Source organism: Zalophus californianus, chromosome 9 (genome assembly GCF_009762305.2).
Source record: "Zalophus californianus isolate mZalCal1 chromosome 9, mZalCal1.pri.v2, whole genome shotgun sequence".
Taxonomy (NCBI): domain Eukaryota; kingdom Metazoa; phylum Chordata; class Mammalia; order Carnivora; family Otariidae; genus Zalophus; species Zalophus californianus.
In genome coordinates this window covers 91,323,979-91,453,528 of record NC_045603.1, presented here as the reverse complement: position 1 = coordinate 91,453,528, position 129,550 = coordinate 91,323,979, and the positions used below count along the sequence as shown (strand labels likewise).

Here is a 129,550-nt window from a genome sequence, read left to right as displayed (position 1 = left end):
AAAAAAGAAGCTAAAGTAGAAAGTGATTGGACGGATAAAGAGGAGGGGATGTATTCTTAGAAAGTTCAACATGGAGAGGAGACATGAAGGTGGAGAAAAGAGGGAGGAATGAGGATGAGATAACTCTCAAATCTCTGCCCCGTAGGGAAAAAGGAGGAAGTTAAACTCTGTGGTGACAATTATGAGTTCAGTTTTAACCATGTCGAGGATCGGGTGACTGTGGAAATTTAACAGGAGACGGTGATTAGGAAAGAAATCTAGTTTTGTAGCTACATTTGGTCTGAAGTGTCAACAGAGACAGAATCCACGGTGAGGGGTGGTGGGTGGAGCCGCGACAAGGTATGAGATTACTCAGGGACATTGCTGACGGGGAAACAAAATGAGAAGACAGCTAGCCGTGGAAGGAAATCCGGAATCCTGACATCTAAAAAGGAGGGCTGAGGAAGAGGAGCAAGGCTGGCGAAGAGACTGAGGAGGAATAGAAGGGCAAATAGAAAAAAGACGCACTATAAAAACTGAGGAAGAATGAATTCCCCCGCATGCTTCCAAATTTGTGGAAGAAAAGGAAAACACAAGAAATGTACTCACCAAGGCTTCCCTACCCAAATCCGACGGCAGAGGAAGGAGTGTCTAACAACGTACCACCTGGTGACGTTTCAGCAGAGACTAAACCGCACAGAGTTAAAGATTCTGGACCTGTGGGGATGGTGATGGTCACATATCTCCGTTGCATTCCTTGGCCCGGGAAAGTCTGTGTTCTTCTGGATCTTAAGGTAGGGACTGTAACACATGTCATAGAAACAGAGTACTACTTAGGAGAATAAGATGAGGTGATCACAGAGTTCACAGTGAGGAATCAGGGTGCACACATTTTTTTTAAGGCTATTTCTTCTAGAGAAACATTTTAAGGAAAGTGCTGAAGTTTCATTACTATCTACTGTTTTATTTCTCTCAGGGAAAAAAGCTAATAAATATTATAGGTGGTTCCATGGGAAAAAATGTCCAGTTATTTTGCAATAATATTATTAATAATCCTCCCCTCATTATTGAAAACGGTACACATGGCCTCCTTGTCCCTCTTATTGTTTTTTTTTTTTTAATTCCAGTAGAGTTAACGTACAGTGTTCTATTAGTTTCAGGTGTACAAAAGAGTGATTTAACAATTCTACACATCACTCAGTGCTTATCATAACAAGTGTACTCTTAATCCCATCACCTATTTCACCCAACTCCCCACCTACCCCCCTCCCGTAACCATCAGTTTGTTCTCTAGTTAAGAGTCTGTTTCTTTGGTTTGTCTCTTTTGTTCTTTTGTTTTGTTTCCCAAATTCCACATATGAGTGAAATCATAGGATGTTTGTCCTTCTCTGACTGACTCACTCCCCCTCTGCTGTCTTCCCCAGAAGTCTATTCCTCTTATTCTTTAACACATCTATTTCTTCTGCTTTTTGATATCTCTCATCAATATTTTTTCTCCATATGCCATCTTAGTTCAAATCTTTGTCACCTCATGTCACCTCAGCAGCCTTTGAACTGGTTTGCTAAAGTCCCCTAACCTCAGCTTGATTTGTACACAGCCACTTTTCAAAAACATAATTAGATTAAATAATCAAATCAAAATGTAACTTTTTACTAAAAACTTACAGACGACTAACCAAAAAACCTGTCTCATGTGGTATATATTAGAAGTTGTAAAACTATTCAGCAAATAGACTGAAACACTTCAGACTATATACAAAAGTTACAACTGCTCTTTGATAGTAAGTCTCCTTAGATGATATTTAAAATTTGGATAGTTATCAGGCCATTTCAGTTTAAAGTTATTAATGAGAAAAGCAATGAAATGAATGTCCCCAAATACGTACATATATTGTAGACCCTGCTTTTACTCTTCAGCCCCTCGTTGGTACATCAGGAATCTGAGAGTGTCACGTTATCAGGTGAACTCATCATGGAGGCTCTCAGTGCTTGTCAAAGCTGCTCGCCCTGCCCTTGCCCCACACAGTTCTCCACCTTGTGCATGGTACCATTGGGGGTGCCCTGCCAAAGGTGAGGAGCTCTCTGCTGCCTCTTCTTCACCAGCTTTATCTGACTATCGCCAGTTCCAGGCAAATCTGCCTCGTTAATGTAGCATTAATTCACTTTCTCAGCCATCTTCCCCTCTTCCTTCCCTGGTTTCTACCTTTCTTCTGGAGAAAAAGGGTGCAAGGGTGAGGAGATCATATTGCCTGCAGGAACCTCCCATCCTGACACGCTCAGATGCACTTGTGACTGTTTCCCAAAGGATCTTTTAAAATACACATTTGATTAAAGACCCTCTGATTATTTTTAAATAACTTGCAAATTCTTTCAGCTGAAAACCCGAATTCCTCAATGGTCATGATACGGTCCTTTTCTGTGCCTCTAGTCCAGTCCCTCAGCTACCACCACTAGGGACTAGGTTAGGGACAGAGTATGTATCCTCTAGAATACTTTTCCTCACTCCTCCCAGTGAAATTTATGATTCTTTGTGCTTCTGAATACCTGTGCTTTTTTTCTTATTTCTGCTGTCACATTTATAAAACAGTTTCGGAAGTATTTGTTTAATTTACAGTATGTAATGTTACAGACCCTGAGACTTGTGACTTCGTTTCCCTGGAGTCTAAGATAATGCTTGCTGAATATGAGATGCACAATCACACTGTGTAAATTATAATGCATTGCAAGAATGATGGCCCCATCCCCTCACCCCACTTCTCTTCCTGTGAGTCAGTACCTGGGATTTTCCCTACCCTGAAAACTGCAGTGCCATTCCCAGCAATGGCATATACCGATAAAGCAATGTAACAATGACGTTATTTCATTATCAAGAACTACTTTCCTTTCCCAAGCAGTGAATACAACAAAAGAGAAATAATAAAAATGATGAGATCCAAACTATAATCACAATTTCCCCCACAATTTTCTAAATAACTTATTTCTAGATGGAGGGACATATACTAAAGATGTACTTTTGAATATTCTATCAGTTCTGTCTTTAAATATTCCAAAAGATTAAGTACTTAGATGTGTTGACAATGGCAGGGATGAATTGTCCGAGTGAAATATAAATTTGGTAAATTATAGAGTGGTCATATAACCTTTATCATCATGCTTTCAGGTTTGCTTTTTCCTTTTTCTTAAGAGAAAGAGGGAGCACGAGCGAGTGCCCAGGGGGAGGGGGAGGAGGAGCAGAGGGAAAGGGAGAGACAGAATGTTAAGCAGGCTCTATACCCAGCGTGAAGCCAGACACAGGGCTTGATCTCACAATCCTGAGATCATGACCTGAGCCAAAATCAAGAGTTGGTAGCTTCACATACTGAGCCACCTAGCCACCTCTGCTTTTTGACTTTTCAGTAAGCCTCTAATAATAAGGAAAGCTTTTTTTTTTTTTTTTTTTTAAATTTCATGAGACTATGTTTGCTGGGGGGGAAAGAAAACCCAACTGTACTGTATTGAGCACCCTCATTCCAGACCTGTGCAGATTTCATGGCATTACTTCTAACTACCTGCACCAACTGCAAGGCCATAGTACCTCCACTGACTCTACTGAGAAGCAACAGGTCATCTTTTAAGATTTCTTGACACCTACTTGTTTTATAGGAAATTTCTGGAATCAGTATGCATCAGTAGGATTCTTCATTATTAAGCAATGCCACATTAAGTTCTGTTTTACTTAGCTGAGAAGAAAGATCAGTGTTAAAGAACACTTTTGGTTTTCATATAGCTTCACCTGAGTAAAAGTGAAACATACGTACATACACACCTAAACCAAATCAGGAAAGAATGCTCTCTTCTGACCATGAATACCTGTCCTCACTGGACTATCGTAATAGTAAGACATTATTTTGTATTGCATTAAGCCTCTGAATGTTTGGGATTTGTTCAGGGTCAACATTTGTAAAACAAAATGTGATTCACAGTTACGATTTTTCGTAAGGGTCAGTTTGGAGGAAGAAGGTATGTGCTAACTTAGAAAGTGCATTTGTGAATAATATTACCCAGGTGAACCAGATAAAAGACAAGGAGGAGATGGATAGAATGCTGAAAAACACTAGCATTTTAAAAGGATGAGCATGGAAATAGAGATAGCGAAGGAGATTGCCCAAAAGTAGAGACTACAAACATGGTTGTGAAAGACAAAAGATTAAAGTTCCCAGAAAAAGACAACTGTTAACTGTGCAAAATGCTATGGAGAGAGCAAACCAAAATATTCTGTTCCTCTGCCTCTCAGGCACACATGATTACGTAGCCAGATAGAAAAATAAGATTTTTGATGTGACCCCCTGAAATGTTCCACCTCTCCCTCTATTTTTTAAAGATTAAATGTTTACTATGAAAATTGAAGTCAACTACAAGAAAAAATTTGGAAAGGCCACAAATACAAGGAGGTTAAAGAACATCCTACTAAAGAACGAATGGGCTAACCAGGAAATTAAAGAAGAATTAAAAAAATATATGGAAGCAAATGAAAATGAAAAAACAACAGTACAAAATCTTTGGGATACAGCAAAGGCGGTCCTAAGAGGGAAGTATATAGCAATACAGGCCTACCTTAAGAAGCAAGAAAAGTCTCAAGTACACAACCTAAACTTACACCTATAGGAGATAGAAAAAGAACTGCAAATAAAGCCTAAATCCAGTAGGAGAAGGGAAATAATAAAGATTAGAGCAGCAATAAATGATAAAGAAATAAAAAAAAAAAGTAGAGCAGATCAATGAAACTAGGAGCTGGTTCTTCAAAAGAATTAACAAAATTGATAAACCTCTAGCTAGACCTCCAAAAAGAAAAAAGAAAGGACTCCAAAAAATAAAATCATGAATGAAAACAGAGAGATCACAACCAACACCACAGAAATACAATCAATTATAAGAGAATTTTGTGAGCAATTATATGCCAACAGATTAGGCAATCTGGAAGAAATGGATAAATTCCTAGAAACATATAAACTACCAAAACCGAATCAGGAAGCAATTAAAAATCCGAACAGACCCATAACCAGCAAAGAAATTGAATCAGTAATCAAAAATCTCCCAACAAACAAGAGTCCAGGGCTAGATGGCTTCCCAGGGGAATTCTACCAAACATTTAAAGAAGAATTAATATGTATTCTTCTGAAACTGTCCCATAAAACATAAATGGAAGGAAAACTTCCAAACTCATTCTATGAGGCTAGCATTACCTTGATTCCAAAACCAGACAAAGATCCCACTAAAAAGGAGAATTACAGACCAATATCCCTGGTGAACACGGATGGAAAAATTCTCAACTAACTGAATCCAACAGTACATTAAAAGAATTATTCACCACAGGGGCGCCTAGGCGGCTCAGTCATTAAGCATATGCCTTCGGCTCAGGTCAGGATCCCAGGGTCCTGGGATCGAGCCCCGCATCGGGCTCCCTGCTCCGCGGGAAGCCTGCTTCTCCCTCTCCCACTCCTCCTGCTTGTCTTCCCTCTCTCGCTGTGTCTCTCTCTAAATAAATAAAATCTTTAAAAAAAAAAAAGAGAATTATTCACCACAACCAAGTGGGATTTATTCCTGGGCTGCAGGGGTGGTTCAACAGTCACAAATCAATCAACATGATACAGCACAGTAATAAAAGAAAGAACAAGAATCATGAGCCTCTCAATAGATGCAGAAAAAGAATTTGACAAAGTACAGCATCCTTTCTTGATCAAAACCCTCAAGAGGGGTGCCTGGGAGACACAGTTGGTTAAGCATCTGACTCTTGGTTTCAGCTCAGGTCGTGATCTCAGGGTCATGAGACTGAGCCCTGCATAAGACTCTGTGCTCAGTGTGGAGTCTGCCTGGAGTTTCTCTCTCCCTCTGTCCCTCCACCCACTCAAATAAATAAATAAATCTTAAAACAACAACTACAAAAACCCTCAAGAAAGTAGGGGTAGAAGGAAAATACCTCAATATCACAAAGGTCATATACAAAATATCAGCTAATATCATCCTTAATGGGGAAAAACTGAGAGCTTTTCCCCTAAGGTCAGGAAAAAGACAGGGATCTCCACTCTCACCACTGTTGTTCAACACAATACTGGAAGTCCTAGCATTAGCAGTCAGACAATGAAAAGGAATAAAAGGCATCCAAATCAGCAAGGAAGACAAACATTCATTCTTTGCAGATGACATGATACTCTATGTAGAAAATCTGAAAGACTACACCAAAAAATTGGTAGTACTGATACAGGAATTCGACAAAGTTGCAGAATATAAAATCAATGCACAGAAGTCTGTTGCATTTCTATACACCAATAATGAAGCAGCAGAAAGAGAAATCAAGGAATTGATCCCATTTACAGTTGCACCAAAAACCATAAGATACCTGGGAACAAACCTAACCAAGGAGGTAAAAGACCTGTACTCTGAAAACTATAGAACACTTATGAAAGAAATTGAGGAAGACACAAAGAAATAGAAAAAGAGTCCATGCTCATGGATTGGAAGAACAAATATTGTTAAAATGTCTATGCTACCTAGAGCCATCTTCACATTGAGTGCAATCCCTATCAAAATAACACCAGCATTTTTCACAGAGCTTGAACAAATAATTCTAAAATTTGTATGGAACCAGAAAAGACCCAAATAGCCAAAATAATGTTGAAAAAGAAAACCAGGGGCACCTGGGTAGCTCAGTCATGAAGCATCTGCCTTCGGCTCAGGTCACGATCCCAGGGTCCTGGGATCGAGCCCCGTGTCGGGCTCCCTGCTCCACGGGAAGCCTGCTTCTCCCTCTCCCACTCCCCCTGCTTGTGTTCCCTCTCTCACTGTCTCTCTTTGTCAAATAAATAAATAAAATCTTAAAAAAAAAAAAAAAGAAAGAAAGAAAACCAAAGCTGGAGGCATTACAATTCTGGGTTTCAAGCTGAATTACAAAGCTGTAGTCATTAAGACAGTATGATACCGGTACAAAAACAGACACAAAGATCAATGCGACAGAATAGAGAGGCCAGAAATGGACCCACAACTATATGGTCAACTAATCTTCAACAAAGCAGGAAAGAATATCCAATGGAAAAAAACCCATCTCTTCAACAAATGGTGTTGAGAAAATTGGACAGCCACATGCAGAAGAATGAAACTGGAAAACTGGACCACTTTCTTATACCATACACAAAAATAAGTTCAAAATGGATGAAAGACCTAAATGTGAGACAGGAATCCATCAAAATCCTAGAGGAGAACACAGGCAGTAACCTCTTTGACCTTGGCCCCAGCAACTTCGTACTAGACACGTCTCTAGAGGCAAGGGAAACAAAAGGAAAAATAAACTATTGGAACTTCATCAGGATAAAAACTTCTGCACGGCAATGGAAACAATCAACGAAACTTAAAAGGCAACCAATGGGATGAGAGAAGATATTTGCAAACAACATATTGGATAAAGGGCTAGTATCTATAAAGAACTTACCAAACACCCCAAAATTTAAAAGTCCAGTTAAGAAAAGGGCAGAAGACATGAACAGACATTTCTCCAAAGAAGACACACAAGCGGCCAACAGACACATGAAAAAATGCTCAACATCACTCATCATCAGGGAAATACAAATCTAAGCACAATGAGATACCACCTCACACCAGTTAGAATGGCTAAAATTAACTCAGTAAACAACAGATGTTGGCAGGATGTGGAGAAAGGGGAACCCTTTTTCTGTTAGTGGGAAAGCAAACTGGTGCAGCCACTCTGGAAAACAGTATGAGGTTTCTCAAAAAGTTAAAAATAGAACTACCCTATGACTCAGCAATTGCACTACTAGGTATTTATCCAAAGGATGCAAAAATAGTAATTAGAAGGGCCACATGCACCCTGATGTTTATAGCAGCACTATCCACAATTGCCAAAGTATGGAAAAAGCCCAAATGTCCATTGAGTGATGAATGGATAAAGAAGATGTGGTACATATATACACTGGAATATTATTCAACCAACAAAAAGATGAAATCTTGTCATTTGCAAGGATGTGGATAGAGTCTGTTATGCTAAGGGAAATAAGTCAGAGAAAGACAAATGCCATATGATTTTACTCATGTGTGGAATTTAAGAAACAAAACAGATGAACACGGGGAAGGGAAGGAAAAATAAGGTAAAAACAGAGAGAGAGAGGGAAAGCATGAGACTCAACTATAGGCAACAAACTGAGGGTTGCTGGAGGGGAGGTGGGTGGGGGGATGGGGTAACTGGGTGATTGGCATTAAGGAGGGTAACTTGATGTAATGAGCACTGGGTGTTATATGCAAATGATGAGTCACTAAATTCTACCCCTGAAACTAACACTACACTATATGTTAACTAACTTGAATTTAAATAAAATCTTGAAAGACAAAAAACAAAGATAAATGTTCAAAGATCCCACACCTACACAAATCAAACACATAATTTGCTATTTGAAGGGGCAAATATTATTATTGAATTCTCAGTTCAAAACATTACCCAATATTTTTAATGTTCACATAACTCAACATAATGTCTCAGGTTTTAACGCTAATTTTTCGTTAAAATCTGTGTAATTTTTAAACGTTTTTTCATTAATCAGGAGAACTTCCAAATCATTCTATAAGTATGTTCAAGTTTTGGTTTTGTTGAAAACTAAAATAAAAAGGAAAAGGAGAAATTGGGAAAATATAGCTGAAAAAATTGACAAACCAGTGTATTTCTAATATATGAAATGATTCTTTAAAGCAATTTCAAAAACACTAACATTCCTATTGGAAATAAAAAATAAACAACAAAACCCAAAAATTCACACACAAAAAAATCCAAATGACCTATCAATATATGAGAGTAATCAATCTTTTCAAAATAATTCAGTTATTAATCCAACAAATACTTATTGAGACATATTTTGCATCTTTTTCAGATGAAAAAGCAAAATACCATTTTTCAGGTCAAAAAAAATGGTAGTTTTAAAAATATGATACTATTCAGGGTTGATACGAGTGTGGAGAAATGAGCACTCCATTATCTAAAAGGGAGAATTTCAAAAGGGTGTAATATTTCTCCATAGCAGGTTAGCCACATATTTCAAAAGTCATGCATTTTCCTTCACCTAGAAATTCTACCTCGAGGAATATATATTCAAGTAAATAATCAGAAACGTTCACAGGATTTATGTGTAATAATATTTATTGTGGCATTATTTATAGTAGCTCCCAAGGAAACAAGCAAAATGTCAAACAATGAGAAATTGGTTAAATAAATCATCATATGTTTATACGACAACTAATAAAAGTCATGTTATGGGAAAATAGTTAATGACATGGAAAATATTCTTGGCATGCTGACAAGTTTAAAAAGCAAATATTAAAATAATATATATACTATCATCCTGATTTTCTGACTGCTTTTAATGCTTGAAAGTTCTCCTAAATATAAACAAATACACAGTTACATGTGAATAGACTCTTTACATATAATACTATAATATAAACTAAAATGTGGACAGTGATGACCACTGAGGGCAGGACTTAGGAGAGTCTTTAAAAATTTGTTTCCTCGTGCTTTTTCTATATATTCTGTTTCTTCCCTATTAAATAAACACTGCTTTTATAATAAGAAAAAAAGTTACAAAAACTGGATTTTTAAAATTAGGACCTTGATAACCTATGAGTACTTTCAGTATGGTATGAGGGTGGAAGATTTTTAAATTTGGGTAAGTAGTGACTGTGATTTGACGAAGTGAAGACAATGAATACAGACTGCATCTCAGAACACTTGGCATTTAAGTGCAGGAGGAGATCCAAGGATAGGTTTAGGGGGAGGTCAGGATGAGGGCAAAGAAGATATATATTCTAGTAATATACATATATAAATATGTATTAATAATAATATATAATATATGGTATTATATATTAATAATAATACACACACATATATATGTTACTAGGATAAAGAGAAAAAGACATCGGAGAAAAATGTTTGTACACAGATTAAGGTCATCTAGAGATATAGTATCTTTCCTTACCCATGTAACTTTACCTATAGGTAGAACTTAAAGGAAAAAGAAAAATGCAAACTACTGTGCCAACACATAGTAAAACATGTGTAAATATGATGACATATTAGGTTGTACTGGTCAAGATTCTCAGAGAAACAGAACCAATAGAATATACATAATACATATACAATAGAATGTATATGTACACACACACACACACACACACACACACACACACACATATATATAAAGAGAAATTTGTTTTAAGAAACTGGCTTTCATGATTATGCAGGCTGGCCAGGTTCAAAATCTGCAGGGTGGGCCAGCCTACTGGAGACCCAAGAAGAGCTAATGTTGCAGTTCAAGTTCAAAGACCAGGCTGCTGGCAGAATTCATTCTTGCTCAGGGGAGGGCAGTCTTTGTTCTATTAAGACCTTCAAATGATTGCCCACATTATGGGCAAAGTCCACTGATTTAAATGCCAATCTCATCCACAAAAAAATCACCCTCACAGAAACTTCCAAAGTACCACTTGGCCAAATTTCCTGGCCCCATTGAGTTGACACATAAAATTAATCATCACAAAAGTACTATGAAAAATGAAAATAGTTCTTCTGGGTAGCAAGATTGCAAGTTTTTCTTTTCTTTTTTAAGATTTTACTTATTTATTTGATAGAGAGAGACACAGCAAGAGAGGGAACACCAGCAGGGGGAGCGGAGAGGGAGAAGCAGGCTTCCTGCGGAGTAGGGAGCCCGATGCGGGGCTCGATCCCAGGACCCCGGGATCGTGACCTGAGCCAAAGACATATGCTTAATGACTGAGCCACCCAGGTGCCCCGTGAGTTTTTCTTAATACTGTCTTTAATTTTGTTACCTTAAAGGTTAAGTATAATTTTTTAACAATTCATACACGCTGTTCAAAATTCAGAAGGGCTTCAACTTTTATAATGCCTCGTCTTCAACCACATAACAGTTATGAGGTAATTATGCTATTTCTATGTTATCACTGCCTCCTAAAATTCTTATCAAACATCAGTACGTAATTACATTCCTGACTGAATTTGAATATGTCCGATCAACATTCACGGAGTGGACATATTTAGTTACACATATATAAGCATATGGGACACTGGTATAAATATGTGCCATTAGTGTCTTTTGGGAAGCAGAAGTCAAGCAGCGTGGCTTGTAGCCAGAACGTGACTACCAATCGGCTGTGGCAACTTGAACAATTATTCAAGGGACATGAGTCTGACAAACTACAAAAAACAAGAGGGACATTTACACACTAGCCTTAACAAGGTGTTTTAATAGATTTTGCTTTGAAAATATAAAGGGGTCCAAAAAGAAATAAATATTTCTCCAGTGGTTTAGGGATAAAGAGGAATCAAAAAGGTGTTAGAGAGTAGCAGATTTTACTTTCAGTCTCTCTGTGCTTGAGTCGCTCATAAGCTAGTCAGAACTCCCAAACTGGTCAGACAATGTTATCCCTTATAACTGTCATAAAATCCTGAGAGGTATTATTGCCACATTATAAATGTGGAAAATGAAACTCAGATTTGTTAAGGGACTTACTTACCCTAAGCTAATACATGTGGCATGATGCTTACCCGTTGCCCCACAACTGGTGACAAGGGCCCCCAGTGCATTCCAGGTTTTTTACAGTGGGAAGAAAAGTGGAAGTACAAACCATTCCCTCCCCACTCCAAATCTATTGAACTTCTAGCCTAGGAGGAAGGGAAAGTTTTTTTTTTGTTGTTTTAAGATTTAGTTGTTTATTTCAGAGAAAGAGAGAAATAAAAGTGGGAGGGGCAGAGGGAGAGGTAGAGAAAGAATCCCCACACTGAGTGCAGAGGTTGGCACGGGGCTCAGTCTCACAACCATGAGATCAAGACCTGAGCCCAAACCAAGAGTCAGACAGTCAACTGACTGCACCACCCAGGGCCCCAGAAGGGAAAGTTGTGTTTTGTTTTTTTAAGATTTTATTTATTTATTTGATAGAGAGAAACATAGAGTACAAGCAGGGGAAGCGGCAGGCAAAGGGAGAGGGAGAAACAGGCTCCCCGCTGAGCAGGGAGCCCGATGTGGGGCTCGATCCCAGGACCCTGGGATCACGACCTGAACCAAGGCAGACACTTAACCGACTGAGCCACCCAGGCGCCCCAGGGAAAGTTTTTTATACTGAGTAAGAGATTGAAGCTTTAAATAGATTTGACTTTTAATAATTGAGAGTGACCAAAAAGTAACAGAATCTTTTCAAGATATCGCGAGATGAGGGGCGCCTGGGTGGCTCAGTTGGTTAAGCGACTGCCTTCGGCTCAGGTCATGATTCTGGAGTCACTGGATGGAGTCCCGCATCGGGCTCCTTGCTCAGCGGGGAGTCTGCTTCTCCCTCTGACCCTACCCCCTCTTGTGCTTTCTCTCTCACACTCTCTCTCTCAAATAAATAAAATAAAATCTTAAAAAAAAGATATCATGAGGTGAAAAGACAGAAAATGGATGAAGTTTTCACATTTATATCCTGGATTGAGAACATTTGACAAACCAGTTGCATTTGGGGGTGGGAAATGGAGCAATTATCCAGAATCCTTCAAGAATCTCCACATAGACATAAATATGTATATTAGGTTCATCAAACAATTCTAGATGTAAAATTGGAATGGGAAAGATACCACATATAGAGATAAGAATAGCCAATGGAAAATATTTAAAGCTACACGTATTCTGAACAGAAATTACCTGTGGATTATAGTATTTATTAAGATGTCAGAAGATGTTGGGTGAATCTTCTTTTGTTGTCCCAGAATTGATAACTAGGGCCCCAGCCGAGGCTAAAGAGGCATCACATACCTCAAATTCCAAAGCCATAATTGTGATCAGACATTGCCTTTCCAGGCTACTAAAAGGAGGCCGACTCAGCTCCACCACCACAAACCACTGCTTCAGAGGCGAGAGAGGGATAATCACTGTTATGAGTCATCAGTCTGGAGGGGCATTTTACAGCTCCTTCCTCCTCCTTCCTACGGGAGCCTACAAGAAGAGGACTAATCTCCTATCCTGGACAGACATCTCCACAGGCAATCAACTTACTGTTCTGCCTACAGCTACCTAGGCGGGAGAAAAGAGAATGGACACAGATGGTAAGGTTGACAGAAGGGATGGCTACAACCTGAAACTTGACCTGATTATCTTCTTTCTCTGACAACTGAATGTAGAAACCACTGAACAAATCTTATTTCATTATGTATTTACGCAAGACCACTCCCTGGCAGAATTTAAATGCAAATGATTACATTTAGAATCCTTATCTCCCTTGTGGGTCTCCCACTATAATTCAGGGACTCGTTTTTCAAAGGGACAGTTGGCATATCTAGTTGAGGAAACTAAGTCTCTTTCCATTCTCACCCCTTACATGTGAAATGTAAGCGAGGTAAGAGATGCAGACAAAGCTATATTGCTAAGGTATGTATAATCTATAGATAGTATCATATAGAGTCTAGTAGTGTGAGGGATACATTCTTCCCACTTGTAATATACACATACATATACAGAACCTTCCCATTAATCCTCTAGTCACGGGATGCCTGGGTGGCTCTGTCGGTTGAGCAACCAACTCTTGATTTTGGCTCAGGTGTGATCTCAGGGTTGTGGGATCAAGCCCTGTGTCGGGCTCCCTGCTCAGGGGGGAGTCCGCTGCTGCTCCCCACCCCCACTCGCTCATGCTCTCTCTCTCTCTCTCAAACAAATAAGTCCTTTAAAAAAATCCTCTGGTCATATCATGTTTGTGAAAATCCATTTCAAACTGAAAATTTTTTAAAATACTGATTTAATTATGAAAGTATACTCGTAGAAAACACAGCAATATTTAAAGATGAAAATTTAAAAAAATCATAAACCTCAGGGATTCCTGGGTGGCTCAGTCAGTTAGGCGTCTGCCTTTGGCTCAGGTCATGATCCCAGAGTCCTGGGATCAAGTCCCACATCGGGCCTCCTACTCAGCAGGGAATCTGCTTCTCCCTCTCCCTCTGCCACTCCCCCTGATTGTGCTCTCTCTCTCTCTCTCTCTCTGACAAATAAATAAAATCTTTAAAATAATCATAAACCTCTACCTACTAATAACTACTTAACATGTTGGTAAAGGGAAAGATTGATTGTAGTGTTTTACTATATCAATATTATGCTATATGCAGTTTTATATCCCACTTTGAAATTCTTACTTATACACATATTTGTGCTTATGAATAAAAGACCTGGAAATAAATGTTTCTGAATGTAGAATACTATCTGTAGCAATAATAGGTCTGGGGTTGGTGACATAAGATGCGTGAAAAGTAACAGGTTTCCAGGTCAAAAAAGGGACCTTAGAAATTGAGTGATATTTACAATATTTAACAAATGGTTATGATAAAATCATTGACCAATCAGAACGGACACTAGGCAAAAATATTTGGTTTGTCTCTACACTCATGTGTCTGAGTACTACTCCTGCATAAGAAAAGACAAAAGCCTTGAGAAGCCAAATAATCAAAGGTCACACTGATATTTGGCAACAAAACTATGATTACCATCTAAGACTCAATTTCCTGGCCAGGGTTTTTCCTACTATATCAAGTTGCCTCCTTATATGAAAGCTTTTTCAAATGTATAAGGTGCTATTTAAGTGTACATTCTAATTAATATTATGAACACAGTCAAACAAATACATAGAAATTATATATGTTCTTCATTCCCCTCTCCTTTATTTTACTGAGAAGGTAATGAATATCGTAAATTCAAAGCACATGACACATGCCCCACAATTAATTCTTTTCTTCCTTCCTTCCTTTTTCTTTCTCTCTCCCTTCCTTCCTTCCCTCCCTTCCTTCCTCCCTCCCTCCTTCCTTCCTCCCTTCCTTTTTTTTTTCCTTCTCTCTCTTTCTTTCTATTTAGAGAGAGTGTGTGCACAAACATGTGCGAGCAGGAGCCGGTGGCAAGGGGCACAGAAGGAGAGGGAGAGGGAGAGTCTAATCAGGCTCCATGCCCAGCGCAGAGCCCGACAGGGGACTCGATCTCACGACCCTGAGATCATGACCGGAACTGAAATCAAGAGTCAGATGCTCAACTGACTGAGCCACCCATGCACCCCTTAATGCACTTTCTTATTAACAGAATCTGATTTTTTGTTCAAGTATCGAGTGTCCCTGAGCAAGACAAGAGGTAGGATGCCTTATAAGCTCCAGATGTAAATCTTAATTAGGATAAGAAAAACAATAACTCAATCCCCTTTATCTATGATTGACTTAATCTTAGACAATAAATGAAAATATTTCTCCATTGCCCCTTTTTCACATATTCATTACTTCCGTATGAAGTATTTATTGAGTGCTTACCATGTACTAGATTAAACCAGGAAAACTCGGGTTGCAGATTTTATAGGCTCCCCATCCCAGGTGCCTGATACAGCCAATACTCTAATGTAAACTAAAAACTCCATGAAGTAATGAAATACTTAGCTGAATGATTTTTTTAAAGATTTTTTTTAAAGATTTTATTTATTTATTTGACAGAGAGAGACACAGCGAGAGAAGGAACACAAGCAGGGGGAGGGGGAGAGGGAGAAGCAGGCTTCCCGCGGAGCAGGGAGCCCGACGCGGGGCTCGATCCCAGGATTCTGGGATCATGACCTGAGCTGAAGGCAGATGCTTAACGACTGAGCCAGCCAGGCGCCCCTAAGATTTTATTTATTTATTTGTCAGAGAGACAGAGAGAGCACAAGTAGGGGGAGTGGCAGGCAGAGGGAAAAGCAGGCTCCTCCCTAAGCAAGGGGCCTGATGCGGGATTTTATCCCAGGACCCCAGGATCATGACCTGAAACAAAGGCAGATGCTTAACTGATTATCATTTTTTTTAAGTAGGCTCCACTCCCAGTGTGGAGCCCAATGCAGGACTTGAACTCACGACCCCAAGATTAAGACCTGAGCTGAGATCAAGAGGGGGATACCTGACTGACTAAGCCACCCAGGTGCCCCCTGAATGATTCTTTATAGAATTATCTTGAAAAAGTTACACATCTTGGGTAGGAGAAATAAAGCCATGCAATGTCTAACAAAACTCTATATCAAATAATTTGTTTATTTTTCTAATGTTGTTTGTATAACACCAAATTGTTCTTACACTTTTATTGCCCCTGAATTACAGGCATAGATATTTTATGCATTATCTCAAATAATCAAAATAATTAAAATGGATGGGTAAGATAAACATTTTAATTAGATAATCAGTGTATTAAGGGGTGCAGGTGCCAGATAGCACTTGAGATAAGGTTAAAAAAATTTAGCTAATTGGAATTCAACTTAATTGATACCTAAGGGACCAAAAAGAAGGGCGGGGGCTAAAAATAGTTATTCACATTGATAAAAGGTATAGCCCATAAAAAAGTTATGGCAGTTATACCAAAAAGACCAAATCACACATGACCAAATTATGTAAAATAAATATTATTTAAAATGAGGATAAATTGACAGAAACAAAAATATAGCAGGAGGCAACACAATACCATCAGGCACAATATACACTGAGTAGACAAAAACAAAGACCCAGGTTATATTTTCAGAATATAATTAATAATTAACAATGTTGAACAGGGGCGCCTGGGTGGCTCAGTCCGTTAAGCATCTGCCTCCGGCTCAGGTCATGATCCCAGGGTCCTGGGATAGAGCCCCACATCGGGCTCCCTGCTTAGCAGGGAGTCTGCTTCTCCCTCTGCACCATCCCCCCACTCTCTCTCTCTCTCAAATAAATAAAATCTTAAAAAAAAAGTGAACAAATAGCTATAAATTGAATGTCATATTTTAAAACATATACAATGCCGGGGCGCCTGGGTGGCTCAGTTGGTTAAGCGACTGCCTTCGGCTCAGGTCATGATCCCGGAGTCCCGGGATGGAGTCCCACATCGGGCTCCCTGCTCAGTAAGGGAGCCTGCTTCTCCCTCTGACCCTCCCCCCTCTCATGTACTCTCTCTCTCTCATTCTCTCTCTCTCAAATAAATAAATACATCTTTAAAAAAAAAATAAAACATATACAATGCCTCCTTGTCTAAGACCGATAAAGTATTTTCAAAATTTGGTCCCAAATAAAACTTCAATAATTTCCAAAAAGAAGAAATAGCAGAGGTCACTCTCTGGCTCAAATTTCTAAGTAGAAATTAATATCGAGAACTAAAATAGGAAAACATTCGAACTACCTAAATTTTTAACCCCTCTTATAATTGGGTTAATTTGAGATGAAATGAAAATAAAATTATGGAACACTTAGGAAAAAATAAAATACACTATAACATTTCAAAAGTTTGAGATGCAACCAAACTGTAATAGAAACACATCCAGAATCATAAGTTATATCTTTATTTAGAAAATAAAGAATCTAAAATGAAATGGGGATAATAGGTTTTGGAGAAATGGTAAAAAAAATTGTATCAAGGAAATTACAAGGTAAAAAATAATACAGAAAAATTCAAAAATTCAAAATTGAGTAATTTTTTCTTTGAAGAAGCTAATATCTGCCAGACTTCTGAAAAACATAACCAGAAAAGATAACATAAAATTCAAAATGAGAAGGATAGACAAGGTTTTTAATATTAGAATATATGATATGTATGTAAGTTTGTTCTAATTTTTTATAAAATATATAGCTTTACAGAAAAACATAAATTACCAAATTTAACTCAAGAAAAAGTAGAGAGTCTAAATAGACAAAAATAAAAATGGAGAAAGAATCTGAAAATGTAGTCCTTCCAGGGCAGGACTTCAAGGCAAATAGTTTTCTAATAAATTCAAGGATCAGATAACTGTCATTGTATATAATCTTTTCAGAAAATAGAAATGTTTGAAAAACAACTCAGTTTATTTTGTTACCATATTATCAAATACATAAATAGATAATTTTCCCAAAACATTAATAAGCGCCTGTGTGTATTCAAAATTCTGGATCAGAGCTGTTCTAGGGGTACAGACTGGAGTGATTCCTACTCTCAACGAGTTCAGAGACCAGGGAGGGAAGACATATAAAATCAAATGTTATAGTTAGCGAAACCCACTGCAAGCAGTTTGGCAAACGAAACAGTCTGAATGAAATTTCTAGCACAAATGTTGCATTACAGTGGTCACAGGAAAATAAGGAAAATCTTCAAAGGGCAAAAAAAAATTAAAAATAGTGAAATTACAACTTAAAGTCAGGGATAAGCAAGCATAAAATCTAGGACTATAAAGAATAAGTCTTGGGCCTCCTATAAGGAGGTGAAGTAGAATCTGAGACTCACCCATCAAGCTGAGATACTCGAGAGGGGACTAAAGGGGTCAGAAATTGACAGAAGCATCCGGCCCAAAGGTGAAGCAAATGCCAATTTTTCTTGGAGGGCAGTATGCTCCATTAGTTCCTCAGGACTCCCACAGATGATAATCAACCTGTATTATTTCAGAATAAAAATCTGCCAAATGAAGACTCAAGTTTCCATGTGTGTCAGCAGAACCAAACACTGGACGTAGACACCCTGAGCTCAAACTGTATTCATCAGTTCATTCTGATTGCCAAATTCTATTCTCACCACCATTTATTCATCCACTCTCTTGTCACCATGCACTGGGCTTCTTTGTTTTTGCTACTTTGAACAGTTCTTTTTTTTTTCTTTTTAGACTTCATTTATTAATTTTGAGAGAAAGACAGAGAATGCGTAGCGGGGAGGGGAGAGGCAGAGGGAGAGGGAGAAACAGACTACCTGCTGAGCCGGAAGACCGATGTAGGGCTTGATCCCAGGACCTGAAGATCATGACCTGAGCTGAAGGCAGACGCTTAACCATCTGAGCTGCCCAGCTGCCCAGCTACTTTGACCAGTTCTAAGGTAAACTTTAGTGAACATGTGTCCTGATATATGTGTGCAATAATCTCCCTTAGGTAAACACCCAGGAGTGGAACTGCTGGGTCAGCATACATGTGAATCTACCTTTAAGTTTACAAGATAATGACAACCATTTTGTTTCAGAAATAGTTGAATGTGTATTCTTACTAGCAACAGAAGACATTTTGTGCAGCAATGCTATTGTCACTTTTAAGTTTTCACCAATCTAGTGAGTGTAACATTATATTTCATTGTGGTCTTGGTTTGCAATTCCCTGACTAATCAAGCTGAATATTTCTTTCTGTACTTGTTGGCCATGTTGCTCCACTGTCTTTCGTCCACCTTTCTATTGGTTTGTTTGGACCTGGTTTCAGTTTTTATCCATCAGTTGACCTAGTCCATTGCATTATTCTTGGACCACAGGACAAATTAAATACCCAACATTAGGAGGTCCCCAGTACACCACGTCTGGAAACTACTGTGGCATTTGTTAATGGTGTTTGTTCCCTAAGTGTGGTGTGGCTTTCCCCTTCTCCAATGGACCTTCAGCTCAGAACAAATACCATCTGATCTTTGAAGATAACCCAAATCTGACAAAATTTGTCCTGTACACCAACAGCACTTAATTCATAGCACTCTAGTAGAGTAAACCACATGTGTACAATGATGCAGATGACTTTCTCCACCCTCTCTACTTGGAAAACAGAAGCTTTTGATAGCAGGGACTGTGCTTATTTATCTCTGAATCTTCAAAAGTTAACAGTAGTTGGAACAAATGAGGCATTAAATGTTCAAAAATCAGAAGAGATGACTTTGCTAACTTCAAAAACATTCCATTCACGTTGTTAAAAGAGAGGCATTACAGAGATTTAAGTTCTTTCTTTAACAAACATTTGTAGTAAGGCATTTTATTAGTCAACTTCAGAAAATCTCAGTTCCACTTTCAGATATTTCATTGTGTTCTCAATCATGTGACCCAGTTTAGGTTTGGAAAACATGATTACTTTAGGACTGGGTACTACTACCATGGGACTTACACAGACAAATATAAAGATTTCCTGTGCTCAAATAATTTGGTTATATTTTATATGGAGCATAAAACATGAACAAAAATAGCTATGTTACAAGGGAGGATATAAACTGTATTATGCAGCTAGGAAGAATTGAGACCATCACCAAAAATACAGCAAAAAAAATAAATAAACAAATAAATAAAACAACCAATTCCTAGTAAGTTAAATACTTAAGGAATAGATATATTGAATTGCCACAGAAATATTTATTTCCATGCTCCCCTGGGGTCTTAATTCTCATCCTCAATTTTTTTTTTTAAGATTTTACTTATTTGAGAGAGACAGAAAGACAACACAAGCGAGCAGGGAGGAGGGACAGAGGGAAAGTGAGAAGCGGACTCCCCGCTGAGCCGGGAGCTGAGTGGGGGGGCCCAATCCCAGGACCCCCCAGATCATAACCTGAGTCGAAGGCAGACGCTTTACCCATTGAGCCACCCAGACGCCCCCTTAATGATTTGATTCATATTAAATTGGAGATTTAATAGGTACATTATCCATCCATCTACTCAAATTCACTCATTCACAGTCAACCAACAGAGAGGCACAAAAGTGTACCAGAGTTTGCGGCTTCTTTTAAGTGTTTTTTCACTTGGATGAAAGAAAGCTGAGCTTCTGGGACTGTCTCAGTGCCCTAGACATTTAATTAATACCAGAATCACGAACACACTTCAGTCTTTATGGAATAGGGAAAAGTGCTTAGAAGTGAAATATCAGCAAAAAGGGCCAAGAGGCCTCCCTGGCAGAAGCAGTGTCATATAAGGGTTAAGGACAAAGGGTGCGGGAAACAGGGTTGGGATCAAATCCTGCCTCCAGTTCTTACACCTCCCCCTTATCAGTTTCCTCATCTGTAAAATAGTAATAACAAGTACTTCATAGATTCGCTGGAGAATCAGAAGCAGTAATGGAACACACAGTGTTCCAAAGTGCCTGACCCCCCAATAAACGGTATAATGCCAGCCTCCGCTGAGGGAATACTAGAAATGTTCCAAAGAGAGCTCGGTTTTCGCCTCGCCCCACTAGCGGCCCCTGCCGGCCCGGGTCCCTCTGTGTCTGACCCCTACAGCCGCCTCGGCAAAGCGCCCCAAACTGGACGCCCCTTAGCTCCGGATTTCCAGGCGGCAGCGCGGAATCACTGGGCAAGGGGACCCGCGACTACACAACTATCTCGCCCACGCCATTTGCACCGAATTTATTAGAACGCGGCCCTCCACTCATCTCCCTCCTCCAGTCAGCCCCACGGGAAGCTCAGAAAAGGGCCTTTACTCGAAAGCTAGGGCTCATCTCCCGGCTGCGACCGGGTCACACAACACTGCCTCCTGAGCAGCAGCAGCAGGATGCTGCCCCGCGCCCCTGGCCGCACTGCGGGCTAACTCCTGCATCTGCGTGGTCAGGGGTTCCAGCACCGCCGCCGGGTACTCGGGCCGGGACGCTCACCCGCTCCTTGCCACTAATAGTGCAGCCCGTCCCCGGTAGAGCAGCGGCCGCGAGCTAGGCCCCGCCTTCGATTTCGCCCGCGCTTTGCCGCCTTCATTCGGCGTCTGAACTTGGTCACCTCCTACTCAAACATCAGCAAAGAAATAAAATATTCATACTCGGCAGCACTCCGGAGCGCCACACCGGGACTGCACTTGGCACTTTCGCGCCATCCCACTCCCGCGTTCTGAGGGGGCGGGCCTACGGCGAGGAACCGCCCCCTCTGTCGCGCGACCCTCCGATCCAATCGGAGGTAGCATCAGCTAACCCTAATTTGCATAGAATCTTCTCTATATAGGCTCAGGGACAGAGGCCTCCGCTGCTTAGAAACCATGCGCAACTTTTGCGTGGTTACATCCTTACCCCAAATGGAACCCAAATCCTAGACAGGATCCAAGTCTGCATGTGCACATTATAGCGAGGTCCCCACCTGGTACCGCGCTCGCCAGACTACGTCCCAGGGGAGCGGTGCTGGGTCCCCATTGCGAGCCCTACGGGTCATATACCTCCCCCTCCTAAGCCCCAAGCCCGCCGTCTGCAGCCCGGAGCCACCCGCCAGGGCAGGAACTTCCACGGCACAAGGCAGGGCTTCATCTGACACACCTAGGTCCCACATTCACACAGTTAAGTAGAAAGTGTTGGCTCTTTTCCTGACGTTCTGAGGGCCCTTAAAAGGGCCTTTTAGAGATTTGAAGAAAAGCCGCAGACTGCTCAGCCGCCGAAGCCGTACAAGGTGCGGCCCTGGCGTTTCAGCGCGTACACCACGTCCATGGCGGTGACCGTCTTGCGCTTGGCGTGCTCCGTGTACGTCACCGCATCGCGGATCACATTCTCCAGAAAGACTTTCAGCACTCCCCGGGTCTCCTCATTAGATGAGCCCAGAAATGCGCTTGACACCACCTCGGCGGGCGAGCCGGCGGATGGCGGGCTTTGTAATGCCTTGGATGTTGTCCCGGAGGACCTTCCGGTGGCGCTTGGCGCCTCCTTTTCCCAGCCCTTTGCCACCTTTCCCGCGACCAGACATCCCGGTGAAAACAAACCTCGATCCAGAGAGCAAGCCGCTAACGGTCGTGAGAGCGTAGACCAGGGCTTATAGTTCCTGGTAGCGGACCTGTTTGAAAACCTGAAGAAAGTGGGCGGAGTTCTAGGCCCCAGGTGATTTTTGTCTTTCCTCTAATAATGAGTGAAGGAGCCGTAAGCACAACAAAACTGATTTTGGGGAAAACTTTTATTTTTCCCATAAAACTGAGGAAAGAGTCAATGGAATTTATATTGCGTTTTCTCAACGCTTAAATAAAAATAGACCAGATCCTTTTGGCGCTCGTTTCCTCCCTCCCCTCCCTCCTTCCCATCTCTCCCAGACCCCCATCTCTCGCGTGCGAATTCTAATTATTTTTCAAAATGAATGCGTCCATTAACAATACCATTCCTAAAGTGATATGAAAATGAATAGTAACCAGAAACGCGTAACATCTGGTTAGATTTCAAAGCAATTGTTTTATACCTTTTCATCTATGGATCTTAAGTCACTAGTGGGGGGGAGAGGAAATTTTTTAGAGCTCTTTTTTCTCTTTTATGACCCCCGTAAAGAAAGAATTAAAATTCTTTCAAAAAGTCTAACCTTACCCCTTCTTCCCCTCTCCCAGACTTTTCCCTTTCAGAGGCTTGTGCGCCATTTGCAGATTATCTGGCCTCCACTGCGCGCCCCTCCAACCCCGCGCATATTTGCTCTTCAAACAAATAACGACTTCTATGGTTATTTAGTTGAAATATCGTAAATTTCGTCTTACTGCATTCAAACCCGAGGTTCTCACATCTCCCACTTTCAAAGTTCTTAAAAATATTAGACGCCACGACGGTAGCTTTAAAGAGTGATTTCTACTGCAAATCGCCCATCAGGAGGCTCTCAATCCTTTCTTAAGAGAATCCCTGAACAAATACGAAACTTTCAATAACGTCACTGCTCTAGGATACAGGACTCTGTCTTCCCAAAAGGGTTTACTGCAATAAAAGGTAGCAGTATTTAGAGGATGATTCATAACTCTTTGCCCAGCATTTAACATCTGGAGGAGGGAATATTTTAGTAAATTATGCTCCCTGTCCCGATTCTTGAAAGATAAGCTTTTCCAGGAAAAGCTTTATAGTAAATATTTGTATGTATCTGAATGCTTATAATTTACCCATCCTTACCCATCTGCATAACACAGAAAGTAATTTTTATTGTTAAAGATAAATTAAAAGAGCCCTCAGAGGGGTGCCTGGGTCACTCAGAAGGGTTAAGCCCCCCACTCTTGATTTCGGGTAGGTCATGATCTCAGGGTCATGAGATTGAGACCCAGTGTGCCCCCCCCCCACCCCAGCCGGGAGTCTGCTTGTCCCTCTCCAGCTCCCTCCCTGCTCCTCCACTCTCTCTCTCTAAAATAAGTAACTCTTAAAAGATCCCTCAGAATACTGTTTGTATGGCTGCAAAAAATCCTGAATAGTCATATTGTACTACATGATTTTCATCTTTGACTCACAGGGAAGAAGAAAGTCTATCAGATCTGGAAGAGATCAGGATTCTTACAATGGTAAATTGGTTGATTATATTTATTAAGACTAAAAAATCGAGGTTAGAGCAAATTTTTCAAGTTAGAAATCATTCTTGCTTACAAGAATAAAAGGAAAAAGTGTTCAAAATAATAACAGTAATTATTAAAAATTTCCCTTGACATAGGCAAAAATTTAAGCAAAATTTGCAAAACTCATATCAGGAACATGTTAATAACTGCATCAGAAACTTGTATGTCCATTTATCTAGCTCATCTAGCAGTTATTGGATGCTTACTAATGTATTTAATCTTCAAAATAACACTTTGGGATAGGCACAGAGCTTACCCAAGGTCAATGGGTAAGTGGTAGAGCCAGGATTTGAACCAAGGCAGTCTGGCTCGAGGATGACTGACTGACTTAATCATGACAATATGCTGCTTCTCAACTCCAAAGACATTTATTGAGTTCCTACTATATACAAGTTCATCAGTGTTCTACGCAATAAGGACATGTACAGAAATCGCTGAAAATGTGATTTCCCTGAAATCAGATCTTTATTAGGATGGTGGGAGGGTAAATTTTACTTTTAAAATGGTTACTATAATCTACATAAAATGTCGCTTATTTTAATGTGTTTACAACACATAGAGTAATTGTATAATTATGGAAAATGTTGAGGTAACTGAAATTACATCAATGAATTAGTAAAAAATAATTTCTAATTAAAAAAAAAAAACAAACTTATTTTGTTCCAAATGCTATGGCTCTGCAATTTGAGTAAGGACAGTTGCTACCGTTCTTCTTTAGTCTTTTCATGACCTCTGAGCGTCGCATGTGCAGTAGAAGCCTGGAAAAAGGGACAGCCAAGTGCCGTCACAATGTCTTACGCGACGTTATTTACCTCTGGGCTCAGAGTCGCCATGGAGAACATGATCAGTCCCGCGGTGATCATCACTAAGGAGAAAGCCAAGACCAAGACTCCGTGCCTCAGAGACTGATCTTGCAGCCTCTCCCTGGAACCCAGAGACTCTTTTCAGGCTCATAATCTCTCCCTGAAATCCAGAGACTCTTTTCAGGCTCATAATCTCAAAAGACAGATGTTAAGTTTTGGCTAAGAGAGCTTGTTCTGCAGTCTGGGAAGAAAGCATTCACGTCTAGAGTAGCACTAGTTTCGCAGGCCCTAGAAGCTAAGATTGGCAACCTGTGAAAGGCAGAACTGCGCGGGGAGTTCAGTGTCACCTGGTCTGGTTAAGAAAGTTCAGATGGCCAGTTCAGTGCGAGGCATCTTTTGGAGCCAGCTCCCCACACTGCTGGGTAGCAGCAGGCGCATCTGGGTTTGCAGGAGACAAGGCGCTTGTTTAAAGAAACGGCAGGTAGAGGGGTACTGTTGCCCACAAGCGCGGTGTCTGGAGTCAGCTAAGCTGGCTAAGGATAATACATAACGTGAGAAAATCCACCTAGGGGGCACGGCACCGTGGGACACAGCACCGTAGGGCTCATCTTGCGACCTCAACTGCTTGAAGCATTTCTTGCTTGAGTGTTTTTGTACTTGTACGGGTAGCTCTTCCGGATTTTTCAGTTTCTAACCATGGTTCCTTAATTCTTAAGACGTTCTTGTCCCAGGAGCGAACTTGGACGTCGAAATCTCTGGAGCCAAAAAATTCAACGGAGGCCCCAAATGAGGAACGGTCCGGTCCTGGGTATTCATATGAGAGGCTATGTAAATGAGGGCTAGGAGTTTGCTCTTTTGACTGGACAGAGCTGGAGAAGGCGGTCCCTCCGCCAGGAGCGATGGTTGGGAGCGGAGCCTGCCTGTCATTGGTCAATAGAGCCGAAGATGTTGCTGCGCCCAATGGGAAGGCGCTGCCTAGTGTCAGCAAAGTGATAGAGGCAGTTCCGGTGTTGGTAAATTACATTCACCTACCCAGAGCCGTGTCGCTGTTATTCCTCTCGCAGGAGTTTTAGGCGAGAGCTAAACATGTCTGGTCGCGGAAAGCAGGGCGGCAAAGTGCGGGCCAAGGCCAAGTCTCGGTCTTCCCGCGCGGGCCTGCAGTTCCCGGTGGGCCGAGTCCACAGACTGCTGCGCAAAGGTAACTACGCGGAGCGAGTAGGCGCTGGGGCGCCGGTGTACCTGGCGGCGGTGTTGGAGTACCTGACGGCAGAGATCCTGGAGTTGGCTGGCAATGCGGCTCGTGACAACAAGAAGACCAGGATAATCCCTCGCCACCTGCAACTCGCCATCCGCAACGACGAGGAGCTAAACAAGCTGCTGGGGAAAGTCACCATTGCTCAGGGCGGCGTCCTGCCCAACATCCAGGCCGTGCTGTTGCCCAAGAAGACGGAGAGTCAGAAGGCGAAGAGCAAGTGACCCTGACGCCACCACAGGGGAGCTGGCTTCCCCAGCAAAGGCTCTTTCCATAGCCACCCCGCAGTATTTTTCAATATACTCGATGGTCATGGAAGTCTGCCGCGATCTAGTGGGGAGGTGGGTGGCGAGGGGCCCGCCGAGTCCGGGGCCAATAAAGTCGGTGAAAATCGTGTGGTCGAGAGAGCTATGTAGTCTCGGGGACCTTCCGGATGACCCGGGGGGCAGCCAGGAGACCTCTGGAGCAGGTACTGGGGGGTTGGTTTCTGCCGCTTTGTGGACTACTTTGGTCCGCACCCTCGAGGTGTTTTGTGGGCGGTCGAGGGAGACCACGAAGGACCCACTGGCTGGAGGTGGGCAGAATTGGGATCTCTCCCTACTCTCCTAATGCAAAAGAGAAGCAGACTAGGGTGCAGGGGCGTCAGGGGGATTATTTTTACCTGTCATTCTCAGGGCCTTCACTGTCCTGTCTCGTCTGGGCTGTTCATGGGGACCCAGTTTTGAAGACGCAGTGGGGGCTAGCTGGTGTCGCGCAGGAAGGTGGCTCTCTGACCATACTTTTCAAAAGTATGGGAGTAACTTTCCGTCTTGGAAGAGTGGTTCTGATGACACAGTGCCCAACAGATTTTTCTTAGCCTGATAGCTGTTGTGTTTTCATGATTTGGATATCAGATATTTTTATATACACACTTATGTTCCCATTTCTTTAAAATGAAGGGAACATCCAGTAATATGTGTAATATAGAAGCATGAGTCATAAGTAAATTTGTTCCTCCCGACACTCATGTTGCATAACAGTGCAGTGTCTTTAGTCATGCGTTACTTATGCTTAGGAGCTTTTAAGAGATTTTTTTCATGATGGTCATGTCTCCATCATATTATACTCCTTTGGAAATGTAATCAGTTTGATTTTGCTTCCTAACAACAAATAATCTGCTTGAAGTCTCATGTTCATTCCCTCATTAGCCTGGAGTAATGACCTCGTTCCATCAGTACTGTGGGGGTAGCATTGCTTGATTGTACAGCACTGCTTTCATAAACATGAAATGTGAGAAAATGTAAGGATAAATGACTTTAAGTGCCGGAAGTAATACATTTCAGATCCGGAATCCACATTTAAAAGTTAAATAGCCATCCTATTCTGTCCTTAATTGACCCTTCCATTTCACCCTTTTCTACAAGCTTCATCCTGGCCCACAGGGCCCGCAGCACAGATCCCAGTTCAGATTTCACATCTTTGGTATCATCTTTCCTATGAGTCAGAGTTGAAGTCTTCCTGAAAAAACATTATGGTATTTCTTTATCCTTAGTAGTGGGTGGCCCATTTTCCCACACGGACTTTCTTTATTTCGTCCCCAGTATTTATTGAGCTCTTCAATACGCCATGCTCAATACCAGATGATGGGAGTACAGCTGTGAATAAGGCCAACTAGATTTCCACTCTCTTGGAGCTCACTTCTTTTTCTTGGTACCTGATGACAGAACAATGAACAGATAAGTTAATATCAGAGAAAGGATTCACCTTCAGCTTCCATCAATACTTGTGTCTCCCTGCTGCTTATGCAATGAATGAATGTTGGGATTACTTCTCCCACGTGGTCATCTTTTTGAGGTGTACAAAGATCAGGCTACACGTACCTCTGTTAGAAGGCAGATTATTGCCCCCAAATTCCTGAGGAGAATAGACCCCAAGGCTACCATGGGCAGCATGTGCCAAGATGTCCACAGCTATTTACTGCACTCCCACTTTCCATACAGAAGGCTTCTTCATATGTAAAACAGTCCTAATGTCAATATTGAGGACCGAGACTGTTCATTTATATACACATTAGGCATATATTAGGTGCTGAATAAATTAAAAGAAGCTCCATTTCCTACAAGATAATAGGCTTACCCTTATAGGTTAAGGTATAGGTCACCGTAATTAATAGGATTTTGTTTTGTTTTTAATGCTCAATCATTAAAACAGTTCTCAGTATTATCACTTTGGGGACATGGTGCGCAGTGGAGAAAAAAATGTATATATATATATATATATAATATGGAGATATGCAATGCTAGTTTTGACATTTAAGTCTTAGTTTCCTAAAAGATTTGAGGCACCTGAAAGATTATTACTAAAATGGTAACAAAATAAGAACAAGGATCACTAAGACATTTATAAGAAAAAGGCGATTTTTCCTTTCTCTCTGAAGATTCAGTCGTCTGTCTAAGCCCGTTACCCGAGGAGCAAGACAGACATGATAGAAAGTACAATGACTGCCCCCTTGCCCATACCACCTCCACTGCCCCGGGGATTCTGTTTCCTCTTGAATCCTTCCCCTGACACAAGTTTCCATCAGTCTTTCACCATTTCTGTTTTTGAGGGTTTTTTTTTTTTTAAAACCTGAATAATTTATTGGCAGTTAAAGGTGCATACCTCCTGCAAAATCAATTCAGCCTGTGATCCTTGAACAGATAGTTCTTGCCAAGATATGATTGTTAATTTAAAAGGACAGTATTTCTTCAAGCACAAGACCACGAAGAAAACCTGGGACAGAACTGGGTGGGTCCTGAATTCTGATTTTTTTTAAATACATTTATAATCCATAGTTGTATTTATAGACACACATACTCTCTCCTGCCAAGATAAGCCATTCGTGGGGCAGGCTGTGACTTGGGCAGGATTTGTGCTTTGTTTTTCCTGTGGGGCCAGTCTCGTCTTCTTGTCTCTGAGAACTGGTCTGTTTAGTTTTGTATGCCTGGAACCAAAAGGTTTAGTCTGGCCCTATAATTGGTGATGCCTGGCCTACGATATGCACGCTCCTCACAAATACCCCTGGAATGTCAGATACCATGGTGTCTAAGGACCCCAGCTCCCTGGAACAACACTCAAGTTCAAAGCCACTCTTCTCCTTACTAGTTAGATGATTTTGGAAATGTTACTCAATTTCCTTAAACCTCAGTTTTATTTATTAAGTGGGTATAATAGTAGAGTTTACATCAGTGGATTTTGCAGAGGATTCACTGAGTTAACGTGAATGAGGGCACTAGAGTTCCCCATGTAGAAACATGTTCAGCGAACAGTAATCATTCTTGTTTTTATGTGCAACTGGATCTAGAGTGGGTTGCAACAATTCTGGGACCTACTAAAATAGAAAAACATGGCATTCTAGCAGTCCTGTGACTTTTCTGATAGCAAACCATAAAAACAAGTTTAGTGGCTGTTTTACTAATTACAAGACATGCACAAACAATCTGTAACAGGAGAGAGAGTAATAAATGGTTAAAACTTGTTAACCGGTCAGGTTAAAACCTTAATTTGCATTTCCTCCCTCCCTAAAGACGACCTAGTTTGGAATTAATGGCTTACGTACACCCATACACGGAACCTTTTGATTCAAAAATTTATTGAGTATATATTATGTGTGAAACCTATGATTGATACCCAGCTGTTCAGAAAAATGGTTATAATAAAAAGGTGATTACAATATAGCAGGCTACATGTAAAGAAAGGGAGATGCCCAGGGTGTTACAGTAACAGGGAATGGAAGCACCGGTATCACTCAGCCTGGTGGGGAATGGCACCTGAGACAGGTCTAGGTGTGAGAGTTAGCCTAACATGCTAGAGTGTTCTGGACAGAGAGGCAGCCTGCACCAAGGCACAGGAGTCAAAGGACAATGGCTGCAGTTGGATGTGAGAGAATCTAGGGGATAAGGCCGTTGGGGGGGGTCATAACTAAAAGTAGGCATCCAGAGGGAATATACATACACAGAATATATGTATAGATGTGTAAGCGGATGTATAGAAATCAGCCCAACTGAACAGGGGATGTGGGGATCCATGAGATCTGATGGACTGGCAGCGGAATGGGAGCCACTGAGGACATGGAGGGAGGACATGGCCCAAGGAGAGAGAGAGAGACTGTCAAAGGATGGAGATTTCTCGCGGTTTGGACCTCTGCACTCCTGGACACCCCCTGATTTGCTTGTATTTTGCCGTGTAATTACAAAATGTTCTTTGAAAGTTACTATGTTCTCCTATCCAGGAAATGCTGACAGGCTGGCTCAGCTTACTAATGGAGTTGGAATGGATATGCTTTTTTACCCTTTGTGTTTTCATGTGGCACATGCAGAAGCTTGGGGTCTATATGGTGACAACAAGAGCATTTTCTTTAAAAAGCTGAGAACAATGTTGGTAAAGAACCCTTTAAAAATATGTCCTTTATTATCATTCCATTTAGTTGAATAGTTTTTTTACATGTTTTAATTTTAATTGAAGTTTTAATTTTAAGTAAGTTTTAATTTTAAAGAAGTTATAGAAACAGTGGTGACTTATTAATTCAGAAAACCAATGCAGTTAATTAATTAATTAATTTACTTTCTTAAGGAAAGGTATATTGCTTATAAGTATTATCTGTAGAAAGTTATAGTGATTTTTACTGAGGTATAATTGACATATAACATTTTCAGGTATATAACATAATGATTCGATATTTGTATATTTTTCAAAATGATCACCATAGTAAGTCTAGTTAACATCTATCAGTATTCATAGTTCCATTTTTTTTTCTTGTGATGAGAACTTTTGAGATTTACTCTCTTAGCACTTTCAAATATGTAATACAGTATTATTAATGATAGTCACCATGCTGTACATTACATCCCCATGACTTCATTATTTTATAACTAGAAGTTTGTACCTTTGACTCTCTTTACCTATTTTGCGCAACCCTCCCAATGCACCCCCAGATCTGCCCACCACCAATCTGTGGTCTTTATCTAGGAACTTGGTGTGTTTTTTTTTAATTCCATATATACATGAGATCATACCGTCTTTGTCTTTCTCTGTCTGACATATTTCACTTATCATAGTACCCTCTAGGTCCATCCATGCTGTCAAAAATGGTAAGATGTCATTCTTTTTTATGACTGAATAATAGTTGTGTGTGTGTGTACCACATTTTCTTTATTCATTCATCTATTGATGGACACTTAAATTTTTTTCACATCTCAGCTATTGGAAATAATACTGCAGTGAACGTAGGGGTGCATATATCTTTTTGAGTTAGTATAATGTAGGTATTTTCAAATGTTTAAAACAAGAGAAATTTGACCCAAACAAATCAACTTTTTTTTAATTAGCTAATGTTTAGTTTCCCAAGGGAGGGAAGTGGACCTAAGAGGAACAGAAAAAAAACAAACAGAAAAGCCAAAAAAAAAAAAAGAAAAGAAAAGAAAAGAATAAAAGAAGAAAGGGAGCCAGCTGGCTTTAGGCAGATACAAAATTACCACTGTAAAGCTTTATTCTGTTTTCTCTATAAGGAGAGGAAAGAAAGTTAGGTGTTGAAAACAGATTTTAACATACACATACAGAAAAGAGAATGGCAGCACTTTTGGATAGTAACACGGGTCCCTGATAATTTTATCAAGCCCTGAAGTTAAAAGGCCAATACTCCTTGACTCTAATTTATGGAAGTGAAGGAGGGATAAGCCCTGTATTCAGTTAATCTATTTTTTAAAGACAAATCAGACCAACCAGTCTGCTCATGAGGGTTTATTTGCTTTCTCTTTTAAAGTACTTCTCAATGAACTATCTTGTTCGTGTCGAAAGCCCATGTAGCAACCGCAACTCTAAAATACCCCTGCCTGGTGAAATCGTGTTTATTAGGGTGAGAGGTGTACAAATTCTTGTGAAAATGAGAACACGTGAAGGAAACAAGTGGTTGGCCTGGAAGAGGTGCAGTTTGAGATTGTGACAGCTAGGGAAAAAAATCTGGTTTATACAAATGGGTAATTTCTGATCCCCATAACTTGGCCAGGGGCTAGTCATCCCCGATCATAGGTCCAGACAGACACAACTAAATGCACCAGTCTTCAGGGACACAAAGACAAGAGTGAGGCAGAACTCTTTCTCTGATTGAGAAATGGCAACCCAAAGCCAAGTTTGCCCTAGGGTCGCTGGTCTGAAGAGCCCTGAATGCCTCAGTCCTCAGGAGGTTAGCTCGAAAACAGACTGGTCAGGCTTTTGTCCACTCTCTCCCTATGGACCTTGCCTCTCAGGACAACACGAAATATCAAGCAGGCTAACAAGCAACGAAACCAGAGAATAGAAGACTGAAAACCGTTTCATCAAAGAATACTAATGTGATCAGACAATCAAAAAAAAAAAAAAATTCCAAGAGCTCTTCTTCCAGGGGAAACAAAATTAACTCAACGCTGAAGCTTCAACAAAATATAGGGACTCAGTTCAGCATGAACCTACCTCCCAGTCCTGAGCAGGTGGCACCTTATCCAGAGAGAATCACAAGGGGTCTCAGATGGGTGCAGTCTTACTGAGTTGAGAGTCCTGGTCCAAGCAATGGGAGCTTTAGCCGAATATTTTTGTCTGTGCCCACCAGCAAACACCACGAGGGATACAGCCATAGTTGAACAAGTTGGGGTTTTGCTCTTTGCAGCGCGGAAGACACACACTGTGGGGCAATGTGGGTGTCTCACTAAGAGGTTGTTAGAAAGGATTTATTCTAGATTTTCGGTTTTGTTCCGTTTGTGTTAGGGACATTGCCTATGACTGCATGCTGCTGTGGGTAGGGCTAAGTCTATGATTTGGTAGCTTAATACATTTAATAAGGTGTAAAGAATGAAGTGAGGCTATAGCTGTAATTGGTGAATCTGGCTAACGCACATCGGGCTGTTTGGGCATGTTTGTGGTTTGGATAACTTTTGTGCTTTTTGGGTTCGGAACATGATTACAGAGTAGTCTTGGTTTTCTTTTGATTTTTCACGGTCACAGAATGGCCTTGTCTGGTGTTGCTGTGCTGTGACATTGTTTATGTTCCACAGGACAGCATGGTGTAACTGTCAGGCCAGCTCCTAGCAGCACCAAGGCCTGGCTGAGAGTCCAGGCCCGTTACAAGCTGTCACGGGCTGCCTTCCTCTTTCTCGATAGCTAAAGAAAAAATGGAACACCCAGAAGAGGGCCTGCTGAGCCGTGGAAGTAGACAAGGCCATCTCAAGACAAATGTTGGCAGTGTCCAAGCACCGTGCGAAAGAGAGAGAGCTACTGTCCATGGGTATTTCATTTCTGTACTTCAACCATCCAAATCCTCTAGCGACATCCCCTTGTTCATGTTCGTCAAGGAATTTTTTATCTCGAATTTATCTTTTTGTGTGTGTCTTTGTATAGGGTAAGAATGTTCTGGTTTCTTTAACATGATAATCCATGTATTGCTAATCGTAAATGATGTTTTAAATGTAAGTTTATATTTTATCTATATATACTTATATATAATTTTTATATATTTAAGTGTATATACTAAGTAAATACCATGACCTCACTTTCCTCCCATCTTCCAACATCCTGCTCCCCGTTGCCTAGCCCAAATACAAATCAGTAAGTTTTTCTGATTTGAACTCATGTCAGGACAAAAAAACATTCAACTCAATAAAAATCTATACATTTATTTATAAGCTTGCAAAGCCTCCATTTTTTCATGCATAAAATTGGATAATCAGATCTATGCCTATCATGAAGCAGTTGGTGACGAGTGTATGGTAAGGGCTCAGTAAATTACTGCGACTGTTACGATCATTACCCTATATTTCCTACATGGCTTTTTCTCTTTCCCTTTTGTGTTGCCATATCTCTGGGTCGGTGTTGATGATCTGTACCCCCTACCTGCCTACTCCCTCTGCCTATTTCAGGTTTCCATGAGGTTTTCTCCCAGGGACTTCAACCTGAGCTTGTTCCACACTAGCCCGGTTCCCTTCGTTCTACCCCCCACTCCCTAGGTCTGAATTTCTGCTCCGTTCATGGTGTACTCTGCGCAAGTTATTTAATCAGTCCATGCCTCCATGGACACAGCTGTAAAATGAAGGAAATGACAGTAGCTGCCCCACCGGGTTGCAGGAAGGACTGAATAAACTAATGCACATAAGGCAGAAATACCAGGGACTACATTCTGATTTCACTTGCTGCCTCATCCCCTGTATCACACAGATGACCCAGGCTTGTGCTTCCTGTCTCTGAACTAGATCTTCAGCTCCTCTCCTCCACCCTCCTGTGCTAGTCGGAGGGGTCTCCTCACGCGTCTCCCAGCTCTGGTCTTTCACCCCGCAGCCAGCCTACCCCTTGCATCACAGCCCTGGCTTCATTCTGAAACACAGTTGTTATTCTGGAAGTGCATTATATTTACCATGTGCCAAACACTGCTCTTGAGAAGTTTTACGATGTTAACTCATTTGTTACCTCTTTCATATAGTATTTATTTATTCCATAAATCTTGTATTTATTCACTAAATCAGGAGCTCAATCAGCCAGGATCCTGCCAGGAAAGAGATGGCACACCCAAATACGGTGATCTGAGAAATGTAATAATGGGATTATTTACAATGATGTGAGTAGTGTGCAGGGAAACCACAGGGAGGGAGGTTAAGGGACAGCTGGGCTCCATGACCACCCCTAGGCTTGTTGGAGTGAAAGGAGGGAGTTCTCACCCGACCTGGTAGGAGAAGGCTGTGTGGAGGGGGCCTGCATGACAGAAAGAATCAAGGGGCTCTAATCTAAGACAGCCATTCAGGTTCCCATGACCTCATTTTCCTCCCTTCCTCCAATATCCTGCTTCTCATTGGCCTGCCCAAGTGAAAGCCAAAAGACAGAAAAGGCCCCTTGATCACTACATACAATTCAGCCTCCTGGGGCCATAGAACAGAGTGGAAATATGTAAACAGAGGGGCTCTGGAGGGCCAGACCTCTTAGTCATCCAAACACGAAGTGAGTAGGCACCCACTGCCATAGGGCAAGAGGGGAACTGGGCCTTGCGTGGCGTGACAAAGGTCACCCCCCCCAAAACCCTTGACCTACAGAGAGGGCTAGCAAGAGCAAACAGAGCAGATGAGATACCCATGTTCCTGAAGCTTTCACAAGAGTAGAGCTTAAATTAAGTCTATAAAACTTATAGATTCCAGCCTATTCTGCTGATTTTTTTTCATATATATTCCACTCACCAGCCATACCAAGCTACCTCCTGTCCCTTCCAGCAGCAGATGCAGAAACACAGGGAACTCACACCCATTCTTCTTTGCTTCAGCCCCTTGAGTAGAACTAACCCCATGTTTAATCTAACTGCAAAGAAGTTTGGAAATTGTAGAAGAACCGTTGGAAAATTTTAGTGAGTACCACTGTCTGTCAGAGTTTCTCTCAGAGCAGCTTTTGCTTACCTTCTACTTAGCTTTGGTCTCGTTAGCGTACTCCTGACATGGAGACTGCCAGTCAACCAGCGTTCTCTTGAGATGTTTTAAGAACAAAAATGACTGCCCCAAAAGCCTTTTATCATTAGCTCGTACACATAAGCTAACGGTGCCTAACCGGTTACCTGGCAGAAGGAACTTGAGAAATACTCCATTTGTTTTTGTCAGAGGAATTGGTGCTAATAATTTTGTAAGTAGGTTGTGACAGGAGATTGGATTTCCTCGCACACACATGTGCCAGTTGTGAATTTCTTGCCTCTGAGCCCCACATTCAACCTTCAGTACTTGCTCTGAGAAAAGAAGCAGAATTCCTTTAATCATTTTTTCCATTTTGGTAAGCATGCTAGTCTCTCAGTAGAAGGCACTGGAACGACTTGGCAGGAGGAAGGGACAGCTCTTGTTGGCTCAGGCTGCCGGTGGTAGTGGTGGGTAAGCTGTGAGGTGTGAGGACATCAGATGGCAGTCTGCCCCAGCCATGTGTCCAGAATGCATGGTCTCTCTGTGACCCAGCAGCCCCACCTCGCTCTGGGGACTGCCTTCCTGCAGCCTCCCACCAGGGAAACCACACTCCAGGCCTCTGGCCTTCAGCAGTGCCCAGAACCCCGCACAGGGCCACCTTCTACAGCTGATCTCCTGTGGTCCTTTCCTGGAGGTCAGGGAGTGTGACCGTCTACAGTGCAGAGTTCACACTACAAAGGCAGCATTGAGTCATTGTGACAGAGACTATAGGGCTCACAAAGCCCCAAATACCATCTGGCCCTTTACAGAAAGTTTGCTGATCCCTGTTCTTATCTAATAGTGGAAACAAACAAATAAAAAAAACAAAATAAAAAACCGAATAAACACAAAGTATCTATTTAAATGAATTGTTCTAATTTTTTTCAGAAATGTGGTATTTTCATGCCATTTTTTACTTTTTTATGTTCACCGTAAGTTTTTTCATGAACATGTATTTTATGAATAAACTCTCAGAGTATAAATACGGATTTTAAAATCGCTCCTCCTGAGATCTGGGTTACTCAGCACTAAGAATGGTCATAGGAGAAGCTGGATTTGTATTTGCCTGCATTTTGATTCTATCACTCGAAAAAGCCAACAAATATTATTTGAAGGTATGGAGTTTTTTGTTTTGGGTTTTGTTTTGCAGTAAGTCCCTAAACATGGCAACCTTTATCAACTCCCAGAAAAAAAACTCCAACTTTCATAATAGCACGGCCTCTTCATTTGTGGGTAGTGTATTTTATAAAATCAGAGAAGATTTCATAGCTATCTATATTCGTGTTTTCCCCCTCTCCCTGCCTGAACTTTGGCTGTTAACCTTTCTTTTCTTTACCTTATTCCCCATTTTATTGGAGTCAAGTTTGCTGGGTGCAGTGGTAATGATGGAGTTAATTCTGTTTTTCCTTGGACTCTAATTTTTCTTGAGAGTCTACGGGTATAAACACTATTGGATTCTAATTTTCCTCTGCTATGCAAATCCTTAAAGCACTTTTTTTTTTTTTTTTGCATCTCACAGCATTCTTAAAGTGTTAATTCTCCTAGTTCTGTTATTTATCTCCTGTAAATGCAATATAATTCTTACTAAATAAGGATTCATGATGGTAAATTGCAATAGTAGACAGCTTATTTTTAGGCTTCAGATGCCCAATGAGGGGAAATAATGTTTGAAGAGAGCAACAGGTCAAGGAAAAACAATGTATTGGGGAATCCATGGTCTTTTCTTTGCAAACTTATTTTTAAATGTTTTTCTCTATTTGGTTGCAGCACCGTTTAAGGTAATCAGTTGATATTTAGTATTTTTAAACCTTCAGAGAAAATATTTCAATTTTGTAAAAACTTAAAAAAGGCTTAGATTATAAGGTATGATGAATTAGGTCTTTACTGGCACATGGCATAGAATAGCTGTCAGATTATTTTTTCTAAATTGTTCATTAGCACAGGTTAAATGAAATAAATTCTTTTAAAAAATTAGTATTGGTAAATACTGTATTCAAGGTATAAGACAGAAGTGATACAGACATTGATGCTTTATGTCTTAAAATTTCCATAAGGACCCTGAGGGTAGCGACCTCATCTGATTTTGCTTGCCGTTATTTTCCCAGCACCTAGCTCACAGTAGGCGCTCAGTGACTATGTGCAGAATAGATAGTTTGACTCACACACCTCCCCAAGCCCTCAGGTAGCTCATTCCACCAATCACTCTTTTCATTCTCCAACCTGTCCCTCTCTCCTGCTATCAGCCCTCAGCAAACTGGAGCATGCTGATCAAGCAAAACCCCTCCCTCTGCTCACCCAGTCCTTAGGCACCTGCCCTCTGTGCTACCTAATTTCCTTCACAGCCAAACTCAAAAGGCATTCTTAGAAGAGAACTGTGGTAGGGAGAGTTATTTTGGTCTCACAGAAGTCCTATCTCCGACCTTTGCTAAAAGCCCTTACTTCCAGGGATGTAAAGAACAGAAAAATTTCTCCACAGCTCGTTTATACCTTCCTAAACCCAGGAGTAGGTGTGGAGACATTATCCATAGCTCTGCTCGGTGACAGCTCTGAGTTCTGGAAGTGCTATAAGAAGGTCTGTCCTCCAAACTGATTCTAGCTGAGGAACATTTTCATGTATTAGACCTGCTGCAGTTGGAATGGAAGACAACATGAGTGTGCAGTTCTATATGGGGTGGGGATTGTGGCATCTTGTAGCCTGAAGAATTACTTGAAGTAAAAAGAAGTTTAATATTAAAAAATGTCTCCCAACTAGGTATAAATAAAGCAATAGTTTATAAAAAGCACAAACTAGAATATGCAAATGAGAATTGAAGCAGAACTTTGGATGTCATCTAGGGCTTTATGCTGATTCTACACCATGGCAGAATACTGTTGTGGTGATCGTTAATTCACATTTTATACCTTAAAGCCCAGGGAAAAGAGTAAAAGGAATTTCAAAATGACTTTAAGGGGCAGTTAATGTATAATAAAGTGACACTTTGAGAAGGAAACAGTATTGAGCCATATTGTCTGATTAAAGATTTATATCAAACTTAGCAGTGATCCATTTTTTTGAAACCATAACGTAAATTATGACAACAAATTCCTACTCAGAATCTACCCAAATTTTGAACTGCTGATTCCCCTTTCCTGCAAATACAGCTCACATATGAATGTGTCAGATTTTACAAATGTTTTCAGAAAATAAAACAAGCGATACTAGAAGATGACTTTATGATAAAACTGTGAACAGCTTCCTTAATAAATATGAACAGAAATCTCGGAAAAAATACAAATTGCAAGCAAGAACATTAAAAATATTGCAGACCAAATACCAAAGAAAAATTGTTTACATTTAAATTATAATACTGACTTGATGATGATGTAACTGTGTTCCATCCTTGCATCTAAATGGTAAAAGGTTCAATTCACTTACAGGCCTAGCTAGAATGATTATACTAAAAAAAAAAAAAAAAAAAAATCCAAAGTGACCTATAGGCTGCTTTGACAGGACTTGCTTTAATCTGGAAGAATGACTTCCAAGAAAAGTCTCACCCACAAAGGATCTCAGAATAGAAATCTAAAAATCCATCAAGGAAATCACCTGCAAGAAAATAAAAGCCTTATTGTGTTATTGTACTATCTTTTTAGGATACTACCAATTTTTGATGACACGGGATTCACATGAAAGGTATTGAAGATACAATGGAAAGTAAGAATAGGTATGCCTATTTTAAACCCAATGTACACATCGTCTCATTGTGCATGTGCGTGTGTACATCTTTGTTCATAAAATATTCACACTTTGGGCCACTGGATAATCCACACAAATCATTAGCTTCAATACTCTCATCCCAGGATTACTGACCAGCTGAATTAGTTATTAAAAAACTAAAGAAAATGGTATCAATGCAAATTAACAGTACTGAGCATTCTTCATTTTATGTCTTTTAATAATAAAAACTTACACAACTGACAAATTGAACAAAGTAAAAGTAACTTTTTCTGGCTATCTAATAATTTAGACATGGTTTAAAAGCTTTCACCCATCAATTAGTGTCAGCTTACAGAGCTCTGGAAAAATAAACAATCTTTGAGGAAAAGACTCATGTTCTATGCAATTAATAACCTCTCAATTTCTCCAAAGCCAATATGATAGTCCATTAAGGAAAATAATTCTCTTTTCTTTATGCCTTAAAATTTAAAACTTAGTTTCAATCATATTCTTAATAAGATTCTCATTGTGTACCAGCAACGGTAGTTCCTTAAAACACAATTTTTAAATACTTGCTTCTTTTCTGCCCATAACAGATACCATATTTATATATTATCAGTTAACACAGAGGATATCTTGGTGTAGAACATTTATTTATTTATTCCACGAAACACTCAAAGTTTAGGTCAGTGGGAAATAATTTTAATCAAAGAATTGTACATTTTCTTCCCACATATCTTGCTTTGTATTAGGAAATGACACTGAGATCCATTTCACTAAAATATTACAAAATATTTACAAGAAAATATTAAAATAACTCAAACACAAAAGGCAAGATGGGATAAAATAAACCTTTTTTTTTTTTCCCAGAAATCTCTACTCCAGTGCCCACTGCACACAAGAAGAGAATCAAAACAAGTAAGTAACAAAAGATTCCCCACCCCTAGCACAAGTTTCCAAAGAACTGGAGAAGGGGAACAAATGGGATGAAATGGTGGTACGAAAGGGAATGGATGTTAGCAGCACTGCTTCAATAACCAATCTATTCTGAATGAAATAATCCTCTCTTATATGCAATAAATTCTGAACAAGGCTAAACTTTAGGATATTCCTTGAACTGAAATTTAAAAATACCCTGACAGTGAAAGTCGCTCTTTCACTAAGTTTAGTAAGAGCCTCTTTCCCCACGAACCACTGATGCGAACAGAAACCTGCTGTGGCATTAAAAGCTGTCACAGGAGCCCTTCCATTTCTTTCATAAAAGCTTCATAAACATCATCCTTAGTCTGCACTGAGACGGGAACAGATGGACCAGATTTGGGAGCTGCTTTGGCAAGAGGCACAGCAGAATCATCCTCTGACTTTCTTTGGGGAGCAGCAGTGGCCCCTTTATTCTCCCGACGGACCCTCAATGCAGTGGGCACGAATCTAGTAATCTCTGCCTTGGGATTAGTGATCTGTGGCTTGGCACTGATGGTTGCCGTGGCTTTCTTCTCAATGGTGGCTGCGCTCGTATCATCCGCCTTGGGTCGCTGAATCAAGTTGGGTGGAGCACTTAATACCCCCGGGTTCGGCAAGGGAGCTGGTGGGAAAAGCCCAGGTGGGGCAGGTCCAAGTGGAGGCACCAAAGGTGGGCGCATCATGCCGGGACGAGGTGGAGGGATACCTAAATGAAGGAGAAAACAGGCAAATGAAGACTACCAGAATAAATTTTAACTACTATGAAGGATGTGAAAAACATAGGTTGACAATTTTTTAAGAATTGGCATTTGCAGGAAATACGCTAAAACCATGCTGCTTACTATCTGAAACTCAGGAATACATTTTGATAGTAAGGAATATTTTATTATGAAATAATATTCACTTTTGGTCTGTACCCTGTACTTAGGTTTTCTTCCTTTCTGAGTAATGTACTATTTTAAAATAGAAAGCTGTCAACACCAACTGGTTTCAAATATGATTTCAGATTTGACAGCCCAAGACTCTATTCTAGCTGTATAGTGCAGATGCTATCAAGGCCAAGATTGGGGGTTTGATTCTCATGCATCATTTACTGATTTCCACACCATTCCTCCCCTGAAAAAGGTAACCCAATGGGCAGGAAATGGAATTTTAACCATCAGAGGACATGAATGTAACTGATCACAGTAGGTTACCGCCACTGGGAAAGAATTCATGTCCTTTGATGGTTCAGACATACTGTCATCATTTACCCAGAATTGCAGATTTAATTTTTTTCAAATGCCACTTTTAAGACCAATTATAAAATGTCAAATTTCATTTAACTTAAGATACTACTGCTTATACAGACTCATAATTACTCCAGATACCACTGAGAGTCCAAGCTGGGGAGTTTAAGAGACCTTCACATTAAACTGGGACAGTGTAATAAACCAGAAATACACCTACCACATGTCATAAGAGCACAAGGAAATCTGCCTTGTAATTTCAAACTTAAAGTCTGTACTCATGCAAATATATGGAATGACTTCACAATTGCCCCCCCCGCCCCAACACCCTACTCAAATGGAGAATTTAATCCAAAGTGGTCTCTGCCTGGGAAAAGTCCCTCACATGACAGGCAGAATCCAGTGCAAATACCCTGTGGAAGAACTCAACTTCAACCTAGGCCAAAAGCAATTAAAAAACATCATTTTAGGATACCCTTTGATTTCAGGATACTGAAATGTGAAAACATCTCTTAGAGCAGATGAAATACATAGTGGTCAAGTTTTTGTACTAGAAATCAAAAGCTTCACCTGGAGGTGCAGGGGGAGGTAGCCTTGGTGGGGGTCCCCGAGGAGGAGGGCCAGGAGGCAGACCTGGAGGTGGACCTGGGGGAGGGCCAGGGGGTCGGCCTGGTGGTGGGCCTGGAGGCAAAAGTCGGGGTAAAGGCCCTCGGAGTCCCGGCATTCCAGGTGGTCTCAGGAATGGAGGAGCTCCTGAAAAGAGAAAAATGAAAAATATAAGAGACATACATACGAAGTCTTAACTATGGTATAAAGGTAACTCAAGTGTGGTCTGACTTAGCATTTTACCTTGAAATCAGGTAACTTCAAAAACTGATCGAAACATAGGTAGAAAAAGAATTCATTCAACAAATATCTGAGCACCAGAGACACAGAACTGGATTTGTTATGGATCATTTCTCTTTATTTGCCAGTACTGACAAAAAGCATAGCTTTTTTTTTTTTTAATAGCACAGCTGCGCTGGGCTAGAAACTGTACAAAGAGAGGAATTCTTAAATGGTTCCAAAATAAGCTGAAAATGGAATATAAAGCAGGGTGTTTTAAGGATCCTCCCAGGAAACACAGGAAGACAGAGGCAAGTATGACTGAAGATGATATAAGACAGGTAATGTGCTTTTGCACCACCAATCAGAAAAGGATGAACTCAATGAAGAAAACCTAACTGGACAACTACAGGATGAAGGACTATAAAATCATAAGTAACCAAGAAGTTCAAATTTCAAATGAACTTCTCATTCTTATATGCCAAAGATTATATTAATACTGATCCCTTTTGTCTCTAAAGACTGACATCCAACAATTCCCAACCAAAGAAGGATGCCTGCTAGTATTTACTGTGCCCCAGTCCCATTAGCTATCAATTTAGAATTGGGTCAACTTGTCGCATTTAAAAAACAGTACTGAAGAAACCCCCAGTTTCATACTCCTCTGCCTGCTAACCTCAGAACTAGAGAACCCTAAAAAGAGGAGAGCTTTGTAGAAAAAGATGGCTGTCAAAAGCACTATGAATTGCAAACAGTGCTGTAGGAATAAACAAACTGCACTTACCCTTTATCTCTCCGTGACTTATACTAGGAGAAAACAAAACATCGATACTAATGGTGTATATCTTTGGAACGACTTCATCCCTCTAATCACAGGTAGACTTATTTATTCACAAGGTATCAGAGCTGACTCACCCGGAGGTGGTCCAGGAGGAAGGCCCGTAGGTGGTCCAGGGGGCCGTAAGGGCGGAGCCGGTGGTGGTCCAAGAGGCGGCGGTCCTGGCATGGGAGGTGCTTGGATCTGAGAAGGAGGAACAGACTGTGGGGGGGCCTGCTGCTGTGAAGAAGCAGAAGATGTACCATCAGAAAGAGATTCTTCTTTATGCTGTTTTTGTGATTGCTTTTCTGCTTCAGAATCATCGGAATCATCTTCATCATCATCCTCTGAAAATTCTTCTACTTCCCGTCCCTCCTCAGGGATTTCCTGACCTAAAAGAAATAGTAAACCAGGTAAATGGAGTTGATTCATTTTTTATAGCCCACAAAGTAGCAGTGTCTGAAGACACGTGCTCAATTAAGTGCTTTCTTAAAATTAACAACTAAATAGCCTTCTTCAATAAACTACTTGGATATGGAGGCATCAAATAGTATTCTACTCACCTATGCTAGTGGAGCCCAGGGAAAACAAGCCCAGGCTTTAGAACAAGAAGGACCTGGATTTAAATGCCAGTTTAACCACTTACTAGCTGGGTAACTCTGGGCAGCTTAGAATGTCTCCAAACCTTAACTTTTGTAAAACACGGATTACTTACTTACTTCAGGGTTGTTGAGATACTAAATGGGAAAATATACATAAAGGAACTGGCAGGAGTAAATACCCGAAAGGTGATTTCACTACTCTTTCCTTGTCTTACCTGCCATTCGAAGCATCATGGCTTGAAGAGGAGTCAGCTCCTTCATGTTCTTCTTTTTCTTCCTTGATTTTCCAGGCATATCTGCAAATCTTACACTCAGACCTAAGGGGTGGAGGGAGAGAATGGGGTGGATTAGGAACAACAAAATTCAGCAAATGCATACTATATAATACTAAAAGCCCCAGGCAGGATTGCTGCCCACTATTTGGCTGAAGTTAAGTGCCGGGAAGAGTCAGCCATATAAAAGATAGAGTAAGAAGTGCCAACATATGCTGGGTAAACATATGCTATTGTGATTTAAAAATCTATAAATTTCAAAAATTTAAAGAATACTATTAACATCTTTATGCCAATAAAATTGGAACACCCAGATAATACACAATTCTCTAGAAAAATATACACCACAAAAATTGGCCACAGAAGTGCTAAGACCAAAACATATAAAACTGAAATGGTAGTTTAGAAATCTATTTTTAACCTGGCCCAAATAATTTTATAAGGAAGTTCAGCCAAACATTAAGTTACAGAAATTTCCTGTAGAAGGGCACAGAAAAGATGGAATGCAATCCAGAATTCATGAAGCCAGCACAACCGTGGTACCGAAACTAATCTACTGTAAACTACAGCTGACTACTGAACAACATGGGTTTGAACTGAGTGGGTCCACTTACGCATGGATTTTTTGTGATAAATATAGTACAGTACTGTGACTGTATCTTCTTTATGAATTCTCAACATTCTTTTCTTTTCCCTAGCTTACTATTTATGGCAAGAATGTAGTATATAATACATGCAACATACAAAACGTGTGTTAATCGATGGTTTATGTTAACGGTACAACTTCCGGTCAACAATAGGCTATTAGTAGTTCAGTTTGGGAAGGACTCAAAAGTTATGCAAGGATTTTTGATTGCACAGAAGGTCAGTGCTCCTAACCCCCGTGTTGTTCAAGGGCCAATTTTATAACCAAATTGAACCCAACAGTGTTTTAAAAGAAAAACACATCATAAACATGTAGGGTTGGTCCCAGAAATGCAAGATAAGGTTGAACACTAGAAAAGCCATGAATATAAATCATTACAATAAACAACTTAAAGAAAAAATATAACATCCCAAGAGATACTTAAAAATATTTATAATAAAAACTCTTAGCAAACTAAGACTAGAGATTTTTATCTATTTTAGTTATTTAAATAATTAATATATTTGAGAGAGAGAGACCGCAAGAGCAGAACACAAGCAAGATGAGTGGGAGAGGGAGAAGCAGGCTTCCCGCTGAGCAGGGAGCCCAACGTGGGGCTCCATCCCAGGACCCCGGGATCATGACCTGAGCTGAAGGCAGATGCTTAACGAGGGGACCTTTTCAACCTGGTAAATCAGGCTATCCGCTAGATGCTATTAAACATCTTGCTAAATGGTACAATATTAGGAGCAGTCTTAGTTGGTAAACATTTACAAAGTTCCATGTGGGCAGGGCTTTAGTTTTGTTTACTTTGTAGCCTTTGTCTAGGAAAATTCCTTGCATATAGTAAAAATTCAGTGTAAACGTTAGATAAATGTCAAATCACAGTAGGAGAACCACTTTAAGCACATGTACACTGGTGAGTACATAGAAATAAAACAAGTTGGCAGAAAAAGAGGAAAATGAGGCAAAGGATCACACAATACATTGCAGAGAAAAATGAAGCTGCTGTGGCTCTGAGGGCTTCCACGAAAGTCCTCTACAGTTTTCATTACCAGCTCTATCCACCTTGTTAAGGTAGCTTTTGGTTTGCAACCATGATTCTTTTTTTTTAAAGATTTTATAATTTTATCTGAGAGAGACAGAGAGAGCAAGAGCAGGGAGGAGAGGGAGAAGCAGACTCCCCACCGAGCAGGGAGCCTGACATGGGATGCAATCCCAGGGCCCTGGGATCATGACCTGAGCCAAAGGCAGACGGTTAACCGAGCCACCCAGGTGCCCCTGCAACTATCATTCTTAAGAAATATCAGAACAAAAACTTGTCATCATTACAAATACGAACATCAGTGGTATTACAACCACATAAATATGGTGTTGTAAGCTACAAAAACAACTTATTTCTTTTTTTTTAAAGCTCTTATTTATTTTTCAGGCAGAGAGATAGAAAGCATACGTGTACATTCATGAGCAGGGGGAGGGGCAGAGGGAGAGGAAGACTGCGCTGACGGCAGAGCCCAACACAGGGGCTTGATCCCACAACCCTGAGATCATGACCTGAGCTGAAATCAAGAGTTGGGACACTTAACCCACTGACCCACCCAGGCACCCCTACAAAAACAATCTTAAAAGAAACTCCAGGACTATCAAGGTGTGACAGATTATACATTTTGTATTGCTCAGTATTTATCACGATGCTTAAAATTTTCTTGATGACTGTCGTAACTACTTTTTAAAAATACACATAACTCAGTCTGATTTTATAATAATCAAATAGACATAGATCATACATTATGGATGTTTCCATTAGAGCATGATTCCACTCACAGGTGTAGCTAAATTATAATTATGGTCTGGTTGATGTGAGACACAATGAACACAAAAAATTTAAACAGGGGGCGCCTGGATGGCTCAGTTGGTTAAGCGACTGCCTTCGGCTCAGGTCATGATCCTAGAGTCCCGGGATCGAGTCCCGCACTGGGCTCCCTGCTTCTCCCTCTGACCCTCTCATGCTATCTCATTCTCTCAAATAAATAAATAAAAAAAGCCTTAAAAAAAAATTTAAACGGCTTCAAATGCAAATATTTAAGCAGACTTAACCAAAAAACAATGTGAATATGGCTTTCTCAATATAGTTATGTGGTTATTCGTCTTTCTTATCCAGACCCACAAATGTCCACTGAGTACTATGTGTCCAGAACTTCTTAGATTTTTGATATAAAAATGAATAAAGCTATGATCCTTCTTTTCAAGGTGCTCACAATTACTTTCACAGATGCATTAATAAATCAGGACCTTCATCTTGTGTGCTACTTACTGATCAAGCCACAGAACTTTCATTTGCACATACCTGACTTTTTTTCTTCATTGTTGTCTCTCTCGTTATCATCACGGTGCACAAATTCATCCCCTTCACTTTCTCCATCTGATCTGTCAGTGTCGCTGTCATCACTACTGTCATCATGCTTATCTTGATCCATGTCCTCAGGATACCCGTCATCTTCACTGGTGCTGGAAACATCATCATCATGACCCCGCTGAGCTGAAAAACAAGTATTATGACTGGATCCTGCACTACATAGTATACCAACCAAAGCACAGAAAATTGTGCTATTTAACTTAGAATAACTTCATTATGTAAAATGATTCTGTATATGATATGAGTTCTTCATAGAGTCTGACACTATTTCCATTTGGTAATAGTTTTAAAATCTTTTCTAAAAAAAAAAAAAAAGCCTAGTTGAAACACAATAAACATTTCTGTACTTCCTTACGTATGCTGCTTTTACTTGGGTAAATTCTATGATTTATCCATCTTGTTAGTATGTGCATGTAATCCTCACTTATTTCCCAAGTTCTGAGGACGGTGAACCAGATGTTAAACAGGGCCAACAAAAAAAAAGGACAGTGGAAAGGTCGCAAGAGCAAAAGGAACAGTCACTCCTTACCAAGCTCCGGGCTATATAACATGTCTTCATCCCGCCTACGAGGGGGAAGATCTAGGGCAAAGCCCACTTTACGGCCATACATTTGCAAGACTTGAGGAGGTGGTGGACCGGGAGGGGGACCAGGAGGTTTTCTGCCAGGGGGCAAACGTGGCACACCATGTCCAAGAAGAGGAAGTATAGAAACTGCCCGTGTTGGAGGTCTGAAAGAAAATTCCACAGTAATCACATTCACAGTAATGAGGTATTTAGTTCCTCTTCTAAAATATTTTCAAGGATTTCTTATTTCACATTTCATCAGGTGAGGCAACGCTTACGTTCACACTGCCTTTTAATTCCCACTGCCATAATTTTGGCACTGGACAGTTACAAGGTACTTTTAATAAATGTCATTTAGTTATGCTACCACTTCCTTACCCATAGGCTGAGGTTTTTTTAAGGATGGAGGGTGGCTGGGCACCAGGAAGTGGAATGTCCTGGATCAAGATGTTGGAAGGAGCATGTGGCATATCCGGCAAGGGAATACTCTCCACTTCCACGTGCTGAGCATTCTGAAACAGAAAAAGTCCTTAAATAGTATCAGAGTAATCCACAAATTCAACACTAAAAATTCAGTTTCTGCGGTTTCATAACCTCGATTTGCTTTCCACCTAAGTATCAGGAAAAAACAAGAATATCAATATTTGTCAACATTTCCAAAGCCTGCCAGTGAATGGAAAAAATCTCTATCGTCTCTAAAAGAAAACAAAACTCAGCTGTTTTTCTCCCATTATTAACTTATACTTTTGGGTTATGGTTTGAAATTGCTGTTTATAGAAATCCAACTGTTAAAACTATCTAGCACCAAAGCCACCCTATTAAATATTCTGGATGATAAACAGCACTTATCAATTAACTTAGAAATACTATATATCCAGTGGTAGAGCTTGGGTTTCTAAAATTAGTCTTTGCTGAATTTCTGTCACATACTAGCTGTATAACTAAGCAAGTTCCTTAGTTTCCTTATCTGTAAAATGGGACCTACACTACCTACTCTGCAAAAATGATACAATTTTTTTTTACATTTTTGGACAAAATTCACAATGAAATGTATAAATTCTGAATTCTGACAAACGCATATAGTTCACACTTCTCAATCAATCCCTAACACTATCCCAAAGCAAACACTTTTACAAATGCTTTCATCTATAGATTAGTTTTGCCTGTTCTAGAATTTCATACAAATTGAATCCTAACTATGAAAGAAATTCAACATGCTTTGAGATTTATCTGTTAAAATTTTTTTTCTTGGGGCACCTGGGTGGCTCAGTCATTTAGCATCTGCCTCCGGCTCAGGTCATGATCCCAGGGTCCTGGGATCGAGCCCCGCATCGGGCTCGCTGCTGAGCACGAAGCCTGCTTCTCCCTTCTCCCACTCCCCCTGCTTGTGTTCCCTCTCTCGCTATGTCTCTGTCAAATAGATAAATAAAATCTTAAAAAAAAAAATTTTTTTTTTCTTAATCCCATGTTACTTTGAGTATCAGTAGAGCATTCCTTTTCATTGCTGAGTACATTCAATTTTACAAATATACTACTTTGTTTATCCATTATCCTATTGATGGACATCTGGGCTATTTCCAGTTTTTGGCTATTACTGTGTTGGCAGATGGATTAATTTCTCTCGTATAAATATGTAGCATTAGATTTGCTGGCTCATGGGGTAGGGATAGGTTTAGTCTGACAAGAAATTGCCAAGAGGAAGAAGTTCATCAAGACCAGTTCTCCCATTAACAATTTTAAGAGATCTAAATATAACATTTTAGTTTCTCTCTCTAAAGAAACTTGATTACCTTGACCGCATCAAAATATTGGCTTAGTTGAGCTCTCTTCTGTTCATATTCTACTTCTAGCTTTCTCAGTTCTTTGTAAATATCTGGATTCTCTTTCTCATAGAGTCGCAGGATACGTTCAAAGGTTTCACGCAGCTTTTTACGCTTGTCTTTCAGCACCTTCTCATTTAACTGTGGTTGCTGCACTGGGTTAAACTCTGAGAGAAAAGAGCAGATACTGAAATTCAACACAAAAGGTCATTTAGGTATCGGCTCTATCATTTAATAAAATGTCCTTATATGCTAAAACTTTTAAAAGGGCTTTAGACAGGTATACGCTTAAATTAAAAAGAAGTGCAACAGATATTTATCAAAACTCCACCCTTTTAAGATAAACCATTAATTTTCCTTTCTTTTCTAAGAAAGTCTGTCACCTAATTAATTGATTTTCATTATCATTGGAATAAAAATCAATCTTCACTCCTTTACACTAACTTGTTATCGTGAGGCTTCAGACACCTGTGTCATTTAATTCTGAGATCTTAGGCACTTGAATTCTCTGATCTTTAGCTTCTTAATCTGGAAAATGTGGACATCAAGTACTTCACAACAAAGCTCTGAGGACTAAATGTTATCACAAATAAAATATCTAGTGGTGTCTAGCTCACCACTTAATTATTTTTATAAGACTGGTGTTCTTTGTCTACCTAGCATACAATCCTTTCCCTTTCCACGTATTCAACATGGGGCTTAATTTCAGATCTTTTGCCCCAAAAGGGATTATTAAGCACAAGACCAAATTTGGCTGGTCAATTATACCTGCCTCCCTCCATTCCCCTCACCAGTGACTGACTCAGAGATCAACTGGCACATGATCCAAATTGAAAGCAGATCCTTCTCTGAGACTTTAAATGTTGATATAAGAGAGTGAAGCTCTTACAGGTGGAAGAAAATAAACCTAAAGCTATGACCTTGTTTCCCCCTAATTCCACACCCATTTTCCACTTTCAATCCCAAGAAGTTCATTAGCAATGTGCTGAATGAGGCTAACAAGACAGTAGACCAGACAGAGGAACAGTCTTAATAATGATACCTGTGTTTTCCAGGAGAGCTTCCCTTTGGGATTTCCAGATTATAGGAGTCAATGTATGTATGTTTTTCTGCCTAAACTACTTTGTGAATTTTATAAACTGTGTAAGGTTTATAAATTATAATTAGAGTTCTGATGAACAGTGTTCCCTTCTCCCTTTTCCTTTTTTTCTTTTAATGGATAACAAGTTTAATTATCTTCTTTCCTAATTCCTTTTAACCTTGGTGATTTATTCAGAAGGTAGTCTGACATCACACACTATTCTTAGTGTGATTAATAAAAACATTGAATGCCTGAGTTTTAATCCCAGCTTGCCACGTCCTAACAGCATGACCTTGAGGGAAGTATAAAATTTCTCTGTGCCTGAGCTTCCCCACCCATAAAGTAGGGGTAATACACCTACCTAAAAGTTGTTGTAACATGTGGAAAAAAATTGGTGCATTGCAAGACAAGAGCTCAATAAACCCCCATTACTGCTATTATCTCCTTTTAAAAACCATATGAATCAATCTGAAGTCATTTACTAGGTCATTTAATGTCTTGATACCCCAGGGATATCAAGTGCCCATAGTAATATTTAAACCAGAGGCACCAAATGGGATCAGCTAGAGCTGAACTGGGAAAGATTTGGGATCATGCAATCTGACCCAGAACTCTTGCCCAGGCTAAATGCATAAGCTGCGCTACATTATTTAAGAGAGCTATAACCCAACACAACTGGATTTTTTTTAAAACCCATTTAATGTATCATTGAGATCCACGGTACCTCTTTCACTTTCTATCTGATTTTTGGCAAACCACTTAAACTGAGTACCTTTTGAAAACAAAACTTGCCAAGATCATTTCATTATGCAAAAAAAAGGCAGAAAAATAAAAAACTCCATGTTCTAAGATTAAAAAATGGGTATTTGTGGGTTGCGATAAAACTTCCAGTGGCAGCATCACACAGACAATTCTCAAGCAACTTAGATGCAAGGAAAGATAACATGCAGTTATCTTGTGTGATTCCGATTATGACAAAAGCAGTGATACTGAAGATGCATATGAAAAAACAGAGTAAAATTATTTAAAGAAATGTGAAAAAAGGGAGAAATCCCAATATGATATATAAGATGATTTTAAGTATTTCATGATTTCTTCTACCACCTTACTTAGTGGGTCAAGTGTCTTTGATGTTCTCACTGGAAAAAATGGGGAATTGATAAATTCATGGTAGCCTAATACTTAGATTTACATGGTAGTTGCCAAGATTAAAAAAACAAAAACTCCAGATTTCAATCTTCTCTCAATAACTAATTCAAGCTAAATAACAGCATTCACCTAACTCTAGAGGATATCCCGTGTGCAATCGCCTCCCACCACTCCATTTTGTCTTTCTGACACTAAAACTAAACCCAAGTGTCAAATGTCATCATGCTTTTCTATTTTTCTTATGCCAGTGTTGCTTCATCATTACCTGCCTGCCTGCCTCTGTGTATCAGACTGTTAGCCCTGCTCTAAAATCTAGCCTTTTAAAATAAATTCTTACCCATTTCATCCAACTTCTCCATGTCCCGGATAATCTGTTTGGGATCCTTCATCTTCAAAACTGCAGCTCGTACCATCATGCGCTGTTTTTTGTTCTTAGAAAAAAAGGAGCACTATGTCAAAAAACTGGACATACTTGAGTTCTTACTTCAATTTGCATCAAGGATCTATTTAAACTGAAGTCGAACTTCTCTTTGGTTTCTGATCACTTGTTTCAACTACCATAACCAAAGCTATGTAATTTTTGGCTCTCAAAAAATGTTTCAACTTTAGACAAAAAGATAAACACTATTTAGTATGTGTACTTTCTTAGTAATATTGCTTTTAATTTTGTGGTATCTTTAGCAATTACTTAAGATTTTTTTTTTCAGGCTAAATTCTAAAATTATATATCAAAGAAAAGTTTTGCAGGATTTGATGCTTAACAATGAAACAGGAAAACCCAGTTAAAAAACTATTAAAAATCTGCATTCTTTCAGTGTGTTAAAGAATACTAAAAAGTAAATACGGTCTTATTCTGGGAGAACACTTTGCCACAAACTCAACAGCTACATGAGGAAAATGAACCCACAAAGCTATTCAGAATCACATTTATTTCCATTCATTAATTTGGTAGCTTTTAACAAAGCAGTATGCTTTAATAGCAAAAAATAAAAAATAAAAAAAAATCCTTTCAAAGAGATTTATTTAACTCAGTGGGAAAGATAATCAAATATATAATATTACAATAACCACCATGAGCTTATCTGCAAAGTTATTTCAGTTCAGTTTCCAAGTATAGTATTTTGGCTTAATAAATTTTATTGTTTGTTATAAGAAGCATAAAGTATCTTTTCTGACAAATAATTGTAAATATTGTTTTGAAATCCACTAATCCTGAATAATAAGATGTGCCAAACATCACTTGTGGCTAACAGGATGCTTCTGAAATCCTACCTTCTTTAATTCTCTCTTCCGGGCTTCTTTTCCTTTAAGAGACAGAGAAAATATAAAACTTTCAAATCTTGAACACTAGCATTTTCTCCATTTTAATACAGACAAAAATTAATGTGGGAGGCTGTCCTGTGCACTGCAGAGTATTTAGCAGCATCTATGGCCTCTACCCACCAGATGCCAATAGCAACCTTTAATTATGCCAACCAAAATCTTGAGGAAAGTTTTGTTTTAACCTTCTCAACACTAATCTGTCCAAAATTTCAAATACAGAAAGAAAGTTTCAAGCCAATTCTACTTTGCAAGTCAATCAAATTAAAAATATCGGTATTTTTTTGCATGTTCAAAGTTTTCATCATGTGCCCACAACACTGGATAACTTTATACAACTGACTCCTAGCAATGCTGATTTTAAATTAAGACATAATAGATTCTCTGGTGTTTGGAATTTTTATCACTCCACACTAATGGACACTTACGGGCTTGGTCTGTGGGGTTCATAAATTTTCCACTCTTGGTGGATGATGTAGATCTCCGTCCCATGTTGACAATTTGTATGATTTACTTGTTCATTAAAACAAAAAAACCTGCAAAGACAAAGAAATAGCTTATTCTTCTGATTTATTTACAGAATTTCTTCCTTTTTAAATTATGAAATTTCTTTCTACCGATCTCTTTAAAAGTAACATTCCTTTTATTAACTTTTTTAAATGGATCACGGACTGACTCTGAAATTGAAAAACAAAAATCCATCAGAAAATGCTTCAACAATATGGGATAAACCATGAATATGAAAAGCCATTAGTCCTTTTCCTACACCCTCCCTTTGTTTACGTGTAGGGTGAAAGAGGAATAAAAAGGGAATGGGGGTAATGATCTGGGTTCAACAACAAAGGTCACCCTTGACTCTCTCCCTGGTTTTCTTCACATGTATTCTCAACGTCTGTAAGATAGTATAAACTCATTGATTTAAGCCTGTTTAATTCAAATTTAGTTCTAATTCACATATAATTCTTGACTCTGAAGAGCTTAAGACATAACTGAAAGTGCAAATATTAAAAATGAAAGTATTACATGAAGGAGTAGAGTCCAAAAACGTCAAGACACGTATTTTTCTACCAGTACCTACTTGACTCCTGATTTCTATTTTTTATGGTAACTGAAAGGGATGACTGTATTTGAGAGAATATGTTTTGCAAGCCAAAATTTTTATTAACCTAAGACACTATTATGTTATTTCTTTCTCTTATTCCAGTCGTTTAACTTTTTAATATTCTTCCCAATAATAAAGTTGACAAATTTACCTCCTTTTGAAAGTAGACTTTTAAAGGGTGTGAAAGGGAAGATCATGAGGTAAATTTTTCAGTAGCCCATACAATTAATTATACCTTCCCTTCTTTGAAGATTTTTGTCAGAAAAGTTGATTAGTTAATGCCTTGATTTCTGCTAAATGCTTCAGAGCTGTTCCAGTGGCAACTAATTTAACCTGTCCAGGGTTTCCTTCTCAGAAAAACTGGGAGTGGGGGAGAAGGGAGGCCGAAATAAACAAAATTGGTATAAATGGGCTCTCCTGTCTTTGATGGCCTGTTTATCTTTTTTGCTGTCCTCTCTCAATTACCCTCGGGCTCCTGTTCTGACCCTCTTCTCCCACAGGCCGAACAAAGAACAGATAGGAATTACAGAGAATTTCTACAGAAGACAATGGAGCCTTAGCGTGCACAAACTACTTTCTGTCTAAAAGGAACGATAGGGAAATCGGGCCACAGAACCGAAGAGGCTGCAGTGGAACGGAGCCCAGATCCACCAAAAGAAGTAACAGCAGCAGCAACTGCCGAAACCACAGCGACGGTTGACCCTGACTCGAGGTACAAGAAGACGTCAAATCTAAAGTAACCGGTCAACGAGCAAAGGCAGGAGGCGGCGCGAACCGACTCGGATGAACAGCTGCTTAACTGCTGGAAGCCGCACCGCCCCTGGCTCCACGATTCCCCGGTCCGTGACCCGGGAGACCCAAACCGCGAAGAGGAAGAACCGAGCGGAGGGGCCTGGCGTCCCCGAGGCAACCGCGCGGACCCGGGGCAAGGCGGGAAAAGATGAAGGAACGGAGTGAAACAATCCTGCACACTCACACTCCTGCTGGACTCCTGGCACTGCGAGAAGCGGGGAGAGGACGATTCTCGGCGTCTTTTACCTCGTAGGGGCCTTCACCTCTGTGTGCCGGTCAGCCACCCAGCCACCGCCATCTTGAAAGCTCGCGCCCCTCCGCCATCCGTACGTCACTTCCTACCCCTAAGGGTCCAAGATCTTAGCGTTTCTTCGCCCTGGCACCATAGAGAGCAACCAAGAACTCCAGGACCAGAGTCTCTTCCGCTCCAAATCGATACCGAATTGGCTGAGTCTCTGCTAAGGTTCCGCCCCCGTTACGCAGAAACATGTCAATCGACACTTCTTTAGACCAATAGAAATAAGAAAAACGAAGCGGGTGGGATAGGTGATTGGCTGATGCGAAGACGACTTTGCCTCTCGGAGCGAGACAGTTTGACTTAATTTCCCGAAGCTGCGTTTATTAGGATGAACGAGACCGGCTCATGCCGGCCAGGGAGCTGTTTTGCTGTCTCTGTAGGGTGGAATTGTATTAGTTTTTGGATTTTGTTTTTTCATGGTGTAAGCGAATGCGATCTCTTGTGTCTGTTTGAAAATGGATCCCTGAATAACATTTGCTGCTCCGTTTGTTGCGCTTTCCTGGCGTCATGTCCGTCTGGAAGTTTATAGGCACACAGAACATATGTAGACCTGAGCAAATAAATCAGTGCCCGTGTTAGAGCCCCAGATTGTTCATCTACGGATAAAGTAATCTACAGTAATCTACAGGAAATGTGGGGATACATGTGCAGTCAGTTTTAAATTTACGCTTGGCGAGTTTCCTTTATATTGGCTTCTCTTCCCTGTTGGTCTTCTCACCAGCTAGAAGTCCTTTATGATGTCACTATACGTATATACGGATCATCACTTAGGTCTAGTCTTCGTCCTTCCCTTCTCTTCTGTCCTCTCTTTGTCTAAGACTCTTACCCTATCTTTTCCCCCTTAAAGGTAAGTTTAAATATTTAAACATTTTATTTTTAAGAGATACCCTTGGTTATTTCTGATCTAAATATCCCTTATTGGAAAATAGGTATGGGTCAGTATTTACTGTTAATTATAAATATTCCAAAATATTGAAAGAGATAACACATTAATTTTTAACAGCAGAATATTTAAATGTGCACTTAACCATTTAAGATGGGTTCCTTACCTAAACTAAGGTAGTCTTTGAAAATTCTTGTCTTAGAAAATTGTTGATTTGGTTTTAGGCTGAGTTTTGAGTCCCAGAAAAAGCAATAACAAGGTCTTGTAGTTTAGAACTTGTTAAGTTAAGTAATAAAGTTTAATTTTGGAGGTGAACTAATTTAGTTTTGCAACTAATTTTAAGAAGCAGTGACAGAAGAGAAAAATGAGTCCATTTGAATAATTAAAGTCTTTCATCTAGCTTCTGAATTTTTGACATATGCTTAGCTTTTTAAAATTTCAACACATTCCTTGTACTTAGATGCAAGAATCAACTATAACAAACACCAAACTTAATGATTATGTAAGTAGAACCTAAGAGTCACAATGGGGAGTTACTGGTTGGTGAAGGATTTAGGAAACACTTGTGTCTGCAGAAGTTAACTGAACCATTAGGCCTCCTTAGCCTCTGGATTTTTCTGAGATCAGATAATTAATGAAATGGGGCACCTAAAGTTTTATGTAGCAAGAACACCATCCTCCATTCTTTTTTTTTTTTTTAAGATTTTTATTTATTTCACAGAGAGAGATAGCAAGAGCAGGAACAGAAGCAGGGGGAGTGGGAGAGGGAGAAGCAGGCTTCCTGCTGAACAGGGAGCCCAATGTGGGGCTCGATCCCAGGACCCTGGGATCATGACCTGAACTGAAGGCAGACACTTAACGACTGAGCCACCCAGGCACCCCAGCATCCTCCATTCTGCTAGTGTAGAAAATGAAATTTCATTTTTCTGGAAACTCATGAGGTAATAAATTATGACTCTCCTTTAAATGACAAATTCCTGAAAGAGTAACAACTTCCTCCCCTGCATCCTAAATGCATTTTATGCACGTGTAGCTGGGATTTGCATGTTTGTTTTTTAAAATGTTCCAGGGTGTTCAAACATTCACATGAGGGCTTTTTAATCATCACACCGCAGTTGGTCAGGGTTGATTGCAATTATAGAAACAGAACCTTTATCTTTTGTTTTAACTTTTATCTTTTAAAAATCCATTCGAGTTTATAGGGTGTAATTAGTGGAAGTAACAACCATTGCGTCCTTTGATCATTGAAGTAAATTGTTAAAACCCGGATTTCAGTCTCTTCTGGTTTATTGAAAATTGGACTTAAGCTGAAGGTCAAAATTATGGTAGTATTTCTATTTCATCCAAAGGTCCACAGTTTGTGTCTAGGCAGAAGTTACTAAGTACATCCCCTTAGAAATAAATGATGTCTGAAGCCAGTGGTGAATTAGAAAAGGAAGAGGTAACCCCTACACCTGCTCTTCTACAATAGCATTTAACCTAATGTTGGTCTGGTAGAGCAGAGTAAGAAGGTATCCTGGGATATAATCTTTAACCTCGCAGGGTCTAGCACCAACTGACTTAGGCATTCATTGTTGATACAAAACTCTGGAGTCCTCGTTTTAGCATCCCTTAAACCATCTTTCCAACTTGTTAACTCTATTTCTGTCCATGTTGGAAACTTGGAAAATGAACCTAATCAAAGCAGCAAAACACTATTATTGAGAAAAACAGAAAAATATTCCAATGACACAGTGGCTGTTCATTTCATTTGGTGTTTAACTGTGTTGGTGACCTCAACAATGGCATGATGATATTTTTCTGAAGCGGACTTGAATTCCACCAGATGCTTCTCATAACTTTTAATGGCTGCTTGAAGCTGTGTTTTCTCCACTGCTCCCAGGATGGCACGGAAGATCATATCTATGCCAAGGCCAAGAACAGCAACTCCTATACTTCCAAGGAGAGAAGCGCCAATTTGAGCTAGCACAGTGACCAACTTGTTAATGATGCCAGTTGTGACATTTGAGCCCACAAGTTTAACAGCTACAGCACTGGCTGCGGAAGTAGCTTCTCCCAGGATGACTGAAATGACCTTTTGTACTATTGCGATTTTCTCTGTTTCCCTTTCTTTAATATCCTGAAGTTTTCTGTAAAGGGTTGGCTCTAGCTTATCTTTTAGTGCTTCATCAACCTTTTGCAATTCCTTTTGGATTTTCATCATGGCTTGGATGATGATATCACAGTTTTCTTTGATGGTCCCATCTCTTTTCATCTCGATGGAGGCCAGCCTGCACCCCAAGTGCATGTTTAAGACCTCAGTCAGCGTATTAGTGGCATGGAAACTATCAGATAAGCAGTCAAGAAGCTGCTGGTGAAGACGGCTTACTTCCTGCCTTCTCCGTGGGTTCTCTGGGTAGAGGAAGTCACTCTGAGCCATGTTTCAAATATAATCTCTGAAAAATAAAGTAGTAAGTTTTCACTAAAAATTTTGAAAAATACCTGCTACCTGAGTGCATTTGACCAGGAAATCTTTTACTTTATGAGTGGAAAAACAGCACTGTGCTATCTAAGGAATTCCTCAGAAAATTCAACAGGTTCTTTAAAACAATTATTTTTATGAAACTTAGAGTCAGTGTATGGGAATGTGGGTCACAAGGCAACCTACTGATGCAATAAATACGGCACTAGCTTTTTTTGTGGTGGAGAGAAATCCTAGTTAGGAAACATCTGTGTTTATCAAGCATCTGATTATTAATAAATAAATGAGATTATTTCCAAGTTATATTTAATAAGGTTTGACAGAGACTGCAGTTTGATATGGTTAGCTCTTGATTACCAGTACGCCTTAATTTTCCCAGACCCTACTCACCACACTGAATAGACCTACCAGATTGATTTCTCTAATATTTGGAGATAAATTAGTAGGGCCAGAAGAGTATTAAGATCTCTGAGTTTACAGGGCTATTAATAGCTAAGTTTGTTTATATACTGTTATCTTAATTTATAATATTCAAGTCGCTCTATATGTCTTTACAGGCAAATTATTTGTTCTTTAAGCCTAGGGGACATCAAAGGCAACACACAGAATCATTACAAAAATTTTTCATGTTAAGGGTATATATTCAAAACCCTTTAGATTAAAATCTCACTTGGGGAGAGATTGCGCATGGTTCAGGGAACAGTGCAATTATGACTACCTCTGCGGTCTCCATTTGCAAAGCTTAGAAGTTAAATTATTTAGACTGGTTTATAATGCACTTGGGCACGGTGAAGATTAGATAGAATTAGCCTTAGAAAGAAGATAATGCCATTTCACAAAAGAAAGAGTAAGTAGCTAGAGTACACCATAGAATGAATAAAATGAATCAGGTAGGAGCCTTCTTGTGTTTGTTCTTACGGCTCAGAGTACTATGCAGATGAAAAAGGAATAAGTATGTTCTGAGTTTATTTGGTTAAAAAATTTGAGCACTGTAAGAACAATATTACAATATGCATACCTCGAATAGGCTTACTATGGGCTCGGTACTTTTATTTTTAGTTTAAACTCCTGGGAGAAAAGAGAAAATGAAATCTGTGTGGAGGCTGGCACATTCTCTCTTGAGTAAACAACAACCTGATGAATTGGGGCCCTATCTGTTCTGAGACCATGGCTCTTAGTCTAGATATGGGGAACCTCACAAGCATGGAATGAAGGAATGAAGATATTTTTCTCTCAAGAAAGTAAACATGAAAATAACCTATCCTCCAAGTCATAAAGATATAATTTGGAAATAGGAAGGGGGAAATATTTATTTATTTAAAAGATTTTATTTATTTGAGAGCATGAGAGCGAGACTGAGAGAATGAGTTGGGGGAGAGGCAGAGGGAGAAGCAGACTCGCCGCTGAGCAGGGAGCCTGATGTGGGGCTCGATCCCAGGACCCTGGGTTCATGACCTGAGCTGAGGGCAGACGCTTAACGGACTGAGCCACCAAGGTGCCCAGGAAAACTTTTTTTTTAAATGGATTGGGAACATCATCATTTATGCTGTTCAGTTTAGAAAAATACCTTGGTACCCTTGTTAGAATAAACTTTATCACAGTCAGAAATTCATTTGTATCTTTGATTCAGATCCAGCACGCGTGTGCGCACACACATACACCCACACTCACACCCATGTGTTACACAAATTTCCACAAAACAGTACTTAGAAAATATCTCAATTTCATTTAAAGAAATTGTTGAAGGTTTATTAAATATTCCGCAACTCACCATTGGGTTGCAAACTGCACTTCGATAACCACGAATCTGGACTTTGTTTCTCCTAGAAATTTTCCATTCAACTTTTTTCTTTTCTTGGCTCCTAGTTTTCAGATACTATCATGAAGTGAAAACTCCATCTTGACTTCAGAAGATCATCAACTACAGTCCTATTCAGATATTTAGGTGAGAGGAGTCTTTCTTAGCCTGAGAAAGTGTAAAATATCTTTAGCAGCTATCATCTGCAGTTATCTGAAGGCACAGCTTCCAGAAAAGGTATGTGGTTCTATTTACCTAACGATAAACAAATGGAGAAATGAGGCTTCCTCCTGGATAGGAGGTTGAATGCTTCCAAGTGATCAATTGCTTCCCATTTAACTCACTGTTTTAACACACCTTGACAAATTAATCATAAAATAAAAATAAACTGGGATGCTGTTTACTTGAGAAAATGTACCCAGATCCCACACAGATATAGAGGACTCTATTTTCTCTTTTCTTCCAAGAGTTGAAGCAAAATTAAACAAAACTAAATAAGATTTCTTATTTTTCCAGGAAAAAGTATTGATAGGACTTTATCCTCCCCAAATATGAAAACATTATAAAAATAATATTAGTATTGTACAGGTATAAGAGTAGATGGAATCATGGAACAAAATAGTTCTAAAAACAGACCCTTCTATACATTTAATATATAATAAATGTAGACTCAAATCGATAATAATTGAAATTATTGTTCTATAAATGTTCCGGGTATAATGGGCTAGTTTTGGGGGTTAAAAATTAATTTTAAAAAGTTAGTGTAGTATTTGTAAAAAATGATAAAATAGCCACTAAAAAGAAACTGGGAAAAATGCAAGAAAAATGAACTATGAATTTCTAAAGACTGTTATTATCAATTAGAAAAACAGTAGTTATCTAATAGCTAAATGAGCAAACAACTCTGGACAGTAAAAGAATAGCAGCTAATTAATTGATGAAAAGACTTCAATCTTACCAGAAATCAAAGACCCAGGACTTTTTCAATTATAATTTCTTTCTTTTATATACCTAAGCCCTGACACCTGCACTTTTATACCCTTCTTCCCAGTTTCCAGATATCGATCTATAATTTTGTGCCTGTAACAAGTTTGAGTAAGACATCATGATGTGCTCAGAATTACTTTTCAAATCTAATGAAAAAGGACTTGTATTTTTCTGAGTCGGGCTTACCTTCCTCGCTCCTTTTCTCTTGGGAAACGGCTTTGGGAAGGTTCCTTACGGCCTGCCACCATACCTTCCCAGTACTGAATACAGTTCAAAATTATTTTCATCCCAACAGTGAGGTAAACATTAGAGAGTTAGGTGGGGGGGGGGGGGAGAGGTAGGGTTTCGAGGTGAAACTAATTAATTATTTTTGGGCAGGTGAAATTTGAAGAGCCTGGTGAAGGAAGCAGTTTAATAATTCAGTAACTGTTTATCTAGTGGACTAGTACCTTACTATGTATAAAGTAGCATGCTGGGCTTTATAGAGCATACAAAAATGAAAAGGACATGGTCCCTGCTTTTATGGCATTTTTAATCTGGTTAAGTAGTTAAGACAGACTTCAAACTACTTGTTGAGTTGAAAGTATTATGTCATTTGAAATTAGAGGGTTGGTGCTTGATTTGTGCAAATTCAAATTTTAAACCACCTGCAAGGTAATATGTATTAATACTAGGGCCATATGGAAACATTCAGTCACTTAGGGAAGGTTAATAATTTGTTCCCTTTCAAACTATTATTCTTAAATACATGCTTGATATTTAGAGGAGAGGTTATATAACACATGGGAAAACAGTTGGCAATGTGCAGCATTTCCACTATTGCCCATGACAATTTAGCTCTGACTCTCAAAGTGCTTACTTCACTTAGCAAAACAAAAGCCTTGCGATTAATTGGAGGCATCCTTCTTGAAGATCCGAGTTGTTACTTAGGCATGCCTCAAGGGATGTCTTCCCAACAGTATGTAGTATTTACCCAAGAAAAGCCATATACTTTTCCCTATCTTACCACATTTTCAGGCATGACCTTTTAAATATTGACTTAAAAATTCAGTCTTTTAAAAATCATTTCTTTTGGGGCGCCCTGGGTGGCTCGGTTGAACATCTGGCTCTTGGTTTTGGCTCAGGTCCTGATCTCGGGGTCCTGAAATCGAGCCCTCCGTTGTGCCCTGCGCACGGCGCCGAGTCTGCTGGCCCCTCTCCCTCTGCTCCCCACCCCTGGAATGAATAAATAAAATCTTTAAAAATAGATAATAAAATAAGAACCTTTTTTCTTTTTAGTTAAGCTCCGTGCCCAACACAGGGCTTGAACTCACGACCATGAGATCAAGAGTCTCATGCTGTATGGACTGAGCTAGCCAGGCATCCCTGAAAAGTCATTTCCAAGTCACTTTATAAATGAATTTTAAAGATTGGCGTTTTCAGGTAGCTAAATGGCATTCTTAATCCAGTTCTTACTACTTGCACCATTTTTGTGGTAAATGTGATTTTTACAGTGTTTGTTATCAGATGTAGTGCTCCCTGTCTGTGAAAAATTCACTCTGCACAGTTGCCATCCATTTCTGAACTGCAGAGTTTGTACTGTTATTTGTGTATTTTTTGTTGCCTTGGTTCATGAGGTAGGGTCTAAAGAGCGCTAGGACAGCCTGACGGAGAATTGCTGGCCAGCAGGCGGCGCTCTTGCTCTCCGGCATGCTTATTTCACCCTAGTCTTTGTGGACCAGCAGAGCTTTCTTGTTGCTATATTTGGACTGTGGGTGCATAAAATTTTATTTGATGAGAGAGTTCTGTTGCTCTGTTGCTAAAAGGAAGTTTGGAAATCACACGTATTGTTATTGTATATGTAACATGACTTGTTATTTCACACAAAAAAAGAAACTTGGAAATGCTGATGCCAGTGGTCAGCATGTTTTCAGAAATTGGAATGGAAACAAAGACCAGCCTCAAATGGATTCTCACTGAAATTAACCTTGTCAATTTTGTTGAAATGAGAAGTCAACATTCAAGGTTAAAGAGCGTATGAGAAATAGTAGAAATATATTGGTGATTTTCTCTAAAAGTTAAGATTTATTTCATAATACTATACAGTTGTGTTAGTTTTTTTTTTGGGGGGGGGGAAGAATCACCTTCCAAAATGAAAATGTATGGATTATCACATATTCAAATAAAAAACTCTCAGGATACTTCTGTGAATAACAGCTAAACATCAAGTGTTATAAAATTTAAAGAGGGAAATTATATTGAGCGATTAGAGGAAGTTTCATGGAGAAAGTGACATGTGATATGTGTTCTGATAGATGGTAGAATTATAACATGAAGAAATTAAAAGATTAGATAAAAAAGTAAAGTATAAAGTCAGTACAACTAATATATAAACACTTTAAAAATAAAGAAGGAAAAACACCCATAAACCTACCGTCTTAAATTTTTTTGGTTGTTCTTTTCTTTCTTTTTTTTTTTTTAAAGATTTTATTTATTTATTTGCCAGAGAGGGAGAGTACAAGCAGGGGGAGTGGCAGGCAGAGGGAGAAGCAGGCTCCTTGCTCCAGGATCCTGAGATCATGGCCTGAGCTGAAGGCAGTTGCTTAACCATCTGAGCCACCGAGGCACCCCTTGGTTGTTCTTTTCTAAAGTTTGTTTAAATGTGTAGGTATTTTACCAAGTTGTAATAAGAGTGTAAAAACAATTTTCATCTTATATTAATTTACTTAAACACCTTCCCAAATTCTTAGTTTTCTAATAATTTTATTATATAAAATATTCCATAAGATATCCACCATAATTTAATAAATACCCAATTGTTTCCCTATCACAATATTGTAGTGGGCATTTTAATACACAGTCCCCCCCCTTCAATTATCTGGATTATTTCCTCAGGATAAATTTCCAGAAGAATTGCATAATCCATGGGAATTAAAGTTTTTATTACTTTTGATATGTATTGCAAATTGCATTCCAAAAACTTTTATACCACCATTAAAAAAAATTTTTGATAGCAAGGCACCGTGTATGTTTCAAAGCCAAAGATGGTTCTGTTAAATATCTATTGTTAATTTGGGAAGCACAAAGTTAAATTTCAAAAAGAAGAGTTTTTGCTTTTGTAGAAATACATAGTGAGTATGTTAATGATGAAATGATACGCATGATCTCTGAGATTGGCTTCCAAATAATCTGGAAGGGAGTGTGGAGTAGGGTTACAGAGGAAATGAGATCAAGCTTGTTTTGAAAATTTCTGACCCTGGGTTATGGGTACATGGCAGTTTATTGTTTTATCATCTCCACTGCTGTGTATGTTTGAACTTTTCCCATAGTAACAATTAAAGAAAGAGTGACAAAGGAAACATGTCTCAGCCTCCAACGTTGAGTCATTCATGTTCTCTAAGGTTTTGCGTTTCTCCCTGCTGTCACTTTCCTCACTATCCACATTGGGTCCAGCTATCCTGCAAGTTCACTTATTTGGGAGTTTTGGAATGGGAGATAGGTGAAACCAGAAACTTTTCAAGAGAAAATTACAGCTACTAGCTAGTTCTAAGACTTCTCCTTTAATTTTAAATCAAAACCCTGGCCTTTAATTAAAAAAAAAAACAAAACAAAGAAATTGATGATGGTATGATGACACTTTTTAAGTTCTTCTAAAGAATGTTTCTGACCAGAAAACAGAATATCAATGACATGCATCAGCATTTGTCAAATGCTCAGGTGAGAATCCTCTACTTATATGCCTTAAGACATTAAAGAATAAAAAAAAAAAGTGGACAATGTTCCTTGCCCTCAAGAAGGTAACAGTCTATTTGGAGACAGACGGCATTTAAATGTAATATAAGGTATGAGGGAGCAGAAAGACTATAAATTAACTAGTATTAGATTGCACATTCCTTCTTTCACAGATCCTGAGTGCTTATACTGATGTTAGAGACATAAAGGGAAATGTTACAATCCATGTAAACAATACACAGGTGACATTTTGTCCTTAATCCTTTCTAAAATTGATGTCTTTACAGCTTTTTCTTCTCCTCTGACTTAATCAGTTATATAAGCTGTTAATTTTCTACCTATATCTGGTGTCTTCAGAGAAATAAATAATCACAAGGAAACTGCCATAGGGTCCTCTTAAAACAAAGTTGTCTTGTGACTTTATTATATTTATGGCTAGGATTCAAGACTGACATGTTATTTCAAGTACCCTTCAATCCGGAGAACCAGAATATCATATCAATACTAGTAGAAATATCCATATCGCTTACCTTGCTGTGTTTCTGAGTTCAGTAGTCCCAGCAGTTGTTTAGGAATATTGTTAAAGGGCTTTTTCATCTGGCTTCATCTGGATGTTTCCATGGAATGTGATGACTTACAGCCTTTGCTAGTCTCTGCTGGGTCCCTCTGCCTGTCTGGTTTATAGACGATTTCTGCATTCCTAGTTCTCAGAATTCTTCCATTTCCTATATTAATATAAACTTAGTATGTATGAAGTAATCTAATTTGAAAGGCTAATAAAGTGGCGAAACATTGAATTTTCTGTTCTTTAATGGACTTTTATGGTTGAAAAGTGCTGTACAACTGAGTTAATTCAGTTCAGCAGAGGAGATGGCTCTTTGCAGCGCTCAGATTCTAGGATTCTGTCTTGTCAGCTATTCCAGATACTAAGTTTCTTTTAGCTTCTGTTGCATTCACACCTCCATCTGTTGCTGATGCCTTTGTTTCAGTTCTCAAGAGATAGCCAGATATTTGCAGCCAAATGTGGTTTTTGTGTGTGTGCTCTTCTTTCCTGGCCAGAAGTTCAGCTCTTCATTACCGTCTCTCATTGTGTTGGTGAATGTCTTGATAGTAGGAAAGCCTTAAAGTCCAGCTTGACTCATTTCCCTTAAAGCTTAGATCAGAGTCTTCCATGCTTCTCCGTCTAGATTCTTTCCTCATCCCCACTGATTCCTCTAGAGCAGGGACACCTCAGAAGCAGGAAAATCACTCAGTTCCCTATAACTTAATGGAAAGAAAACCCACAGCCTTTAGATTTGGACAGTCCTGATTTTGTGTACCCAAAGTATCGCTTACTGACCATGTAGCCCTGGGAAAGCCCCTTAACCTAATTTTTTTTCCATTGGCGTGATGTGTTAGTTTGTAATTGATGGGTTGTCATATGGGTTAAATGAGATAATGCATGTAAAGCATTTGGCAGAGTGTCTGATATATGACAAAAACTTACCTAAATGGTAGCCATTCGTCTTACATTAACAACGATCATTTCCGTTGTTATCGGGTGGATAGAGGATACAGAACCGAGACTCCAGCTACAAATCTAAAAGGTGCTGCTCTGTAGTTTTAAAGGAGGACTAAGTGGGGTATTATTTTACTTTTGTCCCAGTGGGTCGTTTTGCACTTGACATATCCTGGAGCTTATCATGTATGGGCACGCGGATAAAAGGGAAGAAGGATGTGTGTAGATAGTGTCTCTGAAGTAAGTCTGGATGGATAAATAGGATTTCAGTAGATGTGTAGGGGGTAGGGTAGGGAAGAGAGGAATGCGGGTGGAGAGAATACTATAAACAAAGGAGCTAACAAAATGTTGTCGAGCATTTTCAGGGCACAAACTTAATCCAGGATGTGGTGGCCCAGGACATACGTGAGAGCAGTGAAGGGAAGAGAAATAGTGGAAAATTGAGAGCAATCTGTAGATGACCTTAAATGCCATGCCAGGAAATTGTATTTTTTTTTTTTAAATTTTATTTATTTGACAGAGAGAGAGACAGTGAGAGAGGGAACACCAGCAGGGGGAGTGGGAGAGGGAGAAGCAGGCTTCCCGCCGAGCAGGGGGGGCTCCATCGCAGGACCCTGGGACCATGACCTGAGCCGAAGGCAGACACTTAACGACTGAGCCACCCGGGCACCCAGGAAATTGTATTTTATTCTCTAGGCAATACTGAATCACTGAAGGACTTTTATTATGAGATAATATGAGGAGGTTGGATTTCAGGAAGCTTACTTTATATAAACTACATTAGTGGGTATGGCCAAAAAGGAACTCCAGTGCCTACAGCAGCTGGACCAGACATATGTAGTTGAAACACTTCGTGTCAGACAATAGGGTATAGATGGTAAATGTCCAGCTTGAAAAGGACAGCCATAGCTCTAGACACTTTTTCTAACTTATAACATGGGCTTGTGCTGCCAGTTAATCTCATTTTTTCAATAAGCAATAGACATCCAGATTTCTATCTTTCAATTTTTTAAATTTAGCCGTTGATACAAGCAGTTGTTGGGTCAAACAAAACACATCTGCTGGTTGGACTTCACCTGTGGATGCCTAGTTTGGACCCGTGGGCCAGTGTTCACAGTCCTATCTTTTTTTTTTTTTTAAGATTTTTATTTATTTATTTGACAGAGAGAGAGACATAGCGAGAGCAGGAACACAAGCAGGGGGAGTGGGAGAGGGAGAAGCAGGCTTCCTGCCGAGCAGGGAGCCCGATGTGGGACTCGATCCCAGGACCCTGGGATCATGACCTGAGCCGAAGGCAGACGCTTAACGACTGAGCCACCCAGGCGCCCCACAGTCCTGTCTTTTTGTATCTCCTCCAGAATTCTACTTGTGAACATTGGTTAGAGACATCAACACTCCTCTCTATAGCAGAAGAGGATCAGTTGTAATGAAAGTATAGAAACATTCTTAGGCAAGACAGACATCTTGGGAGTTGGCATCAGATGGTCTTGATCTTCTTTGAAGTGCAGTACTCTATCTCTTTGGTCTGCTCTTCCCCACCTTTCAGAGTTATCTGATAGTTACTTTACATATTCTGTCCAGGATTTTTAGTTGTACTCAGTAGGAAAGATTGGACAGAGTGTGCTTGCTCTATCTTAACTGGAACCAGAGCCCTTCTATGTAATTTTTAAGCTTTATGCAATCTTCCCCACTAGATTGGATAATTATTGAGGGTAATGCCTGAGAATAGTGTTACTCCATATATTGACATATCCAATTGAGGATCCAGGACATGATATTCGCTCTGTGACTTAAATTCATTGAAACACCCCTATTCTAGTCTTTTAATTATTTTTGTTATTTTTATTAAAGCACAGGGTCAAGTCCTGCTTTATAGCTGGTGTAGCTTTCCTACCCTTGACAGGAGTTACTTTCCACATTTAGATTATATGGTCAGTCTTTTACGGTTGACAAATAGAATTTAAGTTTTCATCTGGATTACTACTTTGTTTTACAGTGCCGAAACATTTTTGTTGGAGAAATGTCTTCAGAATCAGAAAAGGACAAAGAGAGGCTGGTGCAAGCTGCCAAAACATTTTTCTTTCACATGCAAGATCTTGTTGCCTTCACTAACACGCTTATTGAATTGTTTAACGGCACAATGAATACCCAGATCCACTCCATGGCTGTGAAAGAACATGATAATGTTAAGAATGTCTTTGAACAAACATTCACAATTTTTAAAGAGATGCAATCTGTCCTGGAGGCAAAGTATGACCAGATGCAAAAGGAACCTTTATGTTCCAAGATTGCAACAGCGGTTTGCTCTATGGTTGAAAAGAATACCAATGTAAAGGAGTTGCAGCAGTCAGCTAAAGAAATGTTCAGAAACGTTCAGACACCAATCATTGTTGCTGCCCTGAATAGCAGTAACATCCTTAGCAGTTTGGAATCTTCTTTTTCACTCTTGATGACATATCCCATCATGAATCTTCAGTTAAGTGACCTCTATAGAAAAGACACCGAAGACCAATCAGATGCCAACACATCGGAGAAAAACAAAAGTCTGGGTCAATCCAAAATTGGTATAGTAGACATCTTGAAAAAATTGCAGGATGCGCTAAAAGCTGAGCATGTCAAGAATACCATCGAGTCAGCTGCAGATCAGTTGGAGCAAATTGTCAAAACTATGGGACCAATCTTAGAGGTCCTCAAAAAAGCCATAAGTACTATGGAATCCAAGATTCCTGTGCCCAAGAAAGCCAATGACCAGTAGGAGTGCAACAGAGGTGCTCATTTCTGTCAGAAAATCAGTTCACATCCTGTGAATTTTGGGAGTATGTTCTAGGACCTTTGCTGCCAGAAATGTGTTATATTAGGACATAAGTGCAAAGAATAGTCATCTGGAAGACCATTTACCTCAAGTTTTGCTTTATTCAAATAAAAATCATCAAAGAAAGCCTGCTTGACAGGGGAGTTATTAAAAAAAATTTGTTCAGAATATCAAAGTAATGTATTACATTTGGGGAAGTCTCTAAATATTACATATCATCTTAACGCATAATTAAAATAACCCTGAACTAATTTCCACTCTTGGTAATTCTATTTCTAGGTACTATGTGTGAAGTCCAGGTAAATGTAAACATTATTGTTAGATAATCTGGCAGAAACTACTGTTCAGGTCCAGGAAACATATAAAATAACCTTCTGCATTTTTACAAAGATTTTATTTATTTACTTGAGAAAGAGAGCTAGAGAGAGGGAGAGAGAGAGAGAGAGAGCACGAGCAGGGGGAGTGGCAGAGGGAGAGGGAGAAGCAAACTCCACACTGAGCATGGAGCCTGATGTGGGGCTTGATCCCAGAACCCTAGGATCATGACCTGAGCTGAAGGCAGACGCCTAACCGACTGAGCCACCTGGGTGCCCCTACCTTCTGCATTTTTGTCACTCCTATACCAATCTCTGTATCATCAGTGCCTTACCTATCATAAGCCATCACTAAATACTTTTGGTATGATTTATCCAGAAGTTAATGAGAACAATGAATGAAGAGTAATAGTTTTCTTGCTTAGTTGAGTAAGAACAGAGCAAATGATTTATCCTTGTCTGCCTTCTACTGAGGCCTTGTGATTAGGGGCTATTGGAGGTTCAAAAATGATGGTGCTCTAACCTTTCACAAAGAAAAGACCGTAACACTCAGAGAAGTAGGATTTCTGAGATGTGCTTGTATTGGTGAAGAAAGGTCAGACAAGCCCCTTTGCCCTATCAGAACGTCTTTGGCTCTCATGCAATGGGAAAGAGTGTGTGCTTTCAAGATTGCCCTATTCTACATGATACCTAACAGGAATATTGTCGAGAATAAGAAAAGCCATTAATAACTCTAGTTCTTTAGTGGAGTTTTTCTTCTGAGAATAGTTAAGTTTTGTCCTCATTCAAACATCTTCTCATCTAAAGCCTTAAATCCCATTTTCTCCTTTAAAAATAAAACATATTTCCCTATACTTAAAAATAAGGCCGAAGCATGAGAAACTAAAAGGGAAACAAATTGTGAGCATTTGGTGGAGAGGGGGAAGCAGATGTGCAGTTTATGTAGTTTTTAGCCTGCGATGCAGTGACGTCCACCAAGGTTGCCAGGTCACCTCCCCAGTCGTGGCTACTTCGAAGTTGCACTTTTTGCTAGCCTGAGTCAGGAGCTCAGCTCCAAAGCCAAGGCTGTCATTGGAATCACCGCTGTAATTTTGAATTAGGAATCCCTTCTTTGCTCCCTAACAGTAAGACCTTCAGAATGTCCTGTGGCCAAGGGCCAAGGGGATTTGGGCCATTTCCAGGGCTTATAGGGCTTGGAAAAAGGATGAGTTTCAATACGCAAACTCTGCATTTTCTCTCAGCTCCAAATAGCTGGCTTATTTTGAGGACATTCTTGAGGGTATCCATTTGCTACCCTGTCCTCAAAAATACACATACCTCAGTGGGAGGCGGGAGGTGCAGCTCTCACTTTGTTATTTTTTCTGTACCTGTGTGTGTTCAGGTTCTCACCTGCCTTCTCTCGGTCTTAAGATTGTGTCCCAGGAGGGGCACCTGAGTGGCTCAGTCGGTTAAGCGTTAAGCGTCTGCCTTCAGCTCAGGTCATGATCCCACTGTCCTGGGATAGAGCTCTGCATCGGGCTCCTTGCTCAGGGGGGAGCTGCTTCTCCCTCTGCCTCTGCCCCTCTCCCTGCTCGTGATCTCTCAAATAAAATCTTAAAAATAAAACAAAACAAACAAAAAAGATTGTGTGCCAGCATATTGCAACAGCTGGGAGAGTCACATGGAAATGAATAGGCCAAGGGTCAAGAAAAGTCCTGGTCATGGGACACCTGGGTGGCTCAGTCAGTTAAGCGTCTGCCTTCGGCTCAGGTCATGATCCCACCGTCCTGGGATCAAATCCCGCATCAGGCTCCTTGCTTGGCAGGGAGCCTGCTTCTCCCCCTGCTTGTGCGCTCTCTCTCTCTGACAAATAAATAAATAAAATCTTAAAAAAAAAAAAAAGACTGGGAGCATGGCCAGGGGCAGTTTGAGGGAGATCTTCACCACACGTCAATGGAAATGGCAGCTAGTGTAGCCGCTTGAGGTCAGGATGGGCCGTGCGTGCTTCAGTAACAGTGGGTGGTTTCCAGATGCTGGTGGCTCCTGTGAGGCAGGCCATCACGGGTAGTACCTCTCACATTTTCCCAGCGCCAAGGACCACTGATCTGCCCACTCTGATGGCTTCTTGTCTGCAGCTGCTACCCAGCCTCTGGACATATGGGGGGTGGGGGAAGCCACACTCTTTCTCAAACCCGGTACTCTTATTTAGTGTTTCTCTCAAATTCTTTGTTTTGGGTTCCTCTCATTTTCTCTCCATTCCTTCAGGTCTTGAAAAGCAACCGGGGGAAGATTCACTAGTTTCTACCTCACATCTAGTTTCATTCCTCCTCAGAGGCCATGAGCACAGTGTGATCTAACTGAATGAAGCAATAGTGGGAAAGAAGAAGTGAACTGTCATAAAGCACAACAAAATAAAAAAACCCATGGGCACTTACTACAAGAAGATAAGGGAGGGAGGGAGGGAGGAGGGAAGGTGGGGGGGGGAGAGGGAGGAAGGAAGGGAGTCCTGTAATACTTGTAACAACCTTTTTTTTTCACATTTTATCACTTGCCAATGTTTGGTACATGTTGGCGTCTCTGAAAGCGTCTAGTTCATTAAATGTTTGTTGAATTTTACCAAATCAAGATCTGGGTTCATAAAGTATAAGTCGGTTTGATTCAGATCATTAGACAACTCAGGCCAAGAATCCTGGTGTTCCAAGTAAATCAAGCTCTACAGAAATTTTCTTTCACTGGATTTATTATTTTTTAAAGTCAGAGCAAATAGGGGACCTCGGGACAATCAGATAGGCATAGTAGAACACTGGATCATAAAGACACAAATAAAACAATAAATGAAGCCAAAGTATTTTTTTGTGTACACAAAAAAGAGAGAAGCATTAATAACAATTACTATAGGAGATAAATACTCTGCAACTTTATAGTGCCAACTCTTTTAACGATCCATGTGAATTTATCCATTTACCTTCAAAGATATCCCAGAATGAAAAAGCAGAAATTACAGTGAAATTTTTGAAACCGGTCTCCTAACGTTTCGTGAACTTTGAATTGATGTAAATCAATGGTCCGCTTCACAGGCTTTTTGCACAAAAACTTAGGACTCTAGGGAGAGATTGAGGAAAGGCAAAGTATGCACATTCATCCTTAACCCACAAATCTACACAGTTCAAGAGAATAACTTCTATCTCTGGAGATTTGTTCTATAAAGCAGCAACAGGAGGAAGAAATGTTATCTTTTCAAAAACCTGGTTATTCCTTTACGGATCATAATCCCGTAAGTCACCAGCCTGGAGGGCTTCTTAACACAGGTTCTGGGTTTCTGATTTTATAGATTTGGGATCAGGCCCTAGAGTTCACGTGTCTAACGTGTTCTTAAGGGACATTGGTGCTCCAGGTGCTGGGAGCATGCGTTAAGATCACGTATCTAGCGTGTCTTACTCAGAAGACTGATTTCTCATGGAGATCCAATGTGTTAGGCTGACCTTTTAGCTTGATCAGGTGGCTCTTTCCTCTTCAGTCCGCATTACAGCTTCTCTCTGCCAGATCTATTTCCTGACCCTTGTGTACACTGATCATTTCTCTATCCCCTGTCTCTTTTCTACTCAGCTCTCCTTCTTCCATCTGAAGCCCTCCCTTGAGCCTCATTTCCAGTAGAAAGCTGTATCCAACTTTGAGAGGGATCATAGCAGAGGGATCTCACTTTTCTCTAAACTCAAAGCACTTACTATTTGCATGCGTTTCGGCACTAAGCGCTTGACACACACCTACGCTGACTTCTTCCTCTCACCCCTTGCTCCCACCCCAGGGTCCCAAGGCCTTGGTCAAATGCTGCCTCCTCCCTGAAGCCCTCCTGGCTTCTTCTCTTGCCTCAGAAGTTCTTCTGAGCTCTCGTGAACAGAAGACTTGGTATTCCCCTTTCTTTTGGTATTTCCTCTGTGACTTGTGTTCTTTTCTTCATTGCTCCCAAGAGATTGTAAACTCATGGAAGATCTGGCTTACACTATTCAACTTTTAATCCCCAAGGTGTTTTGCACATAGTATGGCTCAATAAGTGCATTTATATGGCACAGAAAAAAAAAAATATTCGCAAGATGTTGGGAGGATTTTCTATTGTTTCACTAAAGCTCACAACAAAGCTTGTTCTTAGAGCCAGGCCAATTGGACTCTATTCAGTAGCCACTAACCTGCCAACATTCCTGGGCAATAAATCATGAAAACTGTGTCTATGGAAAATTTATGCTTGCCTTATTAGGTATAGAGACCAATGTAAGCTAGGTGACAGAGGTGCGCTTGGCCCTGTTCTCAAAATTCCGTGGAAAGATGCCTGAATTCTCGACCAGGGAATTATATGCAGCTAATTCCCCACTGAGTCTCTTCTCTCATGGCACCGTCCTTTTAGAAAGTCCTGCTGGGGTCATATGAGCTGATTTCACTTTCATTGTTTCTTACCCAAATCTCAGAGGGGCTAAGGAGCATGGACTTTCATAATTTCACTCCGTTTAGCCCAATATCCGGATCTTTGGAAATCAGGGCAACTCCCATTGCCCCATTTATATTGTATACGACTGAAGGGAGTTGGAGAAAATTCCCAGCTGTGAAGTTTGGTGATTTATACTTCCTTTTATTTAGTTACTGTCACATAGTGAGGACTCGATATATTTTTGATATTTGCTTGGTTATCAGATTTTTTTCCCTCTCTTATCTTCTCCTTTATATCCACACACATCTGCATGCTTTTCTAAGAAATGTACCTAAACTTTTGATGACGACTTAAAATCTAATTTGCCATAAAGTCCCTCTGTAAATTAACATATGAATTTAAATTCTAACTTCAGTAATATTTTAGAAACATGTGTGGGGCCCCATTACTGCCAAAAAATTAGATTTCACTAACATCTTTTATTAACTTTCCCTTTTATCTCTCAATATTTCCTCCTATCTGAATCCACACTGGTTTGGTCTTGAATGCTGATAAAAAACTCTGAAGAAAATTTACACTTTATTTCTCTGGGGTTCAAAGCTCTTCCATTTGATGAAGATTTTTTTTTCTGTGCTTTCGAACTCAAGCTTCTTGATTTGTTCCTATTTAGGACTGCTAAATAAAAAAAAAGCAATCATAACTCCTTTGATTGCTTGAGATAGGAAATTTAATTCAAATTATTTATACAAATATACAAGTTATTGATTTATGTAATTTTTAAAAAGCCCAGGATTCCAGCTAGGGGCTCATATTCTCTCATCAGAACTGTTTCTTTTCATTTTCCAGTTCTTCCTTCATTGTGTTCACTCCATTCTCGAGATAAGAGTCTCCCCTACTGGTGGAAAGAGAGCTGCTCGCAGCTGTAGGCTCATACTCATTCTGCTTTCATCAATCTCCACTCAATAAAAAGGCTCCCACACCCCATTCCCAATCCCAATTCCAAAACATTACCATGACTGTATCTCACCAGCTCTGATTGGGTCCTTTTCTATTCCAGGATGAATCTCTGTGTCCATGGAGAAGAAATATACTGCATTCTAGGTCCACTCACAGGCAGCGGACTGAGCCAGCAATGAGTCAGTTGATACCTGGGCAGAGTGATTCCCGGAGGGTATTCAGGTTGCCCCTGACTGGCATCAAGCAAAAGGGCACAGAGAAAGCAAAACCACAAGGTTCCTTTATACTCCACTTTTGGAAGAGATGGCGACACTGGTCAAAAAGGAGAGAGAAGCAATAACCACAGGAGCAGGGTTGTACTTTTTGCTGGAACCTGTCAAAACGAACACAAAGTTAGAGAACTTTTAGGTAGCAGAGTTTATTTTTTTAAAAACTACCTTATTTCTCCTTTGATTCACTTTTTTTAACTTAGAAAATTCCTAATAAAAATATTTGAAGTTAGCTACTTTAAAAAAAGTATCCTCTTAGAATTTTTTCTAACCAACAGAACTCAGCTTGTTTATTTTGCAGATGAAACAGCACCAACAAGTTCAGAGATTTACTCCAGGTTACCCGCCTGCTAGTCGGTGTGTGAGATCTCCTGATTTTCCATCTTTATTGTCATCAGCGGCACCATCACCATCACTGGTATCCCTATTTTAATTGCCATCATCTTCATCACCATTATGAAAGCTAACATTGATTAGCAACTTATTCTGTGCTGTGTGTGTTTTAAGCACTTGCTATCAATTAGCTCATTTAATCCTCACAGGAAATCTACGAGGTATTTTTTCTCATTATCCTCATTTTTCCGCTGATCAAACGGTGACACAGACATGGAGAAACTTACCGAACATCACACATCTAGTATGCAGTGAAGGCAGCATTCCAACTCAGGCAGTCTGGCTCAACTCTGTCTTTTTAGCCACAGTATTGTTTCTCCATATATTGCAAAATGCTCTAAAGAGTGGGATCTCCTTTTCAACCAGCCTTCGCTGACTATTTAGGATAGAAAAGATGTTTGGGAGTAGGAAGACATTCAACTCTGTGATTGCCTCAATATTTGAATATATTGCTTGATAGGATGACCAGACGATGGAGAAGTATTTTCCCACTACTTTCACATAATAATGCATAAAATCCTTTGAGTTTCCTGGAATTTCTTGGAATTCTATATATACAAACAATATTTAAAATCCATTTTCACCAATAAGAGTAGATAAGGAAAATTAATAGTGCATACCTATTTCTAAGCTTTTGTCAAAGTTCCTGTTAAAATTGTATTGTCTGAATTCTCACAGGGACCTCGAGACCATTAATACCACTTGAACAGCTCATTCATTAGAATAATTCTCAAACAATTTTTTGTTTTGTTTTCTCTTCATTGAGGCTGAGATCACAAGGACCTCTGTCTCTGTCCTTTCTCACTTTGTAATAGGATATGATTCTACTGAAGAGTTATCAGAGAATATTGATTGACAGTGAAACAATATAGCGGGTAGAAATTATGGTTATTGGAAGTGATTAACTTGGGTTTTGAAACTTTGTCCCTAGCTGACCTTTATGTTAGTTACTTTCCTTGGACCTGAGCTTTCTCATCTGTAAAATGAGAGCATCTCATGTCAGGACTGTTGGAAATACTAGAGTCACTACCATTCTCCTTTGCTGTACTTCATGGCTACTATAATGATTGATGCTCAAATAAGGACAAATATATGGACATTACCATTTTGTAATCATACTCATCCTTCAAAACCACCTCTTAACCCCCCTTCATAATAACGAGGATATTGAAAAAGCTTACTTTCATTTTATTTTCTCAGGTTAAAGTAACTTTTCTTTCCTCTCTTGTTACTTTTTCTCTCTTACAGTCTTTAACATTTCTACCTCATGCTTTATCATTATCGTTATTATCATTATTTTTACACAGACAGTATCTTTATGTAGGTGGATAAATGAAAAACATCTGTGAATTAAATGCAATCTACGGAATCTTTCATTTAAGGATAACTCACATTAAATTTACTTTTGTAGTTTTTACTTTTCTTCTAGACTATCTATTCAATGCTTTTCATTCCCTCTGTATCCTAGTATTTTTCACATCGGAGGTTGTGATGCATTAATGCTTTATCATGACCATCACTATAATAATGTGATAAAATGGGTTAGAATACCACATCTTCTTTATATACACAATGGAATATTATGCAGCCATCAAAAGGAATGAGATCTTGCCATTTGCAACGACGTGGATGGAACTGGAGGGTCTTATGCTTAGTGAAATAAGTCAATCAGAGAAAGACATGTATCATATGACCTCACTGATATGAGGAATTCTTAATCTCAGGAAACAAACTGAGTGTCACTGGAGTGGTTGGGGGTGGGAGGGATGGGGTGGCTGGGTGATAGACATTGGGGAGGGTATGTGCTATGGTGAGCGCTGTGAATTGTGCAAGACTGTTGAATCACAGATCTGTACTTCTGAAACAAATAACGCAACATATTTTAAGAAAAAAGAAAAAGAAGAAGATAACAGGAGAGGAAGAATGAAGGGGAGTAAGTCAGAGGGGGAGACGAACCATGAGAGATGATGGACTCTGAAAAACAAACTGAGGGTTCTAGAGGGGAGGAGGGTAGGGGGATGGGTTAGCCTGGTGCTGGGTATTAAAGAGGGCACATTCTGCATGGAGCACTGGGTGTTATGAACAAACAATGAATCATGGAACACTACATCAAAAACTAATGATGTAATATATGGTGATTAACATAACAATAAAAAATTAAAAAAAATAAAATCTTTAAAAATATTAAAAAAATGGGTTAGAATAAAAAACACTAGAGTTAAACAGCATGTGAAATGGTGAATGATTGTCTTGTTTTACATGCGTGTGTGTGTACTGGTACGTTTGTGTGTGTGTGAAGTGAGTTATAATGTAGTCACAGTCACAGAGGATTGAGACTAATAGTAGGTTCTTAGTAATATTTTTGAACAAATTAATCTCCTGAAAGCACTCTGTAGAGAACATTGTCCTGGGATTTTTGTCATAAAACATGGGAAAGGGTCTTACTTTTGTCATTTATAAGCTGAATAATCTCACACAAACCATGTAACCTCTCTCAACCTCAGTATTCACATCGGTATAGTGGGGTCAGTAACCAATGTACAGTGTGGTTTTAAGAATTAAACAGATAATGTGTGTGAAAACCTTCTGTGAATGGAATTTGCTACATAAGTATCATTTTTTTTGGTGGATCATAACCTAAATTTGGTCATTGCTGCCTTAGGATATACAGTTTGGGGAGAAATATATAATTATTACACCCTGTATTTCATGAACTCCAAATCTGTGAATTATATCAGATTGCTCAGAAAGAAATACTCAACCCTTTGAAAAAAGCAGAAAAAGCTAAAACTGATATGCAGAAGCAAATGCTCCAAATGCTCTAGAAAGGGGCCTTTCTGTCAAATGTGGAGATTAATGAGTGTTACTCTTTAGAGTTGGCACTCAAACAAGGATAAGTTTTGTTTCTTCCATCTCTTCCTTTTTTTCTTCACTGTCAATATCACTGAAGCTCACATTTGTGCCACTAAACTATTATCCCACTTCCATGTGCAAAGTGCTTTCCCAGAGTTTTTCAATTGTGTTTGAGAGGGTGGACGCCAGGTACTGCCACAATATTCCCCTTTGCCTCCACTTTATAAATGAAGAAACAAGCTCTTAGGCTGTCATTTATATGAGGCCACATAGCTACTAACATATATGCCCAGCCCTTCCTGGCTCCAAAGTCTAGTCTCTTTCCACCATGCCATGTGGCCTCCTAGATTCATTCAATTACTCTTTTCTTTCTTTTTCTTTCTTTCTCTTTTTTCTTTCTTTCTTTCTTTTTCTTTCTTTTTTTTCTTTCTTTCTTCTTCCTTTCTTTCTTTGCTTCCTCCTTCCTTTCTTCCTTTCTTAGGTTTTATTTATTTATTTGAGAGAGAGACAGAGATAGCAAAAGAGAGCAAGAGAGAGAAGGAGCGGGGAGGAGAGGGAGAAGCAGGCTCAGGAGAGGGAGAAGTAGGCTCCTTGCTGAGCAGGGAGCCCGATGCGGGACTCTATCCCAGGACCTGGGGACCATGACCTGAGCTGAAGGCAGATGCTTAACCAACTGAGCCACCCAGGCGTCCCTCAATTTACTCATTCTTTCATCCATTCGGCTGAGACAGACACTCTACTTCAAGGTTAATGTGATGCCACAACTAGGGAAGACTAGTTTGAGGTAAAGCCCAGAGTAAAAGAAAACAGGAAACAGGAAATTAATAAATAAATAATATGTAACAGTAATAGTATCTGCAAATTTTGAGTACTTACTAGTGTCAGAATCTGTTCTAAGAGCTTTTACATGCATGAGTCATTTTATCATCACCAGAATCCTATAAGGGAGGTTTCATTACATTTCCCCCCCTATATTACATATAAAGAAATGGAGACACACAGGACTAAGACTTTGCCCACATTCTCACTGCTAGTAGCTGGCACAGTTAACATGTAAAACCAGGCTTACTACAAAAGTTGACTATTTTTTCTAGAAACATGCTTAAGAATTTTGATTATGTGAAATATTTTAACAAATAAATCCTTCTTTGTGAATCCAGTGATACAGAACAGAGTATGTATTTGTGTGTTTACAGATTTTTGGCACGGATTATTTTCCTGAACAAAACAAAATTTAAGGACAAATAACTAACATAACATATTTTGAGTCTTTCAACGGGCATGAAAACATCTGTTTCTATGGTAACCAGTATAGGTCACAAAAGGGATGAGAAAAGAATTAGAAGGGAGAGCTGTTAGTGTAGAATGTCTTATACAATTTTTCTTTTGCATTGCCCTTGCTTAAATATATTATGCTACCAATTTGACCTTTTAACTCTGAAAGCGACAGATTCCTCGGTACTCTTTGAACTTGAGAAATGTAGTTAACAAGTTAACGAACCAATTCTGAAATAAATCGAGGAACTGGGGAAGCTATATTCTCTAATCTATTATCTTTTCATTGGGAGAATTATGGTGTTCTGGCTGACCAATTTTAAAGGTCTTCATGTTGTCTTTCAAATATGATGTCTGTCAGATTAAGAGGGAACAGGAGAGGAAACAAGTCATTGGCTCAGAGGACTTTTTAGATGTAGAATAGCTTATGGCTTCTGCTTGGGGAAAAAAAATGAAGGGATAAGAAACAGTTCCCTGAGAGGATTCTGGTTTCATGAGGAATTAGATATCAGTCTTCCAGAATACCATCTGGGAATCCCTAGACTGAGGTTGATGGCAGAAAATAGCAGTTAGTTAGAAAAGCAGGTCTGGGGAGAGTCCATTGATCTTACTCCCTTCCAGTGAAGGACTCCCAGAAAAGAAAAACACACCACTTCCCTCCTCTCATTGTTCATGTATGGATCAACCCAATACTGCTCCAGGATGTTGGGATAAGTAAAGTGTTATTTGTCAGTTAGCAGAAATGACTTAAGGAGAGTTTCAGAAATAGCTTACTTATTGAGAAAACAAACAAACACCACTGCAGCATCATGAAGTTAATCAAACTTTTTTTTTTTTTTTTTTTGGTAATCAGTAGAGATAGGTGGATATTGGTTGTGTTTATCTCAAGATGATATAGTCTTTTTGTCCTCAACTAACTTGTCTGTGCTATCAACCAGCCAATGGCAGCCTTGAGGCTTCCCTAGTTGGCTTCCATACGAGGTTTAGGGAAAGCAGAACCAGAGGATGGAGCAGCCTTCTCTGCAACTTTCAGCCAGAGCCAACAGAGTCAAAGGAAAAATGGCATCCTTGCAACTTGAGCTGATTCTTCTCCCTCTTTCAATCTCCTGAATAGTTTTGTAGTTGTGCTGGCTGGGAAGACAATCCAACTCCAGCTCTTGGCCTACCATGCAATGTCTCTGACCAAAATATCACCCTTTACGACCAGGGGTCATTTTTTTCTGCCATTTACAATCTCTTCCCAAGACTGCACAGTGGTGAATTTCTAGGAAAAATTTAGATGTAGTAACTCACATTGCAAATGACCACATTCTAGATCAGTCATATCATGACTATAGCTCCTTATTTTTGACTATGGGTTGAGCTTTCTAGAATATTTTCTCTTTCTAGTAAATATTGAAACTGTTTTTAGTCAATTGAGTTATCTGGTCATCTGACCAGATCACTTGGAAGTATTGAAAGAGAATGCTTCATTTATTCACTCATTCAACAAATACAGATTTTTTTTTCAACAAATGTAGATTGAACACCTCTATGGGTCAGGAGACTAAAATTAATATTGGTTAACACTTATTTACCATTTATTACATGCTAGGTCATGTAAAAATGCTTCAGTATTTTATTTTATTTTATTTTCACAAGAGCCTGAGGGGCTCTATTATGATGCTCCTTACATAGTTGAAGAAACATAGGGAGTTTAAGCAACTGGACTGAGAACACAGCTAAAAAACTGTACAAGTTGGAGAGGAATCCAGACAGAGTGGATCCGGGGTCAAACTGCCAGGATTCCATGCCAGACTCTTAAATACTGTGTAGTCACATGTCTGCCTACAGACAGCTTACAGAGCAATACAAGATTACTGATTCTCTTAAGTATGATTTGTGATTTCAAATATCCGGTCAAGACCAGCCAAGCTTCCAGAGTCTAGCAATGTGCATGGCTATTCCAGCTAAGCCTTAACTCCAAGTTGTGTTTGAGTAGCTTCCTGGCAGGAAAGCAAAGATCATTAGTTTGGTGGGGACGGTCTTGAAATAGTTTCCTTTGAGACTCATGGAGTAGAGAATACGGGTAATAGTTTCTATTACAGGGGAGCCTGGGTGGCTCAGTTGGTTAAGCGTCTGCCTTCGGCTCAGGTCATGATCCCAGGGTCCTGGGATTGAGTCCCGCATCGGGCTTTCTACCTCTGCAGGGAGCCTGCTTCTCCCTCTCCCTCTGCCTGCTCCCCCTTCTTGTGCTCTCTGTGTCAAATAAATAAATAAATAAAATATTAAAAAAAAGTTTCTATTATATACTCCTTTTTCTCAGTTTCCTACCCTTTGATGTAAATGTTCTACAACGTTTTACTTAATGTATTTTACTGTGTTCATCAACCCAGTAGAAAAATTTTTCTGTCTCAACTTCATCCTGATGAGGATGAAACAACAGTGTAGTTCCAAAGAACCCTGGAAACTGGCTATGAATGTTCTTGTTTGGTGTTAAAATCTCACTGTTTGCTTCATACTCTAGTTTTTCATTCTCCTCTGCAAACACTGATCTCTTGGTTCTGTGGAACAGATACTCATTTCACTCATGTTGCTGCCTGCCACACTTCTACGGACAGGCAAGAAGAGATAAAAGTATTGATAAGTCACCTCTCCCCCGGTCTGTGTTTGCAGATAGGCCAGAGTAAGCAGGCCCAAGACCTCAGCATGGATGCCGATTTCAGGATCATTGTAACACTGCAGCCCCCAAATGCTGAGAAATGCTGATAGCCTGAATTATTAACAGTAGCAATAATGATGGAGTCGAGAAGGAATCAGGGATATTTTGAAGGTAGACACCGCAGTTAAGTGTGAGTGTGAACACATGGACATGTGGATAAGGACAGTCTTCCTTCTAAATTAAACAGGGCACAGCTACTTGCCACAGAACTACCATTTTGTGCAGGGACCCTGGCTGGCAACGTACAGGGATGGAATGGAGCCAGCCACATATTTTTCTAAAAAAGATCTTAATATTTTTTTTGTTCTGTGATGTCTCCAATTTCTCCTGCTTCGGTTCATTTTTCACAATATCATCAGAGCTCTTGCTAAAATACTGATCTCACTGACGCTCCACTCTTTAAAAACTTCCAATGACTTCTCATTACCTACAGCATGAAGTTTGAAAGTCCTTAGCATAGAATACAAGAGTTTTAACCACCTCGCCTGTCAGAAGTCTCCCCACCCCAATCAATCCCCTATTCCTTTTCTTCTTCTTCTTCTTTTTTTAAAGATTTTATTTATTTATTTGACAGAGAAAGAGATAGCGAGAGCAGGAACACAAGCAGGGGGAGTGGGAGAGGGAGAAGCAGGCTTCCCGCTGAACAGGGAGCCCGATGCGGGGCTCGATCCCAGGACCCTGGGACCGTGACCTGAGCTGAAGGCAGACACTTAACGACTGACCCACCCAGGCGCCCCTCCCCTATTCCTTTTCTACTCCTCGCCTCTTCCTGTGTCCTATACCTCCTATATTCCAGCCATCCAGAATTATAAAGATACCCTAGACACTGGTTATTTGAAACCTCTGTGATTCAACATATGCTGTTTTCTGCTTGAAATGACTTTTTCACTGAAAACCCCCATTCCTACTTCAAGTCCCATGGGGTCCTCTATCATGCAGACTTTCTCACTTTCTCCAGAGAGAATGAGTAGCTTCCTACACTGAGAAGCCACAACCAATCCTTAAACATCTGGTATATTGCTTAGTGCTTTTGAGTGTGGACATTTGCTCATATTTCCATTTCTCATTAGACTAAAACTCCTCCTGGGATAGTGATTTTGCTTTATTCATTTCATACCACCTGACGCCTCCCATTCCAGTTCCTGGAACATAGAAGATGGGTAATAGATAAGAGTGAATGAATAAATCATGCCTCCTGCTTCACTCATAGCACTCCTTATTCCTGTAATGACCATGACAAACAAACCCCCCCCAAAACAAAAACAAAACAAAACCGAGTTTGAAGGTGAAGGTAAAAATAAATCAAATCAAATCAAATAAAATTTATGTGCTATCTTTTTCAGTAGAGGTTTACTCTCTGTGTCTAGAATGCCCCACATATTAGGGCCACTGAAGAAACACATTTTTTCTAGAGGTAGTTGAGGAGGAAGAAGGGGAGGGAAACCAAGAAATAAGGCAGGTCTTCTCTAATCTGTCAGTTCCACTACTTCTGAAGGCCAATTTCCATGTTTTTTGGCCTTTCCCCCAATAAGCCCACTCGGAAAAATAACTTTTTTAAAAGAATAGTGGCCTGTGATCCTGATAAGAGTAGATTCCATTTAGATCGATAATATGATACCTTTTAGCAGCTGACAGTTATATGTGCTCACGTTCCCAGCTGACCGCAACTGCAACCAGTTTCCTCGTGGGTGGTAGCTCACATTTACAACTTTGAACAACTCATAGGGAGGGACCAGGACCTCCTTCTTGAGAGAGACTTTTTGTACAGGGGCACCCAGGCAGGTAAATATGGTAAATAGAGTTTGGTTCCCAAACTTCTGTGCGTCTTCTTTCAGGAGAGAGGTGGAGAGGAATTGGCCAAATCGGATGGTGGCACCTCTGTAGGCTTCCAAATAGATACCCTTCAGCTCATGATGCACCTCAAAACACAGAGAGTCATTCTTCATGACCATTTCTTTCCTTAGCAGCTGGATTGCTGAGGTCAGGTAGTAGTGCAGGTACTTGAAATGGAATGAATGTTTATACTGCTGTGGAGACCTCCCAGCACTGGCCATGGCTTTAGTGAAGTCTGTGCGGACACTATTGTTTGATGTATAAACCAAGATGGCCACAGCATGTGTAATATTCATGTTCTTGGGGAGATCTTTTGCTCTGTTCAGCCAGGTTAAGTGGGCATTTGCCCAGACCCTGTGGAAATTTCTATGTGCTTCTAGTTCTTTTGTGAAATAATCCCCTTGACTTAGCTTCTCCATGACCTGTGGGCTGCAGCCTTGGTACTGATCATCAAAGGAATCTGGTGTCAAGTCAAAGTCAATGTTAACTGCAACCTGTAAGAAAAGAAAAATCTTGACTTTAACTTTTCAAATCAGATGGTGGATCTGGTGGCTGACTTGCTTTCCTCCATAAAGCCAAGTCTTCTTCTCAAAACTTATTTGCTGAAATAAGTTTCACTCATAATCATTACCCTGTCCCAGAGACTGAATTGGGTTTGATAACTATTACTAAAAGCTCAAAAAAACTCGCCTCCCCAGGGAGGAAGTGACCCTTCTTGTATAACCAAAATCAGTATTTTTGCATAGTAGTTTGAAGAAAAAAAATTATAAAGTTCACGTATACTTTCTGTTTCCCCTATTGACCCCCTTCACATCCTGTCATGCGTGTTAAGGAATGTCTCTTTTATGAATACCTAAAACTTGTATGAAGTCTCTGAACTTTATTTAAGAAAAAATGTCAGTGATGAGTAATGTTGGGTTGTCCCTAGGGGTCCCCAGTAAATAACAGCCCTCTCTTCTGATCAGGATCTGATTTAAAAATTGAGGAAAAAAGAGCATGTATGAAGGTTAAAATATCATCTTTACTGCTGAATCGTTGGGGCACACATCTTTGGGTCTGATGGTGAGTAGATTTGTTAAGAGTAAACCCCAGAACAAGGCAGACTTGCCCACTGAGCTGCAGACAGTATTAGACTGTGGCCTGCCCGAAGATAAGATTCTTGTCATGGAGGAGCACACAGCTCGTGTCCTTTTCTGTCAGGCTAACTCCCAGGAAGAAAAAGTACAGAGTCAAACTCAGAATGCCCAGTTATTATTCCTGATGTTACCAATCAACTAAATTTGCCCACCACCAGGGGAGTGGTAAAGTGCTCAGGAGTGTGCCTAGGACAGTCCCTCCTCTTAGAAACCAGGAGTGGGAAAAAGAAAATTTCCTCAAAAACTAATGATGTAATATATGGTGATTAACATAACAATAAAAAATTAAAAAAAAATTCCTATGGGTAGTCAACTGAAGGTTACTTATTAATATCTAGTCCATATTAAACTGAAGGTGAGAGATTTGAATACAAGTTCATTAAGTATCACCAGTCTATTTTTTAGAGCCATAATTTCAACTATCTAAATTCCAAGATGTTTTCTTCTTGGCAAAGAAACGATGCTTTTCTAATAAACACCACTCCTTATATTAGAAGATAAGATTCCATCCAGTCAATGTCAAAGATGTTGCAGCTGAAACTCAAAAACATACCATTTGGTGTTTTACTGTTATTTATGATGAGAAGACATCCAGGTGTGTGTAAAATGGAGCATATTTTTAAGACTGCTTAAATGATCTTTACCAATAACTCTTTACAGAAGGTTTACAAATAGGTCTACAGAATCTATTTAAGTCAAAACAAAACAAAATCAATCATATCATGTTCTGTTACATCATGTGAGCTCTAAACACTTTACTGTATTACTAGATCTCAAATAGGTACTATGTTATCTCTTAACAATAGGTTTTCATTATATAGATCTTTAAATTATAATACTTCTTTTGAGTTGATCCCTATGAAACAGTCGAAAGCCAAACAGACTTTATTTTGCATCATTTGTCCTACAGAAGCAATGTTTTAAATTTTATGGATAATCAAGAAAACAACATTATGCCTCTAGCTTCCATTAACGCCAAATTTATAAACTCTAAAGAATTCCACAATTTTTAAGAATTGTTTTCAACACCCTTCACTAGCATTATTTTTTTTTAAGATTTTATTTATTTATTTGACAGACAGAGACACAGCGAGAGAGGGAACACAACCAGGGAGAGTGGGAGAGGGAGAAGCCCGTTTCCCGCTGAGCAGGGAGCCGGATGCGGGGCTGGATCCCAGGACCCAGGGATCATGACCTGAGCCGAAGGCAGACACTTAGCAACTGAGCCACCCATGTGCCCCCTTCACTAGCATTATTGGTTAAAATGTCTGAATGAGGGGCGCCTGGATGGCTCAGTTGGTTAAGTGCCTGCCTTCGGCTCAGGTCACGATTCCAGTGTCCTGGGATCGAGTCCCATATTGGGCTCCCTGCTCAGTGGAGAACCTGCTTCTCCCTCTCCCGCTCCCCCGGACTGTGCTCTCTCTCTCTCTCTGTCACATAAATAAAATAAAAAGTCTTTTTAAAAAAGGTCTGAATGAAATCAGATCCCAAGTGACTAAAAGTCACTTAAAGGTTGTCACAGGAAAGCGCTCCAGTGGAGCGCTGACCATAAAGAAATCACCTCCTCAATTGTGCCCTACCTCAGAACACCTAGTGGGTGTCTGCAAGGCGGAGAATAGCATCAGAAGAGGAAGCGACCTCGGGAGGAGCCAGGTTCTCATCCTGGGGGCTGCCGTAGTTGGGAGAATCCTTTTGCCTCTGTGGGTCAATGGACGGTATTCATTTGCGGTACAAATACTTCTCTGCTCTTGCAGCTTCATCCTGAAATGAGTGCTCAGTATTCTCCTCTGGGATTTTCTTTGGGTGAGTCTCAGCAAGAACTTGCCTTGTTCATGTTTTGTTGAGATTTCTGTTGACCACCTCCAACCAGCGGTTTTTCGGAGGGAAGCTCCAGCTCCAGCTCCAGCTCCAGCTCCAGCTTACTTGCGGAGCTGAAATCTCTGCGAAATAGACAGATCTGTGCACCAAATAAGGGATTGGGAAGTGAACTCGTTAGTTTCCAGTTAAAAATAAAATCCCTTATCTAGTTTGTGTAGGGGGGAATTCCAAAGCCCTGTTAAGGGTCAGGCTCAGCAGCACAACCTTAACTTTCTCAGGAAGACAGGAAAGGCACGCGCTGTACAGTGTTTGGGGCCAAGTGACATTATCTGGAGCTGCAGGTTTCCACTTCGAGTGATATGATTGGCTCATGCAGGTTGCTGGGGAGATGCCACCTCAAGGTGGGCCTATGTCACGCGCATTTGGTGCTGCTGATAGGCCCTGCCCAGAAGGGGCTGATAGGAAACAACATACCTTTTAGGATGATTGTCAGAAAGAAGGCTCTCCTTGGTGCTTTTTCACAGTAACTTTCAAACTCTCCAATCCAGAAATTATACCTGTTGGGGTCACAGCTCTTCCCCGTTTTCTGTTCTGGAGGCATCAGATCCTCTGTCCACGCTAGTTCAGCCTAGCTTGAATCCTAACGACTACTGTGAGAACAGCTGACCTCAATGGAAAGTAGGGTCCAGTGTGACAAGTTAATGCCTCACACGTGCTCTTTAAACACCCTCTCTCAGGCACGGCCCTTTCTAGTTTGAACATCTTGCCTCTATTCCCAATCCTTGGGGTAATTGTTTTTCTTGCAAATCTTTCCCGTCTACACTTCCTGATTCATTATTTAACTGTGAAGAGAAACTAAAGCCCATTCTTAGAAATTCTGGTATTTTTTAGCACCCCAAAATATTTTTCATGTAAATTTTCTGATGATCACAGCAGTTCTTTTTTTTTTTTTTTTAGGTTTTATTTGTTTATTTATTTGAGAGACACAGAGAGAGAAGGTAAGCAGAGAGAGGGAGAAGCAGGGTCCCTGCGTGGGGCTCGATCCCAGGACTCTGAGATCAGGACCTGAGCCGAAGGCAGGTGCTTAACCGACTGAGCCACCCAGGTGCCCCAGCAGTTCTGTCTCATTACAAAAGTTCAGGATATTCAGACAAGTATAAACGAGGACACAAAATTACCCATAACCTATCACCTGGAGGAAGGTACTACTTAGATTTAGATTTTAGTGCTACACACACACACACACATTTAGGGCTGAAATAATATAGTATGCAATTTTTCATACTGTTTTTTCCCTTAACATTTTTAATGTAAGCTCATCTCCATATAATTTAATAATTATTGAAAACATGATCTTTTTCACTGTTGCACACTAGTCCCCCCGAGGTGCTTCCATGCAGTGAAATGTGGAATGGATCCATGGATCTGTCTCAGAAGCAGACTGATCAGTGAATAGAACATATTGGAACCTGCCTTACTGAATGCTTTGATCTGTTCCTAATTCTTAAGACAGCATCTGGCACTGAGAAATAAATGAAATAAATAAATAAAAACAATTATCATTATTTGTACAAAGGTTTATTGAATAAATATATTTAGCTTGATTTCAACTTTGTACTGTTAAAAGTAATGATCTGTGAACATATTTTGGACATAAATCTTTTTTTTAAAAGGTTTTATTTATTTATTTGAGAGAGAGTACAAGCAGGGGGAGGGGTGGAGGGAGAGGGAGAAGCAGACGCCCCTCTGAGCAGGGAGCCCGATGTGGGACTTGGGGACTCTGGACTCGATCCCAGGACCCAGGGATCATGACCTGAGCCGAAGGCAGACACCCAACTGACTGAGTCACCCAGGCACCCCTGGACATAAATCTTTGTGCGCTTCTCTTCTTGCAATTTTAAGACCCAATTCTGGAGATCGGACCGCAGGTCACTTAAATGCATATTTTTTTAATTTAATGGAAAACACAGGTAGTATATGAAAATATCCCTTTAAGACTTTTAAAATTCTTAAGATTCCTCATTATCACCTATTCATCTGGGAGACTGAGGTGTGAGGAAGGGCACTAGCGTCTGAAAAGTTGGATTATGGGCTTAGTCCTACAGCTTGCTGGCTGAGTTAATTTAAGAAAATAAGTAAGCTGTGGGGCGCCTGGGTGGCTTAGTCATTGGGCGTCTGCCTTCGGCTCAGGTCATGATCCTAGAGTCCTAGGAATGAGCCCCACATCGGGCTCCCTGCTCCGCGGGAAGCCTGCTTCTCTCTCTCCCACTCCCCCTGCTTGTGTTCCCTCTCTTGTTGTGTCTCTCTCTGTCAAATAAATAAATAAAAATCTTAAAAAAAAAAAAAAGAAAAGAAGTAAGCTGTGCTGAACCTCTGCTTCCTAACCTTACAGAGCTGTCAAAAGTAAATAATAGTTACCTCTTATTGGGAGTGTACTGTGCTTCAAGACCCTTTACTACATTATCTCAACCCTAAGACAAGTGTGAGAAGGGGATAGTCTAACTTCCCCGTCACAGGTGCATTTTCTGAGGCCATGTGAGGTTAAATAGACTGTCAGTGATCACACGTTCTTTCCTCTCACCCCGTTGCCCCGCCCCCCGCCTCCAAAAACACTAAAGGAGTCTAAGTGTCATTTTATTCCTGCTGTCTGTAAAGTTTTCCTAATTTTCCTAATGTGACTGCCACTTCTAGACACATACCACTAGGGGGAAGCAGGAACCTTTGTAACCTTTTTATACAACTGGTATTTCAAGGAGGAAGAAAGGGAAAGAAGGGAGGGAGGGAAAGACAGAGATAGAACCAGGGAGAGAGAGAGAGAGAAAGAGAGAAAGGAAAGAGAAAACACTGACAGTAAAATGGAATAGGGAAAGACAAGAGGTCTGATGTGTGACTGTGTGTACATTTTTGGATAAAATGAAAATATTTTCTGAAAATGTTTATAGAGTCAGTGAAAAAAAAATCATCTTTTGTCTTCAGGGCTGTTTTAAGAAAGTTCCCATGGGATAATTTAATATTAGTTACTTTAGAGCTTGGTGTTCACTCAGGTATCATTTTCTTGATAGCCCATTTCTTCAAAATGCAATCTATTTCTGCTGTCTTGATGGGTAAAAGGGGTAGGGGTTTTGAAATTGCACCTATCTGTGTTGGTGTTTTGCCTTCATCTCTTTCTAGTTTTTGTGAATGTGAACAAGTTATGTTAGTTCTCAGTCTCATTTTCTTCACATGTAAAAATGGAGATGTGAGTGACGTCACTCTTATAGGGCTGTGATGACAGGGAAATTGAGATACTCTATAAAATATCATGGAAAGGATCCATGAACCATTACTGCATTGGCAGCAGATTGATTAGCGAGTAGAACACAGGATCTTGAGAGAGACCCCTTCGTTTCAATTCCTAGATCTATCACGTCATTAATGTTTGATCTTGGGCAAGGTATTTTACCTCTCTATTCCTCAGTTTCCTGTTTCCTAGTACCACTGACAGCTTCTCAAGGCATGTTGGCTCTTCTTAGGCTCTAATCAGCTTTGGGAAGACCAACTCATCGGGTATCCAACAAAGTGAAAGGTAATTTTTATTAACGTTTTAAATAAACAGCTGTTTAAGGAAAGGTTTTGCCCACTTTCTAGGATAAATTCTAGTTTTCTACAGCTCCTTTTGGAGCATAGGTTGAAGTCATTGCTAGAGGGTCTCGTCCAGGGGGAGCTGTATATTTTGCAACCAGCCTAAAGGTTTTGAAATGGCGCTTAGCATTTCCTGTTTGGCTCTCATTAAACTCCTTTGGACCTGTGTCAATTTAATGGGGGTATTTTACTGCCAGAAGTCCTTGTTATCCAAAGGAGGGTTGTTTGATAGTGACCTCCAAATTTGGTAATTCAAAATTATTTCAACATTTTAAGTTGTCAGTTCTCTTTTACCCTTAATACCCTTTACAAAAGTGAACAAAACTTGCTTGTTTCATATTTTTTATAACTTTTATTTAGATAAAATTTTAAACCTACAGAAATGTTACAAGTCTGTACAAGGAACACGCATATGTCCAAGGAACTCTCATATCCCGTATCCACGTTAGATAGCACATATGTTTAGATTTCGAGATTTTGCCCTACCTGATCTAACATTCTCTCTTTTTTCTAAACCACTCGAGAACTAATTGTAGACATCATCTCCTGGTGAAAAGATAAACTGAGGCATATTACAATTTTTAAGAGTTTATTTGAGCAAAAATAGATTCAAATCAGGCAGCACCAGCCCGGAAGTGATTAGGAGAACTCGCTCCACCAACAGGAACCAGGGGCAAGATTTTTATAGAGGAAAAAGTGGAAGCCAAGCAAGACATTATTTGATTGGCTGTATCTTAAGCATTTGCCTCATTTGGGGAAGGCTAATTGGCTGTTTGTGATTAGTTGTCTTTAGGTTTTGATTTCTTTACCTTGAGGTCTTTACACGCTTAGGTTTTGGCTTGCTTACATAGGCTGTTAAGGTATTAGAACCATCTCAGTCAAATGGCCTCCTTGTTTAATTAACACACTTTACCGTTAAATGCCTCAGAATTTATTTCTTAAAAACAAGGACATTCTTTTATATAACCACTTACCAATTACCAATATCAAGAAATATAACATTTATAGAGTATCATTATCTTACACATAGTCCATTAACAAATTTCATCAACCTTTCCTGTAATTTCCTTTCTGGCTATTTTCCAGGATCACCATTTGCATTTAGTTGTCAAGTTTCTTTTGTCTCTTTAAATTGGAACTTTTCCTCAGTCTCCATATTGCTTTTTGACCTTGACGTTTCTGAAAATTATAGGCCAGTTATTTTGTAGATGTCTCTCGGTTGGGGCTTATCTGTTATTTCCTGATGATTAGATTCAGGTCATACAGTGTTGGCAGGCAAATCATAGAAGAGAGGTGCTATCTCAGGAGGCACTTGCATCCATTACTTCAATATATTTATAACAATAGTTGTAAGATCAATCACTTCATGATGAAGCATGTTAACTAACCTTTCTCATTTCTCCTCCTCCTCCCCTTCTTCCTCCTCCTCCTTCTTTTTTAAGTATAGGACCTTAGTGTTGGGAAAGCTTTGTTTTCATCATCTTCTACCCACTGAATTTCCTCGTCAATATCCTTGACAGACAACCTCTTGGATGGGAGGTGTATAATAAATATACATTTGCTCTTGTCTATGGTTTGTGCCACACACCTAAAACCTTTGCAATTTCTTAAGTGCTCAGAGCTTTAGGGACATCTTTTCCATTCCTGAAATAGCTCCAGAGTCAAAAGGGTCAAATGGGTGTCTTTTGTTATTCCAAATCAGCCGCTTTCAAACATACCTGAGTTATGTTAATGAGGTTGTTCCTTAAAGTCCCTTAGGAAGTTCTGGTTCAAAGATGGCTTTTTTTTTAGGAAGACTCTGAACTCTCCTCCCTCAGGGCAAACACCAAATTACACCTATTAATAGGACAGTTACTCCTGAAGACGTAAGGGCTGACTGAACAGATCTGGAGCAACCAAAGGTAGAGAGAATGGCAAACGGAAGAGCAAGAGAGATGGAGACCCAGCAACAAAGAGAACACCCACCCCTGAGGCTGCACTGGGGAGGGACAGTACCGAGGACTTGGGAACAAATCCCTTTGTCCTTGGGCACAGGAAAAAAAGGCCTGGTTTAAAAGAACAACTAACGGGCTCCTGGGTGGCTCAGTTGGTTAAGCGACTGCCTTCGGCTCAGGTCATGGTCCTGGAGTCCCGGGTGCGAGTCCCACATCGGGCTCCCCACTCAGCGGGGAGTCTGCTTCTCCCTCTGACCCTCTTCCCTCTCGTGCTCTCTGTCTCTCATTCTCTCTCTCTCAAATAAATAAATAAAATCTTTAAAAAAAAAAAAAGAACAACTAGCATATAAAAGAGATAGCACTAGAACTCTGCTGTGGGAAAGCTTTCCAGGTCAGAAGGATATGGTTTATGTTATCACCTCGATGGGAGCAGCGTCTGGACACTGGAAGGGGCAGGTCCACCTGTCTCAGTGAGCTTGGGACTTCAGTGAGCCCAGGGTCCACAAGCCCACATCAGCACTAGCCACGCTGGGGCACAGAAAAAGAAGCTGGGTTTTAAAAGGGCCAAGGAGCTATGGAAACGCTCTCCCCATGCCACTTTAAAAGGCCAGACTGCAGCAGGGTCTGGACATCATAAGGCACAGGCTGGGATGTCATAATTAGTGGGTCCTGATGCCGTAACTGGTGGGTCAGATTGGCACAGAAAGTTTGCAACCTCAGCAAGCCCAGGGTCCACAAACCCATACCAGCCTTAGCTGTGCTGGGACACAGAAAAAAAACAAAAACAAAAACAAAAACTACCATTTAGAAGCACCCAGGAACTGCAAGAACATTCTCTCCCTGTCCACCTTAAAAGCACAGACCGGAGCAGGGTCTGGATACCATAAGGTGCAGGTTTGGTTGCCATAAAAGGCAGCTTCGGACTCCATAATTGGAGGGTCCTGAGGAACTAATGGGTGGGTCTAGACACCATAACTGGTGGGTCCAGTGATCACAGAGAACTTGTAACCTCAGCAAGCCCAAGGTCCTTAAGTCCACACAAGCCCCAGTTTTACCGAGGCACAGAAAGAAAGCTGAGGTTTAAAAGGGCTGAGGAACTGTGGGAAATTTCTCTCCTCATCCACCTGAAAAGCCCAGACCAAAGCAAGGTCCAGCTCCCAGAGCACTTGTGACCTCAGCAAGACCAGGTCCACAAGCTCACCTTAGCAGCCCTGTGCACAAAAAACAGGCTGTGATTTTATGGCTTTTTGAATTTTTTTAAAATTTTTATTTTTAATTTAACTTATTAATCTTTTTACTTTAAAAATTTGTCTTGTTTTTATTTTTGGGTTTTTTTTTTGGTTTTGTTATTTTCATTCTTGTTCTCTTTTTCTTCTTTATGTCCTTTTCTTTAAATTTTTTCTTTTCTTCTTTTCTTTTATCATCATCATTATTATTATTTTTCTTTATTCTTTCTATAAAAAAACCATGGTTTAAAAGAGTAATTAGCATATACAGCCATAGCTCCAGCCAGCCAGCAAAAGTCATCAAGCACACACAGTCTGCACAGGGGACACCATACACAAGGCCACTCCTTCAACTTTAGGAGAAGTAGCCTTTTCACCTAATCTGTAGAAACAAACCCAGAGAGTCAAGCAAAATGGGGAGACGGAGAAACATGCTCCAAAAGAAAGATAAGGAAAAACCTCAGAAAAAGAACTAAATGGAACAGAGATAAATAATATGCCTAATAAAGAATTTAAAGTAATGATCATAAAGATACTCACTCACTGGGCTGGAGAAAAAAGTGGAAGAACTCAGTGAGACCTTCAATAAAGAGACAGAAACTATTTAAAAAAAATCAGAGTTGAAGAATATAATAACTGAAATAAAAAAACACACTAAAGGGAATCAATAGTAGGTTAGAGGATGCAAAAGAATGGATCAATAATCTGGAAGACAGGGTAATGGAAAACACACAAGCTGAATGGCAAAAGAGAAAAACATTTAAAAAAATGAAGCCAGACATCTTTTGGACAACATCAAGTGATCAAACATTCACATTATAAGAGTCCCAGAAGAGAGAGAGAAAGTTGTGGAAAATTTATTTGAAGAAATAATAACTGGAAACTTCCCTAGCCTAGGGAGGGAAATAGACTTCCAAGTCCAAGAATAATAGAGAGTTCTGAACAAGAAGAACCCAAGGAGGTTCAAACCATGGCAAGTAATAATTAAAATGTCAATGGTTAAAGATAAAGAGAAAATCATAAAAGCAGCAAGAGAGAAACAAAAAATTGCCTACAAGGGAAAAACTATGAGGCTATCAGCTGATTTTTCAGCAAAATTTTGTAAGCCAGAGGGAGTGGCATGATATATTCAAAGTGCTGAAAGGAAAAAACCTACAACCATGAATACTCTATCCAGCAAGGTTATCATTCAGATTTGAAAGAGAGATAAAGAGTTTGCCAGACAAACAAAAGATAAAGGAGTTTATTACCATTAAGCCAGACTTACAAGAAATGTTAAAGGGACCTCTTTAAATGGAAAAGAAATGGCCATAATTAGACATAAGAAAAATATGAATAAAAAGATGTAAAATATGAGAACATATACATAAAATGTGGAGAAAGGAGTTAAAGGAGGAAAAAGAAAGATTTTTTCTTTTTTCAGTTTTTTTGTCGTTTTTTTTTTTTTTATTTTAGAGTGTGTTTGTACTTAAATGACCATCAAATCAATATGGACTGTTATTTACTTAAGATGTTATACATGAACATGGTGGTAATCACAACCCCAAAACCTATGACAAATACACAAAAAATAATGAGAAAGAAAGCCAAACAAAATGCTATAGATACTCGTTGACCACAAAGAAAGAGAGCAAGGGAGGAAAAGAGGAACAAAGAAGAACTATTAAAACAACCAGAAGACACATTTTAAAAATGGCAATAAGTACATACTTATCAATAATTAATTTGAATGTAAATGGCCTAAATGCTCCAATCAAAAGACATGGAGTTGGGGGCGCCTGGGTGGCCCAGTCGTTACGCATCTGCCTTTGGCTCAGGTCATGATCCCAGGGCCCTGGGATCGAGCCCTGCATCGGGCTCCCTGATCAACGGGAAGCCTGCTTCTCCCTCTCCCACTCCTCCTGCTTGTGTTCCCTCTCTCACTATTTCTCTCTCCATCAAACAAATGAATAAAAAATCTTAAAAAAAAAAAAAAGACATGGAGTGGTGGAATGGATAAAAAAAATGACCTATCTATATGCTGCCAAAAGAGACTGACCTCAGACCCAAAGACGTATACAGACTGAAAGTAAAAGGATAGAAAAACATTCACCCTGCAAATAGAAGCAGACATAAGCCAGCGTAGCAATACTTATATCAGACAAAATAGACTTAAAAATAAAGACTATAATAAGAGACAAAGAAGAGCATGACATAATGATACAGGGTTCAATCTAATAAGAGGATAAAATGATTGCAAATACCTTTGCACCCAAATACATGAAGCAAATATTAATAGACAAAAGAGAGAAATTGATGGTAATACAGTAATAGTAGGGAACTTTAACATTCCACTTACACTGATAGATCATCCAGATAGAAAATCAAAAAGGAAACGTCTTTGAATGACACATAGGAGCAGATGGGCATAACAGAAATATACAGAACACTCCATCCAAAAACAACAGAATACACGTTCTTTTCAAGTACAGATGGAACATTCTTCAGGACAGATCATATATTAGGCCATAAAACAAGCTTCAAAAATTTAAGAAGACTGAAATCATACCATGCATCTTTTTTCAACCACAACAGTATGAAACAAGAAATAAATCACAAGAAAAAACTGGGAAAAAACACAAACACGTGGACACTAAACAACATGATACTAAGCAACCAATGGGTCAATGAAGCAATGAAAGAAGAAAGCAAAAAAATACACGGAGACAAATGAAAATGAAAAAAAAAAAGTCCAAATCTCTGGGACACAGCGAAAGCAGTTCTAAGAGGGAAGTATACAGCAATACAGGCCTACCTCAAGAAACAAGAAAAACCTAACCTTACACTGAAAGGAACTAAAAAAAGAAGAACAAACAAAACCCAGCATGAGTAGAAGAAAGGAAATAATAAAGATCAGGGCAAAAAGAAATGATGTACAGATTTTAAAAAATAGAAAAAATAAATAAATAAAAACCAGAGCTAGTTCTTCAAAAAGATAAACAAAAATTGACAAACCCTTAACTAGATTTATCAAGAAAAAAAGAAGAAAGGACCAAATAAATAAAATCAGAAATGAAAGAGGAGAAGTAACAAAATATACCCCAGAAATATAAAGGATTATAAGAGAATACCATCAAAAAATTATATGCCAACAAACTGGACAACCTAGAAGAAATGGGTAAATTCTTAGAAACATACAATCATTTGTGGATTTGCATGTTATCCCTGTGCAGGGACCATGCTAATCTTCTCGGTATCATTCTAATTTTAGTATATGTGCGGCCGAAGTGAGCATGAAACATACAATCTTTCTTTTTTTTTTAAATTTTATTTATTTCTTTGAGAGAGAGAGGGAGGGAGAGAGAGCATGATTGAGTGTTGGGGAGAAGAAGAAGCAGTTCCCCACTGAGCAGGAGTCCCAAAGTGGGACTCTATCACAGGACCGAGACCATGACCTGAGCTGAAGGCATACGCTTAACTGACTGAGCCACCCAGATGCTCCTATAATCTTTCAAAACTGAATCAAAAAGATATAAAAAAATCTGAACAGATGGATTACAAGTAACAAAATTGAATAGGTAATAAAAAAACTACCAAAAAATAAAAGTCCAGGATCAGATGGATTCACAAGTGAATTCTACCAGACATTTAAATAAAAGTTAATACCTATTCTTTTCAACTATTCTAAAATATAGAAGAGGAAGGAAAGTCTCCAAATTCATTCTATGAGTCCAGCATTATCCTGATACCAAAATCAAAGACACCACAAAAAAAGAAAACCCCAGAGGCCAATATCCCTGATGAACACAGATGCAAAAATCCTCAACAAAATATTAGCAAACTGCACACAACAATATATTAAAAACACCATTCATCACGAGTAGGTGAGATTTATTCCTGGGATGCAAGGATGACTCAATATTTGCAAATCAATCACCATCATACACCACATAAGCAAAATAAAGAATAAAATATGATCATCTCAATAGATACAGAGAAAACATTTGGCATGATTCAACATCTATTCGTGATAAAAACTCTCAATAAAATAGGGTTAAAAGGAACATACATCAACATAATAAAGGCCATATATGGAAAACCACAGCCAACATCATTCTCAATAGTGAAAAATTGAGAGTGTTCTCTCTCAGGTCAGAAAAAAAACAAGGATGTCCACACTCATCACTTTTATTCAACATAGTACTAGAAGTCCTAGCCACAGCAATCAGACAAGAAAAAGAAGAAATAGGAGGCATCCATATTGATAAAGTAGAAGTTAAACTGTTACTATTTGCAGATAACATGAAATAAAGAAAATTCTAAAGATTCCACCAAAAAACTAGTAGAAATAATAAACAAATTTAGTAAAGTGGCAGGATACAAAATTAGTACCCAGAAATCTGTAGTGTTTCTATACACTAACAATAAAGTTGCAGAAAGGGAAATTGAAAAAGCAATCCCATTTTCAATTGCACCAGAAAGAACAAAATACTTAGAAATAAACTTAACCAAGGAGGTGAAAGGCCTGTACTCTGAAAGCCATAAAATACTGAAAGAAATTGAAGATGATACAAATAAATAGAAAGATATTCCATGCTCATGAATTGGAAGAATTAATGTCAAAATGTCCATATTACTTACAGCAATCTACAGATTCAATGCAATCCCTATCAAAATATCAACAGCATTTTTCACAAAACTAGAACTAATAATACCAAATTTGTATGGAATCATAGAAGACCCCAAATAGCCAAAGAAATCCTGAGAAAGAACAAAGTTGAAGGTATCACAATTACCAATTTCAAGATATACTACAAAGCTGTAGTAATGAAAACCATATGGTCCTGGCACAAAAAAAGACACGCAGATCAATAGAACAGAATAGACATCCCAGAAATAAACCCACATTTGTATGGCCAATTAATCTATGACAAAAGCAGCAAGAATATACAATGGGGAAAAGACAGTCTTTTCAGTAAATGGTGCTGGGAAAACTGGACAGCTACATGAAAAAGAATGAAACTCAACTACTTTCTGACACCATCCACAAAAATAAACTCAGAATGGATTAAAGACCTAAACATGATACCTGAAACCATAGAAATCTTGGAAGAAAATACAGGTAACAATTCCTCCGACATCAGCCATAGCAGCTTTTTCTAGACATATCTCCTAAGGCAAGGGAAACAAAAGCAAAAATAAACAATTGGGACTACATCAAAATAAAAAGGTTTTGTATAGCAAAGGAAACCATCAACAAAACAGAAGGATAACCTACTGAATGAGAGAAGATATTTGAAAATGATATATCTGATAAGGGGTTGATATGCAAAATATATAAAGAACTTACATAGCTCAACACCAAAAAAACCCCAAATAATCTGAATAAAAATGGCCAGAGGACCTGAATAGACATTTTTCCAAAGAAGACATCCAGATGTCCAACAGACACATGAAAAAATGCTCAACATCACTGATTATCTGGGAGATGCAAAGCAAAACCACAATGAAATATCACCTGATACCTGTTAGACTGGCTAAAATGAAGATAAGAAGCAAGGTTTGGTGAGGATGTAGAGAAAAAGGAACCCTTGTGCACTGTTGGTGGGAATGTAAATTGTTACAGCTACTGTGGAAAACAGTATGGAGGTTCCTCAAAAAATTAAAAATAGAAATTCCATATGACCCAGTAATTCCATTACTGGGTGTATACCCAGGGAAATTGAAAATGCTAAATGGAAAAGATGTATGCACCCCTCCGTTTGTTGCAACGTTGTTTTCAAAAGCCAAGACATGGAAGAGATCTAAGTGTCCATCAGTAGATGATGGACAAGGAAAATATTATATATATGTGTGTAACATATATTGTAAATTTATATTATATATATCCTTATATATATTATATATAAAATATATAATGGAATATTACACAGCCATAAAAAGGATGAAACTGTGCCATTTGTGACAACACGGATGGACCTAGGGGGTTTTATGCTAAGTGAAATAAATCAGACTGAGAAAGACAAATATCACATGATTCCACCATAAATGGAATCTTAAAAAAGAAGAATAAATAAAAAGCAGAATCAGAACTATAAATACAGAGAACAAACTGATGGTTGCCAGAGGAAAAGGGATGGGGACGGTGAGCAAAATGGGTAAAAGGAGAGAAGGAGATCCAGGCCTCCAGTTATGGACTAAGTGAGTCACAGGAATAAAATGCAAAGCATAAGGAATACAGTTAATGATATTGTAATAGTGGTATAATAGGACAGATACTAGCTACACTTGTGGTGAACATAGTATAATGTATAAACTTGTCAAATCACTAAGTTGCACATCTGAAACTAATGTAACATTATGTGTTAACTATACTCAAATAAAAAATACAATACAATTAATAAATACAATGAAGTTAAGAAAAAGAAAAAAAAAGACTTCTAGGTCCAAGTATTTCTTTTATGCAATTGGCATTTGGGGAAATTAATATGTCAAGGATTCTTAAACATAGACTCACAGCCACCGTATAATGATGTTGTATGTTATCGCATTTTCTAAAAGAGATGGCCCATAACTTATACTAGAATCTCAAGCTATTTGTAACCATAAAAATTAAAGATAGTAATTTAAAAATTTGTCATTTTTAAATAAAATTATTTATATTCCATTAAAAAATAAGCCCCTAAAGATGGTTGCCGCGGGAGCAACCAATGCTAGAGGGTTGGAACTTTCAGTCCCACTACCTCCAGGGGGAGGAGGAGGCTGAAAGTTGAATCAATCACCAAAGGCCAATGATGTACTCAATCATGCCTATGTAATGAAGCCTCCAAAAAAAATCCACCAGGGTGGAGTTTGGAGACCTTCCAGGTTGGTGCACACGTCGACATGCCAGGATGGTGGTGCACCCCACTTCCATGGGGACCCGAAGCTCCTGAACTTAGGACCCTTCTGGATCTTGCTTTATGAACCTCTCCATCTGGCTGCTTATCTTTATCTTTAAAAAAAAACTGGTAAATGTGAGGAAGTGTTTTTCTGAATTCTGTGAGCTGCTCTAGCACATTAATTGAACCCAAGGAGGTGGTTGTGGGAACCTCTAACTTATAGCAAGTTGATTAGAAGCACAGATAATAACCTGGACTTGTGATGGCATCTGAAGTGGGGGAAGGCAGTCTAGAAGGACTGAACCCTTCATCCACAGAATCTGATGTTATCTCCAAGTAGATTATAAGACTCAGGTAGATTGAATTAATTGTAGGACACCCAGCTGGTGTTGCAGAATTGCTTAATGTGTGAAAAGCCCACACATCTGGTGTCAGAAGCAAAGTGGTATTGTAGCTGAGTATTTAGAGTAAGGAGACGTATGGGAATGTTTGCCTTTATAGCCCCCACACAACAGTTGGCTCTCATTAAGTGTTGAATGAATGAATGTTTCCAAACCTTCAGTAACTGGACCGTCTCCACCACCCCAGGAAGTTGACATTTGCTTTAGACATGTGAAATGGAAGAGTTGACATTTCCAAGAATCTTCTAGTCATTTGTTCAAGTTCATTTCTCTCAAGAAACATGGGAGAATACAAAATGAATAAATACAAAGAAAGTAAATAAGGAAAGGAAAGACGTGAAGGAGGAATCAAGAAAGAAGTGAGAGAAAAAGAAAGTGACTGAAGGAAAGCAGAAAAAGGAAAGAAAGAAAAGAAAGAAAAAAGATAACTTAAAAATTATCAAGACAACATTTTATTAAGTCAGTGTAATCTTACTTTTTTCTTTGCTGGTACGTATGCATACTCTCACTGGGGCAATATTGTCTTTGAGGATGAAGCGATGAATGGAAGAAGACCAGAAGACAAACTTAGAGCTGAAGGAGGAGGCAGAAAGGGCTGGGGGCTGGACAGACAGGACAGACCTCCTACAAGAGGCTCTAAGCCTGGCTCCCAGGCAAGACATAGGTTCAGGGACTACAGTCAGGTCTGTCCATAGCTCTGGGTGCACAATGGGCAGCTGAGGATCCATCGTAATTCTGGGACCAACTCAACACTTGGGTGGAACAGAGTGGGAGTACCAGTGGCCATCATTCATGCCTTTGTTTATAACATATTTACTGAGATCTGTCTGAGGCCCTGGGGATTCAGCAAAAACCAACCAGATATGGTTCTAGCTCTCAAGGAACTTAGATTTATGCAATTTTGAAGGTCACTCGTGGGTAACAGGGGCTTAACACTTAGGAGAAAATTCAGGCAAAAACCTCCATCTTTCGAAAGGGATATATATATATATATATAACACTAGTCAGATTATTTAGCTAGAACATGGGGATTAGAACTGAGGCATAGTCCCCAAACTATCAATTTTTAGTAGAGAATGGAAGCTATAATATTTTGAAGACACCATCAGGATTGAGGGTCCTGGAAGTTAATTATAGTTCTAGGGAGAGATCTGTAATCCCAGATAAATCCTGAGAGCAAGTTCCTGGATGGGAGAGTAGCAAACGAGAGGACCTGCATCCAACACCAGGACCCACGCCCTGGGTCCCTCTGAGGTGCCCATATGAGGCTGGGTATATGGCAGTCCTGAAATAAGCAGGACCGAGATTTTCAGAGGTGGAAGGAGTGGGACCGTCTGTGGGAAACAGGCTGGCAGAAATGGGAGAACAAGCAAGGAAAACAGCAGCACGATGACATGAGCAGCACTGCAATGTCATTCTAGTGAGATTGCTGGCATTTCTATTTGAGGGTTTTATTATTTTATATATATATATATATATTTTAAGATTTTATTTATTTATTTGACACAGAGAGAGCCAAAGAGCAAGCACAAACAGGGAGAGCAGCAGGCAGGGGAGAAGCAGGCTCTCCGCTGAGCAGGGAGCCCGATGCGGGACTCGATCCCAGGACCCTGAGATCATGACCTGAGCAGAAGGCAGACACTTAGCCGACTGAGCCACTCAGGCGCCCCTCTATTTGAGGGTTTAAAAAAGTGTATGTGTGCATGTGCGTGTGTTTGTATACATATTTATATGTGATAATATAATATTTTGGAGGCAAGTATTCTTTCTTTTAAGATTTTATTTATTTATTTATTAGAGAAAGAGAGCACAAGCCGGCGGGAGAGGGAGAAGCAGGCTCCCTGCTCCCCGCTGAGCAGGGAGCCTGACATGGGGCTCTATCCCAGGACCCTGGGATCATGACCTGAGCCAAACACAGATGCTTAACCGACTGAGCCACCCAGGTGCCTTGGACACAAGTATTTTTCATGATACAGAGTTTTCTATTGACCTAGGTTCCTTCATTTTCTGTCCTTTCCCCATTTTGGCACATGTTTTGATCGACGTCCTGGTTGTTTCTCATGTATGTGGAGCTTACTAAGTATTGACCAAGGTTTCCAACCAATAGCAGCAACTCTGTGTTCCATGCATTAGTAGTTGTAAGTTCAGTTCCACACTTATGTTGGTTCCTACACTCCTGGGAAATTAAGGTCATTTCTGTTTTGGTATAATAGTTTTACATTCAAAAATATTTTCTTCACGTGTTTCCATTTTGTTGATTAAAGGTCCAAGGGACTGGAAGTCTTTTTTTTTTTTTTTTTTTTTTTTTTTACCAGGTTTACATCTGCATCTTGTGTGGTCAGTCCCTTCCTTGTATTTCTTGCATGATGTGTCTCTCCCGCTGAGAGCAGAGAAGTATCATTCAGGGAGGATGAACCTCTCTTTGCTCCTGATCCTCATAGTGAGTGAATGCTTTTTGTGGTTCAGAAGTCGGCTTCTGGAAGTGTTCTTTTAACCCATTACTCCACCAAAGATAGGGCTTTTATCCTATCTCCTGCTTCTCTGGGTTCACAAACCACTCCCTAGAAATGGAATTAACTTCTAGTACCCTTAGTCCTGACTGTGTCTTGAAAAATGTGTGGCTTCTGTTTTCTAGTAAAAATTGATGGCCTTCCTCCTCCATCCAGGCCAGCAGAGTGAGCTACCTTTTCCTGGATGGTGGTGAGGATAGCGAATTATCCATGCTATAGCCATTTTTTTCCTAGGTTCTATGACGATCTGAAGTCAAATTCATTTTGACAATTTAAAGATTAGTTGTCTTTGAAAAACTGTTATCTTCTACTTGACAAATTAATGTTTGAGTCATAAATATAATATTGGTCTTATTCTATAAAATGCATTATCCTGGTTTTATGCTAATGGAACTCTTCTTGCTCTCCCCTTGCTCTGAGACATGTTACAAATCTTCTTGTTAGCTAAGAATGAATGATACAAACAAATCACATTTCTCTAATTATTAGCTTTTATTCCCCCCACCGACCAGAAGAGAAAATGTTTCGGTCTACCTTACCCCAAATGTAATAACATATTAAATAACACATATTATTACATCAGTTTCATCTATCCTTTTGAATAATCTCTGATAGTGGTGACCAAATCCCTCCTCCCCCATTCTTTTCTAAATTCGAAGATCTTATTTTGCTTTTTCAAGTTTTCTTTTTCCGGATTCAACATTCCAGCTCAGCTGTTCCTCAGAATCTCTATCATCCTGGCCATCTTCCTCTTTCAATTCCAGTAACTCAATGACCCTTGTGAAACGTGGCAATGGGACACCACACGGGTCTCTAATCAATGGGACTAAGGCTTCTTTTGTTCTAAACATTCGCCTTCACTGTTGCAACCTAACGCGAAGCAGCTTTTTGGGGCAATTACATCACTTTTTTGAATCACTGAATTCACGCCTATTAGAAATCATAAGTCATTTGCACGTCGACTTCTACTGTTAAGTAAGATATCACCAATGCTATGCACCTGTAAATCTGAAGTAGATTTAACAAGCTCACTTTTAGGACCTCACATTTATGCATACTTAACCACTTTATTTTAACCTGTCAGTGACTTCATGAATCCTGATTCTGATATGAAGTGTTATAGCAAGAACTCTTTAATTTCATGCAAAAGTTAGAACAATATTCTTTTTAATCTTCATCAAAACATTACTTAAAATATTAAAAACAGCACAGGACTGATTCCTGGGCATGCTAATAGGTGTTTCCTTTTAGGTTGAAATTATGCACTTTAAAGTTCTTTTTAGCTATGCATCAACCAGTTGCTTACCCAGGTTTGAACACATCTAATTCTACTAACATTTTAGCCAAGGACCACATTTTATCAGGTGAAATAAAAAGATATTTTGGTTTAGCATGCATAATATTAAAACATTTTTCAAAACTGGTGTTAGGTTGGTTTGTATTCTCCATTTAGCCATAATTCCCACCTTTTACTCTTAGACTAGTTTAATAACATATTCTATTATGGACTCTTCAGACATTTGCGTTGGCCAGCCCTATCTGAGTCATACCACTTAGGATGTAGAAACCTTAAGAGAATAACACTCCCACCCTAAAAATGAGAAAAAAAGCCAAATAATCTACAAAATCATAAATTTCCTGGAATCCATGAAAGAGCCAAGGTCACATGACAAGCAAATCAACTGAAATTCAAAGGGCAACAGACCTTCTGAAGAGAGATGGGACACATAAGTTGCCTCATCTTCGTCAAAATAGAAGAGAAAGAGGCAGCTGCCATCAAAGTGGGTAAAAAGTAAACAGCCACATTTTAACAAATCCTTAAAGGTCAAGTGTGGGATAGCAAAACAATCTGGAATCTGCTGGAGCCCCAGACTCAAAGAGAATAGGCACTAAACCTCAAGGTCTTTTCTGTGCCTCCACTGGGTAGTCACAACGAAGAATGGGGTCAGGACAGGACAGAATCAGAAAGATTCCTCCTCCTTGGTAATGAAAACAGGTTCACACCTTCTCTCATTTAAAGCAAAAGCCGTCTGCACTTGAGGGACAGGCAGGGAAAACCATCTGGCTCAGGCACCTAGAATCATAGAAAGCAGAGGTCTACTACCATTGGGAAGGGGCAGGAAACTGTCCATGCCAGACCTGTCATAGATTAAGGCAGGGTTTGACTGCCATGATAGGGGGCAGAGGGGGAGATTAGAGGACACAGGGGAAATGCTGAGCTAGTCCCATCCCAGGGGCCAGGCCAAGAGTCCTTCCTAAGTTTGAGGCTGTAGTAAGAGGACAGGGAACCCCTTCCCCTGCCCCACAGGGCTTGATTGTCTTAATTCTCTCAACAATTTTATGAGGTGGTATTATTTTACAGATCATTTTACAGATGATCATGTTGCGATGTTCGCCCAACGTCACTAATTTAGAGTAAAGCAAACAAAAGATTTAAACCAGGTCTCCTGACTCCTAGTCAATGAGTGTTCGCCCCAAACTGTACTATTATATTAGACAGCTGAAGGCAACCCTCTAAAACAACAAGACCACCACTAACATTTATTCAATACTCTCCATATTTCCAGATATGTTTAATTTCATTTAATTCTCCCAAATGCCCTTTTTGGTAATTATATTATCATTATTCCAAGCTTCCTGATTGAACTGAGGTTTAAAGTAACTAAAGTCATGCTCAGTCTTCTTCCTTAGTTTCTGTTACCTCTTGTTCTCTAGATCCATTGTTGGGGTGGGGGAGGTGGGGACCTGTTTGGTTCTTTTGTCCTCACTCTTCTGACTTGTGTTTTTGACTCCTTGTACTCAGAATCTTGCTTTCCTGGAGTGGTGGTACAAGCCTGTTTTTTCTATGTTTGATTCTTATCCTTATGAAACTATAGTATCTAGTACCTCCTTTCTGACTCTAGTCAGAGGGACAGCTTATTTCTCCGAACTTGACAGAGTTTGTCAGTTCACAGACCGTGATGTGCATGGTTTGTGATTCTCTTATCCAGTCTTGATGAATTATAGCCACAGTTTTAACACCTCTTGGCCAGATTTAGAGTCTTGATGTCTAAGTTCTCACTGTTATTATCTCTTTCAAGTTCCTGCAGGATCAAAGGACACAGTGCTTAAGAAACAGGCAGATGTGGGCGCCTGGGTGGCTCAGTTGGTTAAACGACTGCCTTCAGCTCAGGTCATGATCCTGGAGTCCCGGGATCGAGTCCCGCATCGGGCTCCCTGCTCAGCAGGGAGTCTGCTCCTCCCTCTGACCCTCTTCCCTCTCGTGCTTTCTATCTCTCATTCTCTCTCTCAAATAAATAAATAAAATCTTTAAAAAAAAAAAAAGAAACAGGCAGATGTAAGCTTCACTCCTGATTCTGCTTTTTCTAGTCTGATGACACTGAGCAAATTACTTACCTTCTCTGGGTCTCAGTTTACACTTTTGGCAAGTAGAGATAATACTATCCACCTCATATGGTCATTATTAGGACTGAGTGAACAAAGTTTGTGAAGTATTTAGGACAGTGTTATATAGGGAATGTTCAAGGAATGACAATTACTACTATAGTTTTTATTACTATGATTATTATGGTTTAGAAGGAATTTGCCTAGACCTAAATCAATATTTTTATTTTTCTTAGCACTGTAGGTTAATCATCAGGTCAAACCAGTCAAAATCATCTATCAGCACAAGAGTTTCCTGACAAATGAACCTCACTTTTCACATACATCCATGTTTTCATTTGTATTCAGTCGGTTGACTGCTTAGCAAAGACCTTGGGGAGAGGGGTGGAGGGAAGGGGGATTTAAGTATCAGATAAGGGGCCATTAGGGTTCTTATAAATTTTAAATTATATAATTCCTTTAAGTTGCAACTGCTCAACATTTTATTATGTTCACTCTTCTTTTTTATTTTTTGTTTTTTTTAGGTAGGCTCCATGCCCAATGTGGGGCTTGAACTCATGACCCTAATATCAAGGGTCACATGCGCTACTGGCTGAGCTGGCCAGGCACCCTTCTCACTCTTCCTTATTTATTTATTTATTTATTTATTTAATTCTGTTTTTTAAAGGATTTTATTTATTTATTTATTATTTGAGAGAGAAAGAGAATGCAGGGGGAGGGGCAGAGAGGGAGGGAGAGGGACAAGCAGACTCTGCGCTGAGCCCAGAGCCCAATGCTGGGTCGATCCCAGTACCCTGAGACCATGACTGGAGCTGAAACCAAGAGTCAGATGTTCAACCGACAGAGCCACCCAGGGGCCCTGACACTCTTCCTTTTTAAAAGCAGTTATGGATGTTATAAAGATTATTATTCTTTTCTTTTCTTTCATTAGGTTATGTTAGTCACCATACAGTACATCATTAGTTTTTGATGTAGTGTTCCATGATTCATTGTTTGTGTATAACACCCAGTGCTCCATGCAGTACGTGCCCTCTTTAATACCCGTCACCAGGCTAACCCATCCCCCCACCCCCCTCCCCTAAAAGGAAATATATGTACATAGTGCAAAGAGATTCTTTGTAATTTCAATGTATATTTAATTGTAAAAATGTTAATTGATAGATACCATGTTATTCAAACAGAGAGAGTAGTGAGAATATTTTAACTGAGATATAACATAGGTTTTCTGGGCCTGGCATCCCATTTCGTTGCTTAATCAATAGTAGTATTTTTTCCCTTAATTTTAAAAATATGTCTTTAACTGTTGTTTCAGGCTGGAAGACCTTTGGGTAAAACTCTAATTGCTGTCAAGGAAAACACAATTTTCCGGCCAACTTAATATAACCACACAGTTCTACATTCATGTAAGATGTGTACAAAAGCAGAACTGTCCTGTAATATTCAGAAGGAAAGTTTTGGTCAAGCTGGTGCCTCTGGATTTTGACTGTAGGTGCATAAATATTGACATTTGTGACTAATGACCAGGAAAACAGTTACTCACACCAAAAATTCAGGATTAGTGTTGTTCACTTACTGGCCTAGAAGAACAACTTACTATAATTCTCTCAGTGATTTGAATTGGGAGGTCCCAGAGCCAGCTGGGGCAGAAGGGGCAGGCAACTAAGCACATGGGCTCTCCTCGCTCACTTGTGCACAGTCTTCCTTCAGTTAAATAGGGGCCAGGCTTGCAGGCTATAGCTAGGGATAAATCTGAAAAGGTAATTATCTATGAAAAGGAGGATGCATTGATTTTCATGTAGCAAGGTACACATGACTGCAGATTATTTCTCAAGGAGAGATTTTGGATTGGATTATGGGTTAAAAAGGCTGGCACAGGCTACCCTTTACCTAGAAGTAAGGTGTGGTAGTGAAAGGGCAAACAAAAGGGAAATGAGAGATGGTGAAGAAAAACCTATTTTAGGATTTTACCTTGAGTTGGTCCTTTTTTTTTTAATAAAGATTTTATTTATTCATTTGAGAGAGAGAGACAGAGAGAGCACAGAGGGAGAAGGAGAAGCAGACTCCCTGTTGAGCCAGGAGCCCAATGTGGGGGTTTGATGCAGACTTGATGCAGACTTGTTGTGGGCTTGATCCCAGGACCCAGAGATGGTGACCTGAGCCGAAGGCAGACACTTAACCATCTGAGCCACCCAGGCGCCCCCTTGACTTGGTCCTTTGTATGATGAAGGGTCTTCCATTATCAAATTTAAGTTAGAAGTATTGAGTTATCAGAAAACACAGAGATACATAAATTAGTATAGTTTCACATTTTTCTGTTTATAACATATAGGAAACTCCTATTTTAAAGACTGGTGTTAGAAATTTTTTTAAAAAAATAAAGTGAGTAATGGTCTGCTAAAAAGTGGTTGACCAGTATATATTTTTACAAGTCCTGTATCTAGAAGTACATAACTGTGTAGATAAAAATATCTAACCTGGGTCAAAAATTCTTTTTTATGCATGTTTTCCCCCCTCATATACCAAATATACACTTAAAAGTTTAAAAATTTTCATTATCTGATTTAGTTGTAATAATAAGTGATAAAGTAGGTAGAACAGATATTATTAGCCTTATTTTCCACAGTGAGGAAACTGGGTCAAATAGGCCAAATGTTCCTGTTAAGTAACATATAACTAGCATGTGTTAGGATTAGGCATAAGACCCTCATCTATTGTCTACTGCCTTTTTTCTTTCATTTAAATTCAAGTTAGTTAACATACAGTGTATTATTAGTTTCAGGGTAGAGTTTAGTGATTCATCAGTTGCTTATAACACCCAGTGCTCATTACACCTAGTGTCCTCCTTAATGCTCATCACCCAGTTACCCCATCCCCCCACCCACTTCCCTCCATCAACCCTCAATTTATTCCCCATACTTAAGAGTCTTTTATGGTTTTCCTCCCTCTCTGTTTTTATCTTATTTTATTTTTCCTTCCTTTCTCCTATGTTCATCTGTTTTGTTTCTTAAATTCCACATGAGTGAAATCATACGATATTTGTCTTTCTTTGAATCATCTACTTCTTAAGATTAGATTAAACCTAGATACATTTCTACTATATCACATGGACCATAGCAAAATAAAATGTGCAATAAATGTTTATATTAGTTTAATTACATTTAAGATTATGAGGCACAAGATGTTTAGAGAGTAATAGAAATTTTTTCTCTCCTTCCTTGTCAGACTCTTGAATGTTACCCACATTTGACCACATTTACTTCACAACCCAGAGCTGTGGTTACAATGAGACCTAAAGAATTAAATCAGTTATCCAAAAAGTAAAGTTGAAGCTCCAAATATGCTCACTTCAAAATATGTTATCTGTGCATATGAATGATGAGTCCAGATGTGGGCCTAAAATGTCAAATAGTTACTTAATTGTATTCTGTTACCATTCTGATAGCTCAATTGTAATTATCTCCTTTTTTGCCCATTCTCATATGCTCATTCTTTTTTTTTAATTTTTTTAAGACTTTATTTATTTATTTGACAGAGAGAGAGAGAGAGAGAGAGAGAGAGAGAGCACAAGCAGGGGGAGGGGCAGAGGCAGAGGGAGAAGCAGGCTCCCCACAGAGCAGGGAGCCTGATGTGGGACTTGATCCCAGGAACCCGTGATCATGATGTGAGCTGAAGGCAGTCGCTTAACCAGCTGAGCCACCCAGGTGTCCCTTCATATGCTCATTCTGTTGGACCTGGAGTACCTCACTTTCTTCAGGGTTATTTTTTTTTTTTTTTATCTTATACTGTATAATTCTCTTCCTATTCTGAACAGAATGGGGGCTAACAGCTGGTTTTATGGATATAAGTATTGGCTTCATATATCTCTCCTCTTTGAGCATGATAAAAATCAGAGTATTAAGGGGAACCTGGGTGGCTCAGTCATGTAAGTGTCTGACTCTTGATTTTGGCTCAGGTCATGATCTCAGGGTCATAAGATCCAGCCCCGAGTCAGGCTCCGGACTCAGTGGGGCGTCTGCTTGAGATTCTCTCTCCCTCTGCCTCTGCCCCTGCCCCCCCAACTCTCTCTAAAATAAATAAATAAATCTTTAAACAAATCAGAGTATTAAGGTTAGAAGTTTCATTTGGTCTAATCAACAATCTACTCCAGGAATCTCTTTTTCGTTGTCCCTGTCAAGTGGTGTTATTCTCATGTTTAAACACTATCTGTGATGAGAAGCTTACTGTGGCAGCCCTTTTCAAATTTGAACTTGTCTCTTAGATTTTGCATTCATTGAAATAAAATTTTTCTCCCTGTCTTTTTTATCCTTTGTTCATAGTCCTACCCTTAGGATAACATGTAAGTCTTTTTTTTTCCCCACATGCTGTACCTCTGCATATTTGTCCCTGGATGTCATATACACCTTCTCTGCTTCAAACCAAAGAGGACTCATTACATTATGTCAACCACGGATCATATAGCTTAGTTTTAAGACCCTTTCCTTTTCATATTTATTCTCTTTTAGACATAATGCCCCTGATATCCAGAGCCTGTTTTTAGGCTATAAAAATAGAGCCATAAAATGAGCCATAAAATAGAGACAGCCATTCTGATTTAAGGGACATGTACATCTGAGCTTTCTAAGGAGGAGAGGTGGGTTATATGAGATTATGACATGAAGAGAGGCCAAACAAAAGAAGGGGTCTTTTCTAGTTTTTTTTTTTAAGATTTATTTATTTATTTATTTATTTGACAGAGAGAGACACAGTTAGAGAGGGAACACAAGCAGGGGGAGTGGGAGAGGGAGAAGCAGGCTTCCCGCCGAGCAGGGAGCCCGATGCGGGGCTCGATCCCAGGACCCTGGGATCATGACCTGAGCTGAAGGCAGACGCTTAATGACTGAGCCACCCAGGCACCCCTGCTTTTCTAGTTTTGACCCTCTTTGGCTCTAGTGACTGGGGCACAAAAAACATGGAGAGTGATACTGAAAATAAGCTCCAGTTAAGCTTAGGGTAAGGGTGAAGGTGACTTACATTTCTTGCCCTCTCATGAAGGAGTAAGATTTCCAATCCACCCTTCCCAAAAAGTCACATGCTCCATAAAACATCAGCCAATGATGAATTATAGAAGCAGCATCATGACCAAATAGGGAACAGACACAAGGTTTCATTTTAGTGCATCCACCCATCTCTTGAATTATTTTGCATTTCATTTGGTAGTTGAAGACAGAAAGAAGGCATTTTGCTAATTCTCTTTGAAAGCCCAGATTTATGTGTACCAGGATTAGCATAGTTATCTGTTAGATAAACTAGCTATATTGTAGGGTAGTCTCTCATGAAAGATCTTGGAAAACTGGTCGTTTAAAAATATGGATACTGAGAAAACTTTGAAGTATACATAGGACTAATTCTAGAGCTTGAGTTTCTAAATACTTAGCTGATCTTGTCAAGATCTTATTTAGCTTCTGAAGTCATATCTATTTGTTTTTAATATGAAGGTAATAAATCATGTCATTGTTTAAAATTGTAAGGTATGTGTACGCCAGGCAGGCACAGAGCTGAATTATGACTTTGAAGCTTTTTAACTGCAATATTTAGAAACCCGGTTCAGCTTGTGGAAAACCATGGACATATTTTGGTTTGGCTCAGAGCCGTCTTTTCATCTTTCAGGTCACTGAGTGCAAAGGGGAAAAAATTCCCCAAGCTGTAAATATGTTTGAAGTACAGGTCTACTTTTCCCTCTTGCAAAACTAAAGTTGAATTATTTGATTTTGTCCAAGGGATCTAGTTTGTTCCAAGACAGGAGACTGAATTTTTATTACTGAAAATCGTTGTTTAGACAGATTTCCAACACGTGACTTTGTGATTTCCAAGGAAGTCTTATCAGAAACTGAGAGATGACCGCAAAGAGGCTTTTTAGTCTCAACATCTCTTCCTGCATTCGGGTTGGGTCTGCTCTTTTCACGCTGTTGAAAGTCTGGTCAGTTTGCAAATGTTGTCCATCCCTAGTGTTGCTTTTGCAAAAAGACTCCTTAAGTTTGTCACCTGTGGTGAAGAGGGGCCATTAAGATATCAAAAATTGATATCAGTGCTGGTTTGGCTTTTAACTTACTTATGACTTTAACCTAGTAATGTTTTAGTTTTCACTTCTCTTGATGATGGATAATAATAACCGCTTTGCCTACAACCTATAGATACTGTTAACACCAGTGGAAATGATGTATATGTACCAAAACATTTAAAATATGGAAAATTAATACCATATATCCACGGCTCCTTGGACAGAGTAAAGGCAGAGCTTATATGGAGAGGATCTTGAATTATGTTTGCACTGAGCTGGGAGAGAGGAGAGTTATCAGTCCTGAGATTGCTTCTCTCCTTTTTTTCCATGGCATACATGCAGGCATGCACATGCAAATACCATTTCTAGTTAGGTCTGCGCTCACAGCTGACATTCTAGATATTAGGTCTAGTATGCTTCTCTTTCAGATCAATCCTGAAAATTGTAAGATATGCGTACGCCAGACTATCCTACAATATAGCTAGTTTATCTAACAGATAACTATGCTAATCGTGGTATACATACATCTGGGCTTTCAAAGAGAATTAGCAAAATGTCTTCTTATATATACTGAGAAAATGTAGGGGTTCTAGAAATGAGTAATTCCTAGGGGGTCCAGATAAGCTTCAGGTTCCCCCTCATGTAAAGAATTCTTCAGAGACCAGGTTAGTCTGGGCCTCTTTTTTCCTTACTCTTGATGGACAGCTTGAGAAACCTGCCTAGCTGTTCAGCTGACAAAGAAGAGCCTCTTTACTTGTCCATAGACTAAGTTGCCACTTTGTAATATGATTTGAGATGTACTCTGGGAGCCATGCAGCAAAACATCTTGTTCAGGAACTTGTCTTGCTGCCTTTGAGGTCACTATTTTAGACTTAGTTTTAGTGTGTGTGTGTATGTGTGTCAACACAGTCCTCTCCAAATTCTGTTTTTAAAATGCAGACATCTCCTTGGGAAGACAAAGGCCACTTGTTTGGGTCAGTAGTGGAGAGGGAGTAGAGAGAAAAAGAGACACTGGAAAGGAAAAGTGTGGATGCTTAAGACAATATTTTCCTTCTTTGTCATAGTTCTAGCTCAGACTGACCTGGGCTCAGGTCTTTCTATGCCAAAGCACATGTTAGTACCTGCCCAATATGGACTCAAATCTCTGGGGGTGGGGAGGAGTGAGTAAGACCTGGCCTGGGAAATCTTCTAAATAACACTTCATCTGGGAGACTTCATCTGACTCACTGTAAACTTTTAATGACCTTTCTTTGTCTTCCATCCTTTTGGCCCAATTAGTGGGTTTATATTGGATTATATGTTAGCCAGTCATTATGCCTAGGCATTTTGAATGATAAGGGAATAAAGTAAATGGGGTCAAGTGACTAGGCTCAGACAGCACATGTGAGGAATTTATTGGTTCCTAAATCTGCATTGGAATCTCCAATATAGCAGGCTACATTAACGAGGATGCTGTGCTGCAGCAGGTGATAGAATTAGCTTTGAAGTGAGTTTTAATGCCAACCCTTCTTTCCTGGGGCTGCCTTCCCTCACCCTTTTTTGACTCTTTCCTTCTGATGAATCTGTTGCTAATCTTTGTTGGTAATGATATTTTATTCAAAGGCATAGATGACTTTCTCATCAAATTTTCAGGTGAGTCAGATCTCCAAAAAGAACTAATAAAATAAATGACAAAATTATCTCAACTATTGAACTCAACAAGATGACAGTTAAAAAAACAATAAAATATACTTTGCATTTAGATTATAAAATTACTCAGAAGAACAGGATGAGGAAAAGGAAAAGAGTTAAGAGAGGCCCCCAGACTCTCTGGCTGGGCTGATAGATGAAGCTGTTCTTCTGTATGATGCCCATTCATGAAGACTGGGACAGGTGCTTTGTGTGATGTGCAGACACCAACAGAGCATCAAGGAAAATGAATCAGGCAAAGTTGTTCTAAACAAAGAAACAAGATAAATCTTCAGAAACCAACCCTAATGAAATGGAATTATATGATTGGCCTGAGAGAGAGTTCAGAATAACTGTCAAAAATATGCTCATTGAGGTCAAGGGAACAATACATGAACAAAAGGAATTGCAACAAAGAGATATAAAGTATAAAAAAGTACCCAAACAGAAATCATGAAGGTGTAGAACACAATTGAATTGAAAAATTCACTAGCGGGGTTCAATAATAGACTAGATCAAGTGGAAGAAAAGATCAGCAAACTTGAAGACAGGTCATTGGAAATAATTCAGCCAGAGAAGCAAAAAGAATGAAAAAAAAGTAAAGATTTAGGGAACTAATTGAACAACAGGACCAATATGCACATTATTGGAATCCCAAAAGAAGAAGAGGAAAAGAAAGGACCTGAAAGTTTATTTGAGGAAATAATGGCTGAAAACTTTCCAAATCTGGGGAAGGAAATGGACATTTAGATTTAGATTCAAGAAACCCAACAAAAACCCAAGTAAGATGAACCTCAAAAAAATCTACAGATCTTCCTCAACTTATGATGGAGTTATGCTTTAATAAACACATTATAAGTTGAACGTGCATTTAATACACTTAACCTATTGAATATCATAGTTTAGCATGGCCTACCTTAAACATGTTCAGAACATTTACATTGACCTACAGTTGGGCAAAATCATCTAACACAAAGTGTAACAAGTATTGAATATCTCACTTTAATTTATTGAAATTTATGTAATTTGTTGAATATGTACTGAAAATGAAACAAGAATGGTTGTAGATATACTCTTGTGATTGTGTAGCTGACTGGTCTCAGAAAATCTTTGCTGGCCCACATCGTGAGAAAGTATCATACTACATATCGCTAGCCTGAGAAAAGATTAAAATTCAAAATTCAAAGTGCAGTTTCTACTGAATGTATTTCCTTTGCATCATTTTAAAGTCAAAAAATTATAAGTTGAACCATCATAAGTTGAGAACTGCCTGTATTCTGAGACACATTATAATCAAACTGTCAAAAGCCAAAGACAAGGAGGGAATCTGAAAGCAGCAAGAGAAAAAGAAACTTGTCACATACAAGGGAACCCTCATAAGGGGATTTTTCAGCAGAAACCTTGCAAAGCAGAAGGGAGTGGGAAGATACATTCAAAGTGCTAAAGGGAAAAACCTGCCAACTAAGAACGATATATCTGGCAAAATTATCCTCTGAAAATGAAGGAGAGAAAAAGATTTTCTGAGACCAAAAAATATACAACACGCCCCCCCCCCAACACACACACACACGTAAGGGAGTTCATCACCACTAGACTTGTCTTACAAGAAATACTGAAGAGTTTTTCAAGTTGAAATAAAAGGATGCTAAATAACAATATGCTGGCATAAGAAAGTATGAAATTCATTGGTAAAAGTAAATATGTAGACAAATACCAAATACTGTACTACTGTATTCTTGTTGGTGAATCACTTTTAATTCTAGTTTAAAAGTTTAAAAAGAAAAAGTATTAAAAATAACTAAATAAAAACATGTTAAAAGATACGCAATATGAACAGATGCAAATTGTGACAACAATAACATAAAATGTGTGGAGGGGGAGAAGTTATAGTGTAGGGTTTTTGTATGTGATTGAATTTAAGTTGTTACCAGCTTAAAATAGACTCTTATAAGGATAAGATATTTTATGTAAGCTCCAAGCTAGCCAAAACAAACTACATATATATTTAATATATATCTTTATATATATATATAAAAGTTACACAAAAGAAAAATAGAAAGGAATCAGAGCATACCAAGACAAAAATACATAAACATTTACATATAAAATATATATCACATATATATGATATATATATATCAACAAAACACAAAAGAAGACAGCAAGAGAGGAAAAGACAGACAAAAGAACTACAAAACTAACAGAAAATACCTTAAAAAATGACAATAGTAAATCCTTCCCTATCAAGAATTACTTTAAATGTAAATGGATTAAACGCCCTGTCTTAGTCTGTTTGGGCAGCTATAACAAAATATCTCAGAATGGGTATCCATTTTAATTTAACAGAAATTTATTTCTCACAGTTCTGGAGGCTGGGAAGTCTGAGATCAAAATGCCAGTATGGTCACATTCTTGTGAAGTTTTCATTCTGACTCATAGTCAGCATTTTCTTGCTGTGTCCTCATACAGCAAGGGGCTGAAGATCTCTTTGGAACCTCTTTTATAAGACACTAATCCCATTCATGAAGGCTCACTCTTATGCTTTATGCACTTCTCAAAGGTCTATACCATCGCCTTTGGGAATTAGGATTTTGTCATATGAATCTGGGGGAGGGGACACATTCAGACGATAATACTCCCAAATCAAAAGACATGGAGTGTCTTGGATTGACTGAATGGATTAAAAAATCCTAACTATATCCTGTCTGTAAGAAACTCACTTTAGATTTAAGGACATACATCAGCTGAAAGTGAAAGGATGGAAAATGATAATCCATGCCAATAGTAATCAAAAGAGAGCAGGAGTGTCTATACTTATATCAGACAAAAGAGACTTTAGGTCAAAAACTGGCCAAAAAAGGTAAGGAAGGTCATTACATAATGACAAAAGGGCCACTTCAACAGGAAGATATAACAATTATTTATAATTGATAATTGATAATATTTATAACAATATAATTATAATATACAATATATAATAATAATATAATTTATAATTATTTATAATTTATGAACCTAACATCAGAGCACCTAAATTTATAAAGCAAACATTGACAGAACTGAAAGAAGAAATAGACAGCAATACAATGGTAGTAGGATACTTGACTACTCCATGGATAGAGCATCTAGACAAAAGATTAATAAAAAAGTGGAGGACTTGAATAATGCTATAGACCAATTGGACCTAATACACTTATACAGAACATTCCACCCTATAGCAGCAGAATACACATCCTTCTCAAGCATTTATGGGTCTTTCTCCGAGATATTAGGTCATAAAACATATTAGGTCATAAAAGAAGTCTTCACAAATTTAAGAATTGACACGTGAATGAAGAAAATGTGGTATATACATACAATGGAATAATTTTCAACCTTAAAAAGGAAGGAAATTCTGCAATGTGCAACATAGATGAATCTTGTGACATTATGGTAAGTGAAATAAGCCAGTCACAGAAAGAAAAATATTGCATTATTCCACTTATATAAGGTACCTGAAAATAGTCAAATTCATATAATTGAAAAGTGGATAGTGATTGCTAGGGGTTGGGGGGGTGGTTTGAGGAGTTATAAATCCAGGGTATAAAGTTTCAATTAAACAAGATGAAGAAGTTTTAGAGATCTGCTGTAAAACATTGTACCTATGGACAATAACAATACACTTAAAAAATTAAGAGGGTAGATCTTACGTTAAGTGTGCTTACCCCGGTAAAATAAAATAATAAAAAAGAAATTGTATAACTTTTCTGTCCTAGAATCATGGCAAATGGAACATATAGCATTGGGTTATTTTTTGTGTTAATATAGAAAGAATATTTTAATTGGTAAGTGAAATAGACCCTCATTCCTGAGAGTTGTGAGCTCCTGGTCACCATGTATTTCTCAGACTATGGCTGATACACCAGGTTACCATGCTCATGATAAGAAAATAAGTTTATTTTACAAATGAATGGAGTTTGTGTTTCTGTTTGCTAAGAGAGAGAGAGAAAGACGCATGGGAGTATGAATGTGTCTGAGTAGCATATCAAATATAGAAGTTTAAAAGGAAAAAAGAGAAATGAGGCAGTTGAATATATACACTCTTTTATTCTAGAGAGAAGAATTAATGCCAAAATTTTTAAATTGATTCAATACAAGAAAAATTTATTTTTAAAAGATTTTTAGAATTTACTTATTTTAGAGAAAGAGAGAGAGAGAGAGAGAGAGAGAGAGAATGCCAGCATGGGGAGGAGCAGAGGGAGAGGGACAAGCAGACTCTGTGCTGAGTGTGGAGCCCGGCACAGGACTGATCCCACGATCCCGAGATTGTGACCTGAGTTGAAATCAAGGGTCGGAGGCTTGACCGACTGAGCCACCCAGGGGCCCTGGTATAAGAAAAATTTCTATCCTAACAATCAGTTATCCAAAAATGAGCTAATGTATCATGTAACCTGGAGAATTTTCTAACACTGGAGATTTAAGTGCAAACTGATCATTTTCTACTGTATGGCCATATTGTGTGGTATAGAGCAAGTATATGATAAATACTTGTTAAATGTTAAATACATGTTAGGCATGCTATAGAAGGAAAGAGACAGAGTTTGGGCTTGACCAATAACTCTGAAGTAAGTTGTGCAAGATGGTGACAAATACCCTTTAAAAAGAATATTCCATTGTCAAATTATCTTGTGTACCCCTGTGTTAAATAGATTCAAACAGATTCCTTTACTGATGGACCACACAGAGGGTTTAATATAGCAAATTTCACATAAATATATATCTCCAAGAGGAGATTATGCAAAAACAATAGAACTTATTTGGGCATAAAACAACTTTTGGCAAGACACCGACTGGAACATCATTCTTTAGAACACTTATTTGAGAAACACTGGTCTAAATTTGCTCCATTTTTTCCATCTAATTCTTAATTCCTTTTATGTTTTCAAAGAGATGGGTACTATTTGTCCTTATGCTTTTACTAAACTTTGTAGTTCTAGCCACCATTCCTGGATAGCATGGGTGTATATAGAAATGTATTTACCAGCTTAGTGAAAAATTTATCTCCTCTTTCTCAGCTCTACATCTTCTTTGGTATACGCTCCTGTTTGAGGTCTAATTTACTTCTAGGGGTAAGTCATAGCACTTAGGATTTTCTTTGAATATTTCTATCATACAAAATCATTATCTTTAAGAACCTTTCCAAGACTTCTTGTAAAGAGGAAAATTCTCTCTCAGAATATTTAAAAACTGTATCTAAATGTATGCAGATTATTTTCCTATTTTATTTATAGGTTTGTGGTCAAAAGGAGTGGTCATTATCCTTAGATGAAATGGCCAGAGATAAATTTTGTGTATTGCTTTCTCCAAAGTAAAGGAGTCAGAGTGTTTCTAGGCAAGCGCCATAAAAATCTCCTCTATTAACTGAGAAAAGAGCACCTGTCTTGAACAGTATTTTTCAAAGCTTAACCTCATGTTTTAACAACCCCAGATGACTTATGTTCCTGGCTTTCTTGTTCGTTGGTTAGCTTTCAGTGACTGAATTCAGAGAAATGAGAGATGGAAAAACCCCCAACGGGTCACCCAGTTCATTTCTCTAAAGAAATTAACTGATGAGTCTCATAATGTAGTGCCTCGCATCAACTTACTTAAGGATAACTTGAAGGAGGAGGGTTTACATTTTTAAATCAGAAATAACTGGGGCCAATTTCAATCTCAGGATGAATTTAGAGTCCACCAAAAGATTTCCATATCCTACCTCTGCTGTATTTGTGTGTGTGTGTGTGTGTGTGTGTGTGTGTGTGTGTGTGTGCGCGCGCGCGCGCGCGCGCATGTGTGTGTATGTATCATAAACTGAGTAATTAAGCCAAATACATTCTGGCTTGGAGCTTGTAAGGGGAAGGGAAGATAAGAAAGAAGGAAATCACAAGACTTGAAAGATACCAGTGTCAGGGAAAAGGCCTAGGTCTTTATGCCCTTGCATTGACCAGTTTTGAGATATGGGCTGTTTCATGACTTGGAGCAAACTGCTCTCTTGAGCTAAGGGGTGTTTTGGGAGAGGGACTCAGCCCACTCAAAGCCATCAGCTGCTGGCATTTGAGGGAATGAGTGCCTCAGTCCTGAGGGAACTGAGCCAAGCACCATAAAATCAATTACAGTCCACACTTGCCCTGTTACATCCACTTGTTTCGTACAATATGTTCCAAAAATAGCTTCTCCAGGATTCTGGTTGGTCTCTTTTCCAGGAAAAAAATTACAATCTAGTCACTTTTTCCTGGATATTGTGGCTGTTTCATGGAAATGTGTTTCCCAGGTTTAGTGTAACAGTGATCTCCTCTTTCTTAGCTCTATTGTTTCTCCTTTGGTGTAGTCTCATATTTGAAATCTAGTTCATCCCTGGAGCATGTTAGAATACTTACAAAGGTTAGTCGGACAAACTAGAGCCCGTGCTGAGGCAGCTGTTGTAAAGTCACCACTAAAACTATGTCCTTCTTCAACTACCCATTCTCGATTACCTTACTCTTAGTTAACACATCTGGTGGTCTAGGTGTGTAATGTACTAAGTGAAATAGATCCCTGTTCCTGAGAGTTGTGAGCTGGTCACCATGCCCTTCTCAGACCACGGCTGATATATTATTTGCCCATTTACTATCACAATTGGGCAGAGAAATGTCAGGAGATATTCCAATGGATTACCAAGATATACAATGTATTTTTCTTCTTAGATTCAAAAGCCCTACCTTCTCCTGACAAACAAGTTCAATTATCCCTTTTAGAAAAGATGACTCTGTTACTGCTCATTGTTCTCTTAGCATGAAGAGACTGATGTGACAGCATGTAGAGCTTAAATGGTACTCTTTTAATGTCCTGTGGTAAAATTGTTCTCTCTATCTGAATCAGGATTTCCAACCCATAGATACTAGAATTGTAAGGAGGGAAAGTATAAATTCTTCATGTGGGTTACAAAATATGGTAAATAGAGCCACTCCTGCTTCCTTGTCTTAGTTCTCAGACCCATGTAGTCTTCCTACTGGGGACATGCCGCTGTATGATGCTTGGTAGTTTAGGGTGTATAACACATCATGGATAAAGATGTCCCATTCTTGCAGAGAAAGTGGAGTGGATTAATATATTGTGTTCTGAATTAACATCAATTGCTAGGGATTCTTACTGATGGAGGAGGCATGGCAGAAGATATATCTAGCAATAGTCAGAGAGGTAGCAATGTCTGGGCTCCAGAGGAGGGCCATCTAGGATGAAATAGAACTCAAATTCATAAATAAAAAAAAGGCAATCTGGGCAAAGTTTCAGGGTTCCAAATCAAAATAAGTTCAGTATAGAATTTTCTCTCATTAGAGTTCTGCATTATGGCAAGGAACTGGGTTAGATTGTTAGAACTGAGGAAGTGAAGGAAAGGCTACAAATGATGGATAATCAGGGTACTCAAGAACTCAGAGATAGAACACAGATTTCTTGCAGATTTTCTTTATTGAAAAGGTAACCATAGGGATTTAAATAGTGCTTGAATGTACTACTAGTACTACTATTTAAGTATATATCTTTAACTCCATTCTAATACGGACACTTTTATGACTGCCTAAAAATATAGTTGCATGGATTCTAAACTCTGGTGAACATAAAAGCTAAGCTAATGAATTTTCCTTAAACAAAAATGAACTTCCCTGGCCTAGGATTCTAAAACTACATGTTTCATTGGCACAGGTAGATAAGGCATGGGGGAGAATTGAGGAAGAACGGAATAGGTACAAGCTGGCCTAGGCTATCAATAGTTTTTGGCTGTAAATTCTGGCTGCTTTCAAAGTGTAAGTGGGAATCCCTAAAGAAAGATCATCTTGCCATTTCTTAATATCCAGAGCATAGTACATTAAAATAATAGAAATTGTACAGTAGAAAACAACAGTAGAAATAGCTAGCATTTATTAAGCACTTACTGTATGCCAGTGTTTTGTGTACTTCACATATATTTCATTTATTTAATATTTACAACAAGGTTAAGGTGGGTACTAGAATAATTTTATTTTACAAAGTCCTCATTTGCAAACACTATGCTAAAATGTAAGATGGCTTTTACGGGGTGGGAGAAGAGCACTCTGTGTTTAAGCACTCTTTGGTTCTCAGGATGTACTACTTCATGAAAGGCCTTACCAATGTCATGAAAGAGGAAGAAAATAAGGCCTGTGACCTGTCACTTCATGTATCTTAGCTCTGAAAAACCAAATTATTATTATTATTATTATTATTATTTTTTGTTTTGTTTTTTTAAAGAATTTTTATTTATTTGTCAGAGAGAGAGCGAGAGAGAGCAAGCACAAGCAGGGGGAGTGGCAGGCAGAGGGAGAAGCAAGCTCCCAGCTGAACAAGGAGCCCAATGCAGGACTCGATCCCAGGGCCCTGGGATCATGACCTGAGCTGAAGGCAGATTGGTAACCCACTGAGCCACCCAGGCATCCCTGAAAAACCAAATTATATCAAAGAAAGAAATAGAACAGAGAAGGTGGATAAATTTTTTTTAAAGACTTTATTTATTTATTTGACAGAGAGAGACACAGCAAGAGAGGGAACACAGCAGGGGGAGTGGGAGAGGGAGAAGCAGGCTTCCCGCTGAGCAGGGAGCCCGATGCGGGGCTCAATCCCAGGACCCTAAGACCATGACCTGAGCTGAAGGCAGACACTTAATGACTAAGCCATCCAGGCACCCCTAGGATAAATAAAATTTTGACTGACCTGAAACTACATTAAAACTAGCTTTATCAGATTGGAAATTGTGACTGCATACAATGAAAGGTTGATACAAATTTATGGACCATTTGTACATAACCTTTTCTAAAAACTGGCTTAAGGAATTAGATTTTATGAGGTCTAAAGTGAATTTCTCAAGAAAATAAAATACTTGTCCTTGGAACATTTAGTCTCTAAGCTCTCAAATTATTCAACATAAAATAAGGGGGTTGAATGAGGTTTTTGCTGAACTCCTTGTCAGCTCAAAAGCTATGAATCTAATGTTGTGTGATTGATAAAACAAGAGGTTTGGAGCTGGAAAACCCAGGTCCCCCTATTTACCAACTGAATCATGGTCACAGATCTGGCTCCTGGGAAACAGACTCTAAGACTTGGAGATTTGTGTGCAGATGGTTTATAGGGAAGAACTCTTGGGCACAACATGGGAGGGGTGAGGAACATAGGCCTAGACAGAGTGAACATACATTTGATCTGTTGTACAATTCCAGTAAATGCCTCAGCCAATTCCAGGTGGAAACTCTGAGGCTAAGATGGCCATTCAGAATAGTCCTGTCTGATAGCGGGCTTTTGGGCAATGTGGAGTCTTAAATGGGATTTACCCTTTCTTTAGAAATAACTAAAGAAAACAGACAACAATACATATGAAACAATGACTTTCAAGATACTGGGCATCAATCAATGAAAGATGATGGTGATCCCTAAGAGATGGGAAACAAACAAAGTGAGTCCTCTGATTGCCTCAGTTTATTGCCTTAAGAAAGTTTCCAGGACATGGCTCAGGGAGAGTGGAACCAAAGTGAAATATGGTGAACATTTTGAGTTCAGATGAGTTGAAAGTCCTAGGAGAATATGGTGGTTAGAGTTTACATGGCAAAATACTGGAGAGGAAATTTACCGAGAAAGGGATCTCTGGATATCTGGATATGCAGCAGAGAACTGATTGGCACATAAATATAAGAAAATAATCATCCAAGAGGAATAGAGGGAAGAGTGACTGGCACTAACTGAGGGCTGGGATTATTTCCTCCCTCCCACCCAGTCATGGGACATTGGGTGCAGTACTCAGAGGGTCTTTCTTCAGTGTGGGGGAAACAACTGGCCCTAGACTAAATACTGAGTTGGTCTCCTTTTAAAAGCAAGATTTAAAGCAATGAAGCTTTTCCCAGGTGATTTAACTGTCCCAGAACAAAGCTCAAGAATACTTACAGAAATACAAGAATATCCAGTACACAAAAAAAATAAAATTTGCAATGTCTGGTGTCAAATAAAAGATTATCAGGAATTCAAAGAACTAGGAAATTAAGATCCATAACAAATAGAATAATCAACCAATCAAAACCAATGTGGAAGTGATATAGGTATTGGAATTAACAAACAAAGATATTAAAAAAGTTATCCTAACTGTATCTAAAATGTTAAAAAAATTGAGACAGAAAATACAAAAACACCCAAATCAAACTTCTATAGGTGAAAACTGTAATGTCTGAAATGAAAAATGCCCTGGATAGGGTTAACAGTAAATTAGATATTACTGAAGATAAGTTAACAAACTTGTAGACACATCTAAAGAAACTGTCAATAATGAAATACACAGAGCAAAAACAACTTACAAAAATGAAAGTAATATCAGGGAGCTGTGGGACAACTGCAAGTGCATGTCATTTCAGTCTCCAAAGGAGAAGAGGAGTGAAGGAAGGAAAATATTTGAAGATATAATGACTGATAATTTCTACATTTAATGCAATCCAAGAAGCTCTACAAACCTCAAGAACAAGAAAAATAAGGAAAAACCACATGAAGTTACATCATAATCACTTTGGTTAAAGCCAATGATAAAGAGAAGAACGTTAGAAGCTGCAAGACATAAAAGACTCAGTACATACAGAGGCATAAAGATAAGAATGACAACAGATTTATAGCAGAAACAATGCTAGCTATAAGACAGTGGAACATCTTAAGAGAATTAAAAGAAAAAAACTGGCAACATAGGATTTTGATATGCCGCGAAGACATTTCAAATAATAAGGCAAGATTTCAAAACCAAAAGAATCTAGCAGATCTGCACTAAAAGTAATGTTAGAGGAAGTCCTTTAGGCAGAAGGAAAATAAGACCAGATAGAAATCTGGATGCATACAGAAGAATGAGGAGCTGTGGAAATCAAACTACATGGGTAAATGTATGGGATTTTTTTTGGCGGGGGGCATTATCTAAGCCTTTTAAAAAATAATTGACTGTTTAGGGGTACCTGGGTGGCTCAGTCGGTTAAGCGTCTGCCTTCAGCTCAGGTCATGATCTCAGGGTCCTGGGATCGAGCCCTGCATCAGGCTCCCTGCTCAGCCAGGAGCCTGCTTCTCCCTCTCCCACTCCCCCTGCTTGTGTTCCCTCTCTAGCTGTCTCTCTCTGGGTGTCAAATAAATAAATAAAATCTTTAAAAAATAATAAAAATAATAATTGACTGTTTAAAGCAAAAATAACAAAAATGTCCAGTAAGATCTATAACCTATGTAAAAGCAAAAAAATAACTGGACTATTTAGACTATTTACATATAATGAGATTACTGTGATAAGTTTAAGACTCTCATCTTGCTTTTCAATTTGTCCCTTTTGTTTTTTGTTCCTCTTTCCCCCCATTTTTGCCTTCTTTTGGACTCCTTGACACTGATGCAAATGAGGATGAGTCCTATAACTGCCCCAACTTCTTGGAAAGTTTTCAGGTCATAGGATAGACAATGGAACCCACCAGAGCCTTATGGCCTTCCTAAATTGAGGAGATAGAGCTGGGAGTCCAGAGAGGTGGCTGATGATCACAAAGAAGAGTACCAGAGAGGAGAGAGATGCACATAAGAGAGAGCCCTAGAGATCTATAGAGAATTGCACCCAAGTCCTTAGCTGGGAACCATCAGCTGCCAATATATCTGGTGGCCAGGGGAATAATATCTCAGCCTGAGTGATATACCACTGCATTACTACAGTGTCTTCAGGAAGTTACTTCTCTGAGTCTCAGTTTTACCACCTAATAAATATTACCCATCTTCTAGGTTGTTGTAAGACCCAGTGAGTTATCACAGCAAAATAGCTTAGAAAATGATAAAACGCTCATCATCATATTAATATGATGATGGTTTAAATTATATAACACACATTATTATGATGAATGTAACAGTTTCAAAATTGGGTGATCACCCCCAGGCATGACTAGTCAGTCTGTTTTTAGTCAGTTTTCACTGAAAACCCTTTGTGAACAGAACATATTAACAAGCCTGTAGAGAGAAAAGAAACTGCAGTTTCTTACCATAATGTTAGCCAAGAAAATATACATAAAAAGAAACTTTAACCAAAATATGAATTGAATAATATTATTGTACTTGATTCTACATGTATTGTTGAAGGGCTAGACACTGGCTTGATTGGTGTGATAGGAGGTGGGTGGATTTAATCATTACCGATTTCATAAAGTACTTGAATTTTGAGCTGGATTTTGAAGGATTAGAAAGATTATCCACTAAGGAGATGAAGGCAGTGGGCCTACCAAAAGGAATGCATGAGTTCTCATGGAAGAGAAGAGCAGTTTGAGGTGGGATTGAGAAGTCCTGGGCTCTGTCTCGAACTACCAAGCAGAAGACTCTGGAGCCTCATCTCCTCATTGGCAAACCAAGCTTAAGGGAGATATATAGCATCTTGTCTGGCTCCAAAATTCCATGACTGAATTGTTTAAACATCTCTGGCAATTGTGAAAGCAGAGATTTTCTTGGCCCAAGTGAGTTGAAACTGTGACATCTTAGGAAATGGTAACACTCAAGATATTATGATGAGGGTGATGAGCCAGGATAGAGCCTGGACTCCACACAGAAGGAATTTAGGGCCATTTAAAGTTTAGGAGCAGGAAAATCGTATGATTAATCACCTCTGAGGTTTGAAAACTCTGGAAAACCTATAATAGGAGGCATTCACCAATCCCAAGGTAGAGTCTAGACAAATTATGGCTGAATGTCTTCAAAGTTTCATTCTTTCTATGTAGTTATGTTTCTAATCAACACTAGAATATGATTAACAGAATTTCCTATTCTGGGTTAGGTGGGCCATGGTTTAAATATCTCAGCACTTTTTCCAGAAGAAATCAGACTCACAAAACGAAAGTATCCAACCAACAGTTTATTATGTAATAATCACACATCTGAACTCCCTCTTGACCCTTCCCTACATTGCTCTTTCACTGCCTATCAACCTGGGGGCAGGAAGGAGGGTAGCAGTCACACAAGAACATTTAAGAAGGAAGCAATTCGTGTGTGTTTATGTAGGTTAGTGATGCTACTGCAAAGGACTACAAAACCAGGCACCAGACTCTGGAAAGAAAGAGACTTTTTCCAATCTCATTTGGCCCCGCGACGCTGCCTGAAATAGCGATTGTAGGCAGCGTTGTATCCATAAACCATGGCATAGCGTTCACAAAGCTTGAAGTCATCACAGGCTTCCCGACTGATCTCATAGGCAGGCTTGGTGCTTTCTCTGATCCTAGAAAGTGGTGGGGGGATGGAAAGAGGACCCAAATGAGAAGCATAAATAGAGTAGGGGGAAAAAAAAAAAGAGGAAAAGGGGAAAAAAGAAAGAATAAGAAAACATAGGAAAGAGATCCCATTCAGCCCCCAATATTAGAGGTACTTAACAGGGGGAAAGGTGGAATGGGGACTTTTTGTTTTGCGAAAATAGAAATTTTCTTTCTGTCCTCCTTTCCCTTCTCCCTCCCCTCTGCTTTCTGGGTCTTTCACAAGCTAGTCTTCTTGAAATTCAGTTGTTTTCTTTATACTGTTTTTTAAATTCTATGATTTGGGGATACAATTAGAAAAAATACATATGATTAAAAAAAAACCTGTTTCTCATTCCATTCAGATCAGAGATGCTACTTGAGAAAAATTAGCCCCCCCCATCAAGTTTTGTTACCCACCTCTCTTGGACTTTAGCTCTCCATCCCCACTGTGGGGATATAAATGTATTAGCATGTCTCCTGTTAATGAAGGGATCTTAAAAGAAAAAAGAAAAAATTGCAGTTTTAGGAAAGCAGTAGTTGGAGATATTTCCATGAATATTCCCTGACATAAGTATATTTGAAAACTCATTAACTCATGCATTTCACGTAACTAGAGATCTTACAAAAGTCAGAGAGAAAGATAAAGCAGTTTTCCTAAATTGCCTGATCAAAAGAAATCAGTATATGTTTTTTAGAGATTTGTTACATAGGCCCCAGTTATTTTTGTTTATTTCGCCTATGGGCAATCGCTTTGCCTTTCTCAATTTGGTATTCCTGGTCAGTGTGTGTTTAATTCCTGTGAGGAGAAATTCTCTCTGTTCTGAGGACTTGTAAAGCATAACTTTAGATTACCAGAAATAGACTGTGTAAATATTATGAAGATAATGAACAAATTGAAAATGAGAGTGGTATGTTACTTCTTCCTATACTCAGTCTTTGTAAGTCCAGATACTCAATAGCATTCCACATGCTGACGACCGTGGTTTCCCAGCTGACTAGGCCTCTAATTCCCTACTTTGCCATTTGTCATTACTCCTTGTTTTCCATCTGCGTGGTTGATGTGCGCCAGCTTAAAATTTCCAAATGCCTCCAACTCTGTTGAATGCAGCTTCAAGGCCATATTACACTATTTCAGGCTTAAACAATTGCTCATCTGGAGATTTTTTATAGTCATTAGATTTTTAAATTTACTTTAGTTTTCCAAAAGAGGCCCCCTCTTTCCCTTCCCTATTTGACCTCCATATATTACCATTTTGTCTATTTAAGAATAGGAAGAGAGATTCTTTAAAGCATGAGATTTAAATAAGGAAGTCAAATGTTCACTTACTAATTTCATAGGATTCCATGCTTTCATGAGATTCTGGAATAAAAAAAAAAGATTCATTTGATTGTTATTTATCACACATGGCAACGGTCTAAATTTAGGGAAGGAAGGAGAGAAGAGTCAAAAAGATGTGAAGAATATAGTGAGCAGTGTG

At 39.3% G+C, this 129,550-nt stretch overlaps 7 protein-coding genes and 1 non-coding gene across 11 annotated transcripts in view; 2 read left to right on the top strand and 6 right to left on the bottom strand.

Annotated features, from left to right (window-relative positions):
* Positions 1 to 22,093: 22,093 nt before the first annotated feature.
* LOC113922552 (histone H4) lies at positions 22,094 to 22,406 on the bottom strand. The gene is given in 2 exon segments (XM_027594572.2): positions 22,094 to 22,252; positions 22,254 to 22,406. Coding segments are annotated over 2 exon segments (312 nt in total).
* Positions 22,407 to 25,749: 3,343 nt separating this feature from the next.
* On the top strand, positions 25,750 to 26,454 carry LOC113922225 (histone H2A.J). The gene has a single exon (XM_027594188.1). The coding sequence runs from the start codon at positions 25,893 to 25,895 to the stop codon at positions 26,280 to 26,282; it is 390 nt and encodes a 129-aa protein (XP_027449989.1). The 5' UTR covers positions 25,750 to 25,892; the 3' UTR covers positions 26,283 to 26,454.
* A 13,376-nt stretch (positions 26,455 to 39,830) lies between these two features.
* WBP11 (WW domain binding protein 11) lies at positions 39,831 to 55,149 on the bottom strand. Of its 2 annotated transcripts, none has more exons than XM_027594111.1 (12): positions 54,958 to 55,103; positions 53,308 to 53,415; positions 52,832 to 52,863; positions 51,897 to 51,990; positions 49,300 to 49,496; positions 47,888 to 48,021; positions 47,474 to 47,673; positions 46,876 to 47,067; positions 43,847 to 43,948; positions 43,128 to 43,421; positions 41,958 to 42,140; positions 39,831 to 40,864 (listed from the first exon to the last, which is right to left on the bottom strand). In XM_027594111.1, the coding sequence occupies exons 2-12, from the start codon at positions 53,369 to 53,371 to the stop codon at positions 40,431 to 40,433; spliced, it is 1,926 nt and encodes a 641-aa protein (XP_027449912.1). In that variant the 5' UTR covers positions 53,372 to 53,415; positions 54,958 to 55,103; the 3' UTR covers positions 39,831 to 40,430. The 2 variants fall into 2 exon arrangements, with proteins under 2 accessions (XP_027449912.1, XP_027449914.1); XM_027594113.1 differs by having other exon boundaries at positions 40,431 to 40,864; positions 55,020 to 55,149.
* C9H12orf60 (chromosome 9 C12orf60 homolog) lies at positions 55,122 to 69,453 on the top strand. 2 transcript variants are annotated; one of them, XM_027594115.2, is made up of 3 exons: positions 55,122 to 55,236; positions 60,282 to 60,450; positions 68,406 to 69,453. In XM_027594115.2, the coding sequence occupies exon 3, from the start codon at positions 68,430 to 68,432 to the stop codon at positions 69,162 to 69,164; it is 735 nt and encodes a 244-aa protein (XP_027449916.1). In that variant the 5' UTR covers positions 55,122 to 55,236; positions 60,282 to 60,450; positions 68,406 to 68,429; the 3' UTR covers positions 69,165 to 69,453. The 2 variants fall into 2 exon arrangements, with proteins under 2 accessions (XP_027449916.1, XP_027449915.1); XM_027594114.2 differs by lacking the exon at positions 55,122 to 55,236 and adding an exon at positions 55,281 to 55,918.
* SMCO3 (single-pass membrane protein with coiled-coil domains 3) lies at positions 56,808 to 65,545 on the bottom strand. 2 transcript variants are annotated; one of them, XM_027594116.1, is made up of 2 exons: positions 65,442 to 65,545; positions 56,808 to 58,389 (listed from the first exon to the last, which is right to left on the bottom strand). In XM_027594116.1, exon 2 carries the CDS (start codon positions 58,371 to 58,373, stop codon positions 57,696 to 57,698), a length of 678 nt encoding a protein of 225 aa, XP_027449917.1. In that variant the 5' UTR covers positions 58,374 to 58,389; positions 65,442 to 65,545; the 3' UTR covers positions 56,808 to 57,695. The 2 variants fall into 2 exon arrangements, with proteins under 2 accessions (XP_027449917.1, XP_027449918.1); XM_027594117.1 differs by lacking the exon at positions 65,442 to 65,545 and adding an exon at positions 60,187 to 60,283.
* Positions 69,454 to 72,252: 2,799 nt separating the features above from the next.
* On the bottom strand, positions 72,253 to 87,414 carry ART4 (ADP-ribosyltransferase 4 (inactive) (Dombrock blood group)). The gene is made up of 3 exons (XM_027595626.2): positions 86,932 to 87,414; positions 84,001 to 84,709; positions 72,253 to 75,264 (listed from the first exon to the last, which is right to left on the bottom strand). Exons 1-3 carry the CDS (start codon positions 87,109 to 87,111, stop codon positions 75,173 to 75,175), a joined length of 981 nt encoding a protein of 326 aa, XP_027451427.1. The 5' UTR covers positions 87,112 to 87,414; the 3' UTR covers positions 72,253 to 75,172.
* A 9,703-nt stretch (positions 87,415 to 97,117) lies between these two features.
* Positions 97,118 to 97,224, bottom strand: LOC113923233. Its single transcript, XR_003520236.1, has one exon. It is a non-coding gene; the product is annotated as a U6 spliceosomal RNA (small nuclear RNA).
* A 30,460-nt stretch (positions 97,225 to 127,684) lies between these two features.
* Positions 127,685 to 129,550, bottom strand: part of LOC113922080 (matrix Gla protein) — a 3,348-nt gene continuing 1,482 nt past the window's right edge. The window contains exons 2-4 of the mRNA XM_027593849.1: positions 129,400 to 129,432; positions 128,490 to 128,565; positions 127,685 to 128,059 (exon numbers count right to left, since the gene is read on the bottom strand). Coding sequence (XP_027449650.1) covers positions 127,918 to 128,059; positions 128,490 to 128,565; positions 129,400 to 129,432 — 251 coding nt within the window. The 3' untranslated portion in view covers positions 127,685 to 127,917. The remainder of the gene's footprint in view (positions 128,060 to 128,489; positions 128,566 to 129,399; positions 129,433 to 129,550) is intronic.

What these genes read in the sequence shown, in the direction of transcription:
- LOC113922225 (XM_027594188.1), top strand. Translation starts at nt 25,893, where the DNA reads ATGTCTGGTCGCGGAAAGCAGGGCGGCAAAGTGCGGGCCAAGGCCAAG.
- WBP11 (XM_027594113.1), bottom strand. Translation starts at nt 53,371, where the DNA reads ATGGGACGGAGATCTACATCATCCACCAAGAGTGGAAAATTTATGAAC. An exon ending in GGAGAAGTTGGATGAAATGG is followed by an intron (nt 49,497 to 51,896) that starts GTAAGAATTTAT and finishes CTTTTCTCTCAG; the next exon opens with AGTTTAACCCAGTGCAGCAA. An exon ending in CAATGAAGAAAAAAAGTCAG is followed by an intron (nt 43,949 to 46,875) that starts GTATGTGCAAAT and finishes TCCACCCCTTAG; the next exon opens with GTCTGAGTGTAAGATTTGCA.
- SMCO3 (XM_027594116.1), bottom strand. Translation starts at nt 58,373, where the DNA reads ATGGCTCAGAGTGACTTCCTCTACCCAGAGAACCCACGGAGAAGGCAG.
- C9H12orf60 (XM_027594115.2), top strand. Translation starts at nt 68,430, where the DNA reads ATGTCTTCAGAATCAGAAAAGGACAAAGAGAGGCTGGTGCAAGCTGCC.
- ART4 (XM_027595626.2), bottom strand. Translation starts at nt 87,111, where the DNA reads ATGAAGCTGCAAGAGCAGAGAAGTATTTGTACCGCAAATGAATACCGT. An exon ending in CACCCACTAGGTGTTCTGAG is followed by an intron (nt 84,710 to 86,931) that starts GTAGGGCACAAT and finishes CTTTTCTTACAG; the next exon opens with GTTGCAGTTAACATTGACTT. An exon ending in TAACTGTCAGCTGCTAAAAG is followed by an intron (nt 75,265 to 84,000) that starts GTATCATATTAT and finishes TCGTTTTGACAG; the next exon opens with GTTCCAGCAAAAAGTACAAC.